Genomic DNA, 118,767 nt, shown 5'->3' with positions numbered 1-118,767 from the left:
GTTACGGACACAGCATTAAGAAAACTCTGCTTTTGGAGTTTCTTCCTCTGGAAATTTTGTTAGAGCTGTGCTTGGTTTGGCAGAATTAAAAGGGAAGGTATCAAAGCTAGCAGGAAAAGCCGGTCAGAGTGAATTCACTCTTGCAGATTGATAGCTAAGCATGAAAGCAGAAAAGGAAGGAGGAGTACCTTCCTTGCCTACCGAGAAATTTAAAATTAGCCTGAACCTGGGCTATTCAATGAAGCAGATGAGATCAAGTGAAGATATTTACAGCAACTTCACTGTTTACTTAAACAAACAAATCTTACCCTGCTTCTTTCCTTTATCACAGCTCCCTAACTCAATAAAGTGAGACATTAAATCCAAAGAAACATTTTGTGAATAATCAGTGTTTACCTTTGTCGGCACAAAAGCAAGTTCTGAACAGTTGCCCAATATTTCTTACATTCTGTATACACACACGGACCTTTACAAAAAATACAAAAAAGCTTTTTTTTTCCATTTAACATAAGATTACCCAGCACACTGGGCACAGTACACAGGGAATTTGGGAAGAGAGTGACAACTGGATTGCCAAATGTCAGCACATCCCTCACCAATCCAAGTGGTAAGGAAATACAACCCCCGAAGGCCAAAGATGACCACGCAGGAGCCGCAGGGTCAGAAGAGCTTTTAGGCGTTAACTCTGCTGTGCTGCAGCAGGGTAACAGCCCTTGAATCCTAATGAAGTCAAAGTTTACGCCAAAAGGTAACTAAAGCATGGAAGTGATGACAAGCAAGACGTGTGTTTTATTGCAAAACCTTATAGTTATTTTCACCGCCTTTTGAGATAATTAAAAAACAGCCATAAAAGCTAACACGCAAAGCCTAGCACTGGTGTTCACACAACAAATTTCAGTCCTTGAACGCATGTGGTCCCCGGAAACACATCCGATAAATTTTAGCCCTGGATGTAGCCCTCTTTTGTGCCTCGAGGACTTCACAGCACGTGCCTCCAAAGACTTGACGCCGCAGAAAACCATGGCGGCTCGATGCACCCCTCAGGGCCGCGGGGCCCTCACCCGGGGCTGGCGGGTGCCGTCCGGCGAGGCGGGGGACGAGGGCCCACGGCGGGAGCCACACACGTCGGGAACAGGCCCAAGGCGTGAGAGGAGCCAGGCTGCCCTTCTCCTTGGTGGACAAAACTGGCCACCTCACCAAGACCCGCGCTGCGGCGGCGCAGGCGGGCGTCCGAGCACGGGGATCCCCCTCAAGTGCTCCTGCGGCCCCGCCGCCCCACGCTTAAACCCCTCTCAGGGCCACCACACGTCAACTGCCGCCGTTCAGCCGTTCTCCCCCTCGGGAAGGCGGGGGGCGCAGGCAGGTAAAGAAAGCAGGGCTCCGGCGCTCAGCGAGGCGGCCGCAGCGGCTCCTCCCGAGCGTGTGACGGGGCGGCGGGGGGCACACGGCGCGCCGCGGCCCCGCTCCGCCTGCCCCGGCCAGCCGGGGGGACGCGGGGGGCTCGGCCCGCCGGCAAGGGAGGAGCGGCGGCGGCCCCCCAAGGGGCGCTGGGGAGGCGGGCACGGCCAGCCCCCCAACCCGCCCTGGGCCCGCTCCCGTACTCACGGCTTTCCCGGCGATCCCCGCCGCCGGGCCCCGAGGATGCGGCGAGCTCCGCCCGCGGGGTGTGCCGAGCCGAGCCGCGCCGCGCCGCACCGCGCCGCGCCCCGAGGCGAGGTGCGGAGGGCGAAGCTCAGCGAGGAGTCAGGGGGCAGCCCTGAAAGGAGAGGGGCTTCCTGGCCGGCGCTACGGCGCGGCGAGGGCCGAGGCGGGGGCAGGGCGAGCCCCGCCCGGGTGCTCGGGCCGTGCGGGGAGGGCGCGGCGGCGGCGCCCCGGGGCGCGGGCCGAGGCGGGAGGAGGCGCCGCGCCGCCGCCATGTTGCGGTGGAGGGCCGCCGCCTCAGCCCATGGCAGCTGGACCAGGCTGCTGCTCATGTCCGCCTGCGAAACCCCGGGGCGGTTTCTAACCTCCCTCACCGTCCCTTCCCGCCTGCCTGCGCCGGGTCCGCCTCATCTTCCCCAGGGGTTGAAAATCCCGCCCTGAGGTGGCTGCGCACAGGGGACGGGCGGCCGGGGCTGCTGGCCGTGGTGGGCCTGCCGCGGGGCGGCGGGCACTGCCCGGCCCGGGGGGCACTGCCCGGCCCGGGCGCCCAGCGGGAGGTCTCCGTGGGGGGCTGCTCTGCGGCGTGGTGCGGCCCTGCGAGGGGCTGAGGTGGAGGGCTCGATCGTTCCCGTCAGCTCAGCCAGAGGGTGGGAGAGATCGTTTTGCATGGTTACTTCCCATCAAATAGCACAGGCAGCTGCTTTTCCCTACTGGCAGTTGCCTGACAGTGATATTTTATGACACGACTAAAAAGGAAGTTTTTGTGACATCTTCTCAAATCTGGCTTGGCTCACCCGTGGTCAGAAACGCAGAGGGTGAGTGGCCTGCGTGCACAATCTGCTGGAAGCAGCAGCCCTGCCACGTTTTTGGCGGCGGGTTTGCAGCTTTAGGGTTGGCACTGCTGGCTTTGCGAAGTCGCAGTGGTCCGAGTGGGACCTTCCGAGCCAAGGTCCCCAGTCCAGGGACCTTGAGGAGCAGCACCGCAGAAAATGAGAAATGTTGTCAATGGAGCACAGGGGGCAGGTTCACGAACCGCAGTATGAAATGCTGAGCTCCGTCACTCTATCTCAGCCCTTTGAAAACAATGCAACACCAGAACAAAACAAATTGGTTGTTTAAGTGTCCTGGTTTCAGCTGGGATAGAGTTATTTTCTTCCTAGGAGCTGGTATAGCGCTGTGTTTTGGATTTAGTGTGAGAATAATGTTGATAACACACTGATGTTCTAGTTGTTGCTAAGTAGTGCTTACACTGGTCAAGGACTTTTCATCTTCCCATGCTCTGCCAGGTGCTCAAGAAGCTGGGAGGGGGCACAGCCAGGACAGCTGCCCCAGACTGGCCAAAGGGCTATTCCATACCATATGACCGTATGCCCAGTATATAAACTGGGGGAGTTGGCCAGGGGAGTGGTGACCACTTCTCGGGGACAGGCTGGTCGGAGGTGGCGAGTCATCGTGTCACTTGTTTTTTTCGGGTTTTGTTCTTTTTTTGTTGTTGTTTTCCTTTTCACTACTATTGTTATTATTATCATAATCGTCGTTATTATTTTATTTTACTTTATTTTATTTTAAACCGTTATCTCAACCTGTGAGTTTTCTCACTTTTACCCTGCTGATTCTCTTCCCCATCCCACCAGGAGGGGGAGAGTGAGCGAGCGGCTCTGTGGTGCTTAGTTGCTGGCTGGGATTAAACCACATTATGATACCAAAGGACTGACCCAGTGAGAAATAGATGAGTCTGCAGAAACCCAAGGAGCAGTTTTTCAAGACAGTAAACATAAAAAAAATCTTTTTCAAATGAACTGTGCCACAGGCCAGGTATTTCCCGAGTGGTTTGAAGAGAGTGCATTTGAGGCTGTGGGGTATAGCCACAAGTGTCACATCACCAGATCTTAATGGAATAACACCCGGGCTTTGGAACTAAGGGAAGTTGGAAGTTGCATGTCGTTGAATGAACAGTCCCAGGTGACAAGTAATGGCTAATGCATATAGCTAAAGTATCATCCATTTCTTCCATTCTGTTTAACTATGTACATTATCCAGAACTTCCAGTTCGTTTCAGGAGGTTTTAATCCATCACCCCTTTCTGATTCCCCCAGGTGACATCCTTAGTGAATCACTGATAAATAGATTAGCCTTCTGGGGTTGCACCTCCTTACAGAAATTTGAACAAATAGCCTGAATGGAACTAAATAAGTGTCTGCATTTGTGATAATTTACTTTTTATGGTCTAATTAAAAAAATAAAATATAAAGCTCTGTTTTTAGAGCCTCATCCTGAGAAAAAGCACCCACACATCCTCAGGAGATCCTTTTTAGGATCAGCACCGAGCTGCAGAATCGCTAGCTCCAGTAATAATCTCTCTCAGTGGCCAGTAATAGTAGACGTTTCATCAGCTATCATGTGTTTTTCTAGGGAGTGGGAATGTGTGATTCATTTCAAATGCAAATGTCTGCTAAAGCATATTTTGAGAAATCAAGCCAGGAAGTTGCACTGAACCACATTACCATGGAAATATTCACTGGGGAGGGAGGACACAAATAAAACCAGTGAAACTTGCTAGTCATTTTAAGGATGTTACCAGCAGTTGTGTGCGCACCAAATAAAGGGTGCCCACACCAGGAATATTTCCATCTTTTCAAGCAAAAAATTTGAGCAGGAGTCTTCTATCCACTTGAAAGACACAAGCCAACATAGGATAGTTTTCAGATGCTTGTCGTTATTTAGAAGAGACAGAAACATAGATCTGGGTGTTAGCAAACAGTTTTGGGGCTATGCAGCAATTAACTTAGAGGCTTCAAAGACTGTTATCAAAACCGGCTGCAAACAGGAGACATTTAGGATTGAACACCCAGCTTGAGCCTTCAGTCTTCATGGAAATGCTCTTCAGGTGTACTGCACAGTCAAATCTCGCAGCATGCGGTTACTTCATGACCGACTGGGATGCCAGCAGGGAGAACATCGTATCGGAGAAATGCACACTGTGAGTCTGCTCCGCGCTGGGATCTGTCTGCCACGCGCTCCATCTCCTGAGCTGAAGCATGAAGTGCATCACTTTGCATTAGACGATCCTTCTGCATTACTCCTGCACGAGAAGATCCTCTTGCAGAAAGAGCAGAAGGGGAAACCAGAAACTTTTGCCTCTGGGACAAACTGCTGTTGGTATGGGACAAGATTTGGCTACCTCATTTAAATAAATGAGGCAATCAGCATGAGAACTTCACAGCCACAACTTAAAAAACGAGTAATGCACATAATAAGTGAGTAATAACACAAAAGATAGTAGTCTGAAAGGAAAAAAAAAAACAGCACAATAGTTGTATGCTCTTTGAACACCTCTGTGTGAAATTCTTCAGGCGTGATATTAAGATAAGAAATCATTGAGCAGGCCACCACAAGATGTCAGCATTGCAGAATGGTTATTCCTACCAGCTACAGAAAAGGTCTTCACATCCTAATAAGCGTTTGACATTAGATTTTTTTTTTTTTTGTATGATGGCATAATCTGGCCTTATTCTTTTCAACCATTGACATTAGGATGTAAGTCCAAAATTGGCTGCAAAGGGCAATGTCTTAAATGGCTGGTTTTTTTGGTCTCTTTCTCTTAAAAACTTTTCTGAATGCTTTCATGGTGTCAGTAGTAACAGCAGTACTAATGGTATATAATGCCTTGTAGCCATCAGTGAGTTGTTTCAGGCTGCATCCAGCCTGGCTAGAAAGCGCTCGCTGAAATTCAGCCTGTATATTGACGTGTCAGGAGGTTGTCCAAAGCTCTCTGTTGCTGCACGCTAGGCTTTTTTTAAACCCTCACACGGGCTGGAGAAGGGTCTGCTGGCTTCAGTTCTGTGGAGGAAATGGGAAGAAAGTGTAAAACTATTTTGGGCTTCTATTTAGAAAAGGAGGATACTTGGGGTAGCAAATCTTTTAAAAGATGTCCAGCAATATAAGCCAAATCACCAGCAAAAGAACGGACTTCTTTTTTCCCCCATTTCCTTTTGCAAGAATAAAAGATCTGAGCAGGTTTTTTTGTTTCTTTCAAATCGACTAACCAGCCTTATTTGCATTTCACATTAAAATTCATCTCCTGTTTTGGTGGGATGCTCTGTAGTTTTCGCCTATACCATTCAGTCCTCCAAAACATTTCCTGTTGCAAACAACAGCTTTCTCGCTCTCCTGCTGGTACGGCTGTCATCAGCCCTGCCACAGTGCCAGCAGCTAGCGACAGGCTTAGCAGACGGCAAGTTACCCTGTCCTGCTTAGGGGAGACCAGGGGGAGGGTGCAGGAAGCCAGGAGGGACCGTGGGAGCTCAAAGCAGCCAGAAAGCCGTTCTGCTGCTTTTCCCTACCCGTTTATGTGAGCTTCTGTCCGTTCAGCTCTTGATGGCAGCGATGGGAAGGCGGCATCTTTAACCATCTGCAGATTTTGCCTGTGAGATGAGTTTAGCCACTATTTAGAGGCTATCTATCTGTTTTATTGTCAGGTTCATCTCTACTACCTTTAGGGACCAATATGAGGGAAAAAAGAGTTCGCTTCTCGATCTTTTAGTCCCGTGGAAGGACAACTAGAGAGTGCCACGCTGAGATGCAGAAGGAGGCAGGTGTGTTCAGTATAACTCAGTACGGCCTGTTTGCTGTAACTCCGTCAGATCTCGGTGCCTCGAGTATTGGTGTTGGCATGGGGGGAAGCGGGGCTGTATCTACCTTTCTGTAGTACATGTGTTGGTGGCGCAGGGCTCCCCTCTGTTGTTGTAAAAGCTCTCCCCACAGTGACTGTGTTTTAGGGTAGCTGTAACTAAAGATCTACCTATGAAAACCTTGTGATTATTTGATGATTTTCCCATGATTTTAAGAAAATCGTCAGAAAGGGTAGGCTAGGATCATGCCCCATAGATTGCAGTTACCTAAGGAGTCGTCTAGTGATGTCTTTAGCAATAATATGGAGGACAGTTTGCATGAAGCTGCATAACTAAGTGCTTCTAACTTTAAATTGTAGATTAGATGGCAGCCACAGAACTTTATTTCTTTTACAATAATGATAAGTGAAGACTTAGGAATAGATAACGTTTCTTGCATGTCTCAAAAGTCTTTTTCCATAATAGTTTATTACGAACCATCTGGTCTCATTAATGTTTTATCAAAAACCATCTGGCTGCTATATTGTTCAAGCTATTTAGTAGTAGGCCTTCCTCATAAATTAGCCAAAAGGAATGGCTATCAAACTATTGTGTAGGAGCCCCAAACATTTATGTAGGGCCTATATAAACAGTTATTTTAAAAGCATGTTATTCCACATTAAACTACAAAAGTCTAAAAAACATTATCAGTAATAAAATCTGACATGAAGCTTATTCCCCGTGCTTCTTAATTTTTCTTCTTTTTTTTACATCTTTTGTTCTCGGCCAGTTGGAACAGGACCTACAAAGTCAAATCATGAACTCTATTAAAATAACAAATATTAGGATTTTTTTTTTTTCAATAAAATGTTGCAAACAGAGGATACCTGTCACTGAGCCTCCAAAAAATGAGGGCCTTCATCTTTGTATCTCTGCACACAGAGACCTTTCAGACTGTAAGCACTCTGCCAGGGTTCTTTAAAATATAACTGTACAGCACATGGCACTATTAAAAGTATAGTCGTACAGTGCCTAGTAATATGGGCAGCTAGGTACAACTGGCTGTAAATGATTGCATAATACGCATTTATTTAATAAATCGTACTTGCACTCATAATTGTTCTACTGTTACATTTTCAGATCAATAAAAAATGTGATCCTAAAATTAGTGCAGTTCATGTTGATATTGTTATTTATAGACAACCTTAAAGTTACAGTGAATGGAAGAACTAAAGAAAGCACATCTAAACAATACATAGAAAATTTAGGACAAAATTGGCAAAACCAGAGGAGTTAAATGATCCATGGGGAAGAGCCTGTGACTGAAGCTGCTGGTGGAGAGGAAAGCTGGCTGAAAGGAACAGTTTTCTTTGATCTGCTCCCCAGGTTTATTCTGGTTCACACAATTCCTCTTGCATCCTCTGAATGGATGTGTATGCGCAAGCGCCCCCAAAACCACTGACTGCAGGAGCAAATGATTGGGGCAGAATTTCCCAAAGAATCCGCAGCATGCGATTGCTGTTCCTCACCAGGCAGCTGGCTGGATGGCATTTGTATTACACCGGCACAGAACTGGAGCACGGCCGTAGTGAAACCTTGCAAAATGTTCAGAAGCTACCATTAATATTTCATTGAATAACACCAGATGCATGTTTTCATCTATTACAACATTTGTAGCAATAGCTTTGTTGTGATTTAAAACAAATTTTGTCCCTCCCTTTTGTTTTTTGTGCCTCCTTTGCTTTATTTCCCAGTTATTTTGCAACTCCTTAATCCCCATTCTCATTACCTGTTAACTGTCAATTCAATCTCTCTTTCAGAACTGAACAACAACTGGAATTCCTGTTCAAGGGCAATCTGAAAGGGGTTTCTCCAGGAGAACAAAGTAAATGCAGTTTTTAAGTAGCCACACAGATAGAAATAGAGAATTTTGTTTAGAGATCTTTGAAGCGGGCCATGGCCCACACAAGTAGCAGTTACACTGATGAGAAGACCACAGAGGACGAAGAAGTCAGTGGCTCCAGAGGGTCCTGAGGAGCTGTGAGGCTGCATTGCCACTACAGGGGGAGTCAGGGCTCCTCAGGGCTCCCCGGCATCTCTGCAGCAGGAGCTGCCAGCAGCCGTCTGCACCTTCTGCTGTGCAAACGCGCACCGCAAGGGAAGACAAAAGGAAAAAACCCACCACATTTTGCACAGGGCTGATAATTCAGCCCCGTTGGGTACCAAGACTAAGGTTTCTTTTTAAAGCCATTTCGTTTTTCAGCTTGCTATTGCTGCTTCCTAGTTTCAGCATGCAAAGGATCTGCTTTTCAATGTCTTACAGACAGTGGGGTAAGAACACACCTGAGTTTTCCCCACTAAAGGGAAGCAGGGTGAAAAGAACACAGTTCTTTTTAAAACAAGGAGCAAGGGCTGGCAAGCAGCTCAAAAGTGTATGGGCTGCTAGTTGCATGGGAGTTCCTTTTATGTTATGCGACAGTGTTGCCCAAAAAGACAGCATGGTACCATAAACAGGGTGCTGCAGGAATGTTGATCTGCTGGAGGGTAGGAAGGCCCTGCAGAGGGATCTGAACAGGCTGGATCCATGGGCTGAGGCCAACTGTATGAGGTTCAACAAGGCTCAGTGCTGGGTCCTGCACTTGGGTCACAACAACCCCATGCAACGCTACAGGCTTGGGGAGGAGTGGCTGGAGAGCTGCCTGGCAGAAAAGGACCTGGGGATGTTGGTTGACAGCCACCTGAACATGAGCCAGCAGTGTGCTCAGGTGGCCAAGAAGGCCAATAGCATCCTGGCTTCTATCAGGAATAGTGTGGCCAGCAGGACCAGGGAGGTGATAGTGCCTCTGTACTTGGCACTGGTGAGGCCACACCTCAAGTACTGTGTTCAGTTTTGGGCCCCTCACTACAAGAAGGACATTGAGGTGCTGGAGCGTGTCCAGAGAAGGGCAATGAAGCTGGGGAAGGGTCTAGAGAACAAGTCTTATGAGGAGCGGCTGAAGGAACTGGGGTTGTTTAGCCTGGAGGAGGCTGAGGGGAGACCTTATTGCTCTCTACAACTACCTGAAAGGAGGTTGTGGTGAGGTGGGGGTCGGTCTCTTCTCCCTAGTTAACAAGTGATAGGATGAGAGAAAATGGCTTCAACTTACACCAGGAGAGGTTTAGATTGGATATTAGGAAAAATTCCTTCACCAAAAGGGTTGTCAAGCATTGGAACAGGCTGCCCAGGGAAGTGGTTGAGTCCCCATCCCTGGAGGTGTTTGAAAGACGTATAGATGTGGTGCTTGAAGACATGGTTTAGTGGTGGGCTTGGCAGTGCTAGGTTAATGGTTGGAACTGATGATCCTAAAGGTCTTTTCCACCCTAAGTGATTCTATGGTTCTAAAACAGACTGGGGGATGTCAAAGGCTGCAGCTGTCCTTCTGAACAGAGGGGGAACCACTACACAGCAGTGGTGTCCTGCAAATTTGTACAGGTGGTGGCTAGGGCTAAAGTCACACAGCTGCAGGTTATTGACATGGTTTGTTATATTGCAGTTACACATACAGACCAGGTCTTCACTATGCTGGAAAAAACTTCACGTATGAAATAAAGTGCTGGCCTGTTCTCTGACAATTAAAAATGTATTTTATTTGCTCTATCATAGGAGTGAAACTGGTGTCCTTGCTGCTTGTACTGCCCTTGTTTGTCTGAATGACGCATTGATTTGGGTGAGTAGCATCTGTAATGGGTAATGCAAGTAACTTTGGGTGGATGGCTTTCTTATTGCCAGTACTACCTCTTTGCAACTGGGAGATGGGAACGCACTTCCTCCTATAGAACTGGTGGTAGTCAGCTTGAGCTGGGGCTTACTTGGCTCTTCCGCAGTGACGGTCTGGCCTCACCAATGCCAATACACCACAGTGCGAGCAATGCAGTTTCTAAGAGAGAAGGAAGACCAGCTGTGTCCTGAGAGGAAGTGCTAGTATGAAAGGAAATAATGAGCAACCAATACTGGGAAAGCATGAACTGCAGTCATTCTTTTGGCTAGGACCTTGTGATTGCACACTTCAATACTGAGAATCTTATTTCAACAATAGATACTCTTTCCTCTCATTCCTTTCCCCCATTATTTCAAACAAACAATTCCTGTTGGTATCAAGACCGAAGCATTCACGTGAGCATGAGCTTTAGGAAGCTTTGCAGCTAGATAAAATACCGTGGAGCTCCTACTGTGGCCTTTCTTGCCATGCGGCACATCCAGATCTCTTTTCCAGTTTCTGATATCCACAAAAGGTGAGAATATAATATCCTTGAGTTCTCTACCCTCCATCAACTTTGAAGTTTTACGCTCTCTCCAAAATCAGGAAAGGGGACATGTTAAGGACAGGCTAGGCTCACCATCCTTTGGTACCTAGAGAACTGAGAGAGAAAAAGTCAAGCTTGCTCTAACCAACCTACTTGCAGTGCTCATTCTCAGGCAATGTTCTCAGTAGAAGTTTTTCCCATTAAAGGCCTTAAGAATCTGGTGCACTATTTTTGAACTTCATAAGAAAATTGATTTTCCCATAAAAACCCCTATACAGCTATTATATAGCTCTATTTGCTTTCACAAGATTTGTTTCACTGATTGAAGTGCAAGTAACAAACAATGAATACAAGCGGGATGATCTCTTGACTTCACTCCACCTTCAGTCTGTCAATGGCTGAAATGATAACAAACCAAAGAGTAAACAAAACAGTAAATCTTTCTCAGCTATGAGACAGGTTCTCATCTATTGATAAATCTACATAATCTTCCTTGCTCTAGGCAGCAATCTAGGCATTGCAGACATAGCCTCATAAAACCTAAGGAGGAAAGGATTTTTCAAGGCATGTACTGCAGTAATTCAAACTAGATTTACTGCAGCCTTTATCATGGCTGCTTTTTTTTTTTTTTCCCCCAACACATGTTAAAAAGTAAGACATTTGTAATTTAGGAAAGCAATTTTTTATTAAAGAAATTTTAATAAAGAAAACAATTGTAACTAAGCAAAAAATTATATTTTCAAATTCTAACAGCTGGTCTTAGTAAAATAGCAAGTGAAACAGCTCAAAAAAATCCTCAAAGAGAAATAGTGCCCTAACATTTAGAGAAAGTCAATAATTCCTGAATTATCAATAATTCTGTGAAATTACAGTCAGAAACATCAGCTGATGTTTGTACACAACATTTTGTCTTCCAGGAATTTATTATTGTTCTAAGAGCCTGTAAAAATTTACATCAATGAAGCCGCAGAGTCAAATTCTCAGTTAACTTAAGCCTCAGTTATACTCAGCTCAGTAGAGCAATGTTGATTTACCTCAAATGAGGGTTTACCCATAGCAATTTCAAATATTTCCCTTGGTACAGAGTAAGCAAAGATAGAAATTCGTAAGTATTCAGCAGAATTTGGTATCTGGCCAGCTTTTAACCCCATTTAAAAAACTCCAAGTAACCCTACAAATTCTTATGCATCTGCTGCACTAGAGGGGATCTAAGTTAAAAATCAACAAATTGAGCATGGAGAGCAAGATGAAAGAAATGTAAGAGGCATTAAAAAAAAAAAAAAAAAAAGGAAAAGAAGCCAAGATGTGTCAGTTACTATGCTGAGAAAGCTTTGCTCAGCTGTCAGTGTTTTTCCTCACGCTATGGTGGTTTGAATCATTTTGCAGTAAGCAAAATGACTTTAAAATAGAGATTACTGTAAATGAACAGACAACTGAGCTTAAACACAAATTGGATGCAAGGTCTATATGAGCCAAGTTTACCTTACGCTTCTGTAGGGGAGAACAGCCGGTTTTGTTTGGGTAGCACTGACCACGCTGTGGGTACTTGGCATGTTGTTAGCTCCAGGGGCAATCACGGGAAATTCACTCCATGTCCATTTCTCTGTAAGAGAAGTTCCTGCTGCCCTAGGTGGTTCCTGATCAGGGCACCAATAATGAGGATCCCTTGCCATCTTCCTCTCCCTTTTACAATGACGAAAAAAATATTACTGCTTCTGTAAACCGCTGTTTTCCCAGAACTAAATGCTAGTTATTTCAGGTACCAATTAAAGCATATTAGATCTCTATGAAATTAATCAGCAGTGAAGTGATTCCCACTGACATGATGAGCAAGTTCCAAAGTTCTTAACCCAATACAGAACCAAAATGGCTGGATTTCAAAAAACTGATTCTTCCCACTATAAAAGCTCTTTTTCTTTTGGCCTCTATCCTTATTCTGCCATGTACAACAGCTGAGGATATTTTGCATGGTAGCAGATTTATTGACCCAATTTTCCCAGCTCTTCCTGGAACCTCCATGCTCCCTCCCTCCAAATCGTTGTACGCACTCAGCCTGGGAAGTGCTGCAGAACTGCAGTCAGGAATTACAGGTTGGTCAGGAATTACACTCACTGTACTCCCACATTTTTCAAGATCCTAATCCATCCATATTGCATCTTATACACATACGGTGGGACTGTGAGACATAGTTGAGATCTGATTTGCAGAGCTGTCCTGAATCACCATCTCTAAGGGAGAAAACAGCACATTGATAGCATTTCCTTCCAGTTATTTATTTTATCCAGTAAAACCTATGTCTCCTTGTTTTTAAAAGTTGTTTTATGGAGAACATGTGGTTTGTGGCTTCCACGTTCATGCTAAAGCATAACATTTATGCTGCACATCTGTCTACTAAAAACTGCTTTTAAGAATCAACTCCCAGCTGTAAATGAATTCCATCAGCTTACCCCTTTCCCTGCCCCAGCGTCTGGCATAACAGCCATTCGACAGCGCTGTACAGTGCGGGCAGGTAACTGGTAAACAACTGGAATATGCACAACTACCAGACAGATTGTAAGAGTGGTAAATAAGGCTTCTAACAGATGGAAGCTCTTTCATACTTGCCATTTTGGAAAGTGTAAAAAGCACAGATTACTACAGCAGCTAGACTTATTTCAGCTGTCACTAACAACCTTTGAAGAAAGATGCTTACAACCCCTGGGAAAAAGTCAGGGTGCTCTGTGACCTTTTGCAAGTATGATTTATTAACATCCAACTAAATTGGTTACAGAGACAAAAATAATAAATGGAATTGTGCATCAAGGTGCTCCAACATTGTTACAAATTTTTGGAGTAAGTGAAGCAGAAAACAGGAATGATCCTGACTACAGAACATTTTCTCAAAAATCTGAAAGTCATTGATAATTCTAACACATACGATACCTTTCTTCATTCTGAAATCACTAATGCCCTACCGAAACAAACAACAAGTTCAGCATTTAGCAGCTTTGCGTATGTAATACCTCATACACGTGGTATTTTTTTCCAGTACTGGAACTAGTGAAATACTGTTAACATAAATACAAGACTACCTGATTCTCAGGGATACCAACCATCTCAAAGGTGCGGAGCTGAAGGAGCTCATCACCTCTTGTGGATCAACCTCCTAAACACTCTCATAAGCTTTAATACTTTGTTTTATACAACGAACACACCAAATCCACAATTTATATAAAAAAAGGAACCACTTAAAATAATTTTTAACATATGGTAACTATTTATGTGGAAAATTTCTCTTATTGCTTTCAAAAAGCTGCAGCAAGAACAGTATCTAAGAACTGAGCCGTACAATAACACATTTGGTGATGAGTTACAGCATTTACTAAGTTTCAACAGATAAGCCAGGTAATATGTGCAGTTTCTTATGAACCCACAGCTGCTGGAGTAAGTTGCACCCACCAGTAGCTAGAAAATGGAAAGGATGAGTTAGTGAATACCGTGAATTTTATTTATAGTAGGCATAATCCATGAATGAAAACACACTCAACCAAAAAACGCCTTCCATTTTAACTTCAGTGCTTTGAATAGCACCATCTGACTCTAGCCCTTGCAAGATGTATTCAGTTATGTGGAGAAGTGGGATTTCATCCTTCTCTCTATTATATATGCACTGTGGGCCAAGTTTTGCACTCCTCCTCAGCTTGCCCCCTCTGTATGAGTTGTACATGCAAAAAAAAAGTTGTATTGAACAAAATAAGATATGCTGAAAATTTCTTGCTCTGCAAACCTGGTCATGTAGAGACACGACAGAAGAGATTTACACAAAAGCAGATACAGGGACGTTAATTAGGAGTATGCTGAGCAGATGTAGCTGCACATTTCTGTAGCATGCTACCCTTACCAGGTCTGACTCCAGAGTGCAAGTGGGAAGTCCTGTTCACAGTCAAGAAAAAGATACAGAAGTAGGGCACAATGTTTATGGGGAAACTTTTTAACTACAGCTTTTAGACACAATTTGTCATTTAAAAGCTTGTTAGAATGGACTGTTTTCCTATTCTTCAGAATTTTTTTTAATGAAGAGAAAATAGGACACTGAATAAGGACTTTTAGATATGAGGGACTACACAGAAAACATAAACAGGACCATAAGCAGCTGAGGGAAAGTCGGGGGCATGGGAAGAGGTGAGGGTTTTGTTAGGTTGGTTTTTTTGGGTTTGTTTTTTTTTTTTTTTGAGACCAGCACTGGATCTTTGTGCAAGCCCAAAACTGTCCCTGGTTGTACATTCTGGCCCCATGAATTTGTGTTCCTTTCTGTACGGTGATCTGGCTTCAACACTAAACTGCCAAATAATAAGGTGACCACGTTTGCAACCACCGCCTCCTTCAGGGGCCAGGTTTTACAAGAAAGCAGCAATCCTGCTTCCAGTCCTTCAAAGAAAACTTGTTGGTGGAAGAACAGATCTCTAGGATGATTCCTTCTCAAAATTTTGGCTGTTTTCGCTCTTCCTTCCATGCATCTAATTTTCCAAGCTCTGTATAAAGAGCCTAAATACTTTACTGGATCTGTATTTCAAAAAGCATCTAAAAGAAGCAAATCAGTGCTGGCAAACTAACACATAAAGCATATCTCAGAGAGCAGAGATTAAGAAAAGAACGCAATGATTAATGGTGCACTCCAGTTCCACTCACTCTAAAGGGCACTTTATGCTCTCAAGAGTAGTCTCTCCCTAAACAAGTTACGCTGTTCCATAATCCCAGACTTGCGCTGTACCAAAATCAGAAACTAAGTGTCAAGTCTGCAAATCTGGAAGTAGAGCCGTGGGTTTCTGTTTCTATGAACACTATCTCCCTGGATTTTTTTTTTTCTTTCTTTGCTGTGTGATTTGAAAACTGAGCCAGTGTTTTAACACCCAAAGGCCTGAGCGGCTCCATCACCTCGATGTAAGTTTATAGCGAGTTTTTTACTTTATGAATGGGTAGGCAAAGAATGGCAGTGCTAGATAAGTGCTTCTCAAACTGCCCTCCAAAATCGTCTTAAGTAATGCTTATAAAGTCATCAAATAAGAGAGGTATAACAGCAGGCAATGGTCATCAGGAAATTTTAAGACTGATCCATTGAGCTAAACAGCTTGGGGATCACTGCTGTGTATGAAAGGAAGCAGTAAGTTGCCTGATACGTTCCTTTTTACCGTTCAGGGTAGAAATGAGGGGAGAAAAAAGTCTCTCAATGTCAGTTATTAAAAACAAGAGCTTAGTTATATTGCAGAAAGCTAACGTAAGTTTTGCACCCATTAACAATCTGAAGTTTTGGGGAAGAAAATTACCAAAATTTCATATTTTACCAAGAATAACTGTATAGAGTATATTAAGGTTTGTGAATGATGAATATATTTTTATGCAGAAATACACAGAAGTAACATCAAGACAATTTTCTTCCACTTCTTAGTACACAGTTGACAGAAGTTTAACAACTAAACCCAATTGTTTCATACAAGAGTAAGCAGGGACAACTATACTGCAGTTGGAAACATGGGGTCAGAGGATCATTCACAACTGGTTACACCGTGCTTGCAGACGTGCATCAGAGATTTACAAAAGGAGCTATTGTGCAATGATTTTGCTTCACGCATTTAAGAAATGCCCTGGATTATTCTCAGGCATTATTTTTCTGGAGATAATAGGAAAATTCTGAAGTTTACCTTCTTGATAGGGGAATTTTGCTGAAGAAAATTTTATATAAGGCACTACTCAGCCCAGTACTTCTTGTCATTAATCAAATGTATTTTAGACATTTTAGATTGTAAGATACATGGCAACACTGCCAGTCTGATTTCTCAAAAATCATGACTCAAACACCCAATATGAGATTAGTTTCATTTAACACCTGCTGATTTTAATGCATTACAATTCCTTAACTTTGCCTTCTGGCCTCTAATCCTTTAATTTCAGACGCTATCAACTATTAGGTCATATGACAAAGTACGGGGAAATCCCCTCCGTACATAGAAAATATAAACCCAGCAATCAGATTGGACAGTAATCACCATAGCTGCCAAATCTGACAAGGAGCAAGTTTAATGCATGCTCCACAAATTTTGCTCCCTTTCTTAAAAGCTTTTTTTTTTTATTTCCCCTATCCTCTGTTGTTAAATGAATGTTATTTTTAGTATAAATGGTAATTACTGACAGCAAGAATAATTACAAATATCAACTCATTTCTGTGCCAAGTTTTGATAGTCAATACAAGAATAAAACGCAGGAAAGGAACAAGCCATGAAGAGATCCTCAATTTCCTTGAAAAGCCAAACAGCCCCCAAAGGTTAAGATTTCCTTTGGAATCAAAGCCCAGATTTTGTCTTCGTATTGACGTGAACCTTGCCTTATTGTAAGCTGCTGGCGTGGTAGTCAAGTCTTTAAAAGATGTATTAAATAGGAAGAATTATGCTAACTTCTTTGGTAATAAATTACAGAAATAATAGTGAGGCAGAGTTCCCGGGCAAAGTGAAAAAGGGTGAAAAAGCATTTGTCTGCCTCTAAGACAATGGGGCTTCAAGGTAACAGAAAGCAAAATTCAAATATGCATCTAATCTGACATCACAGATTTGGTTTAGAATGGAAGCATTCATTTCCTTCATGTTACATACAACACATGGATCCATTTTTAATGGGTTTTCTTTCGAACAATGCAGCATACAGTAAAGGGCAAGCTTTTCTAAGCTACTAGTCCCCCTAGGAGTCTCCCTTATCCATGCCCTGTCCAATTGTTCCAGTCATAAGCCTGTTAAACATGCCAAAAACATTTGGGTTTATTTTGTGTCATTAAAGTGGCATGTAAGAAAAAAAAAAAAAAAAGGGGGTGGTCACAGGTTATAGATCTAAACTTGGAACTGTGTTGTTGCCAGAGAGTCACAGACATATAGAACAGACCTGAAGAATCACGCGTCAGGCTTGAGATGCAGATAGGTAGGAATGTAAATTATTCTGTTAATGACTATGGCATTGTGATTTGATGGAAAAAATAAAAATACTGCCCATCTCTATAATCTTCATTCAAAAGTACGACTTCTGCTACATTTGTTTCCTGCTATATTTCTGTCCTATGGTTTAGTAGTTTCACAGATCTAGCCATATGTATAAAATTACAGGAAAGAGATGCAATTGATTTAGTGCAAGACACTTGAATATTTATCTGAACATAACAAACAAACAGAGGAAGGTCAAAGACTCCACACATTTGTCCATAAGGCAGATGGTAATTTTTTAAATATAAGATCTTAAATATGCTGTTTATTTCTTAAGAGGTAGAAAATATCAAAATACTAAGAAAAAATTTCTAGCTTAAAACAATGTTTGCTTTCTTTTTAAAAAGTCTTACTGTTGCAATTTTTAGGTTAATACAAACAAATGAAGCTATGGAAGCACAGGATTTCGTGCTCTGTATAGTTTTTACTTCCTGGAAAAGAGAGAGCTTCTTCATCTAGTCAGTGCTCAAGCATTATGTACAAAGGATCTCCCCCTCTTGCCCTGTTGGGGGCTATAAAATCTGAAGATTTCCCCGTGGAAAATTTTGGCGATTCCTGAATTTCTAGCACTACATTTAGCCAGGTACAGTTTATGTATAAGGCAGTAGAACCACTGATGTAAGCTCAGAACTACCTCTTCCATAATGCTAAGAAGAAAGCTAATAGAAACAAAAGCTTATTTAAATCTTCTCTACAGGCAGCAAAGGATCATACTTGGATTCCAGCACCAGCTGATAATCTGTTTTAGCAATTTATACCAGCCCAGAGACAGCTGAACTACTCATTGAACTGTGGAAGTCTACTTACAGTTTGAGTTACTAAGGCTTGCCCTCTGATTTCTCAGCACAGCCAGGAGATGCTGATGCTAGTGTCTCCAATGCAATTCAGTAAGGCATAAGTTAACTCAGAACTCACATTATTACACATTGGAAAAGTAGTGTAAAAGCTCCTCTTTTCCCTCTTGCTGTTAACATTCAGTACTATTTATTAAATATTTTATAAAAAGAAGTTAGGGTATTTATACATTCAAACAATCACTGCAATAGTCAGAGTAAAGAAAACAAATGAATTATCGGATTCTAAATTAAGCACAATTCTGGAGATATGCACACTTACACACATACACGTGCCCCACACATATATTATATGTGTGTGTGTGTATATTTTTTTATATAGATATATATAGATATATTTTATATATACTTCTTTTAAATCACATCCGAGAGTACAGCACAGAATATCTTCACTTGGCTCCTCTTTCACCAGAGGACAGGATTGTCCAGTTTGGAAAACCCAGGTTCTTTTCTAAGGTCCATGTAGGTTCCATTGCTCACCCAGGAGTCATCATTGGATTTCCTATCAAAGGTTAAACACATGCCTTAAATGTAGAGCTTATATTTTCCATACATATGCTGAGTAATGCAATGTAGCACTATGCCCATATACCCAAACCAGCCTATGAACCAGCTGCAGTGCAACGTGGTACAGCCTTCAAACAAGGCAATGTATCTTGGGGAGTCAAACTGGTATGTCTGCACCGGGCCTTGCAGATGCACCTCAGTAGCCTAGTGTTCAGCTGAGATCAGCCCTCCTATTTCACTGTCACATGCCAGTGCTTAGCACTTAAAACTGCAGTCCAGGTTTATGTCATGGTCTCAAAAGCAGCTCTGAGTGGAAAGTGGAAACTTTTCTTTTACCTCTCCAAAGATGGCTCACCATGGTTACTGAATAAAGAGAGTCTATAGCTCTCAGTCAAGAGGCGAGACTCATTGCATTATGTACTGTACCCTGAAGGAATCAGTCTGCTTTTAATATAGTGTATAACATTTTTGGCACAACAGTAAATTATTCCTGTAAGTAAATCAAGGGTTGTGATTTGTTGAAGAGAGAAATCACTATTGAAAAGCCAAATGCATAATTTGTATCTACTCTAACACTGCGTAACACTTCTGCTATATAGTAATTATTTTTTTTTATTCTGTTATTTAAATCTGCAGCACAAATCTCAATTTTCAAATCCTCATTGTGAGGATTCAAATCCTCATCCACATTCACAGTCCTCATTGTGAATATACAATTATGAAGTATTAGACTTTGTCTCTATCCTGTCTTTTTAGCCTGCTGGAAGCAACATTTGCATCTCTTTCGCAGGTGTGATTGACATGTGATGAGTTAGCCCACCAGCTCCTTGGACAAGTAGTGGTCTGAGGTATTTCCTTTTTGTACCTATTTTAAACATTGCTGTGCTCATCAGAAGTACAGTATCTATCTATCCAGAAAAAAATTAGGATCCCAGATCTGTTAACTGTGATACATAGGCCCATACAACATTCACCTTGGCTCCAACTCTTTCATTGCAGGAGAACAGAGAAGCTGGAGGGCAAAAGGCCATATCCCCACTAGCGTTCATTTTTGTATTTCAGTTGCTGAAGTGTCCCATTAATTGATTTACAACAGGAAGAAATAAAGTGCCCTCTGAATGATAATTCTCTCTCTCCTATAGGGGAAACATGTTCAAAAATAGCCCTGGAAATGAAAGGCTCCAACTCTCCACACTTCTGCACAAGGCAATCCCACTGAATTCAGCAGAAGTTCAGCAGAGGTAATTAAACTAAATTCACCTTGCTTGAAAGAATCAAAGATGCTACATTCACCCAGGCAAATTCAAACGTAGACTAAATATCAATCACCTTCCGGGAAAAAAATTAAAGAGAAGTTCAGGGATGCACTAATGAAAAAGCAATATATAATTCTGAGTTTTAACTAAGTCTGGAGTGTTCTCCATTGCCAAAGTACAAAAATCAAGAACATAGAAAAAACCTGGAAAAAACTGGAGCCCACTCTATGGCAGTTTAGAACCAGAACTATAATAAGAATTTCAATAAATGATAGTATATGCTAATTATTATATGGTACCTGAAAAATCTAGGCTGATGCTCTAGATTGTTTTCTTCCAGCACCTTCCGTCGTTCTCTCTGTAGCTGCTCAATCCTTTGCTTTTGCATTTCAGCTCCTTCAATATTCCCTTCTTCTAGAAACCTGTAGCACCAGCGGTGATAAGAGACACAATTGGTGCTCCTGTTCCCCATCTTTGCCAGGTCCTCTAGAGCTCCAGAATCTAATCTTTACAACAGGTCATTCACAGTGTTTGAAAGGGAAAGCAGCTACATCTGCAGACAACTGCACTATCAAAAAGCACTTAAGGAAAAATAACTCTCATAACAAGCTCAGTCATCATTATATTATATTATTTTCCTTGGAAGTTAGCAAGAGTAGAAATTCCGCTGCAGAAAGACATTTCAAGTCTCTCAGGTTTTGGCTATTGAAACACAGTACACTCAACATCCAGAACCTGAAGTATTGAAGTTTTAACATCTTTGGAAAGGCAGTTATCTAGAAGCATGGAAGAGCCAGTTTTAGGAAACACTGGTCCATAATGACTAGACCATCTCTTGATAAGTGATTAAAATGTCTGTTTCACATGCACATTACAGGAGAAATAGAAACACACTGCAGGTATCTACACAAAATAGTCTGATCTTAGGGTAAAGCGAGGAAGATTAAGAACTATTTGAGGAAGATATTCAAGAGTTAAAACTTCTTACCTTTGGTCTGGCCTAAAACGTGTATCAGTGGGTGGGAGTAACAACCTAGTTTGCAGATCTAGTTCATTTAACTCCAGTGCAAATTGAGTAAATCCATACCACTGTTCATGATCTTTAGGCATCGGATCTACAGAAGAAAAGAGTACATTCAGAATTCCAATTAAATGCTATTATCTTTGGAAAGAAAATTCCAAGATCCCCTCAGTCATTTTTTTAATCTCTGAACCACTGTCTCAATTCTGTGGGAATAAGAGGTTTTTAAATAATGTGACAAAAGATAACATCCCCCTTGATAATTGCACTGCAACAAAACAGATTTCTGTTCTCAGCTGAACCAGAGCACAACTGTGATGAAGGCCATGCTATTATCATACTCCTCTTTCAAACTATAGTAGACAAAACCCCATGAGTTTGGGAGAAGTTCAGATATGGCCGTCATGCCAGAACTGAGATTTGTGGGCTATCCTCCAATGTTTAATACGTGAAATACACTACACTTCTCTACACAAAAAGTGGGGGGGTTTGTTCCTTTTTTTTTTTCCTTCTTTTTAGAGTCCTCAATACCCACTTCATGCCCAAATATGAAAATGAGGGAGAATGGAGAAAATGCAGGAAGCTACAAGATTCTCCATATTATGTAAGTTAAAACGATGTAGTCTTCTGGTCTACATTTTAAATGTTTGACAAAAATCTAATATTCCACATAGAAATAACAGGAAGTTGGGGCCTAATAGAGAGATGAAAATAGTAAGCTTATTCTCAAGCAGATCTTAAGTTCTGCACATTAGCCATTCTGATCACTAACTTGCTCTCCATATGCAGTTTGAAGATGAAGTTGTCCCACAGTATAAACTTTCATGCCACTTCCCAAAGAGTCGATGCACAACTTTCCCGGCTTTATCCATGATACTGCCTTCAATCTCATGTGCATTTGGACTCCAATACTTTGCCTAGAATTAAAAGAAACAAGGGGAAAAAAGGTGCATAAGAGATCAAGTGTGAGTGATTTTGCCACGTCAGTAGCACTATGCTGTAGAGTGGTTTTCTGAAGTGGAAACTATTCATGTAGGTGTGCATTACAATATCATATGCAAACAATTGCTGTTAGTACTATTAATCGGCTTATTAAAATACTAACGTTCAGAATCGTATTTATTTTGTTTGCCTTTTTTCGGGGCAGCAATAGGTGAAGCATAGCTGACCTTGAATTTTGCCCAATGACGGGTAACACTGACTCCTGACTTAGTTACCTACATCTTCCCCAGGTTTGCAGAAGAGGAAGAGAAGGAACCAATACAGTAATCTCCACTTTAGACAATTTACAATATCAAAGATGTAAGATTTGCAGGCTCTCAATCTTTAAAATTTGAACTCTAAACATCCATTGCAACCCTGCAAATACATCACAGTACTTTAAAATAAGTATTTGAAAAAAAAAAAAAAAATATCACCCTAATGCTTCTTCGAAAGCACAAAATATTCAGGAAAACAAATAAGAAAAGGAAACTTTCCTTCTGCTGCTGAGCATGCCATGCTGCATAGGTACACTGAAGTACTTAGCTTGTATCTGTACGGTCTGTTTCTATGTAAAGCACAGCCTTTCTCCAGCAATCAGATACAGAAAATGCAGGTTAAGGTAAGTCTCCTAGCATGCTTTGCAAAAGTGTTTCTCAGGTTAGAAATTTTGGCATCGTTTTAGGTTTTCATTGATTTTCCTTTACTAGGAAGAAGTCATCTATTCCCAAAAACTAATTTTAATTTCAGTTATAAGGGCATTTCCTGAGGAAGTCATATATTGATGCCTTGTACTGAAGCAAAAGCTTTGAGTAACACCACAACCTCTCACTTAAGCTCCTCGGAGTACCTGCAAAAGGCTAGAAAAGAGCATTGGGTGAAGCACCCCACATAAGCACTGCTTCTACAGTTGCTGAATGCGAGCACAGCACATGCCAATGCATTAGCAGGAGGCATGTGGTAAACCACCTTGTGCCTACCTCTCTCATCAAACACAGAGTAGGTTTTTCATCACATTTCTTCCTTTCCTTTCCCCATACTTTTCTGCATCTCAAGTGGAATCACCCAAGAAAGCTGTTGCTTCTCTTTCTTGTCTAGCTTTACCTAGTAAGTGGCAGTCCCTTCAGAGTTAAAGTTTCTCAAAGAATCACAGGTAATTACAGCAGAACTATAGGAAAATACAGCTTGTAAGCAGTTGTACTGAGCTTCAGCAGAGAGCACCCACACACTGCTGTGTCTGTTAGAAAAGGCACTGCCAACATTGCTGGGGTTACCTTTATGAAAGTCAGTTTGCAGTGGCAAGTGTCATCGTTAAGATTTTTGATGATGATCTCTCCATAGTGTTCAATCCATCTTTGCCCGCTTAAGATGTTATGGATGCAAGATGTCACCTTGTTCCATGCAAAATGGTCTTTAAAACTGCAAGGAAAATACACGCAAGAAAAATCTCATGCCATGTTCAAATGAGTTCATAAACTTGTGAAAAAAAATTGCAGAGAACTTGCATTAGAAAAACCCCACAAAATATTTTTTTTTTCTGGAATGCCTCATCTTCTTGTCCCATACCTTCTCAAAAACAAACCCTATGACAACAACCCTGTCTCCCAGAAAACCCTTTTCACTTCTGCTATAAACTTTGGTCCTGAACTCAGTTTTCTCTCAGTTTACTTGCCCCTCTTTACCAGTTTTAAGTTTCCAAAAGTAATCATTCTAATATCTTCTACCAGCTGAAATGCCCATTTCACAGCTTGTTAACACAGCGACAACTGAAAACACAAGGACATGGGCCACCAGAGTCATGAAAAGGCTTATTGAGTAGAATGAGCTTGGCTCAAGGTCTCAAGGCTGAGCCTATGTGTGTGCTTCAGGCAAGAGCAAAAGTTCTCACCAGGTAGTTCAAGATTCAGTTGCACACTGCAAGACAGCAGACAGGGACAGATGAAAAATACCAATAGGTAACACCACATTTTACCTTGTATTGAAGAAGTATATGTTCTTATAAAACAGCTTTATAAAACTTCAAGAAAAGGAAAGTCTCATGAAGACATATATTCTACAATTTGTTCTGGGTATTGATAGCCAAGTCGCTACCGGCAGGGTAAAGGGTAAACTTACAAAGCACCAGTCTCCCCATAGCAACTGCCTCGCACACATCCCATGAGGATATTAGAATATTTCCTTAACTTCCCTTAATCGCTTGCTTTCACTTGCTGCTTTGTAAGAGCATGCACAAGGACAGTTTTTGCAGACTAGTAGATATGCAGCCAATTTACCCCACAGTAACTTGTTTTCCTGCCCCTACCTGCAGGTCACATGCTCTATTATGCATGCTAAAGATACTGTATTTGCTCCAAAAATAATCTTAATACTAATGCTTCACTTTTGCCTATAGCCTCACTACCTTTTTTTTTACCCAATTCTATATCAGATGGACAGGGATATAAACCAGCACATGGAGACCACAGGTCTCACCATCAGGTTATTTTCCAGTTGATCAGCCCACCATGGGCCCTAATCCATTAGTTACCCTGCCTCTGAACCCTCACTCACATCCTAAAGACCTTTCACTCCACAGCTTAGGCTAGCCACTATGAACACAACATGTTTTATATATTACCTTTTGGATACCATCTTACTATATCACTATTTTACCCACTTAAAAGAAAAAGGCATGCTTAGTCTGGTACGTGCTAGGTTCTGGGTGATTTTTCTTTTTTCAGATGGCAGAATAATTAATTTTGTAGACTCTCTTTGGAAAACAGATTTAATTGGAACACTACTCAACCTTTAGACCTCTGGTTCTGCAAACACGATGGATATAGGCCAAATTTTCAAGGATCTTAACTGTTGATCTATAATGGGCACTCTGACAAACCAGCATAGGAACACTGCAGATTTTTATTAAAAAAAAAATTAAACTATACTCAACACAATTACAGTGGCTGCTTACTTCCTTGGCTAATAAACACCAGATATGCAACTGGTTCTATTTATCACTTACAATAATTATTTATGCAGTGACGATAGCTATCAGCCTCACCTACAGACCAGGACCCCATGGTGTTAGGGTCTGTACAAATATCGGTACAAAAGGCAGCAACAACAACACATTCTCCCCCAAACTCACATTCAAGCAAAAGAATTCATAGCTTCCTCTACCACGCAGTTTTGCCCTGTGAGTTTAAAATGCATGAAGCTCGAAATTCAACTGAAGTATGAAAATACCAACTTTGCTTTTTTCAAGATACACAGGAGTGATGTTTTTTATTTCATCTTTTGTTTTTTATAACCCTTGAAAGAGTTAGGGCTTCTGTTATATACTTCTGGGTTTGGTTTGGTGTTTTTTTGGTTTTGTCCCCCACCCCCTCCCTTCTTTTTAAACTAAACCATAATCACCAATTGTTCCACAGGTCTAATATGGCACAGCACAGCTTGTTCTCATCTGGATAAACGTGGCTCCAGTATGCGCAAGCATGGCCGGGCCTGTGTGTGAACACCAATGCATGACTGCAGCACTTACGCTGGAAGAGTTACGTGTGTTGTACCAACTGGAACAATTTCCATGGACTTTCCCCAGAATTTGTTTTTCCATCTTACATCTGAAACAGCAAGAGGAGAAAAAAAGACAGGTTTTGTCATAAGCATGGGTGAATCATTCTATTTCTGGGTTCTACTTTATTTTCAAGAAATGCAAAATAACAAAGTGCAACATAATAAAAGTGTTCAAAGAATGCTGTGGACCATCAAACATGGTTTTGTTTGGGTTTTTTTCATTACATTATAGGTTATTTAAATAGCAAAGTAGGAGGTTTAAAAGTCCTCTCAAAAACTTTTTCAAAAGAGAGGAATTTGAATAAGCTATAGACAGCATATATTTATCTGCAATTCAGTTGCTAGTGAATGAATGCAGACATTTCCAAAAACAAAAGCAGAATTTCAAATACAAAAATACAGCAACTAAGAACATCCACAGTGACGAAGCAAAAGAATGTTTCAAAGGGCACAAAACTGCAGAGGGATTTAGTCCAGCTTCCTCTGTGAGTTTAACTGGCCTTTTAAAATCTTGTCGTGAGTCACAGAAAGACGTGTCCAAGTCTCACGTCATTTCTCCAAAAAAAGATGAGAAATCTCAATGCAAGTTTAGTCAAATTTATTGAGCAAAAACACCTGGAAGAGAAAGAAACATGGACAGAGAAGCACAGCAGAAGGGGTATAGAGTTAGGCTCATCGGGCAGTAACTTTCATAGTAACTTCAGAGCTCAGGAGAATAGTATCCTTGCTGTATTACACACTAGGAACTCCATTCCCTGCCCAGTCTGAAAAAAATAATCTCTAGTCTCAAAAAGATGCTAGTACCAACACAAGGAAAACCAAAACACTGTTTCCTATGCAACTGTGGGGGGAAGCTCTTATGCTGGCTGTGAGAGAGATGCTGAAACCGTAGTTAGGAGATTACATATCTCCCGAGTATATATGTTCGAGTGATAGGACTGAGCCACACCAAGCTGCCTACCATTGCAAAGGCTGGAGTGCGACACAGGGCAGAATTCCTCATGAAAAAAGTAACCCTTTTCTTATCACTTGAGAAAAGGACCTTTTTTTTTTTAATTTTGAAGTTTGATGCTGGGCCAGCATCCTTAGTGACAGCAATTCTGTTGCAATTTCTATACTGCACAAGAAGAGCTCCAAAACCACCATGACTATGATGGTGTTGAGCTGAATTCTGTACTAGCTTTCTCTCTTTGCAGTGGGATGGAAGAGAAAGGGCAAAGGCACAGCCTGCCGAGTTTAACAGTTAAAATGTATTATCAGACTCTGTTCTCATATGTTGTATGTTCTCATAAATGGCACAGCTGTCCCACAGAGATCAGTGCATGGGAAACATCTTGGGAACCAGGGTGTAACTTGATCATGAAAAAATTTTAGGACCGCAAAGAAAAGCGAAGTATTATTTCAAAGCTATGCTCAGACTAATTCAGGCACAGATGCTGTAATAGCTGGAACTTTCTGTTCTGCATTTCCATTGTTCATGTGTCCACACTCCTTTGCAAAAGCAGAGTCAGCTTCATATGTCAGGGGAAGTGGTTTCCAAAATAACTGTCCCTGTCAGAACCCAGTCTTCTGGCTCACTAGAGATGATCAAGACATTTCTTGATGTTGAAACAGATGAACTAAGGTCAGTGTCTGGTGGGATGACAGCACTACTCTGGCAATGTTGCTGAGGACCATCTCCTTTTCGGCTGAGGAGATAATATGGTAAGTGGAAAGATCTTTGCACACAGAAAGAACTTACCTCATTGACAAGCTACCTTTGTGATTCACTTGATGTTAGTCTTTCCACGTAAGTTAATATAGCCCCATAACAAGAGGCCACAGCATTTACAAACTGCCTTTGCATTGGAAAAAAAATCATTGTCTAGATCTCCCATAAACTCAGCTAGCTGCATTTAAAAGCAAACCTCCCAAACCCCGCAGTACCCTGATTGAGTCTCCTGTGCTCATCAAGACCAAATCTCAGACTCCTTCTCATTGATCAGATTCTCAGCTCTCATCTTTACAGAAAAGCTTTGTTCTCTAGATGCAAGTGTTGAAATATTTGAGCGATAACTGTTGTCAAGATCTGTTAAACAAATTGATCTCATCAGGTCTTATTAAGACAGGCTGCTATCTAGTCTTATTTATACAGTATTCAGTTACTGAATAAATTTTTGGTCATCTCTGCTTTTTGGCTAAGAACGAAAAGACTCTTGTCCCTGTATTTGTTTACAAAGCAAAGAATTACATTGAATAATGAAACCCACACTAATGACAGAGTTCCAATTTCTGTTCAGTATGGCTCCATCCATCATAACTGTAATCAAGTCAGCAGAGTCAATCATAACAGAATTAAAGGTTATAATATGGCTACATTGTGAATTGACAAACCTCTGGGTGAAGGATTTTAACTGAGTTAAAAGGCACAGTTATGTTCTGTGTACAATCCAAAAATATCTAATCACACGGGTACTGTGACTGGTTGACAACTTCACCAGCGTTATACAGCAAACAAAGCTCCAAACCAGTTTTTTTTGAAACACAATGTTAGTAGTCAAATAGCACAAAATCTTACATACTGTAATAATGCCAGCAGACAAAGACATGGTAAATATATTTATGCTTGCTGTTATGCTCATTTTTGGAATTTTTTTTTCAGAACAGGTTTACAAGATCTGCCACGGCTCAGGATTTAACCTGTAGTTTTTCAAGGTGTGTTCTAGTATGCTTGTTTTATAAATAGCTTGAGGTACAACTCTTCTTTACTAAAGAACTTCCCCCCAAACAAACCTGATTTTAAAGAAATGTAGATACTTTTACATGAAAAGAATAATCAATTAACATTATAAAAAAAAAAACAAAACCTTGAACATTTTTATAATGGCAGAACATCCAAGTAAGAAGCATGCAGGTAAATATAGGCTAGCATTTCTCAAAGCCGTTCTAATACAATTTAAGCAGGGAATGTCACCTTTTCCCAATTTCTGAATATTTCATGTTAGACATACAATGAAAATATTATGAACACTGTAAAAGTAAATGATAGACTGAAGATTTACCTTGCCAAAAAGCAAAATTCACAGATTCAGCATGGCATGCAGAAATAGGTGGATGGTGACTGACCTAATAGCAAGACATGAAAGAGGAAGAAAAGAGATGGACATATTAACACTTGAATAGTCATTTTGGTTTGGATTCTTTTTTTTTTTTCCCCTTCATTTTTCAGTCATATATGGCATTTACAATTTGAACATTTACTTTCCTTTTGCAGTTGTGTCCTGAAGGGGGAGTCAGTGAGATTAAAAAGGTACTGAGACCTAAGAAGCTTTGAAAGAAATGGGAAACACTTATTTTAAAAGGCCTGTGAATTTTGTTCATCGAGTGAAAATCTAACTACATATTTTGTACATTGTCTCTAAGGCGATATTTACATTTACCCTTCAGACCTCTCCATATATTAACAGAAGCTGCACTTTGAGCACACAGACAAAACCAAAAAAACCCAAAGGGCCAAATTCTTCTGTACAGTAAATACCCACAAAACCCTGACTATGAGGGAGGAGACAGTGATCAGCATCTCTGAGGGGGCCACGGGTGGAGAAATCAAGCCATGAAATCCCATCTAGCAACCCCTACTACTGCAGGAGCGGCACCCCGGCTGTTTCTAGCGCGACACTACGCGCACTGCATTTTATCAGCTTTGGGTAGTAGCACATACGTGAATTAAGGCAACCACCAAAATAGCAAAGCAAGGACTGTGAGTAAATAAACAAATACTCAATACAGACGATTAAAAGGAAACAGTAAATAACAGAGTAACTGCACAAAGTGAAAGCAGCCACTCCTCCTTGGCTGTAAATTCTCCCTTCTGGGTGAACACAACTAACAGCTGACCAGGACCAGCTCTTTGATGTGTAGTGCCTACTGTTCTTTTGACAAAGACAACTTTATTTTCAAGTCAAATTGCTATTTCCCACTATGAATTTAATTTCTTAACCACCTACATCGCTCAAATGCAGTTTTACTTTCTTCTTTGTTACTCAGTTTGCAAACCTGTTATCGAGCATGTTTTCCACAGGCATCCAGTTATTTACTGAGCATCCTCTACTTGGTTTAAAAAAAAAAAAAAAGGAGAGAGAAAGAAAAGTGCTAATTACTCTCAGCTATGCCCTAATCCACCAAGAGCAACATGCTCTCTCTCACATACTGTACCCAGATTAACCCCAGATGTCACTATAATTCATGGGTTAAACTTAGCTCTCACTTAAACTGTTTTAATTCCAGAGTAAGGTCATGGTGCTAAGTGGAGTTATTCTAAACGCTCTCTAGTAATACAACAGAATCTCTGTTATTTTATACATTTTGCCTACCTATTCCATGGATTACATACTATCTGCTCTAACAAGTTATCCAGCAAGCATCAAAATACTTGCACAAACAAGCAATAAGCAACAGCTCCTGCTGCAAAGATAAATATTTAATGCTTGCAAGCTGCATGAAATGTCTTTCCTCCTATACTGCTCTCCCTTCCTAATATTCCTCCACCCCATACTATTACAGTAACTTTATCACTCTATAAACTCACGTCACTTATTGCACGTATTAGAACAATAGTTGTTGATAGCCCAAGCCCCTTCATGTATTAAAATTCCTCTTCATAAAAAGCAGCCTTTGTACTGATTTATCCAATATTCAGGGGAAAATCTCTTCCTTTAATTCAATCTAACATTAAGCTCAGTACCAATCTTTATTCACCACTGTGTTACTCCAAATTGATGTTACACTGGTAACTAGAGTGCTCTATACACATCATCTTAGAACTGAAGTAACACAACGAAGAACCAGATACATTACTTGAACTTTAAATTTGATTCTTGCTTTGACTGTTTTGCCTTTTTTTTATCCTCTTTATTTTTACTCTTGCCGGTGACATTTTCTGAGACTAAGGAAAGATCACATAGCACTCCTTTTTGTCAGTTCCAAAACATAATGTACAAAATGTTGTATCTTCAGAGGTGTTTGTTTCCTAAAGGAAGCCTCTTAGGAGGCTTTCTCTGATCAAATTTCTAGGTTGTATACCCTTGCCCACTGCACTTTTTGTATTTTTTTTTTTTTTTTGTTATGTCTAGACAGAATGAGACAGCTTTCAATCATTCTTACTCTGCTAGGCACCAGATTATTTAAGTTTTATCTCTTTTTAACATATGTCTTAAGCTTAGCAATTTTGGTAACTCAACTGGTTTAAATTTAATATTTTTCACCCATACTTAATAATTATTGTCCTATTGGGTAATTATTTTCATAAACAATCAGACCTTGATGTGTTGTATACATCTTTCACCTACTAAGCTGTGATACCATATTTGAAAGGCTTAGCTCACAAAGTATTTGGACAGGAAGCAGAAATATTCACGGTGCCATAGAAAATACTAGTGGTTGATTGACTCACACAAGGGATATATTTGTAATAAAAGACGACATTAAACAGCTGAGGATACAGTATTTTTAATGATCACACACAAAAGAAAATGACAAGAATGTGAATGCTTGTTGCAGTCACGATCAGATTTCAGCATAGGGAACTGCACTCTACTTAACCAAGTTATCTGGTTACAGGAGTAGGCAGCCTGCCAGCCTTTGCTTCCCGAGCGTCAGCTGTTGGTTGTCATGTTCCATCCCAGAGTTAGCAGACTTTCCTCAAAAAACCAATTTCCTTCATTTATAATTCTGCAATGTCCCTTGAGTTTTGCTGGGCTCAGGCTATGTAAACTAATTTTGTGTTTTGCTATTAATTCCAGAGGAGTCCAGCCATGCATTGAGAATTAAGCAGTGTATCAAGCAGCAAATCTAAGGGTTGCAGCATACAATACCTGTTCTGCAAAGAACTGGAAACCCTTATCTTCACGAATACATTCATAGGTTTCTCCAAGCACAGGATTAAATGGCTTACTTCCAGCTCGGTAGTAACTGGATGCATATGCAGAGACTGCAAATGCAGCTATATACACCTGGGAATAACATATATGGAATTTTGATTAATTAATTTACCACGGCCATGCACAATTTTTGCTACACATTCTGATTTAACAGAAGGAAAAAAAAATGTCTTATCCTGGCATCAGATTCTGTATTTTTCCCATCATTTGCAGACTACAAACATGCATGCCTCCTGCAAGTTAAACACTAGCTCACACAATGCAGAATTATTCAGCTTTCAGAGAGTCATTGAATGGTCCAGGGATGGAATTATTAGGGTCAAACACTGCAAATTCCATGAACTGAAAACAGCATTTCTGGAAATTGTTTGAAACAGCTTAGTATTCTGCAACACAGTTCAAAGCAGTAACCTTAAAAATCACTGTTAGATTTTGTATTATAACTGGCTTTTATAGTTATGGTCTGTGATTGTATGGATCTACCAACTATCCTTTTCCTAAACATGGCACAGGAAGTATTGCATGTGTTTTCACGAAATTTGCTATTTCTAATGCAGTTTGAATTGAATTGCCTTTTATCTGCTGTGTGCTATTACCTAACCATGAAACTCTTCTTGATTATAACTGAGACACAGGTAGCCCTTCCAAATTTTTGCAGTCAACTCAAGCATAATTCCTCCTAAACCTGAGGAATTAGAATTTGGGGTTGTTCAATTCAGGTCTCTCTTGTACCGTTTTTCTCCCTTTTCATTCCCTTTTCCTCATCTTATGAAAGTGTAGATGCTCTCCTTTCACAATTTCAGGAACTGAATCCACTTCAGGTTGACTCTTCTATGAACTATTACAATTGCTATGCCACAGCTAGCATCAATTTTGCCTCAGGAATTTCTCAAAGGCAAAGAATACTCCATTCTGAGGTAATTTACAGATGTTTAGGTGTGGGAAGGAGGGAAAAGGCTTATTTTCACTCCCATATGAACAACTACTGCTCATTTCCTTTTCCTTTTAACATATGTTCTCCAGAGAACAAAAAAAGCTATGCACCGAAAATCCCAGTTAATAGCCGCACTGTCCTGAGAACAGACACTAAATTGTACCCCTTGCAGAGCGTCAGAATGGAGCAAAGGGCTTTTCAAGCAGTATTTATAACACAATTATTTACATTCATTAATAACCTCATTTTAAGATAAGATATCTTAAGTTGAAAAGGCTTAATTCCATTTAAGGGACAATCTATAGCTTCCATTTAAGAGAATTTAGAAAGCTTTTAATCCTTTATTTATGGGCTTACATATTAAGTAGCTCCTGTGCACCTGGAAGCAGAACAACTGAAATGCATTTTTCTCTTGTTCTTTTGCCAAATGCTGAATTCAGGGTTCTGCACTGGCAGAAGATGACACCATTATTGTACCCCACATACATTCACATTGCCTGGTTTTGAGATCCTGAAGATTTTGGATCAACCCCAAAACTTCATGAAATCAGTTAATAAAACAAATGGAGCTCATTTAGTTAATACAAAGATATCACAGTAGCGTAGGGCTGGAAGATCCAGCATCCTCTATGCACAAATGTGTTACCAGATTAGACACCCTTAAAGAAGCATATATTGTAGCTTTCATACTCAAGAGGGAAGTATATTGGTTCAGCCCCCGCCCTTTGCTGTAAATTTTTAATCTCATGGAGCAAGAGCTGCAAAACAGAACTAAACTACTTCTTTGTTTAACCTTGCAGGACAGCAAGGTACTTGAGGAGAGAGACTTCCTGACAAAGCAACAGAAATTATGCAGAAGAGTCAAAAATAGTGGGTATGTAAGTATGTACAGAGAATCTGCTTCTCTCAGCTGGCAGAAAAAGAAAAATGGAACAGAACACCTTCATTTCTTTGGCAGATTGTTTTTATATTTATTCTAATCATTGAATGTTACTAAGTATTTGGAATAACATATTTACCATCCGTTCAAATGGGTTAGGTGTATGCGCTGCTTTATCTAGTAGTTCACTGTACTCCAGCTCCTCACAGAGACGCTGAAGGGTGTTAAGTGGCTCATTTAATTCAACAGGCATAGCCACTTTGGAGAGATCCTTTCCTATGTTATTTCTCAGGATATTCCATAGGCTGATGTTACTCGTATTAGGACATGGAGCTGGTAAACATGTTCTCCGTTTAGAATTGCATCCAATTCCACTTTCAGAAATACAGTCTGAAAAGCAAGGAAGTGGCAGAACAAGTGAATTCACTGTTTACTTAGTTTCATCCCCTTTGCAAACATCATTAAAATGCAACCATCTTTTTTCTGTCAAAACTTCCTTCCACCCTCACAATTCACTCAAGTATTTCACTAGGGGTTTTAAGATAGCCTGTTATAAAAATGATAAAATTAAGAACAAGATTTTAATTTCTGTATGTTAACTGAGGTAAATGCCAGGTACAAAAGATGCACAAAAAATGACCTTCCTTCTCCTTAAAGACTAAAGAAAGGCTCAGGCTTTCCACTGAATTTGAAAGAGTAAATATTATAACTATTTTATTTGTAACAGAGATGGATTCCTATCTGTTTAAGGGACATAAATCCTCCCTCCTTGACAGAGCTTCAATTAAGTTGACATTTCTCAGAAGGCAAGGCGTAACTTACAGATCCAAGCATAATAACAACTCCTACCTATCTTCTCCTACTTTTTGAATACTCCTACCAGGGAAATTTACTGCACCACAGATTTACATGCAGGCTTTTCCACAGTGCTCCCCATAGTGCTTAGCATTTAAAAAATTTTAGTGACGTTAACTTTTAGATATGCCCATATGTTGGTGGAGAAATGGCCTGTTTTAAAGGTGGACTAGCTGAAGCAACTGTAGAGCTACGTAGAGCTATGAGTTTGCTGAAGATAAAAAAAAAAAAAAAAAAAAAGGACTCATGTCAAGAGTGCTTGACGTGAATATCTGAGGTCTGTGTTGCTATGTCAAAGCAATCAGAACAGGATAAATAGTTCTAAGTGTGCCATGAAACGATTTGTGGCAGGATCAAAACAGAGCTACAAGCTTCTGCAACAGGCACTAGTCTGAAGTGATTACATTGTTTAGCTGTACGTCAATCTCATTTCAGAGAGGAATACGGTTGCCACTACAAGAACGTATTTTATCTTTACACGTCCTTAGAAGCACCTGTGAAGCTCCTGCCCCAGAATCAGTTACCATTTGGGGACGTTCAGGTATAACCCCAGTCTGTCAACCCCTGTCCTCATCTGGCTTTCCTCACACAGCTTTGGCTTGGAGGAATTAAAACAGCACTGGGCAGCACATCTTTCGTGTGCTGCACATGCCCAAAGAATCACTGCCCTTAAATGCATGACTTCAACCAGTATTTCCTCTGCTGGTCCACTGACATAAGCATGATATCAGCAGTGCTTCCAACAGTGACAAAGTGCAGATAACCACAAGGGCTAACTTCTCCATCACTGCCATGTATACTAGCCCATGCCTCAGACAGAGGTTTTCAAGTGTAATCAGCAGCCTCAAAGTTTTGAGGAAGAAGTTTCCATCTTTCCTACCACTCACAAACTAGAAGTCCTAATATCTCATATGACCAAGTTACTGTAACAAGGACAGGTGAACTATTTGCAGCCTACTGCCTATCTCTTTCTTTTTGCATAAAAATGGCATGGGCACTATGAATCAAAAAATCTACCTGAAACAATTATACTGTTAAAAGGTTGGCTCCTATACTTCCCTCTTGGAAGAATTTTTTTAATATCAGAAGAGGCCAAAAAGAAGGATGTTCCCTTAGATACCTCAGGAATGAGGGGATATCTGGAGAGGAAGGAGGTAAATGCTAATAATTTATCCTTGTTCAACAGCGCTCTCTGAAATGGGATTTGGCTATGTCCTTTGACAGCTTCTGATTAAAAGCAGAATACTAATTGACTGAACTACATATTCTGGACCAGCCCATTAACTGGGGTAAACTGGTGACAAAACAGAGTAGAGAAACAACTAAGATATTGAGATACCAAATTTTCTATACTTCTATGAAGTTTGCCCACCCCCATGAAAAGAAAAGCCCATGCAGTTCTGGTTTGCAAGAGCTGTGACAAATGGCCAGCAACAATACTGAAGGAGATTAAGACATCTGACCTCCTGCTAGACTCAATGACTTTTAAGGCCAGACTAGACCATTATCATCATCTGGTCTGACCTTCTACATTACGGCAGCCAGAGGCTTTTATCATAATTCCACAATTTATGGTTCAGCTAAAGCCCTGTAGGAAAAAGACATCCAGTTTGCTATTAATGGGAGTGGCAGGCTGCCCAAAGCACAGAAATAGCAGGTACCAGAAGCATGTGGAGGTGCTGCTAATATGGAAGAGCTTCAGTGATAGTCTCTGTTACAAGAAGATGAACAGCCACACTAGTACAGGTCCAGATCATGAGATAAATCAATCTTCAAAATCTTCATTTTTTAAACAGTTACAGAATACAACAGATCTCCAGACAAATCAAACTACCCAAGTTCATTGGGATCCACTGGTCCTTGGAGATGATCAGGAAACAGCTGCTAGTAAGAAACTACTGTTCAGCATTTTTGAAGACAAAGTTACATTGATAGAGTGGGAAGAACATTGTGGTTAGCTGAAAGGAGTAGAAGGCACAAAGCCAATTACTTTGTTATGACCAATTCTTCTCCCTCTTTTTTTGATTCTGTCTCTAATTAGCAAGACAGTTAAATAAGCATATGTACTAACAAGACTATCATAATTAAAACATGCAAAAAAGAAATCCTTATGGTCATATACCATGCTAAAACCAACAGAACTCTCAATGCAGTTGTTAAATTGCAGACTGAAAAACCAGAGTGAGAAGAAGAAAATTAGTTTTTTAAAAAAAGAAAGCAGCTAGGCCTTGTTACTTTGAAAAATTCTGTGGCCATGAAAGTAACTGAGAAGGAGTGGGAGTTGCACTAAAGAAGCCAAGAAAATAGGTGTTTCTCTGCTGATACAGAACCACCATCCTGCTTAATCAACAGTGCCTGGGCCCTGTTAATCAGATTAGCCAGAATGTGCTGTTCAAAACCAATCTGAGCCTGTAGGAGAAAAAACACAGGCTGTTTCCGTCTCAAAACCTGTAATATCAAATTATTTCTAGTAAGAGAAGAAAAAAAAAAATCCCAAACAAAAAGAAACAAAGACAATTCTCAAAACATGCTATAATAAAACACTGAACTTACCTAAAGTTTGTCTTTCATTCTCCATGTCATTGCTTAGGTTGTCTTCTGAGACATTATCACTGATATCACTTACGTATGAGTCATCATCTGATACCTGAGTGTGGGGTGGGGAAATAAGCAGGATACATCACGCATTAAAATAACCGCATATGCACATAGAAATTGTTACTTTCCACTGCAATTATTGTTCTAACAGATTTGAACTGTTTAAGCTGTGTTTCAGTATTACAGGAAAGTACTAAGACACAATTGAGTTTGGGAGAGATCACCACCATTGAAAATTCAACTATTCTTTTAGTGTAAACATGCTTCATCTTCTTGGCCCCACAGCTAAGGCGGCTTTCCTCATATCCAAAGCCAAGGTTTTTATGTGGTTCGAGAGAAGTGACAAAATGAGCTATTAAGTTTCAATATGCATGACATCAGCCCCAAGGTACCTACAGGTACCACAAGGACAGGTACGAATATATATTTCTATGATACAACTTCTTAAGCGCTTGTATAACGACTCAAGGCAGACAGTACAATATATGTAGTATCTGCATACTAGCTACCTAATTGCTATTTGCCCCAATGTGCATATAAGACTTCTCCATAATAATTATTATATTTTACTGCGAAGAGACAATGACAACAAATAAATACACACAGCATATTAATTTCTAAATATTTTGAAAATTTTCATTTTCTGGCAGTTATCCGATGTGCAGTTAGCACTCAGAAAGACTGCATGTCAAGCAGCAGATAAGAAACTGCATCAGAATGATGTCAAACTTAATGCTCAGACCTCATTTTCTGAAGAGCTAGCAGATAGTAGGACTTCCTGTGCATCAAAAAATTCTGTGAGAGAGTCAGCTATAGACAGCCTGCTTTCATTGGAGACCTGGTGAACCAGACCTCTGCTTTCTTCTCTCGAATTTTCCTGTTTAAAAGAAATAAAAAGTTTTGAGAGGAGAAGTACCACAAATAGCATTCATGCATGCAGTTCCACAGTCACGTAACTTAAAGGGCTGTAAAACACTGGGAGAAGGTTGCACATGCTCCTCTCCAATTTAGTGAAAGGTAGTATGTGTTTCAAAGAGGGATTTAAAACCAAAGTGAAACAGAACAAAGAGAAGAAGAAAAAAAGAAGGGAAAAAAAAAAAAGCAATGCGTATTCAGTAAATCAGTTATGGTGCTGCATGTACTTTTTCCTCAAAAAAAAAAAAAACAGAAAAAAAAATTAAAAATGCTTTGATATTTGAGTGATTTATCCAGATATACACAGGTGTATCATCAAAAAGCTCCCAAAAGAACAAAACTCCCATCTCTTTATATTACATCCTAGAATCACAATCCCTTCTGATCTTAGCAAATGAATTAGTCTTTTCCTCCCAAGCCTTGCTTAATGCAAAGCTTATGGTCCAGGGGCGTACAAAATTCAGAAGGGCAAAGTTGCTTTCTATATAATAGCAATGCTTTCCTAGCTCTCTCTCTTCACCAGATAATTTCCTATGCTGTGCTTTGGAAAGCTTTCCATCATATCCACACCTGAGATAGCTCTGTGTTAACCAAAACCAACATGTTATCAAAGCCACATAAATGGCATTGCTTTTGCTGCTGCAGCCACATTTGACTGCCACGGAGATCTCAGTAACTCCTCCCATGGAAGCTCTACAGATCACTGGCCTAAGCACAGTTCCAAAAGGTGGCCTAGCAAAGGTGGGGTGACCAGTGAGACTTGGTTCATTCTGTGGATGCAGTAAAAAAGTTGGAGAACATTGTGCACTATTGTTTTCCCTGATAACTCCTCCAATGCTAAGAAAAAGGGCTAGCTGGCCCAAGGGAGTGTATTAGCTGCTCTCCAGCTTTTCTGCATGAGATGCTTTACTAACTTCTACCCATGACTGCCATATCATAATTTTGCAGGAATTATAGTATTTTACTTTTAGAACAACATAATGAACAATCTGACAAGTCTATAATCAAACTGACAGATTTTCTTTCAAAGCTTTTCTGCTGCTAGGTTTACTATAGTATGGAATGTTATTCGGTACATGCTGATAATGGTGACAGGGTAACAAACCAAACCATTATCATACAAAAGACTTTTTTAAAAACAAAACAACTCCAAAAACCCCAATTTCTGATACAGCAACAAGAAAAGAGGAAACCTCAACATTGCCTCTTCTGTGGGAAGGCAGTTACACTAGCCTACAAGTTAAAAAAAAAAAAAAAAAAAAAAAATCTTACATGAGCATTGCTACTGGGATTGTTTCCAATACTATTTTGAATCTGAGAAGTAAAGTGAGCAGGAAAGGCTCATAAAAGAACAGCAGGTTTTTATATCTACCACATGAGAGTTTCAGGTTGTCGTCTTTCATGTTCCCACTCTGGCATGATAAACTACAACAAGTTTAAACTGCCCAACAGACAAACTAAGCTTTTACCTTATGCAAAGGCTTGACATACTCGTTTATACTGCTTCAATTTTCACAAGTCTATCATAGCACCTGATGTATCATTTAGAGCCAAATTTTGTGCAGTGGCCCTGTCTTCCTCACAGCAGCACTATTGTATTACAATCCTCAGACAAATCCAAAATGAAACTTCTCCAGTATAAGTGATTTCATCCGTAAGTTCCATCCCAAACCATGCCAGAGGGAATTTGTGAATGAAACCTCTAAAGGACCTTTTGAAAGCTATTTTTGATGTGTGTGTGTATATACAGTGCATAGAACAAGTTTCAGGAATAATCCATTGTCATTGCAAGGACCTCCACTAAAATACAAAAATAAAGAACTCCTGAAATTAAAAAACCAATGCATTAATGCTTGTCTAGATAGCAGTTTAAGTGCTGTTCAAATTCTCATGGGATTAAAAACAGAAGGCATTAGAATAATCAGCTACCTTAAAGAAAAAAAGAAAAAAGAACAGCTAAATATGACCAAAACACAGCTCTACTAAAACAGAACTAAACCAGAAGTGAACAGACGGAATGACTAAACCGTCTTTAAAAATAAAAGGAAATAATAAGTTATATAAAACCCCCAGCATTATGTCCACTCAAGTTCTAATGAAAGATTTATATTACAAGCACAGTAGAAGTTTCTCTATGAGTTAACATTTAGGAAAATCCATCAGAAATAACACAGTTCTTGCTTCCCTCACTACCACCATTAACACCTAGATCCTGTGACCTATAAAACCACCATATTCACATGCATTATGCAGCAAGCCAAAAAAACTGTCTGAACATCAGTACATCTCAAACTGGCTAACTGGGTGTGTAGAAGACTCCCTGGCTTCACAAAAAGAAAACTAAATGGCTGAAAGGGCTCTTGCACATCTAATTTCTTTGATCCTTTCATGGAAATGTCTGATAGTTGTTCTAAACCTACACACTGGTAGCCAGCATTCTGGGCTAACAATATTTAGACAGGCAACAGAAAGAACTACAGACTTGGAAGTTAACAAGGGAGTAAGGGGGAGAGAAACAGTAGCATGAGGGTAACAAGGCAGCAGCTCTGTTCATGCTGAATGGGAAGCGGGAAGGAGGCGAGGGAGAACGTCAGGAACCAGTAGCAAAAAGAAACAGAAATGTGCTCAGGAAAACTGCTCACAAGGAAAGTCTTTGAAATCAAATATTACGCAATGCATCATCAGAAATGACTCATAACCATGAAAGCGGACTCATTTTACTAACACAATACGCCATAGGGAAGACACGAAGAACAGGACAAGACGCAGCTATGCAGCACTGTCTAGATGTAGGGGCTTGATGAACAGACATCACTGAAAGAGGAAAGCCATACCCACCTTCACCAAATCTGGACTTGATTTTGCATTAGATGCTGAATCAAGGATCATAGATTCGGCATGTATTCTGCGTAACCGGTCTTTAAGATCTGTGTTTTGTGCTATTGCCTGGAATATTTAACAAAAATATTGGGGATATAAAGTTCTCTCAACTGACTTGAACGTGACTTTATTGTGTAAAAAGGGGTGAAGAGTATTTAAAGTGCAGTATAAAACACCACCACCACATGGTTTTTTACTGGTTCGGCAAATCATTTATTATAAATACTTCAAATCTTCTTCCTTATCTCTCAAATTAAAATGATTTTTGTTCAGTGTGAGGGAAAAGACACATAAATGGAGGAAAAAAGCCAAAGATGGCAGGGATGTTTCCAGTTACCAGGTTTTACAAGCTGATTTAATAAGTTATAAATGAATTTTGTGCATCTTTTTACTTTTTGAGCACCCCTCCTTCACCCGTATCTCCAACCTAGCCTCTCTCAACATTAATTCTTACTCTTGCCACATCCAAAACCATTTGATTTTCCTGTCAGTCTGGTATACTGACAGTTCCCTTTGCCTTCCACTGACAGAGAAATAAGACTTAAATTCGGACAGCTACAGGTACAATTTGTGTCTTATCAGCTTATAATGGCAATGATCAGAATAAAAAGCCTCTACTGCAAACTCATGTTTGTTACATGTTATTACTCATGCTGGGTGCATTTGACGGACAGATGTCAGTTAGAATAGATTTGTAGGAAGAGAATGCACCCCTGCCTGCAATGAAAATATCTCTGAAAAAAAAAAAAAGATTGGGTTACTAATTTTGGAACAATACTGAAGACTTACTGCACGTTTTTGTGATCTGAATCAATACAAGGATGTGGAGAACGCTGCTGTTTACACATCCACTTTGTCCCACAAGTGCTTCTGATTTTGACAGTAATTTTTGTTGGAAATAGTCTTGAGGGCAGGAAAGACAGTAAGCTCAGAGTGATGATGGAGGGGAGAAAGTAATTCCTGGCTTTACATACATGTGGTCTGAATTCGCCATACAGGCATATATCACTTGTGTGTCAAGTGTTCAAGTGGACAGCATTGTGTTATACCAACAACATCAAGTAAGTGCAAAAAAAGAATTTACACAGCTTTTCTGTAATAGCATCTTCCAGTTTTCATTGTTTGCTACAAAGTGTTTTCTTCCTTCTATTATCTTCTTCCCCCAAAATATTGTACTTTTCCCCATTCTGTATTTGCTTTTCTTAGACTGTGTGTAGGTCAAGGATACTATCTCAATGAGGGAGAAGCAGAGGCAGAGATGCTAATTTTGTGGTGTTTTATCCACTTTAAATCTGTTCACTTTTCTTCCCCTGCCAGGCTGATGAAAGCAACACAGACTTATGTTTGATAGCTTTCAACCTGTGAGTCTGATTTTTTGTTCCTCATGTACAGAAAACAAACTGAAATGAACAACAACAAACACTAAGTCAAAGTCATCAACACAGGACTCTCTTGCAAGGAAGTCTTAGAAATATGTCAAGTTTATCGTATCTGTGCTTCCATACGTCTTCAAAGGAAGCTTATGCCTTCCTCCTACAGGATCTCTGCTGTACGGGGTGAGAAAATTTCTGTTGGCATCATGGCTTTACAGATCTGCAGGCTAAGAACAGCTCTCACAGGTGTTAACCTCTGCTGAAACTGCCAAGGTTCACAGACGACTTCTGGATGGGCTACAAAAGGCTTATTGAGTATCAGGTAAGACGTAAAAGCATGACTTTTAAAAGACATTTAGAGGATGAAGACGGACAACAGAATTTCATTGCTCAGAAAAAAATTTCATGCTAAGCTGAGTGTTCACTGAGTTCAGAAATCTTAAAACGGATTTTTTTGATATAAAATGGTAGGCAAATAACACTGGAAAAACAAAAATGTCACCTATTCAAATGTCAGAAGCGGAACATCTGAAAGCCAAAAACAAATAAGCGCAAGTGAGTGAGTATAGTTATTATGCAACAGGTTTCAGCTTTCTCTAAATGCTATGGAGACATTACAGCCTCTAAAGGTCTAGGCAAAAAGATATGTTATACGCTTAAAACACTATAACCATATGCAGCTTTTGTAAAGCAAAGGGAAGTTTTCATACTGAAATAATTCTAAGATGATCTATATCACATTTATCAATGCCAGAGAGTCTCCCCTGCCTCTGATTAGGAATTTGCAACAAACACTGAAATTTTAAGACCATGGTAAAGATGGCCCTCATTGGTCTGAAACCAGATCACTGTTTGGCTGACACATTCAAACATGACCAACCTCAAAGTTCTGGTCCCAACCAATTACACGAAAAGCACGTCGACCAAAACCCCCCACCTTTTTAAAGAGCACAATCTTTTGTCATTTAGAAGTCTGCCCTAACAGCTTCATTGCTGCTTTTAGATGACTAACAGATAATTAAGGTTGGAAGTCAATATAAACAAGTTGTACTTGAATTTGCTTCGCAGTGTCTTGGTGCAGCATGGTGAAGCTCTAGTGCATTAGAAGGGACAGCTGAGTGCTTTCAGCCACTCTCACCTTTATTTTATGCCAAGTCATACAGTCAATACTTGAGTGATGTTTAGGAAAGGAAAAGGAAACCCGCAACCTACCAGAACTGAGTGATTAAACAGTGTATGTCTCAAGAGAAAGTAGACTCATCGTCACAGAGCAGTCCTCTGATTCTTAACATCAAATGATACAGATTATGCTACATACCTAAATCAATCTATCAAGCTTCAGTGATTTCACAATATCTTTAACATTTAGGAAAGAGTCTTTGCAAAACACCATATATAATAACTTACTATGACTGAATACTGCAAATTCTAGCACAGAACAGACACTAAAGAAACAGACATTAAGTACTATAAAATTTAAAAGTAGTATCTGACGACAATGAAACTTGCTGAACTTCAGCATGCCACTTACGGATGATAAGGCATTCTTCAAGCCAACTATTTGTGCAGATGGAGATGAGGATGCATCATGCTCCAGCACCTGCTTCAGCTTTTCTCTCTCTGTAGATATGGTGCTGAAAGCTGACCTCAAGGTGAAGTAAACTAGAACCATTTCGTAAAAAGTGACAGTTAAAAACAGCTACCAATTGTATACATATCAATTACGTAAAACTTCAATGAAACATCATTTATGGTGACAGAAACAAGAATTTAGGTTGAGAGATCCAGGGTGGGTTACTAAAAACAAGTAATATTAATCAAGGTTATAGGGTAGATTTTTTTAGTAGGAGAAGTGTTTATGGTGAATGCTACCATGTTGACTATATTAGCCACAGTCAAAATTACTCTGATTATTTGTGACAGATGGCAACAAAGCTAACTAACCACATCTGTTCTTCACTTGCTTTTGTTCCCCAATTAGCTTGAATCTTCAGATGGTCATTACTCTATTCCACATTCCTTTAAGAATTCCAGTGGGGGAGAAGAGAGGGAAGAAAAAAAATGAAATAGAAAAAAAATAATCAAAAAAGCAGCTATAACACATACTGTGCCATAGCTATAGGGTTAGTAGTTTCCCCACAAGCAAGTCAACTGTGGTGTTGAGTTTTGTTATCTCCTTTTGGGATAAAGAAATTTCAGCTTGTTAGATGATTTAGTGACTCAAAAGGTCAGATCCTGAATGTTGTGCACATTACGCTGCTACTTCTACTCCTTCCTGAGCCAGTATCACCAGCCTGAAATGTTTGAATCAGACAACAGATCATGCAATTTTAAAATCACTAGATTTTTAAAGGGGAAATGCACTTTCCTTATTTTTTTTATTTTTAAGACATTTAATCTTTTCTTTAACCACAAGGAATAAAAATTTATTTGAGTAATATTTGTTTATGTAGGATTTCAACATTTGTCTAACTGGAGAATTAGAGGATTTCTAATGGCCTAATCAAGCCTTGTAATACAGTCATGAGAACTGTCAATGCAAAAATGTATCCATTTACAGGGAAACGGAGATACAAAATCTGAGCATGGATGCATGGAAAGGGCAAAGAACAAGAAATCTCCGATATCTCTCTCTTCTAATCATCCACTCAGAGTTAACCTGAATCATCATCACTTCACTGAGTATTTGATGTAACCCGATTTACTCTTACAAGAAAATATTCTTAAGGTATATTTCAACACTGCAAGCCATTACCAAAGCTAATTCTCATACTTTAACTTACTTGAAGAAATCTTTAACAGTATCACAGTGGGTGGGAAGGAAGAGGTATCCACTATGATCTATTTTATGTTAGCCTTTCATATGTGGATGACATGAGCAGAATCTTCAGTGACCTTACATGTCATTTAATAACTTGTATACTAACGTAGATTTTCAAGAATTATTACATACTAAAGTACTAATGTTACATTTTATTTAATTTGTATCAAAAGCTAAAGCAAAAATTGTTTTTGCTACCCTTTTTTGGAAGGGGTGTGGTATAAAGCAACTTTGGAAAAAAATTTTTTGTACTCTTAATGAAATTATACTGTATTAAATAGTACCAAGTCAATTGTCCCCTCAATGCATGGGTCAATCTAACGAAAATTTCCAACATGGACACTTCAGGTAAGATGATCTTGAGTAGGCGATTTCTTTGCTCTGCTTAATAGCAACTTTTCCAACTGCGCCCTACCCCCACTTCTTTTCTCTTTTTGGAAAACATACATCAGCTTTGACTATAATTGACTTTATAAAGTTTACTACTTAGATACATTTCTTACGTAACAGAATCAAGATACATTAGCACTAGAGGGGAAAAACAAGCCAAGAATGCTTATTGATAACATTAACCATTATCTTGTGCAGAAGGGGACAAAGCCAATACTCACAAAAGTCTTTCAGATATAAATGCTTAAGTGTCTTCCTCACCGAGATCACTTAAACAATAAAAATGTTTCTGGTGCGAGGGTGGTGGAGCAAAGCACTGCTAATGAAAAATTATTTTGAGAAGAAACATTTCTACTCAAGCTGCCCCTCTGGCGGCTTTACATTATTTTACTCTTCTGTATTCACTAAAAATAGGTTACTACCATAGCAACCCTTGCATCACCAACAAATGTTGACTCAGATACAGTGAAGCACACCAAATATACAACATACATGTGCTCATATACACATATATGCCTGCAAACACAAAAGAGTATAAATCTGCTGTTGTGTTTATAGCAACTGATTTCGGATTTGTACCTTTTGGCAAAAAGATACAATCTAGGTTTTTAGCACATAAAAACACAGGGATGTCCTTCATTAAATAAAAAATTTAAAAATGTGATGATTAAACTACTTTTTTCAAATGACTCAAGATCTCAACATTTTCAATTCCTCAAGGGAATTAAAGGAAGGGAGGGCATTTTCTGCTTTTTCTAAACATTAAACAGGAAGCATTATCAGAAGTCACATCATTATTTAAATTGTGATGATATAAAACCACATACAAAAGACAATTTCATTTACCTTTATGTGCAATGTGAAATAAGTCCTCTTGCATTTTAGTAAATTCTGATGATGTTTCAGAGCCATCGGAGTAATTTTTTTCCTCTACAAAATCTATTGTAGATAAGTTAGGATTGGAAGCATGCAGTCTCATAGGGGCAGAAAATACTGAAGGCACCTGTAAGGAGGATAGCCGTTTGTGATGCTTTTACAAACTGTAAAGAAAATTTTGTTTTCTTGTACCCACCTGGGTTACATGTTGGAGACACCAAAAATGGAAAAACTACTGTCAATTACCAATAGGCTTGAATGGATGACACCTGGCAAATGAAACCATAGATATAACTTTGCCCAAGATATGATAATTGAAGATTTGGCAAAACTCCAAGAAACAAGCCCATTGAGAACTGTAGCATATGCTATACTATTTTTCCCCACTTAAAAGTATCTAGTCACATGGCCTCTAGATGCAAATGTGTAGAAAACTATCTGGAGAATTTGCAAAAATCTGTACTGCTAGAAAAACCCAACACAACCACCCCCCAAATCCGAGGCGGATCGAAAACATGGGTAAAAAAAACATGGCCAGTCTCCTGAAGGTAACAGCACAGATCCTATTGAAGATATCAATGGCAACATATTTGTGTATTGTCTGGTATATTACTGCTTAAAATGAGCTAGCACAGGACGCTACTTAGAAAGGATTTGTATTTCCTAAATTGGTTACACCAAGAAGTGATCAACAACTAAGATGTGGAGACAGATGGGCACGGAAAGGACTGAAGTTACCTGTAACATTCCTTTAGCCTCTTTCCCAACAACTCTGGATCGCCACCTCCTGTGTGTTCTCTTTTCCTTCTTTGGGCTTTCAAAAGGTCCAACCTTTTAACAACACACAGGACAAAAACAATACAGATCGCCATAAAACCAGGAGAGCTAAGAAGAAATACCTTGATCCCTTAGGATTTGGGGTTGTTTTTTGGAATTGCAAGGGAAAATTTTTTTTGGTTTTGTTTTTTAAACAACAAACCTGCATAGCATTTATAGCAGGCGCTGAATATGTCCTGTGAAGAACATCCATGCTCTGTAACAGCTGGTTCATTTCCAGTAAATACGTGTGACAGTTGGAGAGGTCTGTTTTGAACAAGAGAATATTTTCAGTTTCCCTAAAGTAACAGACACACTGAAAGATTTTTTTCTTTGTAGGTTAGTCTTATTTTGACTGTAGCTAGCATAAGTTATTCATTGACTAAAAGCACATTATTAGACAACTGGATAAAAAGCTTGTATCCTTCTATCTTCAAGTTTAAATTCAAAATATTGAAATGCATCTATATGGTGTGTATAATGATCATGATATTTAATCCTAGTTTATTGCAGAAAAATGAGAATAATGTGACAATCGCTGCAGTTTGGGACTAGTCAGAGCTCCTCGTGGTGAAGCATAACAATGCCACAGGCATCAAGATTGAATTGTACATTTAGAGCTAGAGATGAGGCTCGCTGGTGAAGCTCACTGGTGGGTAGAACTTTACCAAATAAGTATCACACAGACACTGCCAACATGAGAAAGATCTTCATGCTCTTAGGAAAGCATGAAAGCAGAAGGTGACTTTGAAGTACAAAGATTTAGTGCTTTTTAAATTACTAGATTTTGGATGCTTCCTGTTTTTGAATTCTCAGCTTAAGAAAGTTCAAATCTTACTACTGAAGGTGATGTTCATATAGAAAAGAAAATGTACTGAAATATATAGGTTCCTTGAAGAGGTGCCCACAATTGATACCCCAACATCCAAAATCACTAGTCCTTTTGAAAACAAGTGAGTAGCCAGTTAATCAACAACCACCCCCTTCCTCCCTCCAGCTTCAGAGAAAACTCTAACTGTAATGACTACTTACGGTGTAGTACTCTCGTTGTCAAGAAAAACTACGGGAAATATTAGGCTACTTTCAACTTCCTTCAAATATCATTACCTCTTGAGCATTTTTCCATGTCTTCAGAAGACTGTAGCCAAGCTGAAATCCTGGACTCATTACTCGAAAAGGAAAATGACAAGTTACCTCCAGGTGACAATGAATTCTGTTTGGTCAAGCTGCCTGCCTGTTCCAAAGAACAAGTGAATAATTAACAAACAATATTTTAATGTTGCATGCACAAATTTTGACAACCAATTATTGAGGTCCATGATCAGGGACAAGGACTTAAGGCATCAATAACATGGAGGAAAAAAGGTGTATGAACTAGACCAGGTGTACAGTCATTGAGTATAATGTCACGATATCTAACATAACTGCTGTCCATGAGCAGTGGAAATACTAAAGGAACCATAAAAATCTGCTGAAAATTAAATTTTGAGGAAGGGCAAAGCCCTGCAATTAAGTCAACTTAATACAATTAAAGGACCATATCTGAACAGGACCAAAGTTGGACATTCTGTTCCTTCTCCTTGCTCCCCAAAGAAGCCCCAAAAGTAACTCAAATGTAACATGCACATACTTGTTAAAGCTATTTTTTCAGTGAAGAAAGCAAGATCTACTAGATGTTATTTAAAAATTTTACTCAAGGTTGTATGACTTTAGCATGGATTTGGCTTGACAGGCCTTAATACATGTGTGACTATACACCTCACCTGGGTAAATACTACCCTTTTACAATGTCTCAGTAACCATTTTCAAACTTATCTCATTTTCAGCAGTGCCCACTATCAGATGCTTCAGGAGATGCTGGAAATTCTGTGTAAGAGCTATTAGAATTAAGTAGTATTAAGTAGTAGAATTAAGTAGTTTCCAATGGGAAGAAATTTCTACCCAATACTACTACCAGTTGATTGTGGCCTATAATGCTGTTTTCTTCTCTAATGTAACTTCAAATAATAGCCATTCAAATGCTTAATTATTTTAGACCTTACTAAACCTTTCATCTTTAATAATATCTATGTCAGGAAGTTGCACGAATTACGTGCTTTGTCAACACGTTGTTTAAAACCAGTTTTAAAATGTTTCATCTTAAGTGCCATTTCATGACCACTTTACTCGTTATGAGAAAAGCTGACTAAACTGTTTGGCTCTTCTCTAACACATACACTTTACAAGCTTCCTCACCTCTTGCTCCCCTTATATCAAAACTCAGGTAGTATTAGGTTTAAATCTATTCATAGGAAACATCATCTACACCTCAGTCAGTTGCCATTTTCTTAATTGGTCTTTTTAAATTTACAATATAAGCTCCAATTTGAGTTGCAGAATAAAATAAAATGCACTATCCACATGATGTCATTCAGTACTATGTCAATTTATATAGTCAGTATGCAACAGTAGTAAGCATCAATTAGCACACTTATTTTTAAATTAATCTGCATAATTTAACTTTTATTCCTACATAGAGCTGTATAAGCTTTAGTCATCTATATATGTATACCCAAATAATAATCCCAGCACCTGTAAAAGCACAAGTAAACTGAATTTAAAGATGAGCAACTGTATTGACCTTTTGTGAATAAATCCCACGTTTATCTCTCCAGAAATCTATCTCATACAACCAACTTTTCCAGAATTCATATACATGAGGGGCACAAGCAGGATGGAAGAAGGAAGTAGGCATTACCAAAAAACAGGCAAGAGAGAGTTTGTATAGCTCCATTTAGAAGAGTTTTGCTTTTGATCAGCATGGCTAAGCTTTAGAATCCAAGCGCTCCACACAAACACATGTAAATACATAAGCCTACCTCCCAAAAACAACAACAAAAAAACCAGATGTGAAAACCGATCAGGTGATTCTAAAAGCAAACAAAATGCAATGCAAAGTTCACTCGATATATTTTTCTCAAAATAACCTAACTGCTGGATTGATATCAACTAACATCAAGCTAGGGCTGGTGTAAATTGGCAAACTTCCATTTAGCTTCAGCAGAGCTAAGGTGATTAACTGCAGCTTAAGACCTATCCCCTTCTATTTTTCACATGAAAATAAGTAAGGCTTCTTTGCAGTGCAAATCTGGATTAATAAATTAGAAGTGAATTAAAGTCTTTCATGCCGAAGAAGAAATGGTTAATATCCTGACAGTGAGCACAGATTTTAGATATGCTGGTCACATGGATTTTTTTTTTTTTTTTTTTTTTTTTTTTGGTGAGAGAGCACAGGCATAGAGATGTCATGAGCTTTGCAATGTTCCACTTTTGCCCTCAATATTTTTCTCTCCCTCTGTTGCTGCTGTCTTTGGGGAAAAAAACTAAATGGCCGCAAGAGGTTTGCCACTTCCTTGCAGACACAGCCTCAGAAGAGCAGGCTGTCAGAGCCACAGAGGTGCTGGCACCACAGAAAGCCTGCAGACAGCTCTGTGCAGAACAGCCCCATTACCGCAGGGTGAGTTACTGTTCTTTCAGCTGCGTGCTCACACAGATCCCCTCCCTCTCAGCCACTAGCAAAAAGCTGGTCAGGCACATAGAATCATAGAATTGTTTAGGTTGGAAAAGACCTTTAAGATCATCGAGTCCAACCGTTAACCTAGCACTGCCAAGTCCACCACTAAACCATGTCCTCAAGCACCACATCTACCCGTCTTTTAAATACCTCTAGGGATGGGGACTCAACCACCTCCCTGGGCAGCCTGGTCCAGTGCCTGATCACCCTTTCAGTGAACAAATTTTTCCCAATATCCAATCTAAACCTCTCCCTGTGCAACTTGAAGCTGTTTACTCTTGCCCTATTGCTTGTTACTTGGGAGAAGAGACCGACCCCCACCTCGCTACAACCTCCTTTCAGGTAGTTGTAGAGAGTGATAAGGTCTCCCCTCAGCCTCCTCTTCTCCAGACTAAACAGCCCCAGCTCCCTCAGCTGCTCCTCAGAAGACTTGTGCTCCAGGCCCTTCACCAGCTTCATTGCTCTCCATGTTTGTGTTTTGTAAAATTCAAACTCAGTTACAGGATAGTCCAACCAAAGTGATGAACTGCAGGTACTGGGGAACAAGCCCACTCAGATCATACAGCGATATAGCCAGGGAAAATAAAACGTTAGATAAGAGGATAACAAAGAGGCGATTGCTGCTTAGGAGACACTTCTGGAGTTGACAGAAACAGAGAGCCATTTCAGTTACAGTAACACAGTATTGCTAAAAAAAAAAAAAAAGACATTATTCTCAAAAGAGATCACTGGTTCTAGACTGGAGCAGAAGAGCTTCTTTGGGTGAACATCAGCCAGTCAATGTGCAGACTTCTGAAGGCACAGAGGTTCTGTTCAGGCACAGAACACAATAACTCTTCCATGAGACTGCAGTCAGTTACGGTGTCAGATTGAGCATGTGTCAGGTCATTTGTGAAACTAACAGTCACAGACTTTACCTAAAGAGAAGTACGCTGCTGACTGGACCCATCCAGACACCCCATACCCACCTACGGCATGGTCCTTGGGTTGGTTTGAATAATTCTTCTACCTCAGTTAAAAATACAAATAGTGGCCATAGGTGATGGCTCTTGGATAATTCCTATGTAGTCCTCAGGTAAGCACAGTCAGAGTCATTAATGTAAAAGGGGAGAGGTTTTATTAGCTAAAGGATAAATGAAAAATACTAAAGGAAAAAAAAAAAATCTAGCTGAGTGCTTTTCTGTGACCCAGACTAATATTCACCAGCACATATCAGACAAATACTGATATATGTCTCACAAATTATGAGGATTCTAACTCAATATCCAGTTCTAAAAGTCATCATGAAAATATAATTTACTGCATTACAACAATGAGACAATATTATAAAATTTAACAGCATTATAGAGAAAACTGCTTCGGAGTAAATCAATAAATAATATCATTTTCCTTTTGACATTTTAGTTCATAACTTAAACCCCACCACAAACTTCCATTATGATCTTTACTTAATAAACAGAAATCAGACTAATTTAATCCCTGATGAAAGCTCATTATTTATAAATCATAACTATTACCTTTCTACCCGGAGTAGAATCACAGAAACCAGGGACAGAATCCGTAGTAGTAGACACAGGAAAGAAAAGATTATTGACGTCATGAGGAAACATGGAGATTTCGTTCTGACGGTACATTCTGTGATGACGAAGTTTTGCTACCCATTCATCAAACAGCTCCTGAGATTTCACCTACACAAAATTTCAGGTTTTATAACATTCACATTCAAAATCACTAACAAAGAAACTAAGTATTTTGTACTCATTAGACAGCTAGCCTGGCTGACCTTTATTGGCAAAATATCAGAGAAGTTTTTCTAATGATGCTCCTGCTAAAATGCATACTGTATGAGCTTAAGCATGACAGAAAATTAATCACAGGATAAAGTCAAGAAAAAGAGAAACTTCAATTAGTATAGTTATGACTTCCAATGCAGAACACAATACTTAGCAACTTCTAGATGGAAAAAAAAAAAACAAACAACCTAAATAAATAAATAAAAAAAAAAACTTAATTTCTCATTTCTTAAATGCCAATTTTAAGGTTTAGTCAAGGTTTAACTAACCACAAGTAGAAATTTGATTTTGGTGATGTATTTTAAAACAATTTATTCCACAAGGATAGATAAATCTACACATTTGACTGTGGAAAATACTTCCTATAGACAAGACAAAGAACAAGATATAACTACTGAAAATAAAAGCACTTGTGTAACAAGTGCATAACCTTTGCTGAAAGCAGTGCTGGGTGAAAAGAGTGCTGCTAAACATGAGGCATCTTTGAAGTTTCTATTTAGAACAGGGTTACTGACTCCAGAACAGAACAATAAGGCCTCTCAAGTTATAAAGTGTAAACTAGTCTGCTGACACTAAAAAGTAAGTTATTAGTGTAACTAACAGACCTCCTACTATTAAAAAAAAAAAAAAAAAAAGGTCTCCACCATACACAGCTAATGTTGTTATTTTGCGAGAAAGGTTATAACAATCTTGAAGACCTACCTTCAGGTGGTATATCTGCTCTTCTGTATCCAAATCTATACATTTTGTTGATTTCTTTACAGACATGACAGAAAGTCCAACATCAATACAGCCATGAAGCTTCCCTCTCTCTAACTGCAAAAAAGTAAAAAGAATACAATCACTCCATAATAAAGCAAAAGGATAGATATTACCTGCTGGAACCATCATTCTCCCCACTTCAACCTACTATTTAGAACTGCTGAAACTCCATTTCCCATTGCCAACAATATGGAATTATTGTTACTTTGGATAAAATAGTGTTGTTACCTTATAATGGCCTTAAAGGGTTTTAGATCACTTACATCAGCTTGGCATTTAGAATACTTCAAAATCCCTCTGTCCAAAAAGAAGTATCTCTGTAACCAGAAATGCAGAGAATTAAAAACAAACAAACAAAACACTCCAAAAAGCCTCAAACAAAAAACCAACACACACACACACACCCCCCATTTATTTGGAGAACACTTTCTCTGCTCTTAAGTAACATTTTTGCCACAAAACCACACCAAGCGAGTCCCACTCGCACGGCGTCAGACTTTGAGACACACGTTCCTTTCCTACCTTGTGCCAGCCCTTCAAAGGCCATTTCCTCTTTTTCAGCAAGCACCCCTCCTGCTTCTGTGGCTCCTGGGTACAATTCATTGCTCCCCGGAGTCCTTCTACAATTTCCCAGCTGTCCTGCTTAAACAGAAAATCCAAATGTAGCTCTTATTTCTTCCAAAGAACAGAATCATTAAGAGAGGAAGGACGCTATAAATAAAAAAACCCAAATGATGTTGAAATCTAACCTTAGATCCGTCTTTACACTGTTATGTATCTTCCAAGCGACAAGATTCTTTTTTATTTTGATAGAAAAAATACAAACTAAACAAAACACTATTTTTATGACACCACCCTTCATTGAATGTATGAGCTTACCAGAACTTTATATGTATATTTTTCTGTACGTACATACGCACAGTGTATAGCCACAGCCTAGTCACAATTTAGCATAAAAGACCTTCTGCCATCACAGGCAGAAATAGCCTATGCTAAAAAGATATGTTTTGTAGGTTATGAAGCAGAAATAAGAGACACTGAAAATGAAGACCTTTTCTATAAAACTCTTTTGCCTGTATTCAGTAACTCAAAGTTTTGTGTTTGGTGTGAATTGCAGCCTCCCTAGACTAAAAATAATAAAATAAATAAAAACGAATGAAAAAGCCAGGGAAGTAACTCAAGTACTACGAGCAACATGACATAAAGGGAGAGTACAAGAAAAATAAAAACCACCCTTCAGCAGATACATCTCTAATTAAAAGAGGATCTCTCTTTTTTGCCATCAGGACCTCTTAAATGAAAGACCCTACAGCAACATAACAGAGATGAGAATAAACCTCATAGTATTTTTACAGTTCTTATTTATGGAATGACTGCTAATGACAATGTAACATGGGTTTCAAGATTTCTGATCAGAGATCTCATGAATTATTTATTGCCAGCTAGCATAGGATTTGACAGATCTAGAATTATGAACAACTGACAGGAAATGGCACGTGCTAGTACCATCCCCATGTATTTGAAAAAGACAAAGAATTCTTTGGCATATATAACTTAATGACAAAACAGGACTAGTATGAAATACTTCAGGGAAAACCTATACCAGGTAGGTGAGTATTTGTCGTCCTCCCTGTCAGGCACATAGGGAAGTATTCCCAAAAAGAACTTGACTGACTCAAAAAAACTTTAAAACAAAAATGAAACAAAAATCAGGAAGACTGCTAGTTGTGCTCATTTATCCATCTCCAGAATCCTTAAAATTCACCCCTAGAAATGTAGAAAAAAAAAATTAGATCAGGTGACATGCTCATTACTTGAGTAACAAGGCATAATGGCAAACCATCTTCAAAAAGACATTCATTAAACAGCTTAAGGAATGTGATCTCTTATTCCACCACGTTACTGGTTACATCACGTAATGATATTTCATTATCTTCCTTGCACTGCACTTTATGGAACAAACTGGAAAGCTGCTCTGCTTCCCTGGCTTGAGTTCACTCTGCCAGCACTCACCCCACAACAGGCTGCAAGCCGTAGAAACGGGGGGCTGAGCAGCTCCCGTCATCCAACACCCTACAGACCACCCAGTGATGTTCTGCTACCTGAAGGTAAGTCAAAACTGCAGTTGTCCTAACCGAAATTGTTACCACGGCACACATTTTGTGGTTCTACGGGTTTGGGTTTTATCCTTGTCAGTTTTGTAACAAACAGCTTCTTTACTCCCTCCAGTTTGAGAGATACTTTGACAGCTACTTAGATACCATTATTTCTAACCAACAATCATGAAATCATATTTTTCCTACTGAAAACCAGAAGTTGCGCTCCATATTCTTTATTTTTTATTTTTACTACTTTGGGACTCACTTAAAATTCTTAATAATCATGAACCCTTTCCTGCTTTGGGGCAAATTACTATGGTTTCAGTTGAGGGAACGGAGAAGTCGCTCATGGATATCATGAGCTGGCGGGCTGAAGGGAGAGCGGAAGGGAAGGCCTCCTGGGCTGTCTCCCGCCCACCGGCCTAACACCGGCCGCAGCAGCCCACGCTCTGCTGCTAGAGACCAACAGCACTGGTCTTCCGCAGGGTGAAGCTGGCAGAGAATGAAGCAGAGAGCCAGCCTGTGCCCTGCAAGGACAGTTAGCTGGAGCTTGGCTACCTGCAGTTTGACAGCTATTCAAGTGCAAAGGCGGCTCTAAGCCTCCACAATTAAGGACCTTTCCCCCCCACCCCCCTTTTTTTTTTTGACAGAACATTCCAGTCTACAACCTTGAAAGCCAAAGATAAATGATGCTCCACCACCTCTTTTGCTATAAATGTAAATATTAGACTACTAAATGCTTTCTGCAGTGGTCTTGGATTTCTTTTTCCTGTTAAAGATTATTTATTAACCCTTATATAATCACAAGGATTGGGACTGTTACGATGACAGAGAGCAGCCTCTTTAACTGTCATCAAATATAGTGTAATGTTACAATTTACATTAACTAAGTAACAGCTGAACTTACTGCTGCTTAAATGTTCACCTGTGGATAAAATCTCATCTCCTCAGAAAATATGATCTACTAAATAAGCCAATATAAAAAATAATCTTGACACTAGCGGATTTCAAATTGGGGTATTGGAAAAAGGTAGACAGTAAAAAACTGAGAAACTTGATGGAACGAGTGAAAGATAATTCTAATTAAGAACTACCAGGAGAATCTGCAAGATTAAGAAAAATGCTGTGTTTACATTTTTGTTTCTTTCTTCTCGAAATTAGCCAGCAGAGCTTAAAAGCTGTTTTGCCTGATTACTAAGCAAGCTATTTCCCTTGCCTTAGTCAAAATACATTAAGCTGCAGTACTCAAACACATAACTTTTCCACTGAGAATTAACCCGATAGCAGTCAAGACTAGGGAACAGCAGATCCTTTTCAATATTCCAGTGTTCTACCTAACAAAGTAATTTTCTTGAACTTTGGATCAAGTTCTCACAGACTTTGGTTAAGCTTAAACACAGTGTATGGTTGATAGAGTGGTTTGCTTGCAGGGGACAAGCAGAAATTTGAGCAGAATCAATAAAAACACAAGAATCCAGATTCACCTTTCTACAAGCTTAGAAAGAAAGGGACTCCTGAAGCGAGACAGACCCATGCTACACTGGGCATATGAGGTGAAGAGAAGGAAGCAGCTGAGGAATAGCTCAGCCAATTGCACCCATCTGGAATATACACAGTGTCAAATAGTTTTGGTAAGACTTTCAAATACAGAGCACATCCTGGCCTGCATTACAACTCTAATTTTGTCTGGGCCTCTCCTGCAGTCCAGGCACAAGGTGTCTCCCACGTTCCTGCAGGAGAGCCACATTTCTCTACTGTTGTTCTGGTCAGTGAGGTGGCCAAGAAAATGCCTCCACAATTAAAAAGTGTGAAAATGGAAAGAAAAGCTGAAGTGGGAGCACTTCTTCCCATTGAGCAGGCCTGCCAAATTTCAGGTGAAGGCAAGTCACTTACTCACATTTCTGCCCTGGGAACCTCACACTTCAGTTGCAAGCTTTACATAAAGGTAGCTTTAGCTGAATTAGAAATGCATCCTTTTAAAAGCACAAGACTATTTAATTAACTAAGTTACCCAAGGAAAGGCAAAGAATAGCTCAGAGAATTAACAGTTTGGGGAACTGCTGGATATACGCATGGTACAACGCTGCAGTAACAGCATCTGGTCCTCTTCCACATATATCTGGCCAGAAGAGTCCAACGTTTCCCACCTGAACCCCCAAACTCCCACATTTTTCAAAACACTGTTGCTGTGACTCGTTTTGGATCTGTTTGCTCTTGACCCAAAACCCACAGGATCTTGATCCATATTTTGTTTTGCAAGAGATCTGACATCTCATTTAATGAAGAAAAAGCATCAGTTGGCTATTGCTGGGAGCAGCTGCAGAAGCAAAAGAAAACTGCTTACTCTCTAAAATGAAGGCAAATGAATCAGGCTGGTTGGTTATCATCTGTTCTCATCTGCCTGAAATAGCAGAGGAGCAAATTGGAGATACAGGATTTCCTGAAAGCTACTGGAAGCATTCAGATTATGCTCCATTTTGCTGATTCTTATCCCACGACAGGGAACTGAAAGGGACACCCCAAACCACAGCGCTAAATTAAAAAAAAACCAAACACAACTACCACACCCCCCAACTCCCAGCTGAATGGCATTAACAGTTCTAGCATAAGCCTGATGTCCAAATTGGTTGTGTCTTAAGGTTATGACACTACAAAAGATTCTGCATCATTATGGACCAGTATCTGCACAAAATGATCAACACTGCATTTGCTGCCTGGGCAGAAATTTCACTTGAGGCTGAGGGGGGAACATACTCTTCACTTTTCTCATGTGCTCATTTCAGATCAGCACTGGAAAATCACCCTGTAGTTGCTGCTTGGCTTATACCTGCTCTGTGGCTGAGGAAAAAAAACATACACTTTGGTCTTTAGCGATAACTCTGTCATTAGGTAACTGTAGTAATTTTCTTTGTTTAATAAAATAAAAGCTTCCTCATTTTCTGCAATATTCTGTACCATACAGCTCCTCAAGGCAAATTCTTTCCGGAGAAAGAATGAAGTAATGAGTTTGAATGGCTCTCAGACCGATGCTTGCAGTTGCAGCTCCCTGAACGAAACAGATGACAGTGCCAGACTTTCTTCCAGCGTAAAATGCAGTCAGTTGTACCGAATATTTTAAAGTGCCAAAAATAGAAACCTGCTTTGTGGAGGATAAGGGTTGGCATCAGCTGCAACTAAAGCATTTGTTACGGTTCATAAAATTGGCAGAAATGATTTAATTTTCTTTTTTAGAACATGGCGTTTTTTTAAGCAGCTCTCCTGACATAAAGCTTTTCCCTACTGAATCTATTTTAAAAGTTAGTTAACGTGTTAGACTTAAAAATAACTACCACAATATACCTTCTTTTGATCACAGGTCAATTTAAATTTAAAGATGATCAGCATCAGTTTTCCTTCCTCACAAAACAGAGTTTGAGTTGTGGCTCTGTGGACCCCTTTCCGTGACTGAAGGAGAGGGGCAAAGAAGAGTAGAGAGATGGGAAGTGGCAGTAGCCTCCAACCTGCTATGGGGCTTCAAGGTGAAGGTGAACTTAGTGGAACAGGATTAACTGTTAACCTCTTCAGTTCACACTGCAAATGTGTTGCATCTGGCAGAAAAGGGGCACCAAGTGTAGCAAAAGAAGGAGTAGGTCCCTCCAAGCCCTGCAGCCCTGCTTAAGTCAACTCCTTTCTAGCACAGTGGCCCATCTTCTGCATCACAGGGCTCATCTCCCACACCAGCAACGCACCGACACATAACTAAATTTTAGCAGGCAGAGCAGCCTCACACTACTGTGGTTCCGTATCTCAATCTCAGGTCACTTATTATTTGGTGCTAGTTTGTCCTAGCAACAGAATCTGTGCCTAGAAAATCAGAGACTCCAAACTCAGATCGCACTATTTTGGGGGCAACCCCACCCCCCCAAACTCTCCAGGTCCCTTCCCCCTGCACTTTTCAGAATTTCTTTCTACTTAATCAGATTAAAAGAACTGCCTTGTCAGACCAGCAGCACAGAGAAAAGCACCTGTCAGGCAGATCTGTTGTTAAGCTGCAAGCGATGAGCCTAGCTCTGAAGGTCCCTGAGAGAGGCGCAAGTGTTTGAAGGAGGAATAAGAAGCCCTCCATGGAGCTGAAAGATGAAGGAAAGAATATCAAAATCGTAGCATGTCATTCCCTGCACAGCATATGGCAACCAAAATTATTTAAACTTTCATGACACTATTAATAAAAAAGTATCAGTGTTACTTTGCACTCTTCTACCAGGGCTTTGCCAAAAAAAAAAAAAAAAATCTGATGGAGGTGTATGTTGCACATGTGGTACTTTTTTGATTAGGGGATTTTTAACAGTTTTATAGAACTTTAGATTGTTGCTGTTTTCTTAATAGAACACCTGAAGTGCCATCATTTAAATTAACATGCAGATGAAAAGAGCAAATTAAATAACTCTGTGGCATCACTCATCCCTGCCTTCTCAGCCCTGAGTAGATGGCTATTAGTAGGGACGGACTGCAAAGCTCCAATTTACCAATACAAGAGGCTGAGTGAGAAAAGAAGCAATTAATGATATAAACAAAACTACTTCATCAGGTGTGACAAGAAATCCTCTGTGGGAAGAGGGGAGCAAAGAGACAGGACCCAAGAACATCCTCACTGCCCAGACCAACAATTTAGATTTTATAATATATGCTATACTATACAGTTTACACCACTAAAGAGAGGGTCTATCTAGCAAGGTAAAGATCTTTATAATCTGCAAGACCAGAGGTTTTTGGGGAGCAGGAGCAGGGAGAAGATATCCATTCCTCACCCAAAGCACTGCTGTGTCCAGGCCAGTAAATCTTGCAGAGTACTGCCCCTATTAGACCTAAAGGTCCCTCTTTCCACATGCAGCACAGAAGAGGTTATCTAACAAAACATTTACTGAAACATGCTACCATCACAAACTATAATTAACAAATAAATTAAAAAAATGTAAGGGAAAATGACCCACAGAAGTTATTTTCAAGTAAATATCCAGAGTGCACACTGCACAGGATATTTAAATCTTTGTTTTCCCCAGCAAAACAGTTTGTTCTGTAAACTGCAAGACAACTTAATTGTGAAAAAACAGCCATGTGAAAAACACCAAAAATGTCAGGGAACTAAGGAAGGAATAGCAATACACAACCATGCACACAAACACTGGCAACGCTGAAAGAAACTGTAATTTAGAATTAATTTTTATTTCTTTCTAAATTTTGCTACTTTGAAGGAAGACCTCTAGATCACTTCTGCAGATGCAAACAAAGTTATAGGATAAGCTAGAAAGTTACTGCACATGCTAAAGAAGGAAATAGAGAAAGTATTAAAGTATTCCTTACAAATATTAGAAGCTTCTATTTAAAAATGAACATATCAGAAAGACCAGCGGAACCTTAAAAAACACATGTAATTTCTGAAAAACATTTGTAAATTTTCAGACTATATAGATAAAGCAAGCAAGCAGAGGTTTTAGCCCTGCTTAGTGATCATTTCCCAGCATATAACAAGTCACAAACTCCTCAGCTTCTGTGGGCTTGCCTCTATGATCACCACCCCCTGAAAACATGGACAATCAGTCAACCCATGTAGGTTCCCTAGATGTAAAAGTACACTATTACTTACTTGATATTGCAATGACTGACCACAAAAAGATTAATACCAAATCATTAATTGAAGTGGAGATACTTACCACCATGCCCCATTTTATCATGAAGAAATATCAACTGTATCACCCTTCACTATACATTGGGAAACGCCCTACTTTATACCTCCATTTAGCTTGACCTGATAGGTGTAAGAGGCAATTTACTGTCTGCCTGACTACAATGAATGAGCACGGATGTACCAGGAATACAAACAAAACACCAAGCTGCATCTCTCACCTTGGTCAAGTACACCTTGCATTTTTGTACAGGGATCAAAGACTAAAAAATTGCGGATTGACAAGATGACATTAAACCTTACTGAATTATTCCTTTTCTCCAAAGAGAGCAGGTGAGAACAAAATGGATAAGAAATGAGACCTGCTAATAACAGTCTCAAAAGCTGGAGCTAGCCAACAGATTTGTTCATGTTAAATGGTAGTAAGCGAGGTTCTTGCAGAAATTGCTTCTGCAAAAGTATGGTTGCTTATACTGGCTGTGTAACACATCAGTGGATTTAGTCATGCTCATGTAAATCTTATTATTTAAATACTACCTGATAACACTTGATAGACATGAACTGTTGAAACAAACAATACCAAATGTTATAAATTACGCTTTTTAAAGGTAATCTCGTACTGAGGATATAAAATATAATGTTGCAGGAAAACAAAAAAGTCATCTTGAAAGCAAGGATTTCTTTGCTTGGTATACTAGAAGTTCACAGCATTTCTTACAGGCACAGCACCTTAAAAGGCATAAATTGTTCAGAGATTTGTCTGCCTTGCCAACTGTATGTACGAGGCCAGAAGTCCCAGAAAAGCAGATGCTATTTCAAAACACAGCTGAGGTCTCTAAAACTTTTCAGTTCCAATTAAAATTTCAACCTGAGGCAGCTTCAAGAGCTCCACTAAGCCAGCATCTGTACAAATAAAAGTTTATGTTGAGCATATTGCTCATGATTTGGCAAGCATGGATTGAGCGTGTTTAAGCTTAATTCCCAGTGTGGCTGCAGGTCAATGTTTCTTGCCCACAAACAAAAGCTGTCTTCAGCAGTCTCACTAGTTAGGTGCAAACACTCGTAGACATGTCTTTTAAAACTGTAAGGCTTAAAGAATAGCATCATCGCTGCAGAAAACAAAGCATCCTTTGCATTATGCACCCAGATGCATCACATTACACGAATACTTATTTTCTTAACTACAGTTCTACAGCAACAACCAGCACACACGGGCATTCACAGGCACTTTTTCATTGTCAAAGAGGCCCCATGTCAAGTTTCAGTAAAATGTGTTCTCTTTCACACATGCACACACACCTTTCCCTGGAAACTTGAAATAAGCAGAGCAGTTACACAATATTCTACCACAAAAGTCGTAGCTTACAGGGAAGATTTGGGATTTCAGGATCAAACCACTGAGAACAAGCCGCTACAGCAGCAATATTTCACTATAAAAACACCATAAATACAACATGATAGAAATTCAAAATTTACTGTTAGCATTTCGGTTTTACAAGTGCCTGCTATTCAGTAACGTATGTTTACTGCATTGGCTCAAAACAAGATGCTGCTACCAACAAAAAAGAAAACAGAGTAAGAAAAAAAGAGAAGTGATGAAATAAAACAAGCAAGCAACAGGAAAACAGTTTAAGAGATGTGACGATATTCAAGAGCAAGAGTAACAGCCAATCTTAGTAATGCTTTCAGTTTCATTGAAAAAGTTTGTGTTACCTGTCGACTTCCCTGCTTGGAGGAGCAGCTGCTAGTACTTCTTGAAGGAGACAACATTTTCTGGGATACACCAAAGCTTTTCTCTTCACTCATGATCCAATACCATTTGTTTCACATACGCTCACTTAGAACACCATTAAAAGGTAATTTAGAAAATGTGTTGGAAGACTCCTGAGAGAAACACAGAACTCATCCTTCACCCAAATGCAGCCCAGAGGCATGATCTGCATCCCATGAAAATTCCTAAAAGGGAAAAGAAAAAACAAGCCAAGTTATCAGATGCCATATCTTACTGCCACCCTGTAGCACAGATCATGAAATCATAATAAAGCCTTTGGTAATACAAGCTGACTGCTTTACTGTACGCTGTTAGAAATTAATTCAACAATCACTTTAAGATAAATTTTCAAGCCTGAAACAGGAACAATAAGAATTTTGGATCCTAAATGCATGATTTAACTGCCACTATTTTTTCAGATGACAAAGTACAGTATCAAGCATCTTTTTAAAGATCTAAATTAATAATCCAAAAGAAAGATTAATAAAGAAACACATGCAGAGTATAATAAATATCTAACCAAAACACCCTGAAAATGAGAAGAAGATGTCTAATAAAATGTCTCACAAAAAGGATGGTGAGTAACCCAAACAATATCTCTTTTTTTCCAGTTCCTTGATAATTTAAACAAGCATGGCTTCAGGTTGTAAGGAAAAAAAAAAAAAAAAAAAACCTCTCTCTATAAGAGAGCAATACATAAAAGTAGTGAGCATGCAAACTTGGCTGCATAGAGCTGTGCGTGACCACTCTCACCTGGAAGAAGAAAGTTGTAACTATTGTCACATCCGTTGTCTCGGTCAGTGACTGGAAGAATAGTTACCAGTCTGTTTAATAACAGTGCTGTTTGCAGCATATGCAAATAAAAGCCATGCCAGAAACTCCCAATAACGGATTTCCAGTGTGGGCAAGAGTTGTCATGGTAACTGCATTTATTTTTTTTTAAAAAACAAACAGAGGACATAACAAAAGGGTGATGCTTTCCAAAACTTGGGGCGGTAGAAGAGCTTTATGAATTGCGTATCACTTCAGATTTTATTGTCTTGGGCAAGGAATTTGCACATTAGGAAGAGCGCAAGAACCACCACTGAGGAAGGTAAGGAAGTTTCCACAAAGAGAAGAGAGATTTCATTGCCAAAACAGGGAAGCACTACTTCACAATCCCCTCGCTTGCGCTGTCAGAACACTCCTGAACTGGGCTCACTGGTTATTTAAGTTTGCCATTCAGTTTTTTCTTTAAGAGGCTTAAAAACCTATACTGAGAGAAGCATCATTTTAAGATCCCTAGTAAAACACTTTGTGTATTTTAAGAGTTTGTTTCCCTTTAAAAAAAAAAAAACAAACCAACAACCAACCAAAACAAAACATCCCCACAAAACCAGGTGCTATATTTAAGATGAAGACAACGTTATGCTGCAGAAAACCTCTCTCCCTATTGCTGTAGTCTGAAGCATCCACCTTCCAAACAAAGACCTTCTCCAATCTACAGTGCCTCTTTGGCAATAAAGTTTGCTGTAACATTTCAACCAACTCGCTGTCTTTTCACCTGAAACGAGGTCTCTCTTCACAGCATTTACCTTCCCTAGTTAGAAATACACAATTACTCCCAGAGCATATCGATGCTCAGCAACAGTAACAAAACGGCCCCAGTCTCCAAAAGTCAGGGGAGAAAGCAAGCTCTGCTGGGGCTCTTGCACTGGTGAGTCAGCTTGGCAATTATTTCCAGGAACCGACAGGTACAAAGCCAGCGAGCACGATGCAAGAGCTGAAGAAAACCAGAACAGCACAGCAATGCGATAGCAAGGTCTGAATTGGGCCTAGCACGTGGGTTTTACACTGAAATTACTGCTGATATTAGGAATAGTGCATTTTTGGAGAAGGTATAGTCGCTTCCTATCCAGAAGATTAAGTATGTTGCAAGCAGAAACAGAAGGAAAACATAGGCCCACCGTTAAACAGTAGAGGTGAATCAGTCACCAACAATGCTAAAAAGGCAGAGGTTCTCAACACCTTCTTCACCTCTGTCTTTACCAACACTGTTGGATCCCAGGCGCTGGGAACGAAAATCCAGGAGGATCCAAACATAGTAGTATGTGAATTATTACAGGAGCTTGACCCCTACAAATCGATGGGCCCTGACGCCACCCACCCGAGGCTGTTGAGAGAGCTGGCTGATGTCATTGCAGGGCCACTCTCTATAATCTTCGAGAAGTTGTGGAAATCGGGGGATGTCCCAGAGAACTGAAGGAAGGCAAATGTTACCCGTATCTACAAGAAGGGCTCAAGGGAGGATCCGGGTAATTATAGGCCCATCAATCTTACTTCAATCCCCGGGAAAGTTATGGAATGGATCCTCCTGGGGGCCATCATGAGTCAAATGAAGCACGTGATTGGGAAAAGCCAACGCAGCTTCACTAAGGGCAGATCATGCCTGACAAATCTGGTGGCCTTCTATGATAAAGTGACCTGCTTGGTTGACAAGGGGTGAGCGGTCGACGTTGTGTACTTGGACTTCTCCAAGGCCTTCAATACGGTTCCCCGCAGCCTCCTCCTGGAGAAACTGATGTGTTATGGCCTGGACAAGTGGTCTGTGCAGTGGGTGAGGAATTGGCTGATGGGCCGCACTCAAAGGGTGGTGGTAAATGGCTCCTTTTCAAACTGGCAACCCGTCACAAGTGGGGTCCCCCAGGGACCGATACTGGGCCCAATGCTATTCAATATCTTCATAAGCGATCTGGATAATGGGATCAAGTGTAGCTTGATGAAGTTCGCAGATGACACCAAAGTGAGTGGGGAAGTAGACACTCTGGAAGGGAGAGCCACCCTGCAGGAAGATCTGGATAGGCTGGAAGAGTGGGCTGACAAGAACCTTATGAAGTTCAACAAAGACAAGTGTAAGGTCCTGCACCTGGGAAAACATAATCCAGGAGTGCAGCTCAGACTGGGATTCCCCTGGCTAGAGAGCAGCTCTGTGGAAAGGGACCTGGGGGTCCTGGTGGACAGGAAGCTCAACATGAGTGAACAGTGTGCTGCTGCGGCCAAGAAGGCCAATAGGATGCTGGGTTGCATAAAAAAGGGCATCACCAGCAGAGATAAAGAAGTCATTATCCCTCTCTACTCAGAGCTTGTCAGACCACACCTGGAATACTGTGTACACTTCTGGTCCCCGCTATACAAAAAAGATGTGGACAGGCTGGAGGGGTCCAGAGGAGGGCCACCAAGATGATCAAGGGTCTGGGAAGCCTGCCGTATGAGGATAGGCTGAGAGAGCTGGGTTTGTTCAGCCTTGAGAAAAGGAGGCTTAGAGGTGATCTCATCACCATGTACCAGTACTTAAAGGGGAGCTACAAAGAAGATGGAGACTCCCTTTTTACAAGGAGTCACATGGTGAGGACAAGGGGTAATGGGTACAAGTTACTTCCAGGGAGATTCCGATTGGACACGAGAGGTAAATTTTTCACAATGAGAACAGTCAATCATTGGAATAATCTCCCCAGGGAAGTGGTTGACTCCGCTACACTGAACGCGTTTAAGACTCAGCTGGACATGGTGCTGGGCCATCTCGTCTAGACTGTGCTAGAAAGGTTGGACCAGATGATCCTTGAGGTCCCTTCCAACCCGGTAGTCTATGATTCTATGAAGATAAATTTGTGTGGTATTTCACTAAGGACTAGGACTTTTAATAGGTTTAGATTTATCTCACTTTACATGGGTTTTTAACCGTGGAGTAAGTACAAAGTATAACTTTCCTGCTTAGTTTCAAGCTGCATTTAGTAAAAAAGTGTAATGATAACATCTCTATTAACAAGCAGAGGTCAAATATTCACAACAGGAATGGAAATACACTTCCTGCAAACTCATTGTTCAGATACCCCCTTGAAAGTACCATACAGCAAGTGCTTTACTTTTTTGGCACACTGTTCACTCAGATAACCACCTGTCCTCTTCGCTGCTCTGTGTTCAAAATGAGCACTTTATCACCTGGCTTTCATTGGTGAGTATCTGGCATTTTTGCCAAGATTGCCCTGTTCAGGGCAAGAAATAGGCTCTAATTTGCAGCAAAATGCACTGAAAGTTGCTGTCATCAGTACCTTGTGAGTATATCTCCAGGACACACTAGATCTAAGTTAAACGATGCCCTTTGCTTGTTTGAACACACAGCACAATGGTTGTGATGTCCTGGAAGCGTCAGGTAACTGAAAAAAAACGGAGGTCTCATGGACTTTAACACAAGAAGCAGCCATGTAATCAAAACAGTATTTCTATCATCATGTTTTTGGTGTGGAGTCTAGATGAAGTTAAGGTGGACAGAGCAGAAGGACACTTCTGCAAATCTTCTGGTCCCTGCCTCTTGCCACATTTAGGTTTGCACTGCAGGGCAGTCTTGGAGCATGGAAACGAGATCCCTTTTGGATGAAATGTGCTCCAGGAGTGCATCCAGTGCTCAAAGCATTGAGTCCATGGCACCAGACTAGACCTAGTCCTGACTAGTCCTGTCCTGGTGTAGATGCTGGGTCCTTACCTTTAACTGATTCACTACAAAGGTCCACTTTTACTGCACTACTCTACCTGCTAACATAATATCATCTAGACACAGACTTACACCATCTAAGTACTTAAGATCTCCTAGGGCGATGCCATTTGTCCTTTTGGAATCAAAAACTGAGACAGATGGGCACTTTTCCAGAATTCAAATGAGCTGAAGGTGACTCAGCCACCTAACCAGAGGTGCTTAAGCAAGGGGCAGGAGACAGGTGGGGTAAATCTGACAGAGAGCACCTGAAGTATTTTGTCAGTCTGCTTCCAAAACTGGGCTTTTGAAGTTCCCTTTATTCCTTCAAATTAATTTACTACATGGGCTGAAGAAAAGGCTTTTGTTACCAGCCCTGAAGAAGGCAGGAGTGAAATGTGCCCTCTCTCCAAAGTGTTTTATTATTATTTTATTGGTGTTTCCAAGTAATTTAACTTATTACCTTGAGACTTCCAGAAAGCGTATGTGAATAATGAACATGGCTTCAACTCATCTGTGAAAACTGCTGCATGCTCCAGCAACTACTTTGTGCTCCTTTTTAAAAATTTTCTTCAAGTTCAGGAAGAAAAAAAGAAAACTGTGGTTGTCCTTCAATGACAACCCACTTACTCTTCCAGGACATCCCATACTGACTCTTATATTCTGGCTGCCAGCAGCAGTGACTGGGCCTCTCTAGGGCGACTGATATTTTACATTACCTGTGGAACTTAAGGCTACCAGGTACAAGAACGATTACAATTTTAAAGCAGGCATAAAAATCATTTTATGCTAACTATGCTAAGATCGCAGCTAAAACTGATGTTTTGAGGTCATCATGATCCAATTGCTTCGGGTTCAATACATTTTGCTCCTCCCCATGCCACAGGATGGCCTCAGAACTGTGTTTGTTCCCACCTTTCCTCTGGAGCACACAGTGCCACTTACTTTGGTCTACTCCAAAAAGACAAATCAAAGGTGTGAGGCTGAGGCAAATCCAAATAAATTTAGGACAAGAATTTTTGCAAGTGCTAAGTATTGGCCTAATTCTTCACTATCAAGTCAACAGCAGCAAAAGTAGGCCAAGAGTACTTTTGCAAATGACCTCGCTAGGTGCATTTTAAAGAATTAAGAATACATGAGTATCAAATATTATTTATAGCTACTACATCCTAAACCCATAAACAGCACTTATCTCTACTTATCATCTGTCACTAAGCAACTTATCATTCTACATCAATTAAAGCTATGTAAACATATGATAACATATACAACAGGAAGACCTATTTAAAAAAAAAAAAAAAAGTACCATCCCATGTTGTCCTCAAACCTTTAAAATTGCACAGGTTCAAAGCAACCTCTCAGTATCACAATTCATCTCTTGCAACTCTCAAAGCAATAAGCTTACAGCAAAATCCAAGTTTTTCCACATCTCACAAAAGAAGAAAGGGAGAAATTCAGAAAAAAATGTGGAAAACTGCAGTAAAACATCAACATAATGCAATTATTTTTGTTGTGGCTCTGGAAGAAAAATAAAGCCTTAACAGCTGCTTCAGAGCTGATTCAGCAGTGAAAGAACACTGAAGAGAGATTTTGAGCAGCAAAACTGGAAGCGTACATCTCATTCTATAACTGTATTCAGGTTTTGTGGACAGAAGAATAGCAATAACAGAAAGCCTGATGAGCGTCATGTGGACACAGCACGCACAGGCAGGACTGAGCAATCCAAATCAGAGTTACAAGCAACATTGAGTGACTCTCACTGAATTAAAAAAGAATCCATGCTGGAACCTTTGCTCTGTAACTATTATTAAATTATTAAGTTACATTCACTCACATCTACCTGGATAAACAAAGTAACAGTCTTTTCCAAGGAATGCTTTCACGGCTTTCTCTGTTAAAGTTCAAATTGTCACCTTTAATCTATCCCAGTTTCTTATCTGGCTCTAAAAAGGAAAGCATTATTTATAGACTACAGATATGCCACATACAACTATTGGAGATGTCTTTTCGAGGAGGGTATTAGCTGTGCCTGAATTACCATAAGATTCATACTGTTGAAGGACAAAGCACACAAATACTGTATTGTTGCCAGCTATCCCCTTTCCGGAAGAAAACTTACAGAAACAAACATAAAATAGTTTAAAACAACTAAGTTATTAAAACTATCTTTGAAAGCAAAAGTTCAAACAACTTATGGAAACTAACAATAACAAGAAGTATTTCAGAACTGCCTTCCATCAGGTAGGTGCTGTCTCTAGACATCGTTCAAATCACAACGTCTGTTGAGCAGATACTTTCATTAGCCATGGACACATACTACTCTCTGAAGTAGTCCGTGATACAAAAAACCAGTTAATTCCATCTAGACCACCTCCTTAAGGAGGCTATTGTAATATTTAAATCATGCTATTTCAATGACCCAAAAGAAGAAAATTTAGTTCAAGCAAAACTCTCCTAATTGTCTAATCAAGAGAGATACAGAGTGGGAAAGGGAAAAAGCTAGACAAACGTACCGTATTTAACACCAGATTACTTTTCATGTATAATGTTCATCAATTGACGAAAGAAAATCCTGTATGTTCCAGTGTACAGAAAGCAAAAAAAACAAAGCAAAACCCCAGAAACAATCCAGTAGAATACATCCCAAGACAGACATCAAAGAAGAACATGCTTCAATGCCAAGTCTAGTCAAGACTCCCCTGAAGCAAAGCAAGTATCTGCTGTTTTACTAACAATTGAGGTGAATAATTCAATCCTTACATTAGAAAAATCTTATATAAATTTAGAAATAGGTCAATTGGCATCCTGAAATATAAGCATATATAAAAATACCACCTTTCCCCTCACATCCACCATAGAAACTGACTATAATACTGCATGCGACATGATTCATTTTAAATGCGCAATCTTGACACTGTTTCCACCCCCTCCAGGAGATCTGCAGTAGATTACACTTGTATAAAAAAACTTGCTGGGTATATGTTCTAGACAGATACGTTAAAAATCTTGGTGACTAGCGGTATAGAAAATACATGCAGTAATAGCTGTATTATTACTGTAATTAGTCAGCTGTCATAGCACCTTTTTCACCCAACTTTTAATTGTAGTTGAAAATCATAACTAATAGGACTGACCTAGCTCGCAGTCAGGTCCTAAATAATTAATTCTCCTTCTCCCCTGGCCCCTTTCGGAAAGAGCCTTGCCTAGGGACAGCCTGGCAGCTCAGGGGCTCTCTAGCAGGAGCTACCAGACTGAGTGGGGTCCCCCATGCCCCCTCCAGCTCATAGCGTGACTCTCACAGACTCGACTGAGAAGCCAGAAGCTGGGGGACCGTAGGAACCAGTTTGTGACCCAGTAACAGAGGGGTCCACAGTCTCCCTGTCACGAGGATGGAGCAGAAAATAACAGCTACCGAGCTGTGATCAAACCCTAGGCTGGGAGCACATGCACTGCATACAGCAGTGCTAACGAGGTTGACAGCCCTCCCTGTGCTCAATTAATAAAGAAGCAGTGGGTCTGTTTGCACTGGAAGTGCTATTCATCTAGAGAAGACCTTACAAGTGAAAAGACAAAGGATGATCAGGCAATAGAAAAGAGAGAAAGGCTTATTATCGTTTTCAGTAAGGAAAGTAACAGGCCTGTGGTATCATTTTACAGTCTGTACCAAAAGCCTTGGAAAGGCCCATCTGTTAGTGATAACATCCCAGAGTTGGTATGAGTGGAAACACTACCATCAGAGCTTTGGCACGAGCTTGGTTGCCTTTCATTTTTCTTCTGTCTCTTATTATTTAAAGCTTTGCTTTTTTCACTAAAACAAAGATACTCCACTATGCCCCAAGGCTTAATCCTTTTTAAAACAGCACTTGCTATTGCTAAAATGTTACTGAAATACACACTGTTTGTTTTCCTAGATTCAGTTTTGATAGGCACAATGTTAGTTCTGGAAGTCAGTGCCTTCTCGTGGAAATATTTGTCAGTCTGCCAGCACGTAGTAATTCAAGATCTTAAGACAGCACTGCCTGCACATCAAGAACAAGACATCACTTTCCTGTCAAATCACTGAAGGCATCCATGTAACTTCGAATCAGACTGTCTCTTTTTGACCTGATAAGCTGCATAATGCTGTGAGATGCGTAAATCTATCAAGGTTGACATCAAGCAATATATTTTATTAAACCAGTTGACATAGTTGGTTTCACTATGAAGAAAGAAACCCAAAACCAATCACCTGTGGTTTCAGGTAGAACAGCAAATAGGACTATTGGAAGAGTTTTGGTAGCCCAGGAACGATCCTCACCAAAGTCTGAAGAAAAACATCATGGGGTATGTATGAACAGCAAACACAACACAGAGATCCTTTATCTCATGCAGAAAAGCTAAATATGTTCATTAAAGAGTGGCAGGATCCAACAAACCTGCTTTGTCCTCTTTGATGTGGTGTTTTACTTTTCATACTTTGGCATCATCTACTTTCTAAAAAAAAAAAAAAAAAAAAAGAAACACAAACCACCAAACACCAAAAAACCAACACACACCCAACAAACAAACAAAAAACCCCAACCCCCCAAAAAACAATAAAAAACCTAGCCCCCCCCCCAGATATCTGATTTTCCATGGTACACTGGAATTATCATGTCTGTCTTGTGTATGTCACTTAATTTCTAAAAGAAAAATAGTTACAAAAGAAACACCACTTCCCTCTGAGAACGTTTAGTGCTTCTCCTTTATAAGCAGGCCTATTAGCTCAGAATTTAAATCTCATTACCTTTAATGACCATGGTAACAAAATTCAGTTCTTCCTAGGATACACAGAAATTCGTTTACGTACTTTGTAAAGTGTAATGACCATGAGCTGTGAAAATGTCACATTTCTTCTTGATCAACTTACCATATCTTTAGAGGTTTCTGTCTCTAAGTCCATTCCAGTACACCTTTTTCAGTGTACTTTACAACATTAGTATTTATAAATGCACACAAAGCTACAGCTTTCTTTTAAATGTTATGCAGATTATTTCTTTACAGGTCTTTCATATTAAGATAGCTTGAAACATCAAAAAGAGGTGCATAGTAGTCGAAACAAGGGCAGGTAGTTGTTAGCACACCAGTGTTAAACCTTTCTAACATTATCTCAGGCAAGGGGCCACTAACATCCCAACACTGTGTTTCTGAACTTGCAATGTGTGAATAAACCTTGACACATTAGACATGTATTCTAGGAAACAATTAACATGTATAAAGTGTACTGCAGACAATTAGTACTACAAGTGCTAAGTATTTTTGCTATTAAAGCCAAAAGGTAAGAGTTTGTTAACTCCAAGCTTTCAATGAAAAAGAAATAAAAATATAAAGGAAAAAGTGTACACAGAAATGTGTTTCTTTTAAATAAAAATGAAAAGTGTTAAGCCTTCGGAGGGAGCTCTTCAAGGACAGACAGGATGATGCCCGCAACTGTTCTTTTGCTTGGAAACACATCATGTACATGTCTGCAGGTAACAAGAACCGTGAGAAGCAGATGCGGATGGAGTCAACCATGCTCTTGGAAGATTCTACATCACGGTTGGTCTTAAATCCATTCATATTTATGATTGTAACAAACACCTTGACAATGGGATCCAGGGAAGAAGTTCCACACATCAAGTTTTCTGCAACATTATCCTCATGGCATAGGATAAAAATGAACTGAAAGAGACCTAAAGCAGAGAGATGCACGATGTGGGAAACCAGATTATAAGTCTTAATGATTACATGCAATATTTTGCTTAAGTAATATGAAATGGGAAAGTATCAATCTCAATAGCCGGGTCAGCCAAAGAAGATGCAGGCTAGAGATGAGGGCCTCCAACTAGGTTAACAGGGTAGCTCTTGAGCAGGAGAGAGACCATAAAACAGATCCTCTCCCCACCTCAAATGATAGAACCTCCCCACCGCCTCCTTAAGCTCTGCAATTCTGGAGGAGAACCTGAATCGAGCTAGGGTTACCTTAGAGACTCTACTTGGACAGAGCTGGTAAAAGAACTTTTGACCTTGAAAAAGGAAGAAAGTGAACACAAAGCTGCAGAAGCAGCAACCATGCTGAGGAAGAACAGAAGGTCCATTTCAGAGTGAGGGCTTTCATGTCAGATCTTGTCCTGCCACTGCCTAGCTACAACAGAACAAAATCTAAAAGCAAGTTAGGAGATTGGCCGAAAAGGAAAGCTTCAATTAAGACTGAATAATTCAACACTATTCCAAACAGCCCAGAACAAGGAAGATGCATAGAGTTTTAATGCACTAAGTTTGTTTATACAAGTCTACTACAGTATGACATCCCAATGGACAAATATGGCCTGCCTCCAGCAATGGAGCTCAGAGTTAATACAAAGCTGCTAAGAACTTTTATGGGTCTCAGTAGCAGCTCAGTGCCTCCACTGATGGGTTAGAGCTCAAATTCATATTCACTTTTAAAAATGCCAAAGCAGTTAAAGAAATTCTTGCCCCTAAGCAATTTGTTACTGTTTCTTTTCTGGAGATCAGTCTGCCAATAAATAAATAAATTAAAAAAAAAAAAAATCACAGGAGCCCTCCCTAATCCACTTCAGTGGAGAGCCATTTGCCACAGGGGGTAGCTCACGTACTTTGCTTTGGCCAAAATGTAGGAATGGTCATCACCAACTTGTGGGCAAGGAAGTGGAAGCAGAATTATTCTCAACTGATCCAGAAAGATCTGAAAAAGATACTCTATCCCTGATCTTACATTTAGATTCAGGTTAGTGCAAGCTACTAGCTATCTATTTGAATTTAATTAAAAACAAAAGAAATTCTGCAAGATTAAAAAAAGCTTCAGCTACACTCCCATTCTCAAGCATGTTTAGAGGTTTAGAAGATGGAAGGTTTTAATTAGGATGCCTCAGCAATATGAAAGAATGAATAATTTACAAAGAACTTGATTTAAGCTCAGTGAAAGGGTGCTACAACTTAACAATCCATATTTGTTATTTCTAATGAGCACACTCATTTTTTACTTCAGCTCCAGTCACTGTAAACAGGCTATAGAGACAGCAGACAACAACGTGAGGAGTTTTTCAATGTATGCAGTCTAGCTTCTTGGTTGCTTCATAGCATTTTTGAGGTTGGTTATACTTGCACCACAACTAACGACTGGATTTTAATTATAGGCTATAAAAGCAGCAATAAACAGAAGTGTTTACAAGTGACATACATTCCCCTTAAACTGCTTAATATTAGAAGAGTGCCACCATTCTTGGTCTTTGCCTTCTATCTCCGTACTCTCCTCCCAACCTCTCAACATTTTTGTGTTTGTTTCTAAAATTCTGGCATATGGTACTGGCTTTTCTAGACCATCAGGACTTAGAACACAAAAATAAATTAAACCTGTGGTTAATTATGAGTAGTGCAGCATAAAGATATTTTCCACAATTTTTCATATAACACACTTGCTGAATTTCTGAAAAGGAAAACCGAAAAAAAGCAATTTCTTAGAGGAAGGAGCTAAAAGGAGGTTTTAACAAAAATATGTTTAAAATAATAACATATGAAGGTGCAGGAAACAGAATATTGAAAGCTGATTTCTTAACAGATGGCAGTCATGCTCACTTCACCCATGCTGACCTACATATTTTTTTTCTGTAACTTTTATTAATATTCATCTTTCACTGACTGTGTTTTCCACAATTTTGCCAGCAAGTGATACTTTTAGGATAAAAGTCTGAGAAACTCATTCAAGTACATCTTTTTTACATGGTAAAACATGGAACACAAAGGAAGAAAACACCTTTACAAAGCTTATGCCATAAAATTGCACTTTTGATGTAAAATTGTCTTTTCAAAGGCTGCTCAAGATTGAAACTCTATGTACAAAGTTTTCATCAAGTCTTGACCACAAATCTTGAAGTTTGCAGACATTAAAGCATTTTCGTAACTCACACTTTCTTCTAGAAATAATACACCTGTGCCATACAGACAGTTAAAACACCACCACTAAACTGAATTTCATTATTTTGTTCTATGCATTTAATTGTGACAAGATAGAAAAATTAAATGCATATAGAAAGAGAAGAGCTGGAGGAGGAATGTAAAAAAAAATTACTGTGAATGGTAATTTAAGTCAAGAGAATTTAAAATTTCCGTATAAAATGCACCCAATCTTTTCCGCTAAGCATGATGTTATACTGGTTTTGAGAGCACATCATAAAATACGTCAAAAATACTCAACTCTCTTACTTTTTTTTACTCCAAAGTGACAAAAATTTACATGGAATGTCACATTAAAGATAAATCTTGGAATGACCAATGGCAGCTGGAAGGATTACAGTTGGAGAAGTTACATCATCAGCATTTGCAGTTTTCCAGTCTTCTCTTCCGTACTCAAAAATAAGAAAATAAGGCTGTCCTAGCAGCAAACAAACAAGGTGGCTGTGGGAGCCGGCAGTCCCCCAGCTCCTATTTCAGACTCCGGTTCTCAGGCGTGCTAACTCGCCTGACTGCTCATCAGCAGTCTGGGGAAAAGGGCAAGGTAGTTTGAGCATATTTTCACTTCATGTGCAATGGAGACACTGCTGCAAAAATACCCTTTTGGAAAGACTTACAGGCTTTCCTGGAGTAGAAAAGTAGGGCTTCTAAGTAACAAATTCTTTATGGATTAAATTTATGAGCTGCATTTTATGGTCAGCACATAAAGATGTTGAGAAATACCACACATACCTGATTGCCTAACAAAACTCTGAAAGCCTGCACATACAGACAGGGAATCAAACAGTTCCTATTTTGACTGAAGGACCAGCCAGCCCCTGACGTCCCTACATCTGCCAGAGTAGACGACTTGCACTGATCTGCAGAATAATATAGTTGCTGTTGAAGCTATTCCTACGTTGTTCCCGGAGTAAGATGACTGAAAGGTTGTTCTCTAGTGTGATTTTTACAATACCAGTTAGGCAGATGAATAGTGAAGGTGATCATTGCTTCAAGTCAGTAATCAAACAATGAAATAAAATACAGTGACAAAGTAAGCAAGATCTCCTGTAACACTCCCGTATCATTTGCATCACCTAGAGACACGATTTTAGGAACAGATCACTTATGCTGAATGGGTGAAAACATGAAAGTCAAGAAATACAGAGTATAGCACAACACAACACATGTCTTGAGCACCTGGTGTTGTGCTCTGTCTCTTCATTTTGGTAAATTGAACTAAAATGCTGTTAGAGCTGCATGCCAGTTCATTTAGGAAGCCCACACATCAAAATCCAAATAATTTATATTTGTGTCAAGTACAAAAAAGTTATCGAATTACTTGGAGAAAAATATTCTGGTATCTCTCTCCTTGTGTTTCTCTCCTTTCAGCACCATTGGGTTTTTCAACAAAGATTTTGAAAGTGGGACGAAAGGGGAGCCACATGCCAGGCTCTGAATAGCATCCAGTGAAAGCTGACCACATCTTTATGCTTCCCAAAACACCCACCCTAAAGTGCAGTTCTTTTAGACTGACCCAAAACTGCATTAAACTTTCACACTTCGCATTTTGCGTTCACATAAGCGATAGCATTCCCAGTCATACAAATTCAGACCTATCACCAATCACCAACCTATTAAGAAATGTGGTATCATTCCCAAAAACTGGATATAAGTTTGCCTTTACTCCCTATGGCATCCAGCAACTTATTTTGAAAAGTCCGTCACTTGCTCTTGTGGGCTGTTTACACAATTCCAGCACACAGTGCTTTAAAATAATTAGAGCTTCCAGAAAATGCTGCAGCACACTGTTTTTGCTGCCTTGTGCAGAGGGATCTGACTTTATATTAATTTTGCCTGGGGAATCCACAAACTGCTCGAACAGAGTTCACATCTGTTGCCAGTTCATGCATTCATAGCTCCATCTCTCTCCATCTTCCTCCTTGCCCTACTCCCTGTGCCTGGAATACTTTTCTAGAGCTAGGTGAGGACATGGAAAAAGCATAAGGCATTTGGAAGTTAAAATCAGCAGCTTAACCACCTTATACAGCAAATTGCAGAGGCTTAAACTCACCAACAAGTGCAGGAATTTCAAGTTGGACGTTATGCGTTAAGCATCAGAAAGTAAATACATGAGACAAATGCATTTCTTCCCATTTGAATGCAATGATTCTCAGCTAATGTATTAAATTAAGTCACACACTAGTTATGTCTGAACAGAGCAGAACGACAATTAACATTTTGTACATAATCAACCACTGGCTTTTTTATATTCAGAACCAATTCCAGGGATGCTGCAGGCCTGACTTTCCTTCAGCTGAGCAAGCAGCCAGCTATTATTTCAATAACATCCACTTAGAGTAATCAGCCTTCACGTCCACATGCACAGAAACAGGGTATTTCACAGGTAACAACTTAAACCCTATGAAAGCAAACAGTTCAAATTGGGTCACCATGATTTCTCCAAAGCCACTGAACAGCCTTCCATTTCATCTTCCCTGTAACATATTGAATCAGGACTTGCTCACCACTGGTAACAGAAATAAATAATTAAAGAAAGAAAGAAAGAAATCTACAATGCTGGTAGTTTTCACAATCATTTCAGAGTACTCTGAAATACAAACACATGCAGAAATATGAGTACTTCTGTTGTGACAGCAAGAAAATATTCTTTATAACGGAAGGTACATCTTCCTTACCCTGAACTTTATAACACACTACTCTGTTTCACACCAGCTAAATAAGCAAAGACCTTGCCGAGGACACTTTGTTAGACCTCAGATAAAGCTATCCCAAAAAAAAGAATGAAGGCCTGTTGTTCTCAGACTCCAGCTTAATGACAGAAATTTTACTGGCTAATAGTCAATCGTGGCAGTTGCAGCCTGATGCTGCAAGGCTGAAGGACAATTAAAGGTCATTGCCTATTAGATTACACTAGCCCCATGACAGAGCATATTTGCAAGCTAAGGCAGAAGCCCCCTAGCTCTGAGTCACTGCAGAGTCTAAACAGATCTGGACATTTCTCTCAACATCTGCATCACCTGTGCTTTCTGAGCTGGCCACTGTACTCGGATCCATCAGTATGCCACCTGCCTGGGAGACTCAGGTGGACCACAGCCTTCCTCTCTACCAAATACACCTTCAGCAGCTGTATTCTATTTATCAGGCTAAGAACTTCTGCAGCACCTTCCATGGCAAAACCCACAATTCTTGCTGGTCATGAAGCTGTTTTATTTCCAATACCTATGCAAAGTATATGCATATTTATATAGATGCTTTCTATATGTACATTTACAGTGATGCTACCGCCTGGTTCAAGTGCTAATGATCCTTTTTTAAACAAGTCTTAATGTGCAGATTTATTTTTTCTATGACAACGCCTTTGTGTTTTAAACACGTACATTGTATCTATCAAGTTGTGGTCAGACTTCTGGCCTGTAAGTTAAATAAAATGTGATGCATAGTTATGTAAGTGAAAAACATGAATTTATCTTCCCACAGGTGATGAGTGTAACAGCACAGCTGGAGCATCCCCCACACAGGCAGACATCCAGGCAAAAAGTGTTAGTGGCTCCTTATCCCTTGCAATCCACTGTTACAAGGGCCTCCAGCTTATAGCCAAAGATCCCACTTCTTCTGAAGTCCTCAAATTTTGTGCTGCTAGTCATGAATTAAACAAGTCTGAAGATGCAAACAAGATAAATCCCAAAATAGTCCAATCTGCCTAAACAGATGCACGCTAAATAACCTGTGGCTTGACCAACATAACTTTGCAGAGGTATCTATATCCTCCTCCATTAGGACTTCAAAGAAAAGAAGAAAACTGATAGTCATGTACATTGAGATGCATTACAGTCTTAACGGGGGTTTTCAAAACCTTTACATTTGCTTTTTCAAAAATATAAAAGAGGCAAGACAACACTGACAGGAATAAAATGAAATACATTTAGAAATAAGATTTTAGCCTGGTTATGTTTTACAGAATGCTGAAATCTGTTCATGATTTGAAAAATGTTCTACTACTGCTTTGAAAAACACATGTATTATACAAAGCTCAATATCTGATTTTAAGTGCAGAAATACAAAGTCGCAAGAAATTCTTATCACTTTTTTCTTTCTTTCATTCCTTATATTTCTCTAAAGCCTCTAGTCACCATCCTCTCCATCCTTTAGCCGTAGTGTCCTCCATGCTTCCCAGTGCCATGCACAGATGATGACTATTGATGCGTGGTGCCACCCTCCTACCAACACATTCACTGTTACTAAAGCACAGCTCATTTCAGTGATACTGTTTTGACATACTGGAAATCTGAAAGATACTCAGTTATTTAGGAATGTTACATGGTGGTTCTTTTGCAAATGCTCCTGTGGTATTGTTCAAAAAAAAAAAAATCTTCCATCTGAAATACAACTGCAGGGAGAAAAACTTAAGAACAACACAGCCAAAACCAGTGAGAGCTTGCAGGCATTTCTGGAAGTAGGAAGATAACAGCCTCAAATGAAAAATGAAATTTCTCATTGCAAGTGTCTTGAACAAGACATCTCAATTTTGTCAAGTGAGATTTAATGATACAGTGTAAAGTTACTTCATTGCAGGGGGTGGGGGTTATCTCCCCCCCTTCATTTCAAGGGCCAACTTTGTTACTGCAGCTGTTACAATTCATTACAGTAATTGCTATCTTTAGCTTGGTGTTTAGGGATTTTCTTTTTTGTAGTTTCACTTTTTTATTTAAATGAAAAGAGCATTATTTTTCAAGCTGATACATTAGGTCATGGCAATTGTTGCCCGTAGAAGTAATATACACCACCCTTGAAAACAGACTTATTTTTGCCAAATATATCCAAAGTCAGTCCCTATAATACAAATTTTTTTAGCTTCATGTACACCATCAAGGTATATGCCTATTAGAATAGGATGTGCAATTTCCATAAACTCGAAAAAAAAATTTAAAGACAGCCTTTTTCACACCAGATCGTAAGTCACCCTGATGAAGATTATAAGAAGGGTCTGACAAAAGGACAAATATTTTATAAGTATTCAGGATAAGAACTGGCACACTTCCCTCCAGAGCATCTCGTACTGGCCAGTGCCAGAGACAGGCACAGAGAAGCACAGAGCACATCCATCGCGGCAGCCCCTGCACACTGGTCACCAGCATTCCTTCACCAAAGAGCCTGCAAACACAGGGTAGACAGAAATCTTGCAAGTTGCAGGGGGAGATAGTTGCAGGGGAAGATGCTGAATCATGCCCTTAACAGCTGTTACTTAGCTATCACCACCTCTTATTAGTGTTTTCATTTAGATTTCCTTGAGAACTATATGGCACTAAAAAAAAAAAAAAAAAAAAAACCAAACAAAAAAACACACAAACCCACACACAACAAAAAAAAAAAAAACCACCACCAAACACACATAAACCATATGCAAAAATTCTAAAGGAGAAGTATAAACTACAGTTTGGCCATGTAGAACAAATAGCCTTCTAGATTCAGTGTTGAAGTGAAAGCATGAATTATGGCCTGAGGGAAGAATAATTTTGTATTTAAGAGACTCTCAAAAAATTTGGAATTGCTGGTCATGGGATGACTTTGAAGATAGGCAAGTGAACTCCCTCACTCTCCAACCACCCCCCAGCAGGATTTGGGCTAGTAAAAGGAAAAAAGCCTTGTCTCTGAATTTGATACATCCAAGTATTTATCTGGAAAACTGCCCAATACAGCCTCCTTCTGTAGAAGAGCCCATGCTGCACAAGGCCAAGAAGAAGATTTAACTGGGGCAGTAACCCCCCCACTTTTCTTACAGCCAGACAGCCACAGTCCTCCCTCACCCACTGCTGGCTTCCCTTTTCTTCTCTCCAATACATTGCCCAACAACAAGTGAAATAAAAAAATAAAAATGTATGCTCTCAAGGACTGATTTAGAAGAAAACCAAACCAAACAGTTTCAGTTTTTCAGACACGGATGTGAACACCTCTATAGTTGGTCATACAGCAAAGATAAAGCATGTGCAACAAATTCTCCAGGCTTAGTGGTCTGCTGTAGAAAACCACTTTTCTTTACGTTTTCATTCCTTTATGTTTACTTAAAGAGACTGATAAGTATTCATTAATACCTTTTCCAAACTACAACACTACAGATCATAAAACCTGAGTTTAACCAATGTTGATTTAAAAGTCTCTGGTAGTTACCCCTCATAAAATGTACTATTGGAAGCAAATTACTGTCTGATTGTTATTCAGAGTGTGGCAGTTAAAGCTTTTGCATATTTTATGACCTGTTGTCTTCCCCGTTAAAAAAAAAAACAAAAAAAACCCCAACAAAACCAAAAAACCAACCAAACAAAAAAACCCCCCAAAAAACCAGAAAGGAAGCAGACAGGAGAGCTGTGTCCTCTGTTTCTCAGAGGACAGGTGGATTCTGTCACCCCAGATGATGACAGAATATTAGAAATACTGAAATTGTGGTCATTATGGACAGCCTGAAAGATCAGCAAAAATAATCTTGTCAAAATGTTTGACTTTCAAATTTGATTTCTAAAAGTATGATTAGACTGCCTGACAATAGTCTACTAAAAGTGATTTAAATTGAAAAAGCAAATTAAAGCAGCATATGTTTAAATGGAACATTTTAAGGGGACTCTAACCATGGGATTAGGAAGAGCTGTTAATCACCCACTTGAATCAAGGCTGCTCTGGAAAGTTAACATGAACTTTTACATGGCAACATCTTCTTCAGGTAACATATGCTGCCTCGTCTTAAGTACTGTATACTGCTCACTCAAAAGGGAGACGGCAAGCAGGAATTGAAGAGACTGCTAATTCTTCACCTAATAAATTAACAAAATACCAACAAACTGTGCAAGGGAACAGCTTTTACACTTCTGAAGTACAACTAGAAACAAATCAGTACAGTGATATAATTGTAAATTTCTGGTTCAGTAAATTAGTTCTATGTATGTTGCACATTTTTAAATTTATTTTTTAAAATTACTTTTTCAGTATTTTAATCAATTTCCATGGAAGTGCAGTTTACCACAGATCATTCACAGAATATCATCTTAGTCACCATTCCAAGAGTAATAAAAAGTGTAAAGATAAGAACCGGAATTAGACATATGCGATGTTATATAAATTATTAATTAAGCAAATATGTACAGCTGTCTGAAAGTACTTTGTTTTGCTAAGCTAAATTTACTACCAAGTATCCACATATAGTTCATTAGGTTTTAATGAGAATCAGCCTTTCCATATCTTCATAAAAAGCAAACATACAAAAAAATGAAAGCCAACTAAAAGAAAAAAAGTCTTCTGGACTTAGGGACACTTCTGTAGTTTTCTGGTATCACCTTAATTTACATAACCACAGAGATATGTAGCATGTTTCCTCTTTATGGGTAGAGAACACAGTCTGCTCTGTTTATGTTTTCGCATCCCCATTTCATTACACCACACTAAATTTAGTCAGAAGTTTACTAGCTATGAAAACCATCTACAGGCATAGAAAACTTGCCAATTTATACTACCCTCATGACAAACTGAAATCCACTGAACTTTTCAGTTCTTAACTGTGCAGCCAGTCTCCCTCCATACAGTGGAGAATCCAGTTTCTTTCAGCGTCCCAAAGCTTGAGCTAAACAATGAATGCTTTTTCCACTTCTCCTGAACCAAATGTTTTCTCTCAAAAGCTGCTGGCCAGATGCTGGAAGGTATTACAGGTAAAACTATAAACTAGCTTATCGTAGGGTACCTTTTACCTTGCCGACCACTTGTTAATATCATTTTGTCCAGTGATGACAAAAAAATCAGCAGGTAGGGAGTGGCGTGTCATTAACTGTTAAAAACTGCATTAACACACAGTTTCAACCTTTAGAAGCAAAGAGTTGCTGCACAATAAAAGTTGGCATTAAAATCACACATAAAGGGACGGGGCACTTTTGAACTCTTCCTTATCCTTCTTAGTAGCAACACCAAATTCTATCGATGTCTCTCAACCAGAACCACACTCAGCTTTGTCACTGTCAACACAGTGAGCACTGCTGTCTCGGACTATTACCGTAGCTGACAGCATCTACCTTGTAGCTAACGTAAAGCTCCCAAGAATGCTGCTGCATTGAAGTCTTCTTAAAGCTTCTTAAAATAATTTTATACTGCATTGCTCTGATGCTCACTACTGCACCTGCAAGTTACCAGCCAGCGTGTTTTACTCCCTACCAGATAAGACCTTGCCTGGTTTTCTGCCAGAATCTTGATGTTCTTTCAACATAACTTCAGCTGGCGGGAGAATATATTTTTCTTTGCGAAAGTTCTTGCTATGGTTTTGTAACTAAAAAGCATGTGTCTCCACAGTAGACACTTTCTTTTGTAAGTGCATGGCACATACATAAAGTCAGTAAGTTTAAAAAACTCATTAAACAAATATTGGAAACATGTTACATTTTCATAAATACATTTCTGTTTATTAATCACTACTGACAATTATCCTTGGTCAGGTTTGACCTTTTTTCATCCTTCATATATGCTTTGATAAGATGTGCAACAGAAAAAAATCTACAACAGATTACATGCTTGGACCAACATGCGAGGATAAACCGAGATTAAACCACATTACTACAGAAGCATGCTGATTGTGAACTTTACACAGGTAGCTTTAAAAACGTTATACTGTTAACATTTTACTCAGTATTTAAAGTAATCTTTATTTCTCCTTGAAAAGTACCTACTTTAATAATCATAATATTTTTCTGCTTAGTGTAGGAAGCATCTTCAAACCGAAAGGAACAATGCAATTTTCGTTTCTTCTTCAAACACCTACTGCTACAAAAACTTGCCTTACGAATTAAAATGAGGATATAGCCTTTTCCCAAAAGCAAATGGGAGTATAAGGCATTTAAACTAGGAGTCAGTGAAAGGCAAAGTAGTCATCAGAGGCCAAAAACATACCTCTTTCACTATTACACATGCCAGGATCAGAGATTCAGTCCCATATCCTCATTACCATACTACTAAAGGAGTCCACCAACAACTGCAACCTTCTCTTCCCCTCTCATGCAATTAGCCTGCCTGCAAAACCTTTGCTGTTGCACAACTAGAAAACAAGGGGCCCTGAAGCTATACAACAGTTGCTCTTTGTAAATAAATTTCTCAGGCCACCCTTGAAATGTTACAAATCTTCTGCCTTCTGATGTATCTGAAGCATTACTTTATTCTTCACCCAATGGACAAATAAGCAACTTACCAGAGTTTACATAAGCAAAAAAAATAAGCAGGAAAATATTACCCAGTCTTTCAAAAAAAAAAAAAAAAAAAAAAAAAAAAAAGCTGATGGAAACACATGTTCAAACATACACTGAAGGACAGAGATGGTATCTCAGAGCTACTCTTAAAAGGACGGGCAAGGTTTCATGGCTTCTGCAAGCTCAAAATTGATTTACATCAAAGGACTGACTGAGTTCATGACCTCCAGATGAAAAGTGTGTGCTTCTGCTCTGTGAGAGTGCAATGAAAACATCTTCAGTAGTAAGAATGTGGACTATCTGTATCACTTTCTGGAAGCAAAATGCAGAATCTCACTCTGTAAAATCCTCCTCGTAATGCCAGTAAGAAGGCAATTTGCTCCTGTTGCTAAAATGAAGGGTGACCAACCTGACAGTCTCTAGAACGATGAGACACACAACAGTTGCTACTTTTCTCTGCATATAAGCATAAGGAATCAGAAGTTTGATTAATAGGAGACAAAATTCATGATCTTCTCTCATAAGTTACTTTTGGCTATACTAATTGCCTATTTCTAGTCTCTCCCAAGGTAGGAAGCAGTAACTATTACAAAGGTCCGAGTTCTCATGTCTGAGACATACTATGTCGCTACTGCAGGGGAAGGGTCTGTGCCCTTGACACCACAGGACCAAGGAGTTCACCACCTCTTCACACCACTTCAGGCCCAACATCAGCCTGATACATGTTTGGCATTTACAAGTAACAACTTGCCCTAAAAGATGCATTTAAGCTATGACTGGTTTACAATGCTGTATTAATGAAACTATGCCTGTACATTTGATCCACCTTTTTATAATTTCACAAACATTTGATTTCTACTGACAAATTCTAAAAATTAGTTTATTCTGTAATCATACTAAATCAGCAGTCCAGTTGTTTCAAACAGTTCCTCTGTCTAATCAGGTTTATCTGTTTAAGACCAAAGTACCTATGACTAAAACTAAAAACTACAAATTATGCTCTTACGAGGCAAAGTTACCCTGCTTCTTCACCCCTCCCTTCCATAGATGCCATCCATGATGCTCAGATGTATAGTTTATTTTAGTCTTAAACAATAACACAAAATTAATTTGTTTCAATAGCAACTAGTAAGACAGTAAGTTAACAAACATCCTTTTTCTCCCCTTCTCCACTTTTTTTTGCAGGAATATCTATGTATGCTACTATCCATTGAACAAGTTAGTGCAAGTATTCATAACTAAATCCACAAGAGACACTTTGGAATTCATCTGAGAGAAGTAGCTTAAATTCACAGACGTGAGCTTGTGCACAAAGAAGAGCTAGGGTTGTGCACATTAGTTATTTTTGCATTTACAAGTATATGCACACTAAGGTTTGACCTCAACTTTCCTTTGAAGGAAGTACTAAATGACATATTTTAGCAGAGAATTTAGTTCTCTACAAAGAGTTTCTCATAGAAGACAGTAAAGAGCCAGCAGACAATGTCGAGCTGCCAATATTCCTAACATTTCTGTCAATATTCAGCTTACAAAGTAAAATTAAATACCTTTCACAAGATTTACTACGTGAGTGGTCCAAGTGAGAGAAAAACAAAAATCAATGTACGTAATATTTGTACTGAAGAACTAAGCTTGGAATTTTAGCTTGACAAATCTGAGAGAAGATACCAACAAAGGAATACACAGGGGTTCCATGAAGTTTCTTATATAAAATTTATGAGGATTGAGGAATAAGGATCACTTCCTTCACTATATTTTCCTACGTTCAAGAGAGCAGTAAAGAATTCCTCTACAGGCTCAGTAACATATGGAAACTGCTTCTATAACAGCCATAGATTCAGTTTTCAACTTTGTAAAAATGAATTTAAGATAACTGCACTTTAAGGTGAATTAACTTTAAGCATCAAGTACTGTTTCTTTCCTTTTTCAAAGACAGAGCTATTCAGTGAAATTACACCATGTGTTAATGTAGATTTAATATATCTCAAAAAAGGGTGTTACAAATTATTAATGCAGTCCAAGAACATATGCCAACAGGATGGCACTACAGCAGCATGAAAACAAAAATATTATTGTTAAGATAAATACTAGTTCTTATTGCAGCCTTCTGCTACAGCTATTAGAAGAGCAACGAAGAATTCCCTTTTTGTAACTGTTCAAAACTGTTAGATTTGTATCCCTGTAGATCTACCACCCTTCCTTTTAGTACCTATCAAAATTGTCTTTCAACAGAGAATATTCTTGCACTGGAATATTAGGATAAGCAAAGTGAGGGCTTGTCCTGATTTTTTCACAGGTTTCCTGCATGACTCCGTGTGAAGTCATGAACATACCTGCTCCACAGGAACCCCTCTGTAAATAAAATAGCCACATGTTGCATACTGGCGTGGGGCAGGTCTATATTCATTTCTGCCAAGTACACTGAAACTTTTTGACAGCTATTAGACAATCATGAAACATTACTTTGCTACTTAAACACAAAACTTCCCAACATAATCAGCTAACTCTTTTGTAGTAGTATTTGATAAACTCTGCTATTTGCATAGGTAAAAGGATCCTATAGCAACTAGACACCTCCCAGAGAGAGCCCATTGTAGCAGTATGGCAGTACCTACCAACACAAATAAACCAAGTAGAGGTATTTTCCACTCCTTGCTCTCCTCCTCTGACTCTTTTTCAGCTTTTAATTTGTAAAAGCTGAAAACACACGTGGATGTTAATGTGCTTTACAGCGGCCACGATCTAGCAAAGATTCAACTTTTGTGCCTGCTACATACTTCAGTTTTCATGACTCATCTCCAGCTTTCCAGAGGAAAGTAAGTCCGACTGGGCAGTATACAGCTAGCGATACTTTTTACATGCTCACAATAGAAACTGTGATAGATTTAGCCTGAAAGAATTCACCAAGCTCAAAGCAGTGACTAAGCCTACACAAACACAGATGTAAGTATAATAGGAAATTAGTGCCGAACAGTAATGCTATGTTCTGCTTTACAGGTAAAGGATCCATGTAAGCCCTGTTAAGACTCATTTCAAAACATTAGTTTATATAAAATCACAGGACTGTAGGAAATGCACAGTTCAGAACATCCAGCCTTCCACAACTGCAAGGAAATATTTAAGTGATATGCATGTAAGACCTACAACATCCTACCTGTCCTCTGTGCCCTATGATACTAATTTAATGCATATAGCTTAAAAAAGCCAAAAATATATTTAAAAAAAAAAAAAAGAAGTTAAAATGCAGCACCAGCAGCTAGCCAGGAAGCTCAGGTGCATTATCAACATTCCTACCCCAAAAGAGAAATTGTTAAGTATTCAGGATGCACTGTGAGTACATTTACATGCTATCAGAGAAGGCAAAATGCCACAAGTGCCATGACTGGCAATATGACTTGGGACAGAATTCCCTCCTAATGATAAATCTCACAATTAGCGAACACTCAGGCAAAAAACACACCCACCAGCAACACCAGAAGTTTTTCAATATCACCGGTAACATAACCTCAACCTTGCCAAAGTCCTACTATCTCTGGCTGCAGTCTATAGAGGACATTTCAGAATGAGACACAAACCACAACAGTCCAATGGTGCAATGGGTGAGAGAGTCCCTTCCTGACCTGGTAGGTGATCCGCGGAAACCCCAAATCCAAACACAGTACAACCCAATAAATAGTATTTTTTACAGTTCCCTCAAAAGTAACACAGCTTTGAGGTATTTTTGAACAGTTACCCTCATCTCAGCAGAAAATAAGATTACATTAGCACAGCTTCAGGTTTACCTATTCCATTTCCTTGCTACATCTTTCAATTCTTCTTCTAGACATACAACTAAGCACAATGCATCATCCCCAAAGCCAGCTATACTACAGTCCTCTCCCATTCTCCTTTGATGGAGTGATTCTTCATAGCAAGAAGCTTCTTCAGCAGCTTCTTTCATCATGTCCTCTCTAGGCTGAAACAGGCTCCACATCAGTTTAACTTCTGTTTTCCTATAGGGAGGGCACAACATCGCTGATACAAGGAAGACTGACTTACAGTGAGTGGGTAGTCTCTCAGTGCCAACTATGAAGAATCCAAGTCTCCTCCTCTTTTACAGCAGTGAAAGTCTGAGCAATTCCATTAGGCCAGATGTGGTAAGCTCACATGAGGCTGGTGTTAGATCTGAAAAACAAACGAAAAATCAGATGAGAAATAAAACTTCCTGCTGCACTGTCCTTACATACCTGGGAAGCACAGGGGAGGTAAAGAGTACAACATACAACTATCTGGAAAATTTTCTACCTTGGGGTTTTTTTTTGTGTGTTCCCCCCCCATATATTTCCCTAAAATACAGCAACTACAGCTACATCTTCCTCTCCTGAAAGATGTATTAGAAATTCAGGTTAGCAACATTCTCCTATATAACTAAGCAACTAAGTTTTAGTCTACTAACACACTAACAGAGCAATGCATTTTGTAACAGAAATCTTTCTTGCCCCAAGGATCCAGAATTGTGTATAACTCTACTGAAGGTGTAAGGAACCCACTCAAACATTTTGTCAGCACAAAAAAAGAAAGAAGAATCCTGCATAGAAAGAGATGCCGGGGGTACTACTCTTTGACAAACTCGTATCACTATTCAACTGTTGCTTTGAAGCAACCAACATGCAGTTTTGACATTTAGTCAAATGCACTTTTTCTGAAGACAATCCAATTTTACGGTTTTAGCAGCCTGCAGGACTCCTCTGTACAATAAGAACACTACCAAACAGAAATGGCTTATGACAAAGTTTAATGTGCTCAATGTGAGCTAAAAAGGATCAATAGTTTAGTCTCCATATTCATAGACTGTATGGTGCTTCATTCCAATTATTAGATTTGAATTTCTGTTGCACCAAGTCAGTTCCCATATCAGCTTGATGATAATCTTTCCAGAAGTCTGTAATCAACATCAGATGAACCAGTGTCTAGGTACCACACATCATTTACTGTTTATAAAAACTAGCACATCATTAAGCTTCCTCTGGTGCTCTGAGGCTTTCCTGATCTTTCTTCAGGATCGATGGGAAACAGAGCATTCCTCAAATTATTTGTACCTTAGATTCAAAACTGTTATCCACTGTGTAGTTTGTAGTGTTTTGTTTTTTGTTTTTGTTTTTGTTTTTTTTTTTAATAATAGTTTTAGCAGTTGTAATGTAACTTTCTTCTAGTTATTATTTCTATATGCTGTCAATAGACCACACACCTTCATGTCAGTAACGGAACTAAATTCTTCTGCATTTCTTGAATTATTGACATTTCTTGAATTATTGGCATTACTGCCCTTATTTAGTATTATTCCTAAAGTGTTAGCATGTTTTCCAAGGAAAAAGGAAATCCTTTTCCCTGTTTACAACTCACTGAATTTTGAGCAATACTTTTGCCTTCTCTTATCAGTTGTCTACATTTAATAACTCCTAATTTCATGTTTACACTCAATTCCTTGCTGCTTCTATTTGTTATATTCCTGAAAATGCCACCACCACCCCCAGCTGGTTTGGAGTCTAAACATCTGTGATCTAATTTCAGGATTAGATTTTTTTAATGTATGAACTTGTGTATTTTTAATAATAACTGAAATATTAAGGATGGAAGTTTTTAAAACTAGAGCAAGAAAGAACACTTGATGTGTTAGCTTTGATATTTTGTATTAATCTACGGTTCTTTCATTTGTGCTGCCTTTTAAGATTAGAGACCTAAAATAGCTATTAATGTAACAGCCTATTGACATTTTTAGCCTGTAGGAGCATGCAGTGGGCAGATGCAGCTGAAATAATAACATATTTGAGTGATGAACCGGCTTTACGATTTTATTACTCAGACTTTCCCAAAGCTATGGCTGGCTTTTTTCCCAGTAACTCAGAAATTAAGCTGTTCCACATTTAAAACTTCCAACTAATCATATACTAAAAACTTATCATGGTTAAGGCAACAAAATCACCTTATGATAAGCCTTTGAAAAAATAAAGAAAAATACCTAGCTTTGAAAAGCAGTGTCTTTAATTCTTTGTGTTATTTACATGAACAACGTAAGAGAAATAGGAAAAAAAATCATCTGATACAGGTTAGAAACAAGTACATTAGTTACCAGGAGTATATTACATACCACATTGAACTGGCAGGGACCCTAGAGGGACCTCAAAGGGAAGTGACAGATACAAGGGAACACAGCCTAAGCATTCTCCCTCACTAGGCACATTAGGCCATCAGCAGTTCTGTGCTAACTTCCCAAACACTGGGCTTAAAAAAAAAAAAAAAAAAATCATTATCCCAAAATTAAGAAAAATAATCGAGCTTTTCAACACAGCCCACAAGGTCAGACTTTACGCAGCAACTCCACAGATTGTGGGACAGGAAAGGGGTGTTGCCATTTCCACCCTTTCAACCTCAGAGTCTTGGTTTAGCTAAGAGTTACCCAAAACAATATCCAGAATTTTCCACTTTATTGTGCAGTCCCCTGTGTAAGAGTTTGGCCTTGTCTTCATAACTGCAGAATTCATGAACTCCATGCCACCTAGGATAAGCCAAAGCCAGGGGCTTTCACCTTGAATGATGTTTCTAAAGGTATCTGAGAAGTCAATCAGGGAGCTGAGGCTTGTACCAACTACTTAGTCACCCCATGAAGCCAACTGATGCTTTTGTTGTTCCACAATCTTTCCACATTTTTGCACACACAGCAAGTTTTCCTCCTCCCAAAATGAAATTTTGCCCACGACTTGCTGGTCCAAAAAAGGTCGCGTGTTCCCCATTGCTCCCCAAACCACCGTGCTGCTGCAGTGATCTAGTCTGATCAGTGAGCATAGGGATGCACCCATATGATATCTTGTTTCCGAATATTTCGCAATACAGGGGCACACTTCCTAAAATCATCTGGGAAATCCAGACCAGCTTAACTGCACTGTTGATTGATTTGTAACTTTTTTTTGTACCTGTGAAATAAAAAAGTAATCCACACCTGTACAGACATAATCACAAACAGACATTAGAAAAATTCTAGAGTCTGATACATTGGAATAAAAGGATAAATTGAACAATAAACATCTCTCACAGTGGGTGACTACAGCTCATGTGAGCATCATAGAGGGATGTTCATTTAATGCAGAAGGGAGGAAACTAATTATTTGGTACCCAAGAAAAAAAAAAAAAAAAGAACATGCAGTAATTGACCTTTTAACATCTCTACAACAATTCATTAAGCTGTTTTGTACTGTATCAGTCCCAAAGAAGCTACACGTTTCTAAGTACTTCTGGAATAGCCTACCAGGAGTGCAACACAGACCTAATCTGGCAATAGAGTGTAATTTGGTGTAAATCTGCAGCAGGCAGACCGAAACCCTTGGGGAGGAATCGGCCAATTCTTTCCCTTCTCAAAGTTAGCCATTTATTTCTGCTGCAACTCCTACTAAAACCAGTCGCAACATGACTACAGAGTGGAATGAGAGTGGAAAATTAATCCAGTTAATAACTAATCAGGAAAAAAGCCAGATTTTTAGCCACACTGTTTGCTGAACCAGTTCACTGCATGAACGTGCTGCCAGCATATAGGAGATGAAAAGAGCAGATCAGGCAGCTGCAGAGAGGAGGGCAGAGCAGAACTACCCCTTTTGGAAGCAGAGGATTATGCTGGTTTACACTGAAAATGGAACTAGGAACAAAGTGACAGGGAATGGTGAGAAAGCAAGTGACTTGCCCAAAACAACCTGCAACAGACATGCCTTCTAAAAATTCAGAGTTTGATGCACATGAGCAAAGGCTGCCAGTAATGTCAAGTCTGACTGAAACCAAACACTAGAAATCTTACAGTTTGCATGATGGATAAGCCATTTACAAGTGTCATTATATAGTGCTAGCTTTAATTGCTCTGAGCTAAATATAGCTTTCAGAATTTAATAGCTCCCCCCCAGCTTTTGAGTCTTTCAAGGAGAGAAAAATCTTCCCATTAGAAAAAGCACACAGGCATACACAGTTGGATGTTACCACAGAGAAGCAGGAAGCAAACCATTAAGGTGATTAAGTTAGAGTCTCCAACACTCATTCAGAACTCCTGTTTTTCAAGACACCAATTGCTTTCCTATTCCACCACTCTGGTTCCAGTTACAGCAGACGACGGAAGCATGCGTACCTGCTCCTTTTCAAACTAAGCCAGTTTGTTGCTTTATTAGCAGACTGTACTGAATCCTGCTCACCCCGTGTTTCAGGTCAAGCTGTCGCCGTTACCAGCAAGCTGCCCTGGGACCCACATGCTTCTCCGTGTGCCACCTAGCGAGGCACCGCAGGGGAAGAAGAGAAGGAGCGAATCCCCTGCACACACATGCAGCCTGACCCCTCCCCACAGCCCTTGTATTGGCATCACATACACGAGGGGGTTCAAAATCTGCTATGACAGCAGAGGCTGCAGCACCCCGATAAAGGCATGAAGCAAGTTCTCTCTTCTGCCTTCTTATACCCAATACAGATTTCCAAAAATTTAATGAAAAGTTTTATGTAGCAGGCCTTAGTTTCCCTCTCTGAGTTGATAATGGGTTTCAGGCAGAAAATTTGGCTGACAGTTAGAAATACATTCTACAGATTCAGCATTTCTGTTCACCTTCATTTTAGAGGTCATTATGTAATCGAAACCCACACTTTCTCTACAATTCCGGGAGTTAAATTAAAAAAAAATAAAAAAAATAAAAAGCCACTGCTCCAATGACAGTCTTTCTGCTTTCCCTCAGGCCATGACTGCAAATCCCTTTCTCCCCCCACCCCCACCATCACCTGGCTTGTGCCCTCTATCTATTTTCTCTGTGGTTTCATCAATGTTCTTTTTTCTTTACTGAGCTGAACTCTTAATTTTTATTAAGGCTTCTGGTCATCTTCATCCCTGTCTTTGGTGAGTGGGGAAAAGAATAATGGCATAAAAAAATTAATAATAATAATAATAATAATAATAATAAAATAATATGGCAAAGAAAGTATTCGTCAGACCATAGGAATTACTGAATGCCACATTAGAACTGAAGAGACAGGCCAGCGAAGACTCCGGGTTTGCCTGTGTTAGAGCTGTGGATGCACTGTAGGAGTGCCAGCTGGAGGTCTGCCAAGAAGGACCTACTACACTGAACAAGGCCAAAGGTAGTATGCCACAGCTTTTTCTGTCCTCTGACCCACCATTTCTGAGGTGCAGACCAGGCTGGATAAAACAGGTTAAAGGAACTATGTCTATTTGTTGCTTAAGAGAGGTTTTTAAAGCAAGCCTCCTGACATGTGCTGTTCTGCATTGGAACATCCATGCTCTACTGCCAGCTGAGCTGCCGCAGAACAGAAAGGCTCCCTACTATCAGTGCAGGCATAGACAGACTTCATTTACCCACTTCTGATGCTCGTTGCCATTAAGATTTTTTTCTTCTGAGGTAACAGACCATGTGGATAAATAGCATCAAAACCAGGGATGAATACTGGAGGCATGTTGCATACTAGATGTCACTCTTACAGAAGGCATTTTTACTTTAAAACTCTGCTAATCACAACAGCCTGTGTAGATGAATGTTGTAAAAAAAAAAAAAAAACACACATACACATGATGCATCTACTACAGATAAATATACTCTTTGTGCTATGTGTTAACTGTCATGAATCATAGCTGAATGACCTAGAACTCCGTGGGGTTCTTCCTAGTTCAGCTCTTCTGCTCCCAGGCAGCGGCGACCAGCTACAGGCAGGGCAAGGCAGGCTGCCAGGGGTGGCTGCCTAAGTCGCGAGCACCAACCAACCTCACACCCTCACCCCACATTTAAAACCATCATGTAAGGTGCAGCGGGTAGAGACATACCACATGCTACCTTTTAAGAAATTAGGAGAAAACCCCACAGAAGCAGAAGGATGAAAGAACAGTGGAGATCGGCCAAAGCAACAGCAGCATTAGTCTGGGAAAGTAAGCATGCAGATACAGTAGCATTACGTGACTGTCCGCTAAATCTGGATCTGGGGATTAGCAGGAGAGAGAAGATACCAGAAGAAGGTGATTTGTTTTCTTGCCACCAGTAAACTGGAGAGATTTTACTCTCCTCTCCAACATTAGAACACCTACATAAGTATAACGCCACTGCCTTCTTTTCCTCTTAGTGTCACATGCACACACAGAAACTCCCCCCAAAAAAAAAAAAGCATCAGCCTCAGGTCAGGACAGTTGAGGCCTAAACATTCACAAAACTTTCATGGAAGCATTAATTAAGCAGCAATTATGTTAAAACAACAAGATCCATCAGCGTAAATATATACTATCCACCAGAATAAATACATACCATCCCGCAGAAGCTGCAACCTATTCACAGTGAGTTTATTCAGAGAATTTTTCCCACAGAAAAAAAGAAACAGATGTGGCCAGCTACGATGCCTACAAATTCCAGAACTTACTTATTTGCCAGATGCTTTTCTCTACATCTGGTGACCTGCAAAATTGCCTCAGCTGTAGCAATAGCTGCTGAAAAGTTCTGGCAACAGTTACTACTGTATCTGTGACTTTATGGGGAAAGAAAATTATATATAAACATTTTCAGTTAAATATATGTGTATTCACTTAAATGCAACTTGAGTTTTTTTGAATGTTTTGATATAGATACAAATAAAGTCACTTTTAAGTGAATGCTTTCACAATCTGATCAAATATTTCACAAATATTTGGCCCTTCCCCTTCCTCCTTGCACTTTATGTATTTCCCTACTGATCTGAAGCTATATTCTTTCTGGGTGTTCAAGGTTACTTAAGTTACAGTCAAAGAACAGAGGGGGGTGCAGAATCTAAAGATTAGTTATATGGCAGGACTTCAAACAGTTGATAAAGCTGTATCTCAAGGCATTTGATAAATAGGCATTAAAATAACGAGGAGAGAGAAAGATGGGTGAAACACCAGAGTACTCAGAGTCTCATTCATGAGACAAGGATATTGACCCTCTAGGACAAGGTGACGCACCGAAGGAGGGATTTACAGATGAAAGTGAGAAGTGAAAGTTGTCGGGCAACCACGCAATCTAACCTCGCTGCACTAGCAAAGGAAAATGAGGATGTGGAAGAAGGACTCTTATCTCTGATGATTTGATAAAGGACTGAAAGTCCTAACACAGATGAAAACAGGGGCCAGGCAGACAAGTAGTCTGCCCTGATAAATGGCATGACCAGATAAAACATTTTGAAGTATTTGTGTACTTAAAAAAAAGAGGCCTATACTTCAGAACTGATGAACTTGAATTAGGTATTTAATACAAGGCTAGATATCACAGGGACAACAGAGTCTTAGTGGCTAAAAACCATATTGAAATGCACACACTATTCAGAAAAGCCAGTAGAGGTAGGGGCAGTACATATCTACACCACTTAAAACTGTGACAGATTAAAAAAACCCAAACACACCACTGCAAAAGAACAAACAGAATCTGTTTGCATCCAAAAAAAGCACTTTAAAAAAAGGGCAGTCCTGCTCAGAGTGCTGGGAGTCTGCAGTAGATTCCAAGAAACCAGACTTGGTACAGATTTTATTAGAATGAAAAATATCACAGTGACTTGGGCATTACAGGAGATTAACTTCTCTGACTCAAATGAGTAATAAGCAAAAGGAACTCGTTTAAGTAGTCAGGTACACTGAGGAATTCAGACTCTCTAAATTGATAATGCTGAGCTGCTGGCTTCACTAAATGTGCACAAACGAATCTGGAAATGCCTCATGGGATGCAGTGTGCAGTAGACAACTTGCAAGATGAAACACGCCTAACTAGATAAATATCTTCCCCACTCCTCCCAAAAAGGCAGGGAAGGAGCTAATTAAAGAAGTTGCACCTCATATGTTGAAATACAGGAATGAAGTTAAAACTTTCCCAAAAATTGATTTTAAAGATATTAAAAACAAAGTTCCTCAACAACACATTGAAACTAAGTCAAGTAGTAACCTGGCAGTGAAAATTTCTTAGTAAAGAAACAAAGACAGGATGTCTACTATAAAACAGGCCTGGAAACTGTCACAATCAGCATGGAATGAAAAGTAACAGCTTCCTGAGCATGAGCTGAGGAAAACAGATGACACTGCTACAGATTTCTGAAAGGGAGATGAAATTGTACATATAGTTGCAAATAACACTTCATGCATTCTCAAGTTATTGTGCCTACTTCACCTCTAGCCAATATAAAGATTTAAGAACCATTATCTATATGTTTTAAGCAGACAAAAAAAAAAAAAAAACCAACACAAACACCCAGTAGGAGATACTCTATGATGGCAGGAGAGCAAACAGAATACCTGTCTTCAGAGCTGGAGGTGAGAGAAGAAAAAGGAAAATAAATCAGCCCTACTACCATCAGTAACATGCAAGATTACAAATTAAGTCAGAGTCAGAAGGAAATACCAAAGTCAATGGTAATAGATTGTCTTTTTTTAATTTTTTTTTTTTTTTCTTTAAGTTAAGGGAAATCCACAGATCTCATCTGGACCTGACAACAGCTGCATAAAATAATAAAGCTGGCAATGACGTTATTTAGTAGAAGAATTGCAAAGTGACTAAGTAACTGGCTAGAGAAGATGATAAAAAAATATCAGGCTGGACACGGATCAGAAGAGGTTGCCAAGAATTATCTTGGGCCTAGTTTTATTTAACAGTCCTACTAGTGGCAAGGGAATTGAAGTATCTAATAAAAGTTGCTGCTGATGAAAAGTATAGAGGCACCTCTGATGCACCGAATGACTAGAACACCAGGTGAGAGGAACCACATGAACAGAAGTGGTGACAGGGAATGCAGTTCATCAGTCCTGAGGCCAAGGTCAGGACCTGAGGAGTCAGACAAGCAGAAGTTCTGCTATGACAGCTAGAAGTGACCAAGGAGCGGAAGGTACTTACATGTATGAGCTGATTACACATTCACTCCATCACCAATTTGATGAAGGTCTGAAAAGAGAAAAAAGCTCCCCTTTGACATAAAGTAAGGCATTTCCTACAGAGACATATAGGGAAGCATTTAAAAAAGTCATTGTGCAAGGCACTGCCAGCACCTAATCTGGTCAGGAAACAACAAATAGCACCTAAGACACACCTGCGATCACTGTAAGCTTATGCAAGGAAGACTGACAGCAGAATATTGCCTGAAGTGAATACCATGAGCATACTTGGTCAGCCACAACACAAGATTCTCTGCATCTCTTCAAGTCTAAATACAGGTCTCCCAGACTGACTGGGGGAAATGGAGAATCTACCACCACGTAAACGGAGCAAAAAGTTAACCAGTTTACGAAGGCTCAGAGAGAATGTAGATGCTTTTATAAACTCTGAGAGAAAATGCCAGTTTTAGACAGATGTACAAACTGGTCATGGATACGTTTAGCCAGAACCCTGGAATAAAGTTTTAGTCAAAGCAGGGAAGTTTTGAAATAATTTGTTAATGAGACACCTAGGGACAAAGCTCTGACTTTTAAAATGATGCTTGTCGCTTTACAAAAGGGAATATACAAATGCATTGACTGCAACAAATACTGAACACGAGTATTCAGGAACTCTCTTTCAGTCTTGTGATCTGTCAGTACAGCCACTTTCAGCACAGAAGTCTTTATATACTACTTATCAACATTACTGTTGCTGGGATGCAAACTGACCTTGCCTTAATACTCTATAATTTCCATTAGTAAAAAGAAATTACTTCAGCTTTACTCACTCATATATATTTCTTTTGTGAACAAAAGTTTGGTGGGTTTTCTTGGGTTTTTTTAAGGAATATTAATTTCAAAAAGTGGCAGATCAAGGAAACCATACTTTTTAGAATCTATGTTTAGGCTACCAGACATATGTAGCTTCCGCTACATCAATTCTGACAATGAAATTTGTTGCTATTTTCTTCTTAATTCAATGTCAATACTTTGCATGCCTGTGCCTTTCTGAAGCCGATGACTGCAGTTTCCAGAGTTCTGGGACTCAGATCCATAGAAACAAGCATTTCCAACCCAAGCACAAGGCTAGCCAGTCTATGCCTTGTGATTTTTGTTTGCACTCCTCCTACATTCCACAAAACATTCTTGCGTGCAAATATTTCAGTGGCATTCACAGACCAGGCAAAAAAGCTTCCGAAGATGACTCACCTGTATTTACACAGAACATGCCCATTGTTTTCAAGGGCCAAAAAGAACTACAGGGAAGTAAAAAAAGCAGTTTGGTCAACCAGAATAAGATGTGAAAATTAAAGTTACGTACATTAATATATAAAAATATGTTTTCCCACCCTTCATCCCTAGTTCCCTTACCAAATACCACCCTTCCTCACAGCTGTAAGTGCATCAGGCTAGGCTAATACAGAAGATACGATTTTATTGATAAAGTAATGCACAACAGACACTCAGCCTACACCTTCTCTCTTCTCAAGTAACCCATTGCAAGGTGGATTGAGTGGCAATGCACTTGCAGACTGTTGAGCAGTGATCTTAAGGATGAAAATCCCTCAAGAATTCAAGTTCTGCAAGATGCGAGTGCTGGGAGACAGGCCATAGTGAGAAAGGCATTACATCTTCCTAATATTCAAGGGACAAACATTTTGTGGTTTAGAACATAAAATTCACTTAACAGCAAGCAAAGATGATCGTTTTGCAGAAGGGCTCTGCACACTGAACTACTATTTAATAGTTTAATTTGAGAAAACCAGATTCAAACAACTCTCATCCTGCACTGAATAGAGGGTGTGTTTATGCTAACCATGCATTCTAGTCATATTAAAGTAAATAATTGGTAGTTCAATGTGAACTGTCATTATGTCTGCACTATCAAGACTGAAACAGCATCCACAGTTAGGAAAATGTGGATGGTTTCAAATGCTGAGCCATGCCTCAGAAACCAAGATTTCCCAAGCCTCTTCAGGTCAGAAGCAGTCATCACCACAGACATGCCCCACAAAAATTTCCTGAGATACAGCCACTGATACTGAGATACAGCCACTGTTCTACCACTGAATTACTATGAAATTAAGGAAGGCACTCATTTAAAAATAGAGATGGCTGACAATACAGCTAGAAATAAGTGGGAAGTTGCATCTTCCCTGCTCACCTTATTAAACTAATCAACTAGGACTAAAAGTAGATTATTAAAGCCTGCCTAATGAAAACAATGACCTTGTATGTATTTAAGAATACTCAATGGTGTCCCATTACTTGAAATTTGAACTTTTAAAAATGTAAGATTATCACCAGTAAGGGATGTTCAGTACACCACACCAACGGCATGCTTATGACATGGCAGAAGAAAGCGACCTTGTATACTTAAGTGTTCCTGCAATAAAAGAAAAAAAAAATTTACAAGCCACGCTTATTAAATACTCCATTTTGTGAAAGCCTGACAATACCATTTTTTTCTTTAAAAAAAAAAGCAAACAAACAATAAGTCTCATCTGCAAAAGTGACACCCTGGCAATGGCCCTGCTGTTGATTTTCAAGTGGAAGCACTGATCCTGCTGAACTTCAAAGGGTACAGTACAATATAGTATTATACATAGGAAAATAAGCCATGAAATGAAGTGTGTGTGTGTGTGTGTGTGTGGAGAGAAGCCTATGATTCAGCTATCCTGTGGAAAATTCTAACATCTTATCTCCGAATCTGAAATGCAGTTCCATATTTATTCAGTGAATTGAATGAAACAGCATGATTTCGGCACTGCATTTTTATTCTTATTCTAAGAAAAAGGATGTTAAAAACCTTGTTTCAACAAAACAAACTGGACATCAGCTAAAAGGTGAGAACTTTATTTATTCACAATAGCAGTTCCCTACCTCAGCAAGTTCTCCTTTCTCAACAATATGAGATTCTCTAAGCACGGGGAGATAAGTGAGCCTTAGTTTTGTAAGGTTTATAAGGTTATCATAATATTGAGTCCTTCTGGTTTTAATACCTTGCAGATGCAGATTTGAAGGACAGTAACAAATCTGCAAATGAACTCAGTAATATCACTTTTTTCTTTTTTTAAAAAAAACAGGAAAGAATGAATGGGTTTTATACTTCCTGAATTTCAGCAGCTGTGGCAGTAGTGTAAGAGCTTTGAATTGTTAACTCCTAGCTAGGTCACTCAGTAAAAAATTATCAGTACCATTCATTTAAGGGAGACAAGAATCAAACATAATACTTTGGCACGATATTTTGCTCAACACCCAAACTTTAGATTTCATTTCCTTTTAGATCTGTTTTTTTGGATGGAAGGTTAAGAATAACATGACAAAATAGCGCCCCATACCCAGCCCAGGAATCTAAACCCAGCTGGGTGCCCGCTCAGCCTAGCAGTGGTACAGATACCACAGTGGTAGGCAAATAAGGGTCCATGACACATCTTAGCTGTCCATCATTTTATTCAGTAAATAGTATTTGTTGATGCCAGTAAGGGTACACCTACCGAATTCACTTCTTAAAAAACAGAAGCTTTCTTCCCAAGACATGACAAAGTCCTGTAGACCAACACCTAAATTCTTTTCCTTCCATTGTTCAACCTTAATCAGAATACAAGCAAGAAATATCAACTCTTATTCCCAACATGGTTGTTACTAAAGTTCAACAACAGGACTAGATTTACCCTAGATTCTTCTCTCTTCATATGCAAATTGCTTGTTATCTGACCTTAGTATCAGCAAATTAGCAAACCCCATTAGTTCTAGTTCTTTTCTATTTCTAGAAGTCAAATTCTGTCAGACGGACACTACCAATCCTCCATAAGAAGTCTATTCCAACAATGGTTACACCCTGCTGTATGAAAGATGACCTATATCCCACCCACAAGGTTGCTTATTGACTCAGTTAAGGCCCGGGCAAGAATGGAAAAGAACACCAGGACTCTGGCTTTTCCGAAATCATTTCTAGATCTAACAGAATTTGAAGAGCAGAGTTGCACTACACTAAACTTCAAAATACACTGGTAGAATTATCACAGAATGGTTGAGGTTCGAAGGGACCTCTGGAGGTCATCTGGTCCATCCCCCTGCTCAATCAGGGCCACCTGGAACCGGCTGCCCAGGACCTTGTCCGAACAGCTTTTGAATATCTCCAAGGAGGGACACTCCACAACATCTCCAGGTGACCCGCGCCAGTGCCCAATCACACTCACAGTGGAAAAAAATACTTCCTGATGTTCAGAGGTAACCTCCTGTGTTTCAGTGTCCATTGCCTCTGGTCCTGTCCTGTTACATATCTTAACAAGCGACAAAACCATTATCAGGATGTAATCTTTTAAGGAAACTAAACATGGCTGTTCTGAGTGATTCAAGTAACTCTATTTAACAGTAACAGCAAGTAAAATGCAGTTCTGAGAAGCTTCCAGGACATGACAGCACCAGGGCAGACCACAGAGCCTTATTAATCACTCTTACTTACTAGCAAAAAAAAGTTAGGGAGAAATCTTATCTTAAGATCTTAAGTCTTAATAACATCTTTTGCTTATTGTTTTTTGTTTCTTTGTTCCATTATCGCTTACTTAAAAAGCAAAGACCTGCAATCTTTTAGCAATAACGCCAGCTCCAAATAGCCTGATGCATGCTAGCCAGCCTGCTTCTTTTGAGGTGGTGAAATCATTGCTAAAAAAATGGACTAGCAAGTTCTTAGAACATCTGCCACCTAAACAGCTGTGTAGTTACCAAGAACCGAGAGGTTACGTGCCACCGAGCTGCACAGACACAGATACGTCCAATTGGGGGGGCGGGGGGAAACCCCACACAGTTACCAAATTGTAGAAAGGTATCTCTCAGCAAGTACCAGCCTGCCTGCCTTTGGCAAGCAGCAAGGTATCAGGGAGGGAACCCAAGAAAGCCACCACAAACTCCTACCACAGTCATCTTAACAAGCTAGCAAAGACTCAGCAGCCCACATCCTTTGGAGTTAGCTTCACCAGCTCCCCAGTAGGCAGACAGTAATCACTAGCATGTCTTTGGAATCCACATTGCTACTGACGGTTTACACTTCGTTATTTTAAAGTGCTCAAGCAGTACCACAGAAGATTAACAGACACTCGCCTTTTTTTTGGTTGGTTTTTTGTGTTTTTTGTGTTTTTTTTTTTTTTTTTTTTTTAAAGATATACGAGATGGTCAGTGGCTGAATCACATTCAAAGTAAAACTTCCTCCTCCCCCCTACATTGTAAGTTGCACTTCAATTCACAGTTTATGCTGTCAAACCTTTGTCTAGGGGATCTCAGCACTCGTATTTGTCACAAGCAAGGGATATAGAAAGAAATGATAGTACTACTCACTCTCCTTCAGAATACGGTATTTTATAAGGCTATTAAACAAGCTTCTTTTCTAGCAATACAGTTTCAGCCAGCGTAGTCTCAGGTAGCCAGTACGAGCAAGACATGTTCTGCATCATGTTCAGGGGAGACACTGCTATTATGCCTCGCAGCCTGAGGCAGCGGCAGAACCCTTTTGGCAATAAAAACTTATCAAGGCTGGTTTCAAAGCTATCTCTTGCCACTCCAGACAGGACAGCAAAAGTTCCGTAAAAATAAGAATTGCAGATTTCACTTGGGGAACTAAAAGTACGAAGAAACTCTCTCTATCCCTCCTCAAGGCTATTTTTCTAGACGCACTGGCAAAGCAATTATCTTGGAAAAGAGGGAGACATTGCAACAAAATTTTTTTAACTGAGTAGTTGGCGAGATGGAAGAAACTAGTGCCAGAGATCTGCACCCTACTCTGCTCATGTGAAAACTTGAAGGGCAGGACTTAACCTTCTGTAACAAGCAGAATTAACGGTGACACAGATGGGCTTGTGGACTGAGAAGGATAAAGTCTCCTGCATACACGGTTCTGTTGGTGACTGACAAGCTATTTAGAAATTGTCTCTTATGTGGTTTCAGCTACTCTCTGGGCAGAAAGAAGTAAACACGTAAGGCAAATGGAATATACCCACATGGGTGTTCTTTATCGGAACCATTAAGACCAGGAGCTTCATTCATTTTCACCAGAAACTATATGAAAATGGAACAGCCTAAATCAGGACAGTAACAACACATACACTGTGACTAGAAAAAGCCTCCGGAATCACAGGAAAAAGTGGCATAAGTCAGATTAGAGAGAGGTGACCTAGAAGTGACCTAAGCGATTGCCACAACAGATAAGACATGACACTTGTGATAATAGACTCTTTGCAGTATCATCACAAGCAGCAATAACAGAATTGGTGGAAATTAAGATGAAGGAAAAGTACGACTACATTCAGCCAGGGAAACATTTCAGACTTCTACTCTAAAAACATTCATCAGAGGATACACCAAATGGCCAGAAATCCCAATACTTCAGGTTTTTCTAATGGCAACAAGTCAGGTATCATTACAGTAAACACAGAATAGTTATAAACGCTAGTACAAAGACTAGTTTCTCACCTTTACTATTTTGTATTGTTACCTTCTTCATTCTAAGAACAGCAGTTAAACACGAGTGCTGCATGACAACTGCAGCACCACATACTACCACGTTTTTGCTGTGACAGTTTTTTAGGTTTCAGCTCAGCCAACATGCAGGCAGAATCTGAAGTCATCACTTTAAAAGTTGCTATTATGGAAAGACAAATCAAAATAAAAATCTCCTTAATTCCCAATTCATGCATTACATTGGAAGGCAAAAGAAAGGGAGATTTGTTTGCACACCCATGTTAACATAAGTGCCAAAGAAAACGTCTAGAAGGAAATAATTAAGTGTTGACATGGCAGCAGCTGTGTTTGCCAACCTAAATACGATGCAGCCATCAAAACCCCACAACTTAAAGACTAAAGAGGGAATCTTCAGTTCAAGTACTTGTAATTTAACAACTGGACTTGAAAGTGAGAAATCTAGAAACACAGATACATACACACCTCTTGGTCAGACAAGGAATGCAGAGCTTGGCTAATATGCTGTTCAATGACTTCAAAGAAAGGCTTTTACAAATTCAGTTTAAACTGTTATAAAATTGAAAAGCAACGCACAGCGGCACAAAGAATCGTATCTGCAGCCTTCCTTCTGTGACTTACCAGATGCTATTAGGCAGTCACTATCTTCATGTCAGGCTGTCTTAGGGCCAGATATATAATTAGTAAGTTTTCTAGCTCTTAGAGAGATCTCCAACTCATAGCAATTCTCGATGTGCTACTTCAGCTTAGGGCTTAGAGGTCAGTAAAAGTCAGTTCTCACTCTTATTCCTCCCTCCTGTTGCACATAACAGGGATTCCTGTCAAGTCATGCTTATCAGTACTTATTTTCCACAGAAAAAAGATTCAACAGCCATGTCTAGAACAGCCTTCATGCAAAGAGTGTGAATCATTAGCAAATAGGCATTGCAAAAATTGCTTAGCATCTTCCACATCAAAAGCGGCTGAACTCTCTTTCTTTACTTTCGTGGTTAGCATCATGGAGCGCCCAGACACTGAAATAGTATTAAGCGCTGCCGTGCTTAGTGCTACACACCAACACGTGACTTCTACCCTAAGGAGCTTGCACTGAGTCAGTGCTGCTCTGCCACACCAGGCAGGCTGAGCTGCACTGGGCCGAACCGACCGAATGCCTTTCTCGATCCCAGCTAGCGCTTCTTAGAGTGCTCACTGCTTTTACTAACGAGGCAGGCACCAGAACTGTCATTGAATTCGTATTTAAAAAGTAATTCTGATAATTTAACAATTATCTCCGTTGGGACACCTGAATACAGAAAAATCAGAAAGAATTTGCACAAGTTTTCTGTTTTCTTACTCCACTAAGGCTGCCCTCAACTTTTTTTTTTTTTAGAAAGTGTTTCAAGCAACTTGCAACAATGCGCCATGCGGTTCATATTGACAGAGCTCCAAAACTACTACTCAAACACTGTGTTAACTCATGCCATAACTTCATATATAATAGAATCTGCTATTTCTGAACATATGCATTACGTGAAAGTCACAAGCAGCTTTGCATGAGCAACAAGCTAAAACAGATTGAAAGAAGGAGTTACGGATATCCTGCCTCTCAGGATCAGACCCACAGTTGTGCTTTTCTTAGCTATTATGTTTCCAACTTTACCTAGATTGTCATATTCACTACCAGCAACACCCACATCACTCAACCTTGAAGGCAGACAGCAAACTTCACTCTAAGGTAATTAGAAATTAACATTGAGGAAATGTATTTTACATTAGCAGAACAAGGACAAGCACCCACAACAGGACAGAATGTTACATACAGAAAAACAACTTGTCCTTCAGATAAACTAGAAACTAAAGCAATGAAACATGTATTTCCAGGCACAGTATTCAAGGGTTTACATACTTGTACCACAAGTGACAGCTGCAGGAGACCAAAAACAATGTCTGTCGCCCGAAGTATACTGCTTGAACACAACCACAAAGGCAGAAGACAGACATGAATATCCAGCACCTCAAAGAGCAGAGCTGGGTACATTTGCTAACAGAAAGACATTAGTCCCAGTCTGGAGAGTTGTTTGTCAGATCACACAATATCTGCATCCTATTATCTGAAACTTGATACGGGAAAGGGCAATTAGATTCTCCTAGAAGTTTCTTTGCCTACCCTAGTAGTGGTGTATCACAGTACCTATCCCCCAGCCTTTTACCAGCAAAACCTTGCACCTTTGGTGAGTCAAACCTTAACATAACAGAAATCAGTTGAGAAATTTCTATTGACTTCAATAAGATCAAAATTTGCTGATATAGATACTATGCTGCTTCTGACATATAGAAGTACCCCATGACTGCAGTCACATACTCATTCTGCTGCCTCATTCATCACTGCGTTTTTTTCTTAAATGCACATTACAGCAAATAAAATTTAAGCCGAAAATATAACAGCAATTTGTATATGTATTACCTCTTCAATAAGAAGGCTTTTTTCATTTTGTAGCTAAGAGCACTGTTTATAGCAACTGAAAACTCAGTTTTACAATTAGAAACCATACGGTCTGAGACTGCCAGAATAATGCCGTATTTCACTGTACTTTCTACACAGCATGTAACGAGACCTACACAGAATGCAACAAATGAAGGCTGTTAGGCTGATATGCATCTGTTTAATAGATATGGTTTGAACTAGACCCGATTCTTTACGATGGCATACACACAGCTACTAAAAAAGAAAAAAAATAAGGTTTTGTATAAAATACAGTATACTTACATTTGCAGAAGTGAATGAGCTGGCCACACATGCAGTGTTGCAATAACCAAACTCCAGCTGAGTCTCACCATCATTTCCTGCCCTTGGTGAACATGCTAGTAATTTCAGCCCAACCACACACTCATACACAGAGAGCCTCTCCAATCCCCAAAACTCCCCTCTGACCTTTCCTGCATGGAAACCCAGATATTATACAAAAGTGTAAGAGAGGACATAAATGGGCCTAACGCAGTGTGTGGGGAGGGGGATATCAGAGTAAAGAAAAAGAGAATAAAGCATTGTGAATGCTATTGCTTTGTAAATGGACTAGGAATCACAGTGGAAAATATTTAGCTTAATCGATTGGGAGCACAGACTACAGAGTATTACTTAAGATTTTTTTTTTTTTTTAAAGATTTTCAATAATAAAAAACAAAGCTCATAGAAATTAAAACTGTTGTTACCCATGGCTTTGCAGAAAATGTCCATAAAAACACTTGCTTTAAATACCCAAACCGGACTTACAAGCTCTGTTGAAATTAAATAGAGTGAAACATTCTGAACTCTATGATTAATCAATGAAAGTCAAGGGATGAAGCAACAACCAACTGTTCCCTGCGTCCATTCTCAAGAAAGCAGAGAAGGAAGAAGACTGCTACCATCCTTAGAGGCCTAGGACAAAAACGTAAAGCAGACAAGTTACCTTACAAGGAAGAAGTAAATTTATTAAACGCCCTTTTCTCTAGCCATTCCAGATATCCTCCTAGTAAAAATAAATCAGCAAGCATCAGCGAAGAGTACTTCACTGTCAGTGAACTGTACCAAAGAGTTTTCAAGTAATGGAGTATTCAAATGCTCGTGTTACCTAATTTGTCCTCAAATGGAAATTAAATCAACCTGGAAACCGAAGCGGCTAGATTTAATTAACCTATTTTCTTGAAGATGTGGGCAAGAAGGAAGAAAAAAAAAAAAAAACCCACCCCAAAACGGTGGCGTTTTTTATTTTACACGAGCACAGAGAGCCACAGATTTAGACGAGAGCGACGGCTCTGCAAGCACGCCCGAGGCCTCCGAAGCTGGGCTTGGCAGCCCGCCGCGGCCAGCCCGGCCCCCCGAGCAGGCAGCCCGCGGGGAGACCGGCCCGCGCCCCCGCCCGCCGCCTCCCGCCCGGGGGTGCCCTCGGGAAGCAGCCGCCCGCTCTGTCGCAGCCAGTCTGGAATTCGCTCCGTCTCGCTGCCGCAGGGAGCGGACCGGGAGTTAAATAATGGACGAGCAGCCGCCGGCAGCGCGCCCCCGAAGCCCCCGAGGGCCGCAGGAGCTGAGCGGAGAGGGGCTCGGCGGGGCGGGCGGGAGCCAAGGCGCTGCGCCGGCAGCAGCCCTCGGGGCTCCCGCTGCGAGCCGGCCGAGAAAGCGGCTCTTTGTGTGCTAAAAAGCCACTTTTCTCGCGCGCCGAGTTCGCCGGCCCGCCCCGCGGACCACCGGCACCGCGGGGGGGGGGGCCGCAATCGCCGCCCGCCCGGGGGCTACGCCTCGCCACACCGCCCACCCCGCTGCCCCGTCCCTACGGCGCGGCGGGGAAGGGGCCGCCCGCCCCGCTCGGACACCCACCTGAGCTCCTCACCTGCCGCCGGCCGAGCTACCGCCCGCCGGGCGCCCCCGCCATGGCCCCCGGGCGGCGGCGCCCCGCAGCCGGGAGGAAAGAAGGAGTCGGGCGGGAGCGACAACCGCAACCATAAAGAGCCGCTCTACCTGCGCCGGTCCCGGCGGGGGCGCGCGGAGCGACACCCCTGCTCCCTTCGGCTTCTGGGGAACGTCCAGGAGAGGGACCGGGGGCGGGACCGTCGCGCTCGATTGGCAGCCGCCCTGACCAACGGGAAGCGCCCGCTCACTTCCCCCCCCGCCCCCGTGGTAAGGAGGCGTTATTCCCGCCCGTCCTCCCCGGCCGTTGGGGAGGGGAAGGCGGCGTTTCCATGACGTCACGGGCGGCGCCCGGCGGACAGGTGGGGAGCGGTCCCCGAGGGGCGGCGGGGACGGGAGCCCCGGGTTAAGCCGGCTTTAAGCAGCTGGGACGGGGCAGGCGGTGCTCGGCGCTGAGCCCGCACCGGCCTTGCGGGGGCCTCGGAGCCGGGGGAGCGATGGCTGCCTCAGCCGCCCCGTCCGCGCCCTCGGGGCGAAGTGCGAGCGGGCGCTGACAGGGAGGGCTCGCCGGGGGGCGGCCGCACCCGGGACGGCCTGAGGGGATCAACGACCGGGGAGCGCTCCCCGCGCCCGGCCTTGCCGCCGCCTCGGGAAGGGCTCCTGAGGTGGGGGAGAAACACACACACACACCCTGCTCCCCTCCGCTTCCCCCCGCCCCCCCCCGCCCCGCGCCGGCATCCTAAAATTAGCATCTTCATCTGAGTCTTATTTAAAAAGAAACAACTTGAATGACTAATTAGATCCAAGCCGTTAGAAGCGCTCTGGACTGCTTCCACGAACCCTTTAATGTGTGCGCTAAATCTTTCCAAAATTATTACCGCTTGCGAGGACGTAGACGGGATGTGACCTGGCACACAAGTCACACGGTTTTTATTTACAAAGTGCGATTTAATCCACGCTTAGGAGAAGGGGAGGGGAGTGGGAAGAACCACCCTGATTTCCCTCCTCAGCCTCATGTGCCCAAAACTGATCAGCTGCTTTTTGATTCCACTCAGAACTTGGTGCTCTTCTCAACTGGAGTGATTATAGGAAAAAAACCCTTTTCTTCATTTATACCATTTATGCTGCATTAGGAAAGAGCAGAAGCGTTTGGAAAAGCAAGCTGAAGTGACATCCCAAAAGGTAGGGAGGTTGTTCATGGATGGGAACTTGTGGTAGCATAACCTAGGAGTAGAATAGTACCTTGCGCTTTGAATGAAATCTTATTTGTTATAAGGGCATGAGAGACACCACAGTGTATCAGATTTATTAAGAACAGTATCCAGCAGACGGTTCTCAAACCATAGACACCAAAGCGACCCAAATGCCTTGAATGCCGCTTTCAGAGCTGGCCTGTGTGCCACTCCAGCAGAGAGGACTTCTGTTGCCTCTGCTGCTGACTGTAAGCATACAGCCTGATGATAGCTTGAGGAGATGCTGCCTACACGATGAAAACTCAAGCAATGATGTTTTGGTCAGCATCAAGCAACAAAGTCAATGAGAAGCAACAGAAGCAGTTGTAGTTTCGATTATATTGCTTAATGTAGCTTCAGGTTGCTGCTGTGTGGGAATTTAGCTATTGCCAGAGGGTATTTACCAGCTTGCAAACAACTGAAATTTAAAAATAGCATACAGCAATTCCTTAGGTTTCAGGTTTTATAAAAGTTTGTTTTTATAAACACAAGTTTTAGGACAAAATTAGTACTATCCTTTCAAAGAGCACAATTGTTGAACTAATGGCACCAAATAGCCTGCAGCAGCAAATCAGTTAAGGAAGAATTAGGCAACTGGAATATGTTGATGGTACACCTTTCCAGTGATCACATGATGTAATAACATACTGTTAGGTAACAGTATGTTTACTATGCATGTGTGGCCTGTTCCAGCTGCCACTGAAACCAAACTCGGACCACCTCTTGATTTAGAAAGGAACTAGGTGGCTCCCTGAGGACGTACAGTCTCCAGGCCCTTGCAACAGAAATGAAACGAACAAAGAAAAATAAAATTCTCTTCTGGTCCAAAATCTCCATCTTGCGTCCTGCTGTATAGACATTGCACTATTTGAGGTTCCTGAAACATTTAGGACATTTGCTGTTCCTGTGTTCATCACAGCAAAAAACGTGGACTGAGCACATCTCTGGGCTGTATTAAATTATTTCACTGGAGTTGCATGAGGAAGGAGTTTGGTCTTTCTAAGGATTTACGGCTTTGTTTCCTTTCCTTTTGTTCTGCCCTTCTGTTAAACAGAAACAACGAAAAAATATTGGAGTGCTCTCTTTTCCTGTGCTAAAAAAAAGTTTAGAAATAAATTAATAGGCAGCCCTTTGAGAATAATGTTATTCTTTCCGTTAGAAAATCAACACATAGAGAAATAGTGACAGTCTGTTAACTGAGATGGCAAAATAGAAGAAGGTTGTATACATCAGGGGAAATGTATAAGCATAAAGCCTCTGTCTGAATACAGATTTCTGTTTTTCCTTCTTAATAGATCCATCAACACAAACCCATCCGGTTTATAATAGTAGAAGGAAGGTGGTTAGGGTGTTTCCATGCACTTAACCTTCGATTTATCCTTCCTCTTTGGTTTTTCTGTTATGATTGATGGAGCCTCATGACCCTATAATCTTTCCAGAGCTATTAAGAAGAGGAACTCCATTCTGCGTAATCCAACAGGTGTTTTTTTTTAATTCAGTTTCCCTTTGATCTAATATAATTCAGCATTAAATTACATGACCTGAATTAAAACTCTACCAGTGTCCTTTTATCTTGCTCTTTCCTGTGGTTTTGTAGAGACAGTTCACAATAATGTTTCCAGTGGTGCAGTGAAAGGGATTGTCTTTTGATTTCCAGCCTTTTTTTTTTTTAATTATTAGGTGAAAATAATTACCGCATTTCTATTGAACTCAAAGACATGCAATGACGTTTCATATTTAAGCAATCTCAGTCTTGTGTGAGTGAACAGGCTTCCATACCATGTATGTGATCCAGTCAGAGAAAGGCTCATTGTGAGATACAAGTTGTGTCCTGTGGTTTGAGCTGAACAACTAAGACAAATAAGACTTGTGAAGAGCTTCTACATTTACAGCAGAGGAATCCTTGTATCAGTATCCTTGTGGCCGAGAAAGGTGTGAGCAGCAGCAGAGTTGTGTACGTAGCAAAGTTATTGGATTAATCTGTCTTTTTCTTCTGATGACTACACACATATATCTTCAGTCCTGGGCAGGAGTTATCTGTCTTGAAATTCAGCAACATCTTTTCTTGTGCACCAAAATAAACCTGTCCTTGGCAGCTTTCCTCCTTCCACCAGCCCTCCCCATCATGTCATTTCTGTCCTTATGCCAGTACCTTTTATTTTATTCTCAATGACCGCTGAGAAGCCTTCTATCCCATTGGCAATGCTTTGGCAAATGTTGCTGTTGTCCTGTTGCATTTACAGGCTGGTATTGTCTAAGCTACTGGCACTACCTGTGTCCTTCTTGCTGGTATTTCTAAATGTTTGCCTCTCTCCCTAATCTGCCCAGGCCTCTTTTCATGTGACCATAGTCACTGGGTCTTCTTCCGCGGCTTGTCTGGCTTCCCAGCTAGAATCAGCCTTGTTAAATTTCCTTTGGAGCCCTTCCGAATACCTCTGAGGTACCAAGTTTACCTCTGAAGTGCCTGATGCTGTAATGCCTATGTGAAAGCATCTCGCATGTATTGCAAAACCCATTAATTGTTGCAAATACTTTTAGCAGTCTCAATTCTGCCCTTCATTTATATAGTGATCAGAGCTCTACAGCTGTGGGGAAAAGCAGACCTACTGTCACAGCAACCTTTACTCTTCTCCTTACACGCTGCTTAACTGGCTGTAGTTCACTCATTCAGGTGAGGGCAGAGAGAGCAGGAGGTCTTACAGTCTTTCCATGTTGGCAAAGCAGATGTGTGGCTGGAAATTAGTCAAAATGGGAAGGCGAAAAACTGAAAAGGAATTAATATCCATGAGCTTGGCACTCAGCAAGGAATTATCCCTGTGGAGCGTACCACAGTGGAGAAAGTAAGCAGGCGTTCATTTCCCCTTACCCAAATTGCTCTTCAGGAGAGTCCCTGTGCCAAATAGTCAAAAAAAGTTCGCTCTGGCCCAAGACTTACAAAGCTGGAGTAGGGTGAACCAGGCAGCAGACATTAATAAGATGCACAGATTTACTGTGGCTGCCATGACCATGCATAGTGTGTACCCACTGGGTAACATGACACATCATAGCTTTACAGCCTCTTTCCACAGCACTGCTGATCCATCCCGGAAGGCACCAGTGCAACACCAAAGAAACAGAGAAGGCATGCAACATAAATTCTTTAAAAAAAAACCCAAAAAGCCAAAAATGCAGACTCTGGAGAACTCTGTCTTTTGTGTGTGTGTGTGTGTGCAGCACCTGCCACAATAGGATCTGTGGACTTGGAAACAGCTGAATTCCAAATAGTAACATTCACCACTGGTACTAAAAGTACTTTTCTTGCTGTTGATTTGACTTGCATTTGTTTGTTTCCTTTAGCTCTGGGGAAACTGGGAGGGCCTAGTTGTATTGGGTCTAGCTCCCAGGCTTACTGCATTCGAGGGCCAACTTGTGAATGTCAAGTGGTCACCCTGTGGTGAATGAGTAAATCTAACATCCAGACTGCTGGAAGAACAGGGAGTTAAGAATCACTAAGCTTCTGCTTCACACAGACGAGGACATGCTTTAAGCAGTAACTTTAATACTGACCTGGAAATGAGACGCAACTCCAAGGTTTTCAAGAGAAAATGATTCTGATTTTTTTTAAATAGTAGCATTTTCCTTTAAGAAGAAAAGCTGAACAAACTGGCAATTGAAGATTCGGGATTTGTCAGTCTTGTGCTGGTTTCATACACACCAGATGCTGTTTTATAGCATTTCTCCTCCTCCTCCTCATTGGTGACTATTACTCATTCTTCCAAGTATTCTGGGATTTTAGTATTTATCTAAAATGCAGTCAGATGGAAAAAAATAGTCCTATTTTTTCCATGTTACTTAAGGCAGAAAATATCAGAGTACATGGAAGTTTACCATATTCAGAAAGCATGTTTACAGACATGTGATACAGGTCTCTGCAGAATCTGGCGTCCAGATGCCGTTCAACTGGCAGAGGGCAATACAGCTATTAGGAAACAGTGTAATTCAGTGCACTGTGGGTTGAATTATCCTTTCCTACTGATGCAATCCTGGTTATTTGGGTTGCTAGTGAGGGGTTCTCTGTGGAGGAGGAGAGACAGGAACCTCCTGTGGGGCACAAAGGATTAGCAGAGATACTGCACATGCGTGGGTTTTTTGCCTTTCTAAAGTCTTATGTAGTTGCAGATGGAAGACTATATTTTCGATTGCAACCAGAGTTTCTGCTGACTTCACTGGGCTCTGGGTGAGGCGCAGGCATACCTCTTGTATTATTCTTTCTCCATAACACAGCATGGAGCACTTCAAATGCATAGGTTAGGTCCCTGCTCGCCTTTTCTCAGAGGAGCTGCACACAGATTCTTTAATATTTGAAGACTGTCATGTTTTCTGCAGTGAGAATAGGATCCAGATTTCTCTTATTAGGGCTAGCTTTGCTATTTTCCTTTGAATACACACAATAGGAAAAAATGTGGAAACATTAATGCATAAAAACTGCTGATGTCAAGTTATTTCATTCTTTCGGGACCATGAAAGCAAAAGGTAAGATAAGGCACTGAATTTATACCTGGAAGGCATTTTATGGAAGGCCAGGGGATAGATGGATTTGCATTTCACTTCAAAGTAAAAATAAATTATATTGTTCAACCCTTTTAAATTGTACCTACAAGGTACACTTTCTGCCAGCAAAGTTTTCCGTTGTGTGAACTCCTTAAAGTTGCTAGTGCTTCACTGGAGTGCATGTGATACTCAGCAAGGGTCAATAATGGCAGTAACAAGCACGCCCCGACAATGTGTGGAAGTCCAGCTACAGACATTAAACTAGTTAGCAAATAGTTATTCCTGACTGACGTCAATGAAAGGGCAGAGAATCAACTCACTTTAAAGTTAGGCTCCTGGCCTCCAACCAAAGAGCCTTCCTGCTCCAGTGAGCAGTCAGTCTCCCAGTTCTCAGACTAGACAGTTAGAGCCAGTTTGTGCCTATTGATACTTTGCACCCCCGACCTGCACGTCAGTAAAAAGTTAATGTAGCAAACCTATCCACTGCCACAGCCCTTGGATATATGTACTTAGGTAAGAATTTCACTGGAGGAGAGTAGAAATCATGCCTGTTGCAGCTGTGAATTAACTGTTCATTTTGCATCAGGAGACTTCCAATAGGAAAACTGTTCGGTCTGGCTGCCAAGTCGCAGGGGGGAAAAGCTAAGCTAGGTGTGTTGAGTTCTGCTGATGTACGGTAGTAGCCTCTCCTCTTTCTGTACCGCAGTCATTAGTGTCATGGCCTGAGTTTTAAGACAATTCAGAAGCATACTAGTATGGCTTATTTCCCATTTTCAATGCTGCCAGCAGACCTTATTTGACAGAAAAATACGTCTTCCCAGACATCACAACCCTGACTCCACACAAAACAAGTCAGGAAGTCCAGACAGATTTGCTTTTTTTTTTTTTTTTTTTTTTTTGCCAGAGGCTAGCAGTGGTTCCAGGCAGAAGAGACATCCAATAAATTAAATCTTCACCTTTATTCGAAGCAGCATTACAGTTCCAGGCAGCTGCATCAGACCAGATCTACAGCTGTTGAAATCAATGGAAAAATCATCCTTCAGGTTCAACGAGCTTTGGGTCAGACGCCTCACCTAAGAGATCAAAATGTTGAGTGGCTGGGATTTTCCCTTGCATCTCAAGATATTGATGAGAATCTGGGCGGCTGTTGGGAGGACAACTGCCTCACCCTACTATTGCCCCATGATAACTGAGGCAAGACAGGCTACCAAGTCTATTGCTCAATGCATCCTTTCATCCGTGCTGTTTTTCTAAGGGTTTGCTGCTGAGGAATGGGTCTCTGTGGTTAAGAAAGTTTTGACGATGACAAAGCAATTAAAGCCTTCAACTGAACTCAAAAGTGATTGCTGAGAAAGAGAAGAACAAAAGTATTTATGGCGTTAGTGCCACAGTCTGACATGACTGACTGACAAAGTAAAATAGAGGAAAAGCAAACCTCCCACGCAGCCTGCCTTGGGCAAACACAAACATAGAAGTCACTAGCAAAAGGCATGAAAGGAAGTTTATTCACCTGCAGCCCAGGTATAGCCAGTTCATCACGGTCACCTCAATCCAGTCGGTTGCTAATCAGGCAAGTAGTCACTTGGCACAAATTCAATTAACAGTGCCCTCGACCATGAGAGCGGTGTGCAGCTGCCTTTCCACTTCCCTGCCTCCAGAAGAGGTATGAAAAGGGATATCGCTACAAGGTTTTAAAGCCAGACACTTTTAAAATCTCCTTTTGAACACAAATAGACACGGATTTACCAGCTGTTAAGATTTTTATTTTAATAAGCTGCTGTTTTTTAATGGAATTAAGAAAAACCCCAAACTGTTGAAAAGTTAAGCAAATACTATAGCAAAAATGTTGAGGTCATTGGTCTGTACACATTTGTAGGAACCAAGAGGGAACAAGTACATTTTAAAGTCTTTAAAAAAGGCAAGTCCTCCATTCATAACCAAAGAAGAAAAATATTTGGCAGAAACACGGAGCTGTTTATGTACATTCATTATCACACTAGTCACTATAATGGAATGGCAGGAAATAACTACCTGTGGGGAATTCAGGGTTTTATCTTGGTTTTTAGAAGTAATAAAGGCAAAAGACTCCCTGTGACATCTTTGAAAAGATGAAATTAAATCACATTACATAACTGGGAGCAGGTGATATAAGAATATCTAGTGAGAACTAAAATAAGAAGCAGCTGAATTCAGGAAAACCCATCCCACAAAATGAAAAATGCACCTTGAGTTAAATGGGCTGTTTATCTGACCTCAAAGAGCTGAGGCAATGTGTTAACGGCAAACATTTGCTTTGCAAGGAGAAAATGAAAAACATAGTATTCACTCTTTAAAGTGGAACTCATGTTGATTTTAGGAATCATATAGGTTATAGAGTTTTAGCTCAGTGTTGAGGTAAAGAATTAAAGGTGGATTTCCAAGGCAGCTGGGGGACTATTATAGGCTGGTAGCAGTCAGTCATAACAATCAGGGGAGAAAAGCAAGCAATATGCCTCCCATGCACTGGCTTCGATAAGCCAAAGCAAAGTCACTTGCTAATGGTGGGAAAAGCATGTATTTTCTAAGACATAAACGTTATTTCAATATTAAAATAATAGCTAATGAAGGATGAGGGCATGCAATTAATTCAGAGCCTTGAAACACTGTAAATAAAGTCTTTTTCAAAGAGGCTGTAAAGGAACTTGACAATCAGAGGTGGAAGGTAAAGTTGTGTCATGAATTAAAAACTAGCTGAGAGAGAGAGACTAAGAAGAGCTAGAATAAATTACTACCTCTTAAAATGGAAAAAGGTTAATAGCAGGGTGCCCCAAGGACTCCAGCTGGAGCCAGTGTTCTGTATATTATTCAGAGTCTGGGAGGATGAATGGTCTGGTAGTAAAATTCGCTTGTGATACAGATTATTTGGGTTTGGCACAGTTTGGGAGGATTATGAAGACTACCAGATGGATCTAATAAAGCTACTGTAAACGTTTGGAAGCAATATAATTGTAAATTAAATGCCAACAGAGAAAGTTCAAGATAAGACTTGTTGGAAGGAAGCTAGGCTATGGCACACTTGTATGCAGTGGGCTCTGAATGAACTGTAACCTCCAAGGACAGCGCTAAGCAGAACTGGCAAGAAGACCAGTAAAAAACCACCAGTAAAACTGCCGGTGTGATTGCTGTCATCTCAAGACTGTTTGCAAATATGAACTGACTTTGCCAAATAGTTTCAGCAAGAAAAGACCCATAAATGTTTGAGGGCCAGATTCAAAAAAGTGAAGTAGTAACTGGAGGACTTGGCAGAGATGCGGGAGAACCTGTTCCCCTTCCTCCTCTGTGAGGGAGGTGTGTATCTCATGGGGGAATGCCAGAGCTACCACAGCACAAGCTGTGTCAAAGGGTGTGGGTTGAGGGGTTTCATTTACTCAGAGAGAAAAAAAAAAAAAAAAAAAAGAGAATGAATCCCTGACTTTGGCAGTGACTAAACTGTTCCCAAGAAGATGCAGTGCTTTAACGCCTCTACCTGATCTAGTGTGTTTGATTAGTTGTATGCCAAAAAAACTTTGCTTCCTTTTAGCTACCCCAGAAAATGCTTTAGACAGGTGGTTAGGGCTCCCACATCACGGGTACGCACTTACTCACTGAAGAAGCAGGAACAGTAATGTTGGAGGGCTAGAGTATATTTTCCTCTACTTTTCTTCTAAGCAAAGCCTTTCTCTGAGGCTGAATGGAATACTTGTATCAAATGAACCAGTGTTTTTCAGGGTTTTATTTTGGCGAGGAGAGGATAGACGTCAGTCTTGATTGTAACCAATTTTTGTTTAAATTGTCCAGTTTAGCTGTCAAATCAATTTGTGGTGCTCAAGTTGCAAGTGCATGTTGACAGCTCATCCAAGACATCTGCTGAGTGCTCAGCAGATGTTGAAAAGTGGATAAAGTATTAACGTTTGTAAGAAGAAAATGAAAGGTAATAAACAAAACAGTGTGATACCATGCAGTGTTCTTCTAGTCTTCACTTTGTCAGTTAACAAAAGGCTGCTACAGAGGTCTGAAACTTAAAGGCATTTTTCAAAGACATCCCACATTGCTTTCTCATGCGGGTTTTTGCATTCCCACTCCCTCATTTCATCTACCTCTTTTCTCCTTCATTCCTTCACCAGACTCACATGTACCGTAAGTGCAGACCCAAACATTCCCTCTACTATATTTCCTCTATTTTTCCCTTTTTTCCCCTCTCACCTCCTCAGGTGGCCATCCTGGCACTTCTGTATGTATTTGAGATTGAGAATAACTTGAATTTGAAAAGCACCTTGTTTAGCAGGTACCTGCTAAATATCTCTATGCTTTCAATTCGTGAAACCTCACACTTAAAAGAAAATGATCCAGACATAACCAGCTGACACTTTCACAAATCATGACTGTCATCATAAAAGTTCCCCAGTGTCAATGTGAGGTATATATTCAGTATTCACTCGCAAAAAGAAGAAAAGGAAAGTGACACAGACAATGTGTGTGTGGAAAAAGAGAGTGTGCTGCTTGGGCTTCTGTGTTCTCAAAGTAGCTCAGGGAGGAGGTGCCCGGAAAGGTGGCTGTCATTTTTATCCAGCAAATGGCAATGACATCTTCAAACCACCAGCTGAAAAGATCTGAGTCATTCAGGTGAGATTTCTGAATATAAATGGCAAAAAAAAAAAAAAAAGAAAAAATCAGAGTAAGAAACTCCAGAGGGTAAGAGAAGACAGTATTTCATGAGTAGCAGAACTAATTAAGTCTGATCTCCTACAGATCTGTTTCTCTACATGTTTCCTACAAAGCTCCACTCAATAACCCCAGTTTTCCCCTCACCTTTTCCAGTTTACCTACATATCCCTAAGCTCTCCTGCAATAGTCTCACCTCACTCCAGGTCCCCTGATTACCAGGCAGGGAAGAGGCCAGATGTGCTGTAGCTGAATTAGAGCTCTGCACCTGGTCAATTAGCAGCACAGACTAAC

General features: G+C 40.1%; 1 protein-coding gene across 1 annotated transcript; it reads right to left on the bottom strand.

Moving 5' to 3' along the window:
- Positions 1–18,674: 18,674 nt before the first annotated feature.
- OSBPL3 (oxysterol binding protein like 3) lies at positions 18,675–108,086 on the bottom strand. Its single transcript, XM_082303759.1, has 23 exons — positions 108,002–108,086; positions 88,329–88,454; positions 62,546–62,788; positions 53,594–53,710; positions 53,335–53,388; positions 53,012–53,125; positions 52,034–52,204; positions 48,071–48,197; positions 47,127–47,230; positions 46,886–46,978; positions 46,118–46,274; positions 43,592–43,722; positions 37,635–37,769; positions 36,848–36,941; positions 33,579–33,829; positions 31,560–31,697; positions 28,749–28,812; positions 25,676–25,754; positions 23,430–23,574; positions 21,947–22,091; positions 21,142–21,268; positions 20,453–20,575; positions 18,675–18,892 (listed from the first exon to the last, which is right to left on the bottom strand). The coding sequence occupies exons 3-23, from the start codon at positions 62,636–62,638 to the stop codon at positions 18,796–18,798; spliced, it is 2,559 nt and encodes an 852-aa protein (XP_082159885.1). The 5' UTR covers positions 62,639–62,788; positions 88,329–88,454; positions 108,002–108,086; the 3' UTR covers positions 18,675–18,795.
- Between the last annotated feature and the right edge of the window lie 10,681 nt (positions 108,087–118,767).

This window comes from Platalea leucorodia (genome assembly GCF_965183815.1).
Source record: "Platalea leucorodia genome assembly, chromosome: 1".
NCBI classification, from domain to species: domain Eukaryota; kingdom Metazoa; phylum Chordata; class Aves; order Pelecaniformes; family Threskiornithidae; genus Platalea; species Platalea leucorodia.
The sequence above is the reverse complement of the archived record's forward strand: the minus strand, read 5'-3'. Positions and strand labels throughout refer to the sequence as shown.

Coding starts and splice junctions, on each gene's coding strand:
- OSBPL3 (XM_082303759.1), bottom strand. CDS start 62,638: ATGAGTGAAGAGAAAAGCTTTGGTGTATCCCAGAAAATGTTGTCTCCT. Junction 52,205..53,011: donor AGCAGATATACCACCTGAAG/GTAGGTCTTCAA, acceptor AATTTTGTGTAG/GTGAAATCTCAGGAGCTGTT. Junction 18,893..20,452: donor CATCAGCCTAGATTTTTCAG/GTACCATATAAT, acceptor AACCTTTGATAG/GAAATCCAATGATGACTCCT.